The sequence below is a fragment of the Balaenoptera ricei genome, chromosome 5 (assembly GCF_028023285.1).
Source record: "Balaenoptera ricei isolate mBalRic1 chromosome 5, mBalRic1.hap2, whole genome shotgun sequence".
In the NCBI taxonomy this organism is placed as follows: Eukaryota; Metazoa; Chordata; class Mammalia; order Artiodactyla; family Balaenopteridae; genus Balaenoptera; species Balaenoptera ricei.
Window position 1 is genome coordinate 73041882 of NC_082643.1, and position 144179 is coordinate 73186060.

General features: G+C 33.9%; 1 protein-coding gene across 1 annotated transcript; it reads left to right on the forward strand.

The window, feature by feature from the left end:
* The first annotated feature begins 351 nt into the window (after nt 1-351).
* GABRG1 (gamma-aminobutyric acid type A receptor subunit gamma1) lies at nt 352-63492 on the forward strand. Its single transcript, XM_059924126.1, has 9 exons — nt 352-455; nt 17528-17676; nt 31564-31631; nt 45329-45549; nt 46393-46475; nt 49684-49821; nt 49948-50100; nt 54917-55128; nt 63223-63492. The coding sequence occupies exons 1-9, from the start codon at nt 352-354 to the stop codon at nt 63490-63492; spliced, it is 1398 nt and encodes a 465-aa protein (XP_059780109.1).
* The last annotated feature ends 80687 nt before the right edge of the window (nt 63493-144179 follow it).

Genomic DNA, 144179 nt, shown 5'->3' on the forward strand with positions numbered 1-144179 from the left:
CTAGGGAGGGAAATCTGTCAGGGCCACTCAACTGTTTCTCTGAGGCTGCCAGGGAGAAGAGGTTTGTTTTTCTTTCAGAAAGACGGAGCCCTTTTCCCTACTGGGCTCGATTTCTAGTAGGGGAAGCCCCGCCCTTTTGGGCCGTTGATTGGCCCAACTTCTTTTCAGATAATTTATGCCAGCATCCTCTAGGAATGATTGGCTCCCTTGCTCAGTTCCCCTGGGAGTCGCATCCTACCTGGTTGGGAGGTGTACTGCCTTCCCACACTCTCCCTTCTGTACTCACCAGGCTGCATCTAAGGTGGGAGAAAAAGTCCTGGCTTGGAGAACTGAGCGGAAAAAGCGATCCCAATGGGTTCTTGGAAAACTCTTCTCTTCTCCCCTTTTCTTCTGTGGAGTCAAAGGAAAGGGTTGAGGTTGATGTTCCTGTTACTGACCCTGCACCTGGGAAACTGGTGAGTAAATTCAAGGACTCAAAACTATTCTTTGGTATCTACCCACTCCCCCCTCATTTCTCTTTTCTTTAAAAAATCATTCTAGGTTAAATAATTTGCATTTCCCTGGGCACATGTGCAACATTTTGCCATCAGTTTATTTTTTGATTAGATCTACTCTTTTTCTGATAGAATGAAATTAGCCTATGTGTGAAGTATGGAGATTAGCTCAGTTGTTTTTGACTTGAAGCACAGTAGAAATTAGTAAAGATTCAGTTACTGGAAGTGGGGAGGGGAGTAGAAATGTTTTCGCTACTACATTTAGAGAATGAATGCCACTGATGAACTTTCTGGATGATTCTGCATTTTAAAGACACAGTTATTTTAGAAACTTGTTACAGAACATGGCATGTATGATGCTTTTTATACACTAATATTGCCTTTTCCCTTACCTTTTTGCTATTCTAAAAAAAAAATCAAAGTTTTACATCAAGAAAGATCATAAATATGGCTAAAAATCCATCAGGGTTGAAACTATGTTACATTTAAGTTAGAAGTAACCATGTATATTTTACTGAGCCGGCTTTGAATTTTTTTTTTTTAACTTGGCTGTGTACAAGTAAATAAATATTGTAAGGTGATGTGAATGTCCCGTGTGTGTGTGTGTGTGTGTGTGTGTGTGTGTGTGTGACAGAGAGGGAGAGAGAGAGGGAGTGCTTAGAACTCAAGAGTAAAATGCAATCACTATAGAGATGGAAACATGCCTTTTTAAGTACTTGCATCACTGCTAAAATTTATTATTATGACGATTATTTTTAGCATATAGCTAAAGTGGATTTTTGCCATTACTAACAGATAGAACAACTGTATTTTCTCTCCAAAAATAGAGAATAAAGTATGCTAAGTAATATTAGACTTGCCAGAATATGTTTGACACCCAATGTTTTTTAAGTATTACAGTTTTAGTTTATTTACCCTTTTCCCTTAGAAACGTAAATGTTCTGCATGAGCACAAACATTCTACTTGATTAATTATTTCTTATATTTAAGCGCATAATAATGGTTTATTTCTTTGAATATATTATAAAATTATGGAAGATATTTTGGTAGGCCATAGATTAGTGCTCTCATGCATCTTCATAATATCGCAAATGAATCTGTGTTCTCATAAGTAAAAACAGACTAATCCAGTGATTTTCTGAAATAACAACCTGTAAGCTGATTTATCACTGTAAGTGCAAGTTTCTCTTGCAATCTAATAGACAAGCTGCTTACTAAAGGGCATACTGTCTACTTAAAGAAATGTTTGGTTTTAAATAATACATTTTCTTCTTGAGGATATTTACATTATGAGAATCATGATGGGTCTCAGACTCTCTTCAAGCTGCTCAGAATTAACAAGTTGTGTGGTGTAGTGGACAGAGATGGGCTCTGGAAGTCTGGAGACATGATTCTATGTGTCAAGGGTCCTTAACTGCTCTGAACACAGTTCCTTCATCTAGGAAATGAAGGGCAGTAGTAGATCATTTATGATTTCTTCCAGTTTTCATATTCAATATTTCTAAGATTTGAACGGAAACATAAAATAACTCAATAGCTGCGTCACTGGCTTTTCATAGCAGTTTTCAAGAGAGACATTCTAATTGGAAATGCCGTGTACTTTTTTTTTGTCATATGTATGAGTGAGAGAGAGAGAGATGCGTTATGCAGCTAAAATAAATAAATCATTTTATCATAGTACTATAGAGAATATGGATTATTCTGGCCAGTGAAAAAATACATATTAAAAAATAAAGCTGTATGTTGCTGTTGTAATTAACTCTTAGGGCCTCAGTTATGAGAGTGTATGTCTTCACTTTTCAAAGTAGCTACAGTTGTGATGAACTTTTTATCCTTTTCATATTTAGTTGAAGATAATTGATGTCAACATGTATAAACCATTTACATTCAAAATTTCTTCCTCCTTTCTTCTCCTTTTGAGGGACCTTTCTAAAACTAATCACAGATGGTTCTATTTGTAAGAATTTTGATGTCTGATGCCAGTTTCTAAATTAAATTTTCAAAGTCACCTATTTTGGGATTTACTGAATTGGAAGCTATTATTTTTTGTATCTAATCAAAGACAGTAGCTTGTTTACTCATTAGTTTTCATCAAGAGCATAAAGGAGAGGCACTTTATTGATTTTTACATTGCTGAACTATGAAAACCAATCCTGTTGTTGTAACTAAAAGCTGTAGTCATGGTTCCTATGTTTCATTCTCTGTGAGGCTCTATGGCATCTTGGCAAGTTGGTTAAGATCTCTCAAGCTTGATTTGACTTATTTGAAAAATAATGTTTTGAATTTAATGTTGAAAAAAATATAATTATAATCAGACTTTTGAAAAGAATTGAAAAAGTGCTTTGAGATTTTACATAGTCTAAAATGTAATTTACGGTAAGCTTTGACTAAGAAGTTGTACGTTGAGAGAGCTAAAGGGAGATAACTCATTTTTATTTCTAAAAACAATCTCGAGTCAATAATCATACAATTTAGCAGTCAGTTGCCCAAATGACAATATTCAAGTATAATTACATTATAAAATATATTATTTTAAAATAATTTCAGTAATATATTTTGTGGAGATGGTAATGCATGATTTTTCTTTAGGCATTCAGAGCTTTGGCTTCATTTTCTAATAAAATATAGATGTAAATGAGTACAAAATGACTAATGAAGCTCCATGATAATTAAATATTCAAAGAAGAACTGAGAGACAAAATGATTTTGAAGTTAAAATGCAAATGCTATAATTGATAAATCCCCTGTGTATAGAGTCTTTTTGGTATACTTGTCTTCCTTTTTATCCCATTATATACTATGAGTCACATTTCTGGCTTATCAACAAAAGGAAATGCTTGATTTTTTCATCTTAAAAATGAAAGAGACAAATCTAGTATTTTATATTTATATATTTATATAAAGGTGATTAAAATTTGTCTAAGAAAATAATAATGAAGGTGGGGTCCCAAAGAAGAGGAGACAGGCAGAGTGAAAAACTGAAAAAAAGGGCTCTTGAGATATTGTCAAAATATGATGAAATGACTGCCACAGGCCTCAGGAGAATAATTCACATATATGCATGCTACCAATTGAGAATCCTGGACTTGACCATTAGATGTAAATTCTAGTTTCAGCTCCAGCACTTCCCACTAGGCTGATTTCAGGCAAATCTTTGAGGCAGAGAGTCCTCGTTTGTGAAAAGTAGAACTGACATCTACCTTTCCAGCTTGTTTCAAGACCAAGAGAGAAAATTTTTGCAGAGTACATGGCAGTTAAAGTTTTAACTGAAAAGTCATAACAACAGATATTCTTGGAATCACAGTAATTCTAGAATTTTTTATTCTAGTTAAATTTAAGTGCTGTAAACTCCTTGAATCGTTTGTGCATTATTAAATATCTTTTGGATTATGGGAGAGATCATTCAGCGAATACTTATTGAATGCCTGCTATGTGCTCTACACAGTGCAACTTGCTGGGTTTACAGTGGTGAATAAACTAGACATGAGAACTAACCATATGGATAGTACTTGTGTCTAGTGTTCTACATGAGTACTACCATTATGCACACTGCTAAGGCTGAGGTTTATGGTATTAACCAAAGGAAAACATCTTGTAGTCAAAATAAGGAAATATACCTTCACAACTCCAAAGATAAACAGAGGAGTCTAAATTTTTAAGGTTAGTGGGTACTGATAGAAAAGATCATAATCAGGGAAAGAGAATTAGAACACCATGAGATTACTCATCTACAATACCAGAAAACCATGGAGGAAATGTCTCCAAAATTCTAAAGATAAATGTTCAACCTGGAAGGTTATACTTAGCCGAACTACCAATCAAAAATGAAGGGAAAATAAAGCCTAGATACTGTTATTCTCCCCATTTCACAGATGGAAAAACCAGGGCACAGCAATTTTTACGAACTCATTAAAGATCATCTTGCTGATAATGCTGAATCCAAGACTCAGATCCCATGTGCTCTATGCCCAGAGCCTGCATTTTTAATCACCTTTCCTCTAAGATTACAAATGCCATATAAATCAAAGCAATTAACATAACTGTGGATGAGGGGGTTGGAAAGTAAGGGAGGGAGGGATAAAAGGAAGAAAGGAAAGGGAAGGAAAAAAAGGAAAGGAAAGGAAAGGGGAAAGGAAGAGAGGAGAGGAGAGGAGAGGAGAGAAGAGGAGAGACAGTAAAATTGACAGAAGCACAGTAAGTTACAGTCTGCTGTGTATTTATCACATAATATAGAATATTATATGTAGCGCTGGATTAATTATTTTAGGAAAAACTTAAATGAACTGGAGTTCTTGATCTAGAAAAAACACCACTGGATAGACAGTTAAAAGCAAGAATTTTGAATTCAGGTAAATTTTGTTGCGGAATCATATATTCTTAAGGATGCTAGAGAAAATCATTGTTGAATTTATGTATAGATGTTACAGACAAACCATAAACAAGTAGTGAAAGCTATGTGAAGCCAGATTTTCATCAATACAAAAGCACTCTAACAAAATAATGGATGTCTTGTCACTAAACTTCAAGCAGAAGCTTGTTAGAGTTCTTGTACTCTGTGAGAGCCAGATGAAATTTATGTTTTTTTCTACTTTTAAATATCTCAGAATCTAATTCTATCTGTACTAAAATGGTTTAACCAACTAAAGCCCCATGTTTCAGGAAATATTCTTAGCTATTAATTCATTCAATAAAGTTACTAAGCATTAGCATTCATTCAACAAATATTTACTCAGTGCCTACCATGTATTAAGCAGAGGTCTGGGAACTGGAGATACAGTGGTAAGCAAGACATAATCTTTGCCCTACTAGTGTTTGTATAGTGTATACAGGACATATATGTGATAGTATACGTGCTGGACAAAGAAGGCAGAGCCCCTGACCCCAGTGAACTTAAACTCTAGTAGTTAATGTTGAGACGGTCTATCAATATAAACAATTAAAGACAATAAAATGCTATAACAGCTACTTGCAATTCTAGATGAGCTATAGTGGGGACACTAAGGAGACTGGCATCAATTGTAACTCTGGGAAAAGATTGAATGCTCTTAGCTGTCATAGGCATAAGTTCAGGTCAGTGTTAGTGAAAAATATACATAGGAAGATAACACTACTATTCTGTGGCCAGAGGTATGGTCTCACGGTTTGGTGGGCCTTTTGAAAACTATATTCCTAGGATAGCCTTTACTTTGGTCATCTAACATATGACATTAAGATAGCAACGTCCTATTAAAACCTATATAACTTAGTTTAGTAGTAAATTTTTGAACTGTAGGAATTCTTTCCTTACAAATGCAATTCATTTAGAGATTTAACATTTCTCCCTATTTTTAGACAAATATATTGAGTGACAAATATTTTGAGTAACACAGTGGTAGAGACTGTGCTAAATATTAGGGATATAGAAAGGAAGTTAACATAGACCCTGCACTCCAACCTGTAGGTAGATGAGCATATCAGAAGATCTATGATTAGAGTATAGTGGGTTAAATATGAAAATTTTAATATTGTTGTGATCAGGGTGTGATTTGGTTCTCCACATAGCTGTAGGGCCGCTAGAATCAAGGGTTCTGGAAAACAAGTTAATCTTTGGGTAGATTGCTAGGACCATGACTTGTGGTTGCAGAATTTGTGATCCATTTCAATATAGGCAGGTCATTTACCTCTCAGTCGGCCTAGATGTGTACCACTATTAGAATAATTTTCCAACACATGCAGTAGAGTGTTTTGAGCAGGGATTACTTTTCTACTAAATAGCCACATTGACTAGAACAATGTAGCCCTATTGGTTGGATTAAATTTAAGTTTTAATCAGACATCTGTGTTCTATAAACTAATTTGTTACTCTGTGCAGGTGTCTTATGAGTGTATATTTGTTTCTGTCATTTCCTTAGTAACAATTCTTTCTGAAAAACCTGCAAATTATCATAACTGGAGTTGACTAGAAAGAGTGTTTTGTTGTTTCTGTTCTACTCATTTGTATTCTCTCCCTTTTGAAGTGAAAGTTCTGAGAGGATACTTATGTCAATGAAACTATTTTACCTCTCACTTTATGGTCCCAAGACTTAGGGAAAAGGTATATCTTTTTGCATTCAAAAGAACAGACTCCCATTTCTTTCTTCCATTTAATTTTAAGATCTTTTCATATCGTTTATAATTTAATAAGTCTCAATATTTGCCTTAATTCTGCAAAAATTTTAGCAGCCTGATAGAATTTATCTGATGCATAAGTGCATCAGAGGCTTAGAGAATGTGAATGTCATGAAGTGTTATATGTTTCTAAGTCTAATTTATGTTCCGTTATGTTCTATGAATATAAAGTGGAACAATGGAAAATTTGGTGTTCATTTTAATATACTTTCAATCCAGTGGTAATTTTTTAATGGACTGTGAAGAAAATTATGGTTTCTTTCCCTTCCTCCAAAAAATATTCACATGGAAACAGTCTCAAAAGAACATTTATAATCTCTGTGTATTCATCATCCCCCTAAAGACTATTCTTTGGAAGCACGGTTCCCAATTTTCTAAACTCTGTTTTAACAAAATAACGTTGGCCTGCCAAAAAAGCAAATAAAAAAATCCAAAAACTGGCAAAATATATTGTTTTATTATTAGTACTAGTTGTTATTTTAAGGATCAATCACTAAACTATGAGCAAAGATGTTACAAAAAAATAATCTGCTATATTTTATATTTTTCTGTTTTTGTTTTCTTTCTAAAAATATGTCACTATACTAATTTTTAAAAATCGATTCTGATATCAATCTGTCCCTTTTCTCATTAACTAATATAACCCTACACTCCTATATCCTATCTAACCAGATCAAACTATGTTCTACTAGATTTAGAAATTGGCCATACCCCTTTTGAAACTAACAGTGAAGATCTCTGTGCCCAAAGTAATCTCTATTGCCATTAATTTCCTAACATTAGTGTAATTTTAAAGATGCTATGTATTCTACCTTACCAAGGAAGCTACATAAAAATCACAGTGGATGAAGATGTCACATTTTATTTTTTCTCTGAGACTAATATTCCACATCTCAAACTGTAGAATCATTAATATATAATCCAATTTCTGTTCTATTCTGTGGACATAAAATATTTTAAATTTTAAGTTTTTTACCACAAATAGTTTAGACCTTATTTTTCTTTACTTGTTTTCTTAAACAAACAATTTAAGTAATCTCTAAGTGATATACATATATATGTTGTTGAAATATATGGGAAAAACAAAACTTTTTTCCCTAATGTCATAATCGTTTTGATCATATAATGTAAATAATAATGGAGTAATACTTAGTCCATTCTACTCCTCAAAATTACTTAGCAATTTGGAGCCTATACTTCCAGATTTTTCCATAAGTTTAAACAAATATGTATATACACATTTGTGTGTACATTTTTTATACAAATGAAATCTAACACTTGTTTTTGTCACACAGCTAATATCAAAGATATTTTTCTAGATTTGTACACATACTTAGTTGTACCTCCTTTTTAATGATGATATGGCATTCTATATTAAGGAAGTATTATAATTTATTAAATTATTCTATTACAGATTCTCTGTCTTTTTTTTGTTTATTATGAATATTGTTACTGTGTATATATATACATATGTACATGCTTTTAATTTCAATATTTCATCAATGTTGCCAAATTACTCAATTTATTCTATCAGAGCAATTTATTCTATTAATGGTTATAAAAATGTCATTTATCTATATTATCAATAGTACTGAATGTAATGAATCTTTTAATATTTTGCCAATGTGATGGCTAAAATTTGTCACATTTTAAAGTTATTTTCCCTTGCTACCAGTAAATGTTAGCACGGTTTGTTATTTTTATTAGTCTTTTTTTCCCTCTGAAATTTCTGTATACCAGTTACATTGTAAATATCTTTGTCTCAATCTATCCTTTGTCTCCAGTCTTTGTCTAAACTGTCTTATGTCCTCCATGAGTTATTTTTCCTTTTTTTTGTCATTTTTTTTTTTCCTTTCCTGGTTTGGTTACGTGTTGCATAGAAAGACCTCCTCATCTCAAAAGTTAAAAAACGTTTTCAATATTTTCTTTAATAGTTTTATACTTTATTATATTTTGATCTTTAATATATCTGCAATTTATTGTCTAAGTAGTAATCTAATTTATTTTTTCTAAATGCTTGATAAACCTTTCAATCCAATTTACTGAATAATTCATTCTTTCATTTCTAAACTGACTAGTCACGTTTGTTGTATACTGAATTTCTAGACACTCGGGATCTGAATTTGAAGGTTTGATTTTGTTTTCACTGATTTCTTTATGTGTTATCACAATATGGTTTTGATTACAGTGACTTTATTTTGTTTTCTTTTTATTCTGGCAGGGCAAATTTCATCTAACAATCTATTTTTCAATAATTTCTTGTAATTATTATATTGATTCTTCTACTTAATTACAGTATAATGATTTTAATCTGTTACATAGGAACTGTGGATTTTAATTAAAACTTTATTAAATTTAGAAACTAATTTGAGAATTATGTATTAATAATATTGTTTTATAGCCAAAATATTTATTTGCCTTTATTTTGTTCTATTCTTATATTCTTTAATTGGTGTTTTAGTTTCTTCACATAAGACAGATCTTCCCTGCTATATTTTTTGTAATTGTTTTATAGATTGTATTGTCACTGTGAAAGAAATCAGTTTTTTTTTTTAAGTTTATGATGGATGAGTACTAGAATCAGAAAGCTACTGCTACTATGTTTTAAAATTTATATTAGGTTAACTACAATCAATTCTCTGATTAAGACCAATAATTACAGTTTTTAGTTGTTTATTTTCTTTATTCACTGTAATTTTACCTGTAAACAGCAAGATGATTTCTAATATTCGGTCCATGTATTCATTTACTTAGTGAATTTTTTTTTTATTTTATACCTACTATATGTCAGGCTAAGTGCCAATGGTATCACATTGAAAACCTTAACCCTGGCTTTCAAGGAGCTTACAGAGGGTCATAAATAAATAAAGTAAATAGCTAATTAAGATGCAGTGTGATCAATTTTATGGTAAAGTTAAGCACTGGACAGACTGGAACACACATTTAATATTCTAGGCATGCTTCCCTTCCCCCTCCTCAAATTTTCAAAGCATTCCTCCCTGTGCCTCATGTGATGGGTCCCAAATTCTTTTGTGTTAAGAGGATAATCACAGAATTGAGTGGACTATCACTTCACCTCTCTAAAACTCTGGAAGTTCAAATCTGTAACTCTATTATCTATCATCTTTTACTTGTTTCGCTTCCCTACCAACTTTTATGAGCAATAAAAATGATTCAGCATTACTACCCTAGAAAGAGCTTTGTACAAAAGAATTAAGCAAGTAGAATATAAAGGCAAAAAGAAAATAAGAAAGATTTTTAATTTTAACTTTTATTTTCTTTGACTTTCAGATCTAAATTCAGTGCCTATACATACTCTTTAAAAGTTAGCTCCTGTAGGCTTTGACATTAAAATATAGTCTACTCAGAAACATTAGAACAGGTATGTTTCTTCCCTGGAACTTGTCATTTGACTTATAGAAATGTATCTGATGTTCATAAACAAACACTAATTTGTCATGAGCAACAGATCACAGATGAGGCCTTGTTTGGAGCTTCAGCTGCACTTTTTTTTTTTAAATAACCCATTTTATTTATCCATTCCACTACTGATGCATATTTGGATTTTTTTTCTGAATTGATGGTACATCCACTAATGCTTCTCTGAACATTGTGGAACAAGCGTTTTGGTGAACATACTATGCAACTGTGTTGAGTATGCACCTGGGGGTGCAATTACTGGGTCATAGAGTGTGTGCACGTCCATCTTTAGGAGATAACACCAAGGAGTTTTCTAAGTGGTTTTAACAGTTTGCCCTCACAGTCCTATACAAGAGTTCCAGTTGCTCCACAACCTCATCAACACTTGGTGTTGTCAAGGTTTTTTATTTTAACCATTGTGGTTTATGTATAGTGGTATCTCGTGTTTTTAATTTATGTTTTCCTCATGAGTAATGATGTGGATTGTCTGTTCATGTACTCATTCTCATTTGGTTATCTTTGTGAAATGCCTGATCAGATCTCTGCCCTTTTTTTTTTTTTCTGATGGATCATCCATCTTTTTCTAAATAATTTATGGGAGTTTGTTACAATCTTAGAGATGAGTCTTTTTTTTTTAAGTTTTGCTATATGATTTAATATTATTTATTGCCTTGTCCTAAACAGCTTGAAATTCAATTTTGTAATCATAGCATCAGCAATATGTATTGTATTTTTTTTACATCTTTATTGGAGTATAATTGGTTTACAATGTTGTGTTAGTTTCTGCTGTATAACAAAGTGAATCAGCTATAAATATACATATATCCCCATATCCCCTCCCTTTTGCTTCTCCCTCCCATGCTCCCTATCCCACCCCTCTATGTGGTCACAAAGCACCGAGCTGATCTCCCTGTGCTATGTACCTGCTTCCCACTAGCTATTGGTTTTACATTTGGTAGTGTATATATGTCCATGCCACTCTCTCACGTTGTCCCAGCTTACCCTTCCCCTTCCCGGTGTCCTCAAGTCCATTTTCTACGTCTGCATCTTTATTCCTGTCCTGCCCCTAGGTTCTTCAGAACCTTTTTTTTTTTTTTTAGATTCCATATACATGTGTTAGGAAACGGTATTTGTTTTTCTTTTTTTTTTTTTTAACATCTTTATTGGAGTATAATTGCTTTACAATGGTGTGTTAGTTTCTGCTTTGTAACAAAGTGAATCAGTTATACATATACATATGTTCCCATATCTCTTCCCTCTTGCATCTCCCTCCCTCCCACCCTCCCCATCCCACCCCTCCAGGTGGTCGCAAAGCACCGAGCTGATCTCCCTGTGCTATGTGGTTGCTTCCCACTAGCTATCTATTTTACGTTTGGTAGTGTATATATGTCCATGCCACTCTCTGACTTTGTCCCAGCTTACCCCTCCCCCTCCCCATATCCTCAAGTCCATTCTCTAGTAGGTCTGAGTATTCCCGTCTGGCCACTAGGTTCTTCATGACCTTTTTTTTTTTCCCTTAGATTCCATATATACGTGTTAGCATACTGTATTGGTTTTTCTCTTTCTGACTTACTTCACTCTGTATGACAGACTCTAGGTCTATCCACCTCACTACAAATAACTCAATTTCGTTTCTTTTTATGGCTGAGTAATATTCCATTATATATATATATATATATATACCACATCGTCTTTATCCATTTATCTGTTGATGGACACCACCCAGGTTGCTTCCATGTCCTGGCTATTGTAAATAGTGCTGTAATGAACATTGTGGTACATGACTCTCTGAATTATGGTTTTCTCAGTGTGTATGCCCAGTAGTGGGATTGCTGGGTCATATGGTAGTTCTATTTTTAGTTTTTTAAGGAATCTCCATACTTTTTCCCATAGTAGCTGTATCAATTTACATTCCCACCAACAGTGCAAGAGGGTTCCCTTTTCTCTACACCCTCTCCAGCATTTATTGTTTATAGATTTTTTGATGATGGCCATTCTTATTGACCAGTGTGAGGTGATACCTCATTGTAGTTTTGATTTGCATTTCTCTAATGATTAGTGATGTTGAGCATCCTTTCATGTGTTTGCTGGCAATCTGGATATCTTCTTTGGAGAAATGTCTATTTAGGTCTTCTGCCCATTTTTGGATTGGGTTATTTGTTTTTTTGATATTGAGCTGCATGAGTTGCTTGTATATTTTGGAGATTAATCCTTTGTCAGTTGCTTCATTTGCAAATATTTTCTCCCATTCTGAGGGTTGTCTTTTCGTCTTGTTTATGGTTTCCTTTGCTGTCATCTGCACTGCCTTAATAGATTGATGGAAGAGCCTTCCCTAGGTGTCAGAACAAGGGCATGTTCATTGCAGTAAACTTTATATGAACTATATCCAGGGTGACTTTACAATTTATCATCCAAATTAGGCCATTTTGTGAGTGAAAGAGGTTACTATTAATATTGTAATTATTCTAGGACAACAGGTGTAAATCAAGATTGTCCTGGGAAAATCTTGATGAATATTTACCCTATGTATGAAAAATAGTTTATATTGATTGATTGACTTGCTATAGACATATATATATATTTTCTAGCTGTAAAGATGAATTCTCCTCATGATTATATGGCTTAGCATGCCTTGTCTTCACTTAACCTATCTCTTAGTTATCATTAGTTTAAAACTTTTGCTTGTTATATTCAGAAGAGTAATACAATCTTTAAAGTACTCTTTTACATACAATAATTTACTATGTAATCAGATGGATTTGTCAAGGTATTAAAATAAGTTAGTGAGACAAAAAAAAAAAAAAAACAACACTGACACAGGTGACTCAGAAATTTTCCTTAGTAACAAGTTACAAGTGTCAATTAAAGAATATGAGAAGCAAAAGCCTCAGAGAAACAGATGCCAAGTTGGGATTGGACATGTAAGAGATTTTCGAGAGAAATGCCTGTGCAGGGTAAACGAGAGGAAGTGGAAGTAAGCAGAGAGAGCCTTCAGGTAATAATGGAGGTCTGATCCCTGTGCAAGTATAAGCAAAGAGGATGTTTGGGTTAAACGAGTCTCAGACTAGAGAGCCCTACTAAACAGGCTTTGGCCAGGCCAGCAGGATTCATCCAACACAAGTTGCCCTTTAGAGGAGGCCCTAGTCTTGCAGGAACGGGTCTGTACTACCATTGCCACAATGTTCATTTATTGCCTGAAAGCAGCCTGGGGAAGCTTGGATCTGGTACAGATGCAGTGCTGGTCCAGAGGGCTGGTGCCTGGGCTGTCAGTCAACCATGTTCCTACCCAAGGAGAATCGAGTGCCAACTTTTTAAGACTGCCAATTTCATTTTCTTGGCAGAGTGTAAAGCTCTACTCGTCTCTATAAAAACCTCTACTTAATTACTTATTTTTTATGATTAGAAATTTATTTCAGGGCACTATCTGGTGTATAGGAAGAGGCAGTTCATTTTTAGGTAGGCATTAATGTCAAATTAACTCCTTTTCATGTAGTTATATTACAAGATTATGCAGAAAAATTGTAGTATACTATTAATATACAGAAAAAAATTAAATTTTCTGTAGCTCCACTAGCATAGAATACTTAGTGTATTCATTATACTGCTTTCCGGTTAAATCTTTAGCCATTTTATACCTAGGTTTTGATCAAGGCAAATTATTATATGTTACTTTGCATATAACATTAAATTATGAAAATAATTTAATATTTTTACAGACTTTTCATAATCACCAATTGAATGGATGCATCAATCACACCATATGGACATATAATACTTTACTTAAACCTGCTCTTTTGTTTAAAATTTGTGCTACTATAGAAAACACTGTGATAAGCATCTTTGTACATGATGGTTTTTTGTATCATTTGAATAGTTTTCTCCTTCATTAGAAAATAAGATCAAATAGATCAGGAATACAATTTTACTTATCTTTTTGTTTTCAGCAATTAGCATATTTGTAATACATGGTATTTCCTCTATAAATGAATTAAAGCATTGGACTGAAGATTGAGCACACACTTTAGAAAGTCTTTTTCATCAGAGAGAGTGTGTGTGTGATTCCTTGAAATTATTATTCTAACTTCTCAGAACTCAAAGGCAGAGACTAAGCATTCTACCCATGCACAACCCAAATGCACTTGCTAACTACTTACCAAAATGTTGTTATGTTCTTATAAATTAGAAAACTCAAAATCTAACTACCCTGGATTGTTTAACAAAGATAAAGTAAGATACCATGGAAACTTCAAAGAGAAAAGGAGTCTTCAAGCTAAATCAATCTTGTTTCAAATCCTGGCTCTATTATTTAATAGTGTGGGTCCTGCAAATTCTATAAATCTATTTTTTTCTAATTTGTAAAACAGGAATAGTAATGTTTATTTCATGGGATTACTCTGGATTAAATGACATACCTTAATATGGAAGAAACCTAGCACTCAGTTCATGAAACATGGTAGGAACTTACTCAACAGCTGATAAGAACAATAAAAACATCAATCATCAAAATAAACATTTAGTAAAATTATATACTAAGGAGTATATTTATTTCCAATAATGATAAAATTATACTCATTCAAATTATTTAAGAGAAGTGCTTGCAAATGTCTACAAATTCCCAGAATATTGCCTAAGAAAATAAAACTTGTTTCCTCCAAATGAATGTTCACTCAACATAGGTAAATGTTACAAAACTTCCAGTCTATGAATGATAGTGAAACATCAGATATACTATATGAACTATCTTTAAAATTATAAGTGTTTTTTAATCACCAAAATAATACCAATATGAAATTAAGGTAGTTAATGAATATTCTGAAGGTAATTCAGAAAGTGTGGAGGAAAAATGAAGAAAATTAACTATAATGAAATTTCCTTTCTGTTATTGCCAAAAACGAGGGAAGTTAGTTTGTGATGTCATTGAGGTCAATTTTTATATTACCTCTGAGATAGCTGGGAAAAGGGGGATATAAGTCAATATAAGCATGTGCTTCCTATTTTTTCTGGGAACTTCCATTTGACTACAGTTGTATTTCAAAGAAAAATCAAGTTCTTATACATGCAGTGGTCTGCATCTATCCATCAGATGTTTTATTTTATAAAACTGGGATTTAAAGCTAGATGGATGCCCTAAATTTTGGTTGTTGACAATATCTCAGCAGTTCTAATTAGAAAAAATTTTCCTGGAAGACACATGAGCAGGATTCTTAATATTTCAGTACTTTTAATGCTTTAGTTTATAACTGAATGTATGTATGTACATATGTATATATTTTATTGAGAGAAAATAAGAAATTATTTAAAGGAAATCATACAACTGTATTTCAGTAGTATATATTTTTGAAGTTAAATACAGCAAAACAATTAATATAAATGAGCACTTCATTAAAAATCTGTTAAATAAATGTACTCCAGGAGTTCACATAGGGATAAAATTTGTATACTGTGGTAATAAACTACCCACAAATCTCAGTGGCTTACAATACTAAATGTTTATTTCTCGCTCAGGCTACATGTCCATTGTAGGTCAACTGTGGCTATGTTCATGCTGCCTTCACCCTGAAAGTGAAGTCATGGAGTAGTAGCCTCTGTCTGAGTATGGCTGGTCTTCTGGCAGAAGGACAGAGAGATATGGTGAACCATGCACTGACAATAAATCTTCTGCTTGGTAGTGATCTATGTTACATGTATTCCATTAACCAAAGCAAATTGCAGGGCCAAACCTGAGTTTAATGGGACAGGGATGCATTGCAGAAAGGAGTATTTCAGGTCACATGACCAAGTTAGAAGTCAGTGGAGTGAAAAGAATAGTTCTCTGACAGGAAGAAGAGGAAAAATATTGAGAAGAATAATGTACTCCATTATCCGTGAACTCTCCTTTAATAACTATCAATACAATTATTGTAAAGATAAAATGAGGTACAAATACTTAAAGGTTAAGTTTTAATTTACAATGTTAATTTATACTCTTTAAAAGGATAAAGAGAGTGGATGTTAACTAAACTTATTGTGGCAATCATTTCACTATATATACATAGATCAAATCATTACGTTGTACACCTTAAACATGTACAATGTTATATGTCAATTATATCTCAATAAAACTGAAAAATAATTTAAAAGGATAAAGGGGGTAAAGGCTGCATTAGCTAAAATGTTTAGGTTCACAGCAAAAGAGATTTGAATGAATAGTGTAGAAATATCAACTAAGGCTGTTAAGATAAACTTGAATATCTACTGCGGGAGGGAAGCTCATCTCTCAAATATATGTAAATAAATAATATATTATAGATTTACCTGATTTTACCGGTATAAAAGTTTATATATACTTTTTCAGTGGAGGACTAATATTTACTAAAGTTGGGTGTAAGTCTAGGTTGATCTCACTCAAATGAAGGTGGGGTTACTTACAGGTAATAAACAAAGTAGTCTGTTACTTTTGGTGAATTATAGATGAATATCTATATTACTATATGTTTCTACCACAATTCATAAGTAAGCTGAAACTTTATGCTTGTTAAACACACAGTCGTAGCAGGAAGCATTAGCTATAGGACCAGGGTTTGAGTCTCAGTTTTGAAAATAAATGAGTTTGTGCTTTGGTTGATTCCCTACTGACTTGTTTCCTCATTTACAAAACAAAGGCAGTGGGCTATTTGATCCCTAAAGTCTAACTTCTCGTCCTAAAATGTGATAATCATGCTTTCCATATATATACATATATATATATGGAAAGCATGATTATATATGTGTGTGTATATATATAGACATGTATATATACAGATATGTGTATGTATATATATTATATGTATATATATGTATACATGATTTTATATATATATGGAGAGTGAGTCATCCACTCATGATTTGGTAAGACAATCTTTGACAGAGTTCTTGGAATAGATGTCTGGGGTCTTGGTTCTTCTGACTTAAAAGGAAGAAGCATAGGTGTGTTCAATACTTTTTCCTTTTTTCTTTGAACCCTTCTTCACTCATCTTTCATTAAGTCTTCTTTTCTACACGTGCATTTTAAAATACATTTTACCAGACTAATGATTACAACTTTTCCTGCACTTATTTACCTTTTAATTTTTATTTTAGGGTGTGGTGGTATAGAGTCACTTGCGTATGGTTGTGCAGATTGTGTACCGCACAAATCTAGGGCCACTCCTCACATTATCAGTGCATAATCTCTATGGCCTTAAATTACAGTTGTGGGAGTGGCAAAACTTTATTACATTAATATTATACGATACTTCCTTGCACTGGATTCTTCATTTTTGAGTATTATTAAAACAGGACAGTTCATATGATGTAGGCGTTAGTCTAACTGAATGTAAAATATTTCTAATGCTTTTTTTCCCCTATTATTATTCTCTCACACAATTAGAATAATCTTAAACTATTTTTAAAAATACACTACTTGGTTGAACTTTCTATCATACAATTTTTGTTTTTGAATTCTTTAGCGTTGATAAAGCAGATGATGAAGATGATGAGGATTTAACAGTGAACAAAACTTGGGTCTTGGCACCAAAGATTCATGAAGGAGATATAACACAAATTCTCAACTCCTTGCTTCAAGGCTATGACAATAAACTTCGCCCAGATATAGGAGGTAAGTTCGAGTAATCATTCTCGGATTTTGGTAACTGTGAAAGCCACATTTGCTGATGTTATTTTATCATATTTCATATTCCTTGAGTGTCCGATGCGTGTTAGAGACTGCGGGTTTGGCAATTATTATTTGGAATGGTACTGTTTTGAAAGCTTCACAGTTTGACGTGGGAAGAAAGACATCTAAACATTTTCGATGTAATTACTTTACAATTGCTACAACAGAGCAATTTTTGATAAAACTGCCTGAAAAACTAAGAGATATTTCATAAAAGGGAATATTTGAAAGGTATGTAGGCATTCCAATTTTGTGCAGTGCTGCACTGTTTTAGTTAATGTAGAATTATAAGCCTTGAGAGTATATTTAGTGTAGACAATCCAACATTGTTCTTCTTTTTCAAAATTGTTATTCTCAGTTCTGAGCATTTATGCATACATTTTATAACATAAATAACCTCAAAGTTTCCCACTGCAACACTTTAAAACAAACAAAATATGTCAGCCAGATTTTTATTGGGATTGCATTAAATCTATAATCAATATAGGGAAATTGAAATGTTTACCATACTGAATTTTTACTGTACCAAATTCATGATCAGCATATATTCTTCCACATATGTTCAATTTTTTATTAGTGTCTTCTGTAAAGAAGTGCTGAATATATTTTACTAGATTTAATTTTCTATATTTGAAGTTTTAATGTAAGTATAAATAGATTTTTTTTAAATTTTACTTTCTAAGTTTTTATTAGCAGTGTATAGAAATGCAATAGATATTTTGCTAATCTACTCTGTCCTCAGCAGCCTTGCTAAATTTATCAACTTTATTTATTGCTATATTAATGTAGATTTTCTATAAACAGAGAGTAATGACTATTACCAATAATGACTACTTTGCCAATAGAGTTTATTTTGCATATAATGAACATTCTAATTAATTTTCAAAATTATACTTTTTTCATGACATATTGCACTAAGACTAGAGATCAGTGTTGAATAGTCCTGGTTTGTTCCTGATATTAGGGAAAACAGTCTATATTTCACTATTAATTATGATGTTTGATGTAAGCTTCTTTTTTTTTAAGATGCTCTTTGTAGTTCCTTTACCTTCTTATTTTGCTAGGGTTCTTTTTACCTCCCTACTGGTTCAAATGACTTCTGTGCACCTATTGAAACAATCATATTGATCATATTTTGCCCTTTATTCTACTAACGTTTTTTCTGTAACTAACTTTGGCTGATTTTTAAAACTTAAACAAAATTTGCGTGTCTGTAATAAATGTTACTTAGTTGTGACATGGTAATATTTTTAAAATATCACTAGATTCAGTTTGATAATATTTAGTTTTGGAATTTTATATCTATGTTCCTAAAGGGCATTAGCCTGTTATTTTACTTTCTGTAATGTCTTTTTCAGTTTTGGCATCAATATTATGCTAGCATCTACAAATGAGCTATATTTCCCTCTCTTTTCATCTCTGAAAGAGTTATCTAAAATGGATACTATTTCTCCCTTAAATATTTGGAAGAATTACTTGGTGAAGTCATGTTGGCCTAGAGTTTGTATTCTGGGAAAAAATTTTAGCAGTTCAATTACTTTATTAGTTTTGGTTAGTTTTCAAGGAATTTAAATTTTAAAATTTACTTGAGTTAGATTGTTTCATAACATCTTTTATGATATTTTTAATGTTTTTAGGATCTGAGGGCTTTTCTCCTCCACCATTCCTGATATTAGTAATCTATTCTTTCATTTATGAATAAATCTTGAAGGGCTTTAAAATTTTTATAGTTTGTCATAACATCGAATTTTAGCTTTGTCAAATTTCTTTGTTGAAAATTTTCTTAAATTTTATTATTTTACACTATTTTGTTTATTGTTAATCTATTTTCCATGATTTAGTTTTCTGTTTTCCTAGATTATTTTAATTATTTTTTCAAAATAAAATTTAGACTTAATAAAATATTATCTATCCATGAAATTCCCAGAAATCTTTCAGCCATAATGTTAATATTTACATAATCACAGAATCATTACCTAAATCAATAAATTAATATTGATACAATACTATTAACTAATCTACAGACCTTATTCAAATTATGGCAGATACCTCACTGATGTCCTTTTCTTCTGTTCAAAATCCCAACCAAGATCACACATTGCATTTTGTTCTCATGCCTCCATACTCTCCTCCAACCTGGTATAGTTTCTCAGTTTTTCTGTTTGTTTCATAAACATGATAATTTTAAAGTATACTGGCCAGTGGAACGCCCCTCAATTTGTCTGATATTTTCATTATTGGGCTGTGTTTATGCATTTTTGCCAAGAACACCGCAAAAGTGATACTTTGTGCTTTCAGTGTATTGTGTTAGGAGGTATGTGATGTTTATATATCTTATTACTGGTGATGTAAACCACACTTTCGTTAAGTGTGGTTTCTTCCAGGTTTCTTCACTGTGAAGTTATTATCTTTCTTTTTGATTAATAAATATGTTGTGAGGAGATACTGCGCTGGGGAGAAATATGCAGATATTTCTCAGCACACTTTTGTCCATTCCTCTGGTCTCTATCAATGATTCTTACCTGCAAGAGTATTACTGTGATGTTTGTCAAGTAGTAAGTCAATATTATCATCATTCCTTCTACACAAATTAATTGTAATTCTACAGTAAGGAGGATCTATGACTTGTCCAATTGTTTATATATTCACTTATTTATTTACTCAATGTAGACCTCTAGATATATGTCTTATCTTATAGTTTATTATCCTTTACCATCATTATTTATTTTATTGCTCAAAATGAAAATTTGACGACTGGTACATACTATAATTTTATTTCTCTTTTCTTTTATGTTTCTATCATTTTCTGAGCATATCCTTACTTTCTAGCACATAAAATTTTCCAGGCTCCTCTTGATCCAGCAATGGAATTCATCATTTCTCCAAGAACCCTGGTTCCTCTTTTTGTAGAATGGTATTTAGAAACCAAGATGTGAGCACCAGGTGTATTTCTTAATATTGGGTATCATTGCTTCTTGACCTTCTCATTGGGCAGAAGGAGAAAATATATGTTCTACACATACATTCACAGGCATCTATATTTCTATGTCTATCCCTGTGTATATGTATTATAAACCAGAAGTCGATACTGACAGCCTTGATTCCAATCCAAAGACCATAGGATTCATTCTAACCTTTCCCTTTTCCTTATCTGTAATTTCTTTTTCCATCAGGGAGACACCTGGCTCCCATTTACCCATAGTATATTTTATTATTTGTTCAATTCCAGTAAATACATAAAGTAATTCTATAATTTTAACACATCTATTAAAAATTAACTAGAATAAAATATTCATATACAATTTTTTTTGCCTTTATCTTTGCAGTATGTAATCAAAATACTGTTCCTCAAAGTAACTTAGGTTAGTTCTTTTCTTCCCTATCCCCATTCAACGTGGTTATGTTAACCATTTTTTGACAGTTTCATTTCCATGTTACTGGTTATATTCCACTTTGAATGGAATTCATCTATGTTTACTTTTAGCATTTGTATGATTTTATTTCTTTTATTTAATTCCCTGATGCATTTGAATTTTATTCCTGTGTATGGTTTAAATATGAATCTAATTTTTATCTTTTTCAAATGGCTTTTCTGTTGACTCAGCATGAGTTTTTAAAAAGTCAATCTTTGCTTCCATTATTTGAGATGTCAACTTTATCATATATTACATTTTCTTATGTACTTTTGTGATTTCTGTCCTTTCTATCCCATTCTTTTATTTGTTTTTCTATTTATTTGCCACCACACTATATTAACAGTAGAGATTCAACAGTATTTTGAGACTAAAACATTTAGTATTAATATCTTATAGAGCTGGCCCCACCTTATATTTTCATTTTCTTTTGGTTTTCCTTTTCAGTTTTCCTGGCTATTGCGTGTCATTTAAAAAAAAAATAGGAGCTTTATTATCAACAAGTTTAGTTACATTTAAAAAAGAACTTGGTATTTTTATTGGGATTGCGTTAAATTTGTAAATTAACTTTGGGAAAACTAACATCTTTATAACATTGTATCATCTAATATGGGAACATGGGCTGCCTTTCTAAATCTTCATGTTAATTTTGTATCTCTCTGGAATGTTTTAAGATTTACTCATAGATTTTCCACATTTCTTAAATTGAATCCTAAGTATTTAATTTTTTCTCCTGTAAACATTTCCTCAACTGTAATGTCCTCTACCTGATTTCTGGTTTTGTATATCAATGTCATTGATTTATGAATGTTCATTTTATATCTTACTACCTTCCTGCTGCCTTACTGATTTTTTGGTTAGTTTAAGCATCATTTGTTTTCAAAATATGCTATCATACCATATACAAAAAGTTATTTATTTTATTTACCAACTCATATGCAACTAATCGAATTTTCTTGTCTAAAAGCGTTATGATGTTTCATTGTCTAATATGTCTAACATAATAATGAATAGTAGTGGAGATAATGGGTAATTTTGCCTCATTTTAGTTCTCATGGAAATGACTCTAGTGTTTCTTCATATGAATATTCACATTAAGAACTTATCCCTTGATTTGCTTGATTTAGTTTTAAAATCAGGAATTGGTATTGAAATTTTTCAAAGCCTTTTTCAACATTTCCGGAAATAATTTTGAGTTTTATCCTCTTTAAATCTATTAGTATGGTGTATAGTATTAATTGAAACAATTTGCATTCTGAACTAAAGCTCTCTTGGTCATGATATATTATAAACTTAATGAGGTATTGGATTCTGCTTGCTAATATATTATTTAGTATTTTGTATTGGTATTTATAAGTGATATTCATCTTCTATTTTACTTTTGAGTACTGTCTTCATTTGTTTTAGCCATCCTTTTACATTTGTTTCATGAAAAGGTATTTTCCTTCATTCTCAAAGGTCTAGCACTTTATCCAGGTGTTAGCATCATCTGACTTTTGGAGGTTTGATGGAATTCCATTATAAATTCATCCAGGTCTTGTGCTTTTTGGAAATAGTCACTTTGATCACTTTGTTTTCCTATGAAAATTGGTCTGTTTGTGCTTTCTACTCATTTTTGGTAATCTGTATTTGCCTAGGAAAACTATCTCTTTTATTTAGGTTTTCAAGTTTACTTGCAAAGAAGTCTTCAAAGTAATTTCTTAGGATTAAAAAAAACAAACTTTTTCTGTTTCAATGTTTAGTTCCCATTTGTTATTTCCTATTTTATATTTTGTATTATTACCCCCTTTTTTCTGATCAAGAAAATTAAGAGAAGTGGATTTTTTCAGAATTTCCATTATTAACGAATGAGCTCTACTGTTTTTCTATTAACTACCTTGTAATTTCTACTTTGTCTTTATTATAACCTTCATTATATTTTATTTTGTTTTGCTTTTTTTTTGAGTTGGAAATTTAATGATTTCTTTTCCCTCTTCAATTTTTGGTGTGTTACTCTCTGTATTTCCCTTTTTCTCCTGTAGATTTTGCCTCATAAAGGTAAATGCATTGTTATTTGGTGTATAAATATTTTGTGTTATAGCTTCATAATGACTCTCAAGGCTTTAAACATTAAAGAGTTGTTTTTATTGAGATGGTTAAATTGATGCCAATTACTTATCACAAGAAACAGAAATCTGTACTTCCATTTTACTCATCATATTTCACTATTATTATTTGACACTCTCTTTTCTTTCAATTAATGTCAGTTCCCTGAAGGTAGAAAGCACCCTATCCCTCGTTGCTAAAACAATGTCTGAAACATAAATTATGTTCATTTAATACTGACTGAGTGAACTTTTCTGAATAGAATCTAGCGTGTATAATCTTTTAATTTCATGTGTAAGTATTTTGACAGTTGTCCTACTTCATGAATTTAGCATTTTACCTAAATTATTTCAGATCAAGATTTGGACTTTCAAATGCTATATACATCTGTGACATCACATCGTTTAATAGATTAGACAAAACATGTCCTAAGTACCTTGATAATTATACCATGCATAGCAGCATTTGTATCTGTGCATCTCAGATTATACAAAATGAATTATTTAATTGTTCACATGATTTGTAGGCATTCCTTTCTGTCCAAAATTTGTGTTAACATCTTTCTTCTTCATTAATTATGAAAATAAATTTAATGAATTTACTGAGGATTTCTGAAATTAATAAGGAATTAATATTAAAAGGCTTCATAATTCTAGTAAAGCTTTAATTACGTTATGTTGAATTTTATTTTTTATTTCTTAACAACTTTTCAGGTAGAGTCTACAGCTTTTCAAACAATTTCAGTGATTTAAATAGTTTGATTTAATCTAAAAAATTACTATCCCAATAGATTTAAAGCTATCCCTCTCCCAGAATAGATGATAGACATGTACCACTAGACAGGGACTTGGGGTGAGAAGGGGAGGATCTGCTTTTTTATTCCATCTGTTTAATTCTTCTAAGTTTCTAGTGATGGGAACATGCAGGAGATATGAGGAGTTAACTAGGTGCAGTTTGAAACTTTTGTCTTCTTAGTTTTTATTTCTTTTTGGGTTAACACCAAATGGCCCTTGGTACACTTTGAGAGGCAAACATATAAATAGTGAGGGTAGGAGGGTAGGAATAGAGTAGAAATGCTTTATGTTGTTGTTCATAGGCATTTTATACTGCTCACTTCCTTGACCTGGGGAATCTAGAGGCTTCTCTATATCTTCCACCTGCCTTAGCTCCTTTCATCAACAATCTAGTCTGGAGATACGTGCTGCTGGTGGCCAAAAAACTGGTAAGATGCCTCTGGTCCAGTTATTTTCTTTTGATGTGAATTGTACCCACAAGAAAATAAAATATCCTAGACATTCCAAAGAGTGGGTGTGCAGATACTCCATTGCTTCTCTTTCTTTAAATCTCCTCTCCAACTTTCTTTTCCCCTGATCAGGTGTAGGAGCAGGAGCAGGTTGCTTAGTCTGCTGTCTAAAGAGACATTAAACTACAGAATAAGAGATCAGTCTTTCATTCTCCTAAGAAGAAATTCAAAATAATTAAATTTACATATATTTAATATATGTTATATATATTAAAAGCAGTCATACATTTGTGAGTATTGAATACTTGAAATTGGTTATTGACTATTGAGTACTTGAAATGTGGTTAGTATGGCTAAATTTCAATTAAATTTAATTAATTTCTATTTAAATATAAGTAGTAATATGTACTGTGCAGAGTAGCATTTTATCTGTTCATCTCAGAGTATACATAATAAATGACTTAAGACTCTTCAAAAAGTGATGTTGGGAAAGCTGGACAGCTACATGTAAGTCAATGAAATTTGAACACTCCCTCATACCATATACAAAAATAAACTCAAAATGGCTTAAAGACCTAAATATAAGACATGACAACATAAAACTCTTAGAAAAGAACATAGACAAAACATTCTCTGACATAAATTGTAGCAATATTTTCTTAGATCAGTGTCCCGAGGAAAAATAAATAAAAGCAAAAATAAACAAATGGGACCTAATTAAACTCAAAAGCTTTCGCACAGCAAAGGAAATCATCAACAAAACGAAAAGACAGCTTATGGGATGAGAGAAAATATTTGCAAACGATGCGACCAACAAGGAGTTAATATCCAAAATATACAAACAGCACATACAACTCAATATCGAAAAAACAAACAACCCAATCAAAATGGGCAGAAGACCTATATAGACATTTTTCCAAAGAAGACATACAGATGGCCTAGAGGCAGATGAAAAGATGCTCATACCACTAATTATTAGAGAAATGCAAATCAAAACTACAATGAGGTATCACCTCACACTGGTCAGAATGGTTATCATCAAAAAGTCTACAAATAATAAATGCTGGAGAAGGTGTGGAGAAAAGGGATCTCTTGTACACTGTTGTTGGGAATGCAAATTGGTGCCTCCACTATGGAAAATAGTATGGAGTTTCCTTAAAAAAATAAAAATAGAGCTACCATATGATCCAGCAATCCCACTCCCTGGTACATACCCAGAAAAAACAAAAACCTAATTCAAAAAGATACATGTGCCCCAGTGTTCACAGCAGCACTATTTATAATAGCCAAGACATAGACACAACCCAAGCGCCCATCAACAGATCGGTTAAAGAAGATAAGCTATATATATGATATATATACATATATGTATATATATATATATAAATATATATAAAGGAATATTACTCAGCCATAAAAGGGAACAAAATATTGCCATTTGCAGCAACATGGATGGACCTAGAGAATATTATACCTAGTGAAGTATGTAAGACAGAGAAAGACAAATACTATGTGATATCACTTATATGTGGAATCTAAAAAATAATACAAAGACTCTATATACAAAACAGAAAAAGACTCACAGGCATAGAAAACAAACTTATGGTTACCAAAGGGGAGAGAGAGGGGAGGAGGGACAAGTTAGGAGTATGGGATTAACAGATACAAAGTACTATATAAAATGCATAAAATAGATAAGCAACAAGGATTTACTATATAGCACAGGGAATTATAATCAATATCTTGTAATAATCTGTAATGGAATATAATCAGAAAAAAATAACTGAATCACTATGCTGAACACCTGAAACTAACACAATAGTATAAATCAAATATACTTCAATAAAAAATTTGAAAACAAACAAATATGAATAATTATTAAAGTGATCTTTTTAGGCATTCTTTTCTGTCCAAAATTTATGTTAGTATCTTTTCTAGGTGTCTGTGTTAGTATCTACTAGCTAAGGTATTAGACAGCACAGTCTTAAGTATCTATTTATCCATATCTACCTTTTCTTCCATGTGTATCCAAGTGTCTATTTGTCCATATGTAACCTGGGGAAGGAGATGGCAAATGTTAGTTGACATTCCTTGTTAGTAAGGCCTGGGAAGAAGTATCTGGACCCAAATATAACATCTTTGTGTTGAGAACCCCTGCTGTCTGTTCTAGGGCAATAAGACATATTAGTCATAGTTCTTTCAAAATCTGTATATTATAACTGCAATATCCAGATCAGTGGGACTATTTCTGTTTTGATACCATTTAGGGGCAATAAGAAAAGACCATTAATCTTATTTTCCAGGATTAGAGTTTTTGACTGACTTAAATTAATTTTAATATCCAAAGTGACCAAAAAGCTACATATTATGCTAAAGATATCTTAGACAATTGGAATACAGCATGGTTAAAAATAAGTATGAAGAAAATATTTTTAAAATTCATTTTAGTTTATATCTTCTGATTGATAACCGATTACCCACCCAGAGTGGGCTCTCTTCAGTTTTGCCTTAACTACCTGGAAACTCGATGTTGAGCTCCCTGTTTTTTTCTTTCTTTCTCTTTTCCTTCCTCTTTGTATTTGCTGGATTACTAAGTTGCCTGGAATGTCTATTTCTATATACTCACTTCCACTAGGAGTCTACTTATATTCTGGTGAGATACTTAAAGCAAAGTACTTAGAAGTCACAGCACAGAAAGAGGCCTTGCAAAAATAATTCAGTGTCATCTTTACCTGTCTTCCCTTTATCTATCAAAAATGTAATTTGCTGTGGCAGTACATGCTTTTCCCAGTCATTGTTGTACTATCACAAAAAACAGATCTTTGTTCTCTGTGTGTATTGATGAATTAAACATAGTGTGCCCACTTTCTAAATATCATTTAATAAGCTTGGAATAGCAATTTTCTTTTAGTTTCATTTTTCTACTTTTGAATTGAAGTATGGTGTTTTCCTTTTAAATATCACTGAAATTCTGCAATTGGACACACTTTCTACTGAGAAAATCATAAAGCCAAGAAAGTACTTACTCAATTACTAAGAATCCTGTATTTTAAGTGATTTCACCCAAAAGTATTGTTCATACCATAAATCAATGAAAGCAGTAATAAGTCATTATTAAGGAACAATTACAGATTTCCGTTGTTTTCCTTTTTATATTTTGAAGCATATAAGCACTAGCTGTAGTTTCAAAATTAATCTGAAATATTTTAATTCACTTTCAGGTTTATTCTACTTCGTGTTTTGGGGATGAAGTTTAAAGGATTGGATCAAATGATAGCATCTCAAAGTTATAAAATGATATACATAATAACTCAAAAAATGCTCATAGTTTGCAAATATATATTCATTGTGTAATTTATTGAATATCTTCTCTGTGAATAGCAATGTTCTACGTTGGACTTACTGATGTAATATATCTTTTGTCCCATCTCAGAAGGACTTGATGTATGTGCACCATGAAATATCTCAGTGTGGCTCAAGCCCTAATGCCAGAGTTAATATTTTTGTAACATACATATATTTGCCTTATAGTTAGCTAAGGAAATGTTGATATCAAGAAACCAGGACAGATCACTCATATCTACAGCTTTCTCTACTGTAAAATGTGAAAAGTATGTCCTGTAAATAAAAATGTCCTCAAGAATATTACTCAGCCATAAAAAGAAACGAAATTGAGTTATTTGTAGTGAGGTGGATAGACTTAGAGTCTGTCATACAGAGTGAAGTAAGTCAGAAAGAGAAAATCAAATACCATATGCTAACACATATATATGGAATCTAAAACAAAAACAAAAACAAATGGTTCTGAAGAACCTAGGGGCAGGACAGGAATAAAGACTCAGACGTAGAGAATGGACTTGAGGACACGGGGAGGGGGAAAGGTAAGCGGAGACGAAGTGAGAGAGTGGCATGGACTTATATATACTACCAAATGTAAAATAGAGAGCTAGTGGGAAGAAGCCACATAGCACAGGGAGATCAGTTCAGTGCTTTGTGACCACCTAGAGGGGTGGGATAGGGAGGGTTGGAGGGAGACGCAAGAGGGAGGAGATATGGGGATATAAGTATATGTATAGCTGATTCGCTTTGTTATAAAGCAGAAACTAACACATCATTGTGAAGCAATTATACTCCAATAAAGATGTTTAAAAAAAATCATTTAGTTCTTGGCATAAGCAGTGTTCAGCCCCAAGTATCATGCAATAGAGAGCAGGCACTCAGTTTTTGTTGATTTATCAGATGAACTGAAAAAATCTAATCAGATAAGACTGGTACATTGCACTTAATTGCTTATAACCGGTAATAAATATACTAAATGATACTAATAAACCTATTGTTATTAATTGACTTTCATAAAAACCACTCTGTAAATCTAGTTATAATTAGCTTAATTATATGATATTTATTGGTTACAATTCATAGCTAGTCAAACATAAATGGAAAATGATTAAAGCAACTCATCTCAGAAGTCATCAGCTTAGGTTAAGCTATATAACCTTCTATAAGTCATAGAAGCTACTTTTATTTAAGAAATCTAATTGTTGGCTACTAGATCGAATTACATTGTCATGTATCATGTAAATCTAGAAACCTATAGTTTTGCATACTAAGACTATATCTAACAAATCCCATTTATTTTTCTAGCTAAGAAAATATGTATGTCATGTAATAAAATATTTGCTTGAGGAAAAACAAACTAAATAAATACTGTATGTTTTTCTAAGTGTAGGGCTTTTTATAATTTCAAAGATTAAAAATAAATATGGTTTTTAAATAATACAGGCACTGTTTTCCAAAATGCCTCAAGTTTTCCATGGAAGCTTACCAGCCTGGAAGCTCTGACAGACTAAAAGTTACTAAGATAGGGAGACTTGAGGCAGGATAGGGACTCAGACAGGCAGATTCAGCTATGTACTAGAGGAGGGGGTTCATCCTGCAAGGTCTAATATAGCACCTGCATTGTAAGAGTGGTAAGTACTGGGCCAGAAAGGGAAATCACATAAACTTATCCGGAAAGGATAACCGAGTATACAGTACTGGAAACATGTTTACTTTAGCATAGAAACTTTCAGTGTACAAGGTGGTTTTTCTGCTTTATTTTATTTGCATTATCTCTATGTAAATCTCCGTGAGATCTATGACAGATTTTCTTCTCACAATGTCTTTTTCCCTTCTTGTCTACTTTATGAAACCTTTATATGCATTCCTCAACAAGTATTTGCTGAATCAGTAAATGTGCCCTTTATGCTTTATATGGCAGGGGGTAGGGAGTAAAAAGAAACTATGTGAAAATGTTTTTCATAGTGAACAAAAAAATCTCACGAGTATAAGTTATCATCATTATGGTAAATCTCATTATAGCATGCCAAAAATACCTGACAAAGGTTCAAAGCCCAAATCACAATCAAATATGAACTATTGCAGATATTAGTTAATCATATCAATTAACATGTAAAAGGCTGACCTGTGCTGCACATTTGATAGAATATAAGAATACAACATATACCATTTAAATACTAACTTGGAAAACACAAATGGTTATGTACAAAACACAACAGATGAAGTCCACAGGGATGGCTGTACAATATACTCTGAGAATTAGATGAAAATACACCTTTCACTGGAACCAGCTATAAACAACTGAAAGGAATTTTGTTAACAAGAGAGGAAGGAGGTGTGAACAAATTTAATGAAGCTCCTTACAAGAATCAGACCTGGATGCAGACGCTTCAGATCTATCACCCCCTTTAATCATCATAACTACGCTTCAAGCTCTAGTGTGTGCCGGATCTAGCTTATACTGGCTCACAATAACCACTCATTATATATTGTCCCGACTCTGTATTCAGTCACTTCACACTAGTATCTTTAAATCATTCATTGTGGGAGTATTTACAACATTGAAATCAGCAAAAGGTACAAATCGGGGCTTTTTTTCTCCCAGTCCAAGAGCAAGTTTGTTAACATTTGCTAGCACATCATGATATGCACTAAGTAGGATAACATAACAATGTTTAGGCTCTAAAATCCATCTAATCCTAAAATTCTATGACTATTGCAGAGCAAATTACCTAGCATTTTTAACTGAATAAACTTCTGTAGTTTTAATGGATGATTTAGAAAGTTTTAGGCGGTACACTGGGAGATTTTTAGTCAAAAATGGTAATTTTTAGTTACATAATTTATTTGTAAAATGAAAAGGTTGTTGTGTTTATATAATGGGCCATGCTTCCTCATTTAATAATGAGAATGTTTTATTATTGAAACTGTAAAATAGTAATAGTTATTAAGATTTATTTAAATAAGATTTATTTAAGACAACCTATGATTATATCTTTGACCATTCTTTTTTTTTTTAACATCTTTATTGGAGTATAATTGCTTTACAGTGGTGTGTTAGTTTCTGCTTTATAACAAAGTGAATCAGTTATACATATACATATATCCCCATATCTCCTCCCTCTTGCGTCTCCCTCCCACCCTCCCTATCCCACCCCTCTAGGTGGTCACAACGCACCCAGCTGATCTCCCTGTGCTATGTGGCTGCTTCCCACTAGCGATCTATTTTACATTTGGTAGTATATATAAGTCCATGCCCTCTCTCACTTCATCCCAGCTTACTCTTCCCCCTCCCCATGTCCTCAACTCCATTCTCTATGTCTGCGTCTTTATTCCTGTCCTGCCCCTAGGTTCTTCAGAACCATTTGTTTTTGTTTTTGTTTTTTTTAGATTCCATATATATGTGTTAGCGTATGGTATTTGTTTTCCTGTTTCTGACTTACTTCACTCTGTATGACAGACTCGATAAGTCCATCCACCTCACTATAAATAACTCAATTTCATTTTTTTTATGGCTGAGTAATATTCCATTGTATATATGTGCCACATCTTTTTTATCCATTCATCTGTTGATGGACACTTAGGTTGCTTCCATGTCCTGGCTACTGTAAATAGAGCTGCAGTGAACATTGTGGTACATGACTCTTTCTGAATTATGGTTTTCTCAGGGTATATGCCCAGTAGTGGGATTGCTGGGTCGTATGGTAGTTCTATTTTCAGTTGACCATTCTTTATATTGGTATTTTGCAGTGAGGCCCACAGTAATTGAAACTGATGTTTATGTAAACAGCATTGGACCAGTTGATCCCATAAATATGGTGAGTAATGAATATTAAAAATAGTTATCTGGCATAGAGTTCTGGAGTATATATATATACCACAATAATATAGAAAGAATAGAAAGAATACGTGAATAATTTCTGATAACTAATTCTGAATGAGTTCAGGGCAACAGGTGCAATTAATGATTCGTTGGTTGTGCATAGGCTGACCCCAAGATATAGAGATGACTTTGCAGATGGTAGAGTTATTTTTTGAGATAGGGAATATAGCCATATGTGCCCTCAGATGCTGAAGGCACATTCAGGAGGAACTGTCCAGTAATGATTTGGATTTTAATTTCCAGGAAGAAGTTAGGACTGGAAATAGATGTAAATTGGGGAGGGAAGAGGGACAAGCCGCATAAAATATAGCTTAAAGCCTCAAGAAATGATCCAAGGAGGATGCAGATTAAGAGGAACACAGATCTGAGAATCAGATGGTATTTATAATGAGGTCAATGCATGTAAAATACAGGTGGAAGAAAGAGAAATGCAGAAAAGGGACATACTCAGAAAAGTCAGAGGGCAGGAGAAGAACCAGGGAGAAGATGATATTGTATAATCTGAGGAAGAAAAGAGAATGGAAAAGAAGGAACTAATAATCAGTTGTCAACATACATCAGAATCCAGTGATAAATGGAATAAATTGGGCCCACTGGTGTTGGTTATATGGTACTGGTTATCTCTGCTAGATGAAATTCAGTGGAAAAGTGAAAGAAAGAAAAGAATAACAGCTGAATCGTATGTCTCTCCTCCATCCTCAAAATCGATCTCCTATCCAACTTCTTGTCACAGAGCTAGAAATAAGGGTTCTGCAGTGATAGACATGCAATCATGTGTGGATTTCAAGGTGATGGTGAGTAAGTGGGAATGCAGGTTAATTTTATGAACTACTATTTTGAGAAATTTGACTTAGAAGAGAATGAGATAAGAGTTTGGTGGTAGAGAGGGAAGAAAGAGAGTAAAAGAGAAATATGAGCAAGAGAGAATATGAGAAAATGTCAAGGAAAGGTCATTTAGGATGGAAAATGGAAAAGTTTGTAACTATGCTTTACCTCTTATACACAGAATAGTTTTCATTACCATTTGAAAGACATAATTAATAACCCACAGACATTATTTAAAATAGGATGAAAATGTGCTGTTCCAAACCCTAATGATCCCATTTCTGTGAGTCAAACTACTTGGTCCCATTCAATGAGCTCAATCATGTGTTATGTTCATCTCCTTTGATTTGGCCACCTGTGTTACTCTCTCAGGCTGCCATAACAAAGTGCCAGAGACTGCTGGCTCAAACAACAGAAATTTCAGACATTTATGTCTCCAGTTTTTAAGGACAGAAGTCCAAATCAAGGTGTCAGCAACTTTGCTTTCTTCTCAGGCCTTTCTCCTTGGTTTGCAGATGGCCACCTTCTCACTGTGTCATCACATGGGCTTTCTTCAGTGCATGTATTTCCCTGGTGCTTTTTGTGTAACCAAATTTTCCCTTCTATAAAGACAGCAGTCAGATTGGATTTGGGACCACCCTAAAGATCTCATTTTAACTTAATCATCTATTTAACTTTAATCATCTAAATCATCTATTTTAACTTAATCATCATTTTAACTTAATCATCTATTTAAAGGCCCTATCTTCAAATACAGTCACATTCTGAGGTACTGGGGGTTAGGGCTTCAACATATGAATTTTGGGAGGACACCATTTAGCCCATAACATCATGCAAAGATAATTCTCTAACACTTTGATGATTTTTCTCCCTAACTTCATTTATTCATTATTACAACAAATTGTCTCTTTATTACTGATCTTAACCACTTTATGCCTGAATAACCATTATTATATACTTGTCTGTGTCTGCTTATTCTTATAGTATTACAGTCATGCTCAGTTTTTCTCTTACTCAATATGATGTTCACATGATTGTCATTAACTTTCACAGCTGCCTATATTGATTACCGTACTGACAGCATTTTGGCCACACCATAATGGACATCTTTGTTGCCTTAGTGCAAATGAATATGAACTGGCTTGGGATAAGTTGAATTTGAGAGTCTGAAAATAGGAGCCAACTGCTCCAGGGGGAAGGGCTGGAGCAAATATTTATCAGGGATTAGCTAAACCTCTGAGGAACTGGAAAAACAGTGTTAAAGAAAGAAGGAAAAAGAAACAAATATCAGACCTTGAGGAACATATATTGGGTTGGCCAAAATGTTCATTCGTTTTTTCCTGTAAGATGGCTCTAGTAGCTCTTAGTTGTCTTTAACTTAATTTGAAACAATTTTGTTAGATTGTATTGTGACAACTGTCATATCAGCATGCATTAAAAAAAAAAAAACTTACCAAACTGAGGAATTTTTGTGTAGCCATTTTAATACTGAAGATGGAAGAAAAAAAGCAACATTTTCAGCATATTACGCTTTATTATTTCAAGAAAGGTAAAAACGCAACTGAAACGTAAAAAAAGATTTGTGCAGTGTATGGAGAAGGTGCTGTGACTGATCAAACCTGTCAGAAGTGGTTTGCGAAGTTTCGTGCTGGAGATTTCTCTCTGGACGATGCCCCACGGTCGGGTAGACCAGTTGAAGTTGATAGGGATCAAATCAAGACATTCATTGAGAACAATCAACGTTATACCACGTGAGAGATAGCTGACATACTCAAAATATCCAAATCAAGCATTGAAAATCATTTGCACCAGCTTGGTTATGTTAATCACTTTGATGTTTGGGTTCCACATAAGTTAAGTAAAAAAACCTTCTTGACCGTATTTCCGCGTGTGATTCTCTATTGAAACGTAATGAAAACATTCCGTTTTAAAAACAAATTGTTGCGGGCGATGAAAAGTGGATACTGTACAATAATGTGGGACGGAAGAGATCGTGGGGCAAGCGAAATGAACCACCACCAACCACACCAAAGGCCGGTCTTCATCCAAAGAAGGTGATGTGTATATGGTGGGATTGGAAGGGAGTCCTCTAGTATGAGCTCCTTCTGGAAAACCAAACAATTAATTCCAACAAGTACTGCTCCCAATTAGATCAACTGAAAGCAGCACTTGATGAAAAGCATCCAGAATTAGTCAACAGAAAATGCATAATCTTCCATCAGGATAACACAAGACCACATGTTTCTTTGATGACCAGGCAAAAACTGTTACAGTTTGGCTGGGAAGTTCTGATTCTTCTGCTGTATTCACCAGAGACTGCACCTTCAGATTTCCATTTATTTCGGTCTTTACAAAATTCTGGAAAAAATTTCAATTCCCTGTAAGACTGTAAAAGGCACCTGGAACAGTTCTTTGCTCAAAAAGATTAAAAGTTTTGGGAAGATCGAATTATGAAGTTGCCTGAAAAATGGCAGAAGGTAGTGGAACAAAAGGGCAAATACGTTGTTCAATAAAGTTCTTGGTGAAAATGAAAAATGTGCCTTTTATTTTTACTTAAAAAACCAAAGGCACTTTTTGGCCAACCCAATATATTTAAGGACCTGAAAGATGAAATTGAGGTAGTAAATTAAACAGGATAGTTGGCAAGAAAATGAAGATAAAGCAAGGGAAGAGAAAGTTTCAAAGAGTGTTTTAGTATTACTTCTACCCCAAACAAATTTGTATACAACCTCTTGGTTTTTGTAAAGATAAAACATTCTATATACCTGTGTGTATTGATTTAACATTATGCAAATATAAGATTTCATAAAGTAATGCCTTACTAAAATGTTAATTTGCTCTTTAAAAAAATCATAAAATATTCAGTCTCTAATTAACCAATACTTAGATAAGCCCATTTGGGCATGTGGAAGTCTAAATTTTCCTGCATTGTATATGTTTTATTTGGGGCTTTTGTTTTCAATTTGAATGAATTCATTAAAGAAAAATGTGGTCATTAAAGAAGAAGTAGAATTCAAGACTGAATTAGTATTCCAGAAATATTTTGACAAGAATGGCTATCAAGAGGCTTCTATGATGATCTTCCTATATAAAAGTTTCATGGTATTAAATATTTAGTTTTCCCAGTGGGGCAAATTACACACTTGTAACCTTGGACAGTGATAGTTTTTTAAAAAGCTAATTAAGTGAAATTACTATTAAAATTGGTGATACTAAAGCACATATAAGAAAAAAAACTGTGGAATATTTGATAGTGTTTATTAAAAGAGAAGCATTGTCATACTAGGGATTAAGGAACAGTTTACAGAGAGGACTATTTTAACTAAACAATGCAGGAAAATTAGAATTCAGTTATTATAAAATGAACAAACTTGCTTTGACTGTGAGTGTAATAAAGCAAGCAGACTTGAGTGTAATTAAGCAAGCAAGTGTTTTTTCCCTCTTTACACATACAACTTAAGTTACTGATAAGGAACAAAATTAATACATAGGTTTAATGTTTTTATTTTTTCAAATGAGGCAAAATTTTGTTTGGTGCAAAATGGTTGTTTCATTTTAAGCTTGGCTACATAGAATAGTATCTGTAGATTACTGATAAGACTTAAAGCAATATCATTCTACACTAGGATATGTCTTTCTTTTCTTTTCTTTTTAAATCCAGGGTTAGAAGAATGGCTTCAATCCTGGTATCACTGTCAAAAATTAGGTATTTAATAATTGCATGTTGAAAGAATGAATAAATCAGCCAATAAATAGATCGTTCCTATAATTTCTATTTTGGGAATTTAAGTGCAAAGTGAATAACAGATGCACTAATGAAGATTGAAAAACTAACTTGGAAAGAGGCTGTTCAACTATGCATCTCTAAATAAAACTATCTAAATGTAAACAGAACAGAAATATACAATCAAAACTGAAGGCAAAAAATGTTAATAGAGGTTATTAGACTGGAATTAAAGTATTTTAACCTCTTAATTTTTCAGGTTTTGAGGAGATTATGTATTTTCACTCTTTCAAGTAGATGTCTCAGGATAATTAAACAATTGCACTTATCCTCTGGTAGCAAATACAACATTCAAGGGTTATAGTGATTCTCTGAATCAAGTCAAAATCAATGAAAGCTCCAGAGAATCCAAGATGATATTATAGGTATATAACACAAGGGGAGTAAGTAGAAAACAGTTATAATTGAAAATTCCAGGTATAATTTGGACATGGGTTTACTCATAGGAACTGGTACACCGTTATATAGTCCAATATTTAAGAGATTATCAATATACGCATTTTGAAAGTGTCAGACCAGAGAGAAAAACAGCTATAAAAAACTGTTCAAGAACAAGATTCCATTTCATGTCTGTAGGACTTAAGTTTATATCATCCTAACTGCCAGGGTCAGAGGTCACATGGTCTTAGAATATGCTTCCGAAGCTGAATAGATTCTTCCAGCGTGAAATTGCGATTGGTTTTGGTAATGGAGACAGGGCTGAAGAATGAAAACACAGGTTATGAGGAAGGCAACTTAGAAAGGAGCCAGGGCACAAGCTGGGCTAGACTCCAGAGTAACTACCTGCTGGAGATGACAATGCTGGGGAGAGCAGTACACAAATAGGATTAAATTAATTTAGCAAAAGACAAGTTGTTTTCTTTCTGTCCAGTATAGAAATATTTAACAATAATGCCCCTTTTCAGACTCCTTTTACCAGAAAAGGAAAAACCAACTGCTCCCTATAAAAGAAAAAATATTCTTTAAAAGCGTAGATGGAACTACGAAAGCTATAACACTAATCGTTATTGTATGGAAATACAGTATGGGATATGAGAGATTTTCCCAGAAACCAAATTTTGTTCCATCATTCAAATGGAATGGCCAAGCATCAAATGTGTGTATAGGGGGTGAGGTATAGTTAAATAATCTATTTGAGAAAGGTGAGAACTGAAGTTTAATATTTTTTTATTTTCCTTTATTTTATCAGACTTGTTTTTGATAATAAACTCCCTAGACATATAACTTGGGTTTAAACTTTCTAGATATATTGAGAAAGCTGGTGCTCAGAGAGAACTTTTTTCTCCATGAATTTCTTGCAAGGAGCACATTTCTTCAGCATGGTTCATACAATCGGTGCTAATGTTCATAGGTTCATCTTTCCATCTCTCTTTGTCTCTGTCTCTGCCTTTCTCTCTCTCTCTCTCTCTTCCCTCTCATTCCTCTCCTTCCTTTTCTCTCTTTTTTGTTTCTGCTGCTTCCAGATTTAAGGAAATAAAGCCTCAAGCATAGCTTCTACATATCAAATTAACCGTGTTTTTTCCTCTTACTATATTAACAGGAAACATTCATTCCTTGCCAGCTATATTATTTTTAGGAATTATGAAACAGCAAACACATTAAGTTTATTTGTTTGGTTTGTACAATATTTTAAAGTTTGTTGCCATAGTTTTAATTTCTTTTCTTTTGCATATTATGTTAAGATTTATTGTTTTCATTAAATACTCTAAAACCTCTTTCTTTTCACAGGCTTTATTTTAAAATAAAATAGAATTTAGGTAAGTTTTGATTCAACACTAGCAGAGATAAAATTAACAATTATAAATAAATGTTATTTTCAACTCTGTGCTTCTTTGATCCAGAATGCTCACTTGCCCCATGAATAGGAAGTTAAAGCTCTTAGAATAAAGAAATTAAAATAACCTCTGAACCTCCAAAAATTATTAAAATAATTTTACTATTTCTTGAGTTGAAAAAAACACATTTAAATTTTTATTTTATGGTCTTATTTGTCTTTTATTTATGTAAGACTTGTATTGTGAAAGTTGGTACATTGGCTACTAGTTAGAATATATATGGCCTCTTTCCTTTGGAGAAGTATAAAACCTAGTGGGGAAGACGTCTAAAAAATAACAAGTTAGATCGATACAGAAGAGGAAGGGCCAGAAAAATTCTGTGTATGAACCCATACATATTTTAAGTTGCAAATGGTGACCCTATGCTATTTTTTTTCTAAAAACCTTTCATTAAAATAGGATTTTTTCCTTATTTTAAAAGAAATACATGACAAATATTGGAAAATTAGAAATTCCATTTAGGCAAAAGAAAAAATTAATATTCTAGATTATGATTATCCAGTGGTCACTATTGTTAACTACCATTTTAATAACTTCATGTACATAGTTTTCCCAAATGTTATACTATTAATATTATACATATTTTTATAACATTGTCTTTCTACTTATTATATCATGACTGTTATTCCACTTAATTACTTTTTAAAAATATCATTAAATGTTGCATGATATTAGGGGATGTATTTGTACCATAATCTATCTAATAATCCATTATCTAACATCTTGGTCAGATTTTGGAGGAGTCTATATTGAATTCTTCTTTAATGATCTGCCTCCCGGGTTAGTTACAATTTTGAGTCCTTCATGAATTGGTAAATAGAGAATGTTGTAGAATGGGCCTGTACTGCTTGGTAGTTCTGGCCTCAGGCTAGGATTAGGGAGAAAGTTCTGCCAGAATAAGGACCTAATCATACATGTGATTAAAAGGTAGGTAGCCTTGCTTCCTGCCTAGCTGATTCAAGGCACTATTTCATTTGTCAAATGTTATAGATGATATAACTATATCTTATGAGTATACATTTTTCACCTCTTTGTTTAAAATCAAATTATATGAGTTATATGGTACCTACCAATGGCTTTCAATGATAAATTCAAAGTTATTAGGCAACTGCTTTGATTACTTCACTTCTTAATAGAAAATTTATTTACACGAGGAGAATGACAAACGTTAATACGTTGCTAATAATACTCTTTAAAAAAAAAGAAAAACAATGAATATCTAAGTAAAAGCAGTTTAGCACATATGGTGATAATTAACATGGCCTAAGATAACTTCAGAGGGATAATATTTCACCATTTTTGAAGATTACATTTAAAATTCTGTTGCGGTACATTTATTAGTTGAATGTTCAAGTTTTCTTAAATACACACACACATAAACACATGTTCTCATACAGTGTTTATATATAGAAATTATATTTAAAGAGATGACAGGTTATACTGTACAGTTTGAGGAATTCTGTACAAATCTCATCTGTTGATTTCTCTCTCTCTCTAACTGTCTTTATTTCTTTTACTTTTACCTTTATTTGGTCAGAAACCTAGTTATTGGATATAAATGCCTTGAGGAAGTGATAGAATTTTAAGTTGAAATTTTCCAAACTTTTAGAAACCCAAACTGCATTTAAGAAAAATGCACTTTTTCAGTGTTGCTTTTTGAGATTCTGATTCAGTAATCTGGGATGGGAACCTAGAATCAGAATTTTGAAAATGCTCTTTGGGGACTTCTGGTCAACCAGTTTTGGCAGCCACTGGCTTGAGCCATTTTCAACTACAAATTTAGCAGGAATTAGGTGGGATTAAATTAAAATAACAAAGATGCCTATAGATCAGAAGTATTTTTATGAGAATAGGTCACTGGACAACACCATGTCCATTGTAGCCCTTATTCTTGTTTATGTTTAGAACAAGATCACCAAACCTTAGAGATGGGAAAGATCAGAATGATAATTTCACGTAGTGCCCTGATTTTTCCAGTGAGAGAGAGTAAAGGACTTGGTCAGCACCCTACTCTAAGAAGTCACATAACTGGGACTCTGACATGATTTCCTGACTCCACCCAACCAGTAATTCTTTAGATTACATCATAACGTCTCACTACACACACTAACTACAACACACTTCTGATGTATAAGTATTAGTCATTGTTTACCTGAAAAGTATTTACAATTATGTATACAATTAAAGACAATGCCCTACCTCCTACTCAGTTGTGTTATTTTTATATTTGTTTCAGCCCAAAGGCTTTAAATAATGTACTAAAGTTTTAGGTTTTAGATTGGCAATGAATTTGAACTCACATCAGTTACCCTGCAGTTTAATTAAAATCTGAAGTAGAGAAAACTTGTTAAATGTCTCCACTTTTAACATCTTGCTATAATGGAAATCATGACAAATCTCTATAATGGAAATTGTGCAAATCCTGCCACAGGCTTTGGCTTATCTGGGTAGAGCACTCAGCTTTGTGATATGCACAACTTGATCTAACCTACCGAAGTAAACGTCGGAAGCCAGCACTTCCAATAATAGTGTGAAAAATGCCATCCTAGTAGCATACTGATATGTCAGAAAATCCTCTGATTCTATTTTTGTGTTAGGATTTGAACTTGTAACAAAGAGTGGACCACAAAATTAACTTACATTTTAGAGATAAAGATCTCTCTTTAATTTTAGTATTCAGCTGTGTTTGAAAGTCAGTTCAGGTTAAATACAACTTCTGTCATGAAGTCTTTCTTAATTTCCCATAGCTGAAAATGATCTTTATTGTTTCTATTTCTGTTTAACTCTATCTCCCCTAAGCATTATTAATTTCCAATTTTATTATTTATATATTCATAACAGGAAGTCTTCATGTTCATCTTTGTAAACTGAGAACAATACAGAAGTAACTCGAACACTGAAAAATATTTGTTAAAAAATTAAGTGATGAATGCACATGGTGTTATGTACCTTTGGAAATCTAAATTTAGAGACATAAAAATAGAACCCAAAGGGTTGATAACTGAACTCAGGATTTATGTCTGCTTTTGTAATATCTCTCAATGTACTGCTGACTGATTTCAATGATTTAAGTACCTGACATAACCTCCTTCCTTATTTCTTTTTCACTTGAAAAAATAGAATAACACCAAGTTATTTTACTTATCTTGTGATAGTATCAAGAAGTTGGTGCTTTTACAATAATTGAGCAAAGTGGGGCAGAATCCTATGAAGTTTTATCACTAAAGCTATTTGTGCTGGGGATTAACTACACTTGTACCTTTTCTCTACATGTTTATAGCCTTAGTATCTGGTTTATTGCTAACCATTGGCCCATCATATTTTGGCCGTGTGAATAGATACTTTAGGGAGAGATTAATGCCAAGGTGCTAAGATCAGATCAGGATCAACCCAACTTCATGATGTAATTATGCACCTAAATTAATTATTTAGGTCTGTATTTTGAGTGATGCTAATTCCATTACTAAAAAAAAAGTATTAAATTAACCAGTGCTTTTAAATGTTAGACACAGCACATAATTGCAAATCTGACAGTGAAGTAGAAGAATGCACTACATGAACTTTCATCAGTTATGGTTTGACTGATTGAGTTAGAAATCAAGATGGCTCACTTCTTCACCTTTATTCACTAATGCTATTTTCTGGGCTAACTTGCAAGGAGGCAAAGTTTCATAGTGTACGTTGGATCTCAAATGTTAAATGCACTGTTCCTCATCTCAAAATGTTTATCCTAGAAGCTATTCTACTTGTTCTCAGTGAATGGAAGTTCCTTTTCATGTTTCTTTTGCTTATTTATTATGCAGGTAATTATAACCTCTAAATAGGAACATGAAGTACAAGAACACAGTTTGATTATTTTCTCGAAATTACACTAATACAAATGAGCAAACAAAATAGGATTTTTCAATTATGTATAAAATGGCACAGACTTTAATAACTTTTCATCTCAATGAGGCATTTAGTAAGGATTAGTAATTTAAAAGAGCTTGGAAGTATTAGCCTTTGCAAAAAGTTTAGGAAGCGTGGATAATCAAGACAGGCTCTGTATCTTTCTCTCCTTGAACATAGATTGAGGGACTTGTGAGCAGAAAAAAACTTCACATTTTCCCAAAAATCTCTGCTTGGAAGAATTTGGCCCTTTGGAAGTTATAACTCTTCCAACAGTGATTAGCACATTTATAAACAGGTGCGCTAAAGAAGATCCTGCCAGCTGCTAAGCAGGATTCACAGATGCTTGCTATATCCCAGCCCTATATAAGTTAGTTCTCAAGTGCAATCTTTAATGCCCTGTTAGTCAGGAATACTGAAGCCAAGTAAACCTACTAAGTAGCTTGAGGTTTCCTCTACCAACCAATGTTGGATCTTTGCCAAGCCATAAACCTGGTGGGTATGTTAGCTTCTTCCTTTATCTTAAGCAGTTTCTGCTGTTCAATCCCATACAAAAGTACAGTGTATGTTGGTGGGAGTGTAAATTGATACAGCCACTATGGAGAACAGTATGGAGGTTCCTTAAAAAACTACAAATAGAACTACCATACAACCCAGCAATCCCACTACTGGGCATATACCCTGAGAAAACCATAGTTCAAAAAGAGTCATGTACCAAAATGTTCATTGCAGCTCTATTTACAATAGCCAGGACATGGAAGCAACCTAAATGTCCATCGACAGATGAATGGATAAAGAAGATGTGGCACATATATACAATGGAATATTACTCAGCCATAAAAAGAAATGAAATGGAGGTATTTGTAATGAGGTGGATGGAGTTAGAGTCTGTCATACAGAGTGAAGTAAGTCAGAAAGAGAAAAACAAATACAGTATGCTAACACATATATATGGAATCTAAGGGGAAAAAAAAAAAGGCCATGAAGAACCTAGTGGCAAGACGGGAATAAAGACACAGACCTACTAGAGAATGGACTTGAGGATATGGGGAGGGGGAGGGGTGAGATGTGACAGGGTGAGAGAGTGTCATGGACATATATACACTACCAAATGTAAAATAGATAGCTAGTGGGAAGCAGCTGCATAGCACAGGGAGACCAGCTCGGTGCTTTGTGACCACCTAGAGGGGTGGGATGGGGAGGGTGGGAGGGAGGGAGATGCAAGAGGGAAGAGATATGGGAACATATGTATATGTATAACTGATTCACCTTGTTATAAAGCAGAAGCTAACACACCATTGTGAAGCAATTATACTTCAATAAAGATGTTTAAAAAAAAAAAAGTACAGTGTAATTCTGGTATAGAATGTTGTTTAAATGGCAACCAAGACTATGTGAAGAGGGGGTCACGATGCAATGTTTTTGTGTACAGGGACCTCATGTCTTCACATCTATGCAAAACAATGAACTACACACTGTAGATGTTAAATATATGAATGATCACTAATTACATTATTATATGGGACAAATTATCCATAATACTTTATCTATGCATATTAGTCCCTTTATAGAACATACATTTCATACTCAATTACATAATGTCTAGGCCTGTGTTGGATTTTAAATAATTATAAATATGTATGTGGCTTTCCCAAATTGCAATAGTGTTCATATGAAATAGATAAAATAATGGTGTTTAAAGGTATAAACTTATAAGGAGTATTAACTAATCCATAGAAATCTAATGTACAGTATAATGAATATAGACAATAATATCATACTATAATTAGATACTTTGATAAATATCACTATAACGGTAATCATATAACAATATATAAATGTACTAAAGTAACCTTAAACTTACACAAAGTTACATGTCAAATTTATTCAATTAAAGAAACCCACCAAAATAGATAAAAGGAGGTTTTCCACTCACTTTACTCTCTGTATTCTAGTCAAGTAAATTGTAATTATAAATATCCTGCCTGGAAATTAGGATTTGATCCAACTTTTCTATTGACAAATTGACTCCTAATCTGTTTACTTATTATTCTCCCTACCATTTAAACATTTTTTTCATTCATTAGTCAAGCTCCCAATTATAATTCCATGTTTTATAAATATTTCTCTCCAGGTAAATTGGACAAGAGCTAGTATTACATCAAGAGTGAGTAACCAGTCTCTCCCATCTCAAGTGACTCATATAAAACTTTGTATCTTTCAATTTACTCTCTTCCTCCTCTTTTAATATCAAAGTTACACACACATACATATAATCACTTTCTTTTCTCAGTAGCATCGAATATGTATTCTTATTCATTAATTTTATCAAATAAATTTTAATGCTTATAATATGGTAGATACTCTGTCAGGATATAAAGGTAGATTATACCTAATCACCTACTCCTAAGAATTCTCTCATAACCATGCAATTTCCTACTTACAGTCACTTGATGATTATGGGCAGAGCCTTTGCTCTAATTATGGCATCATCAGGCCTCACTGTGACCACCATTATATGCGGTTGTTAGGTATGTGGATTTGGGATTCAACCTACAGTGTCTCAGTTTTCATATCATCTGCTCTTTGATGTGGGGAGAATTATTTTATGTCTCTATTAATAAATGTTCCTTAAAAATAAAGATTATAGTAGTAATTATTCACAGGGCTGTAGTAAGGATTTAATGACATGACACTTGCAAAACTCAACGGAATACTTGGCATATTATAAGTGCTTAATATGGTGTGTGTGTGTGTGTGTGTGTGTGTGTGTGTCTGTGTGTGTGTCTGTGTATGTGTGTGTGTATGATTGCTTTAAAATATTTGAAAACTGTGGATCTAAATAATTGAAATTAATTTTTTGGACAAAGGACAAGATAAGGGTTTTTAGATAATTTGGCGAGTGTTTGCGTTTCGATTTTGTAGCTTGTGACTTTTTGTGTGACTTAAGCATTTGTAAATACCACAAAATTTAATATAATTGTTAACATGAAAATGATTGGCCTTTATGTTTAATAACTATATCCTACCTATTATAAAATCTTGAATACAATTTACAAAAAAATATGTAAAGCCACACTGGACAGCAGTAATTACGAGGAATCTTGGATTTTAGTTTACATGACTCATGTAAACAATGAAAAAAAAAAGGTTAAGATAATGGCATACTTTTTTTCTACAAAAAAGACTGAGTTTAAGTGCTATTTACTTACAGAAACTTTATAAAAATTCAACCTGAAGAAAATATCTAAAATAGTGGCTTAACTATTATAAGTCATTACTCTTCTTTTTATCTTTTAGGAATACACAATAGATATAATTTTTGCCCAAACCTGGTTTGATAGTCGTCTAAAATTCAATAGTACCATGAAAGTGCTTATGCTTAACAGTAATATGGTTGGAAAAATTTGGATTCCTGACACTTTCTTCAGAAACTCAAGAAAATCTGATGCTCATTGGATAACAACTCCTAATCGTCTTCTTCGAATTTGGAATGATGGACGAGTTCTATATACTCTAAGGTACTACTGTTTAAAAAAACTTGTAGTTGCTCTAATTTATTTTCCATACTAATATTTGATCAACTCATAAATTTCCATTTTTCAAACTTGCAAAGTAAGAAATATGAAGTTTCTTTTATACACTAAAATCTAAAATGGTGAACTATCATGGAAACACTTGTTTAAGCTCGGAGTTACTAGTATGTGAAAAGGACTGAAAGCAAAGAGGAAAAACTCTTCGATTTCCCCTCTTTGAAGCAGAATAGATTGTGGTACAAACATTATGTTTTTTTTAATCTATAGGGCAAGTGATTGACAGAGATTTTTCTCTAGGAGTTCATCCTGCTATAACATTTTAAAATACTCTGATTTTCAGTGGTGTAGTAAAACATCCCTAACATAAGATTAAATGAGGGTCGATTTTAAGATTCAAGTTTATTTAATTCATTGTCTTGAACATATCGACTCATTAAGAATCACCCCTTTAACGGAAAGATGTTTATGGTCAAAAGAAAAAAATTCACCATACTTAACCAGGTACACTCTGTTAATCTGCATGTGTGTGCACGTATATGTGTTTGTTGAGATCCTGAAGTATGAATTTTTAACTGTGAACACAGAGATCATACTTGGGCTAATTATGAGGCATCTTAGTTGGCTGGAGAGAAAAATGTCAAAATTTTCTTATTCATTTATGAATGTTATTATATTACTACTTAAGACTTTGAGACTTCCGAATTATTATTATTTTCTATATCACAGTCCATTACTGCGGGCCAAAATCACGTTTAAAAATTAGACAAAAGATTTTTAATGCCTGAAATTATTTCTCATTATTTAATATTTATTTTTCCATCTAAATAGATTGACAATTAATGCAGAATGTTACCTTCAGCTTCACAACTTTCCTATGGATGAACATTCATGTCCATTGGAATTTTCAAGTTGTAAGTGATAAAATACTTGATTTTTCATAGAATTTTATAGCCTCTGATCCTGTTTATTTAAAAATGTAAAATAAAATGAGATAAACTGCAATTTATACAATTTTCAGAAGCGTGGACTATGTTTAACTGTCTTAGATAAAATGACATATTTGTTTCTGGCTTTAAATTAAAAAGTGGCAATAAATCCATAGTAAATATATATATTTTATCATTCTTTACAAATCTTAGTTATATCCATGTCCTTTTCTTATTTTGATTAAATAAGGGACTACTGAAGATAGATTTGTATTCAGATGTTTTTACACTGCCATGAATAAAAAGTTGATTCGAATTTTATTCATCTTTCTAGAGGCCAGATTTAACTTTATTACATTGTACTTTAAAATATATTTAATTGGTCTGGTGAAGAACATTTACTATATGGTAGCAAATATTTGAGAAAACTTTAATGAGTTGGAAAAACCAAGGTATAAATAAATTTATTCAAAAGAATGAATGAAACACAGAGAAATGATTAGAGAGAAATAATTTAGATACAAACACTTAGTATTTTGTTGCAAAGAAATAGTTATAATCTTTCTATACCAATATCAGTTTTGTTTTATATTTACTAACATATTTATCCTCACATATATCTTGATAAACATGTTTTTCTACATAATATATAATTGAGCGTCTTGAAAACCCATAAAATGACTTTAAAAATATTGCTTATGTCTATGAATTGTATAATGCTTTTTCCTTTTTTAAAATTCAATTTTTTTCAGATATCACATTCTAGAATTTATTCACAGTAGATTATAAGTATTTATAAGTATTATCCTACTTCTTCACTTTAAAAATTCCCATATATCTCTTGCTGTCATTTATTAAGGATTTTCTTGACTTTCTTAATAATTTTAATCTCACTAAAATGTCCTTTTTAATTCATAGTCTCATCTCTCACTGCTCTGATTTTCTAACATTGACTTCTCAATGAATAAAACAGCCATATAACAGCAAAGACTTGATTAAAAAACATTCAAGGACTAGTTGATATGCAAATATTTAAAGATGTAGCAATTACTGTATTCTCCTCTAGATATCATGCCTGAATTCTTGGTGTGATATCTCTTTAGCTTTGATTGTCATTATTGGGAATATCCTATCCCTGTTAGTGCAATTGGGTGTTACTGACATAAATATAATAATCATAGCTATCTTTTTTCAGGCACTCTATAGGAGTCCAGTAGAGGATACAGCCTTCTCCATCTAATATTTCACAACAAATGTATTTGGAAGATTTCATTATGGCTCCCATTTTACAAGTCAACATCATGAGATTTAGAGTGGTTAAGTAACTAGCTCCCTGTTTCTATTTGTGCCCACATTCCTATATATTATGATTATACTCTATTACTTCTACAATTCCAATGAAAAAGAATGGGAAATATGGAAAAACAAGATGCTAAACCTTTAGAACAAGAGAGAGAAGATGGAGAAAAGAAAGAGGAAACACATCCTTACACAGGCCAACAAAGATGAGAGCAATTTCATTGCATGGCTGATTAGGGGATCCTGGTGGGAAATGATACTCTGTTTTGGAACTTTTTAAAGTTGATAGTGAATTTCATTCCGGTAATATGGTAGATTAACCTTTGTGTCTAAAACAATTTAAAACATTTTATTATTAAAATCGTCTCAAAAACCTTTAAGTGATCACTAGGAAAGAATTTTCAGCCACAAAAATTCACATTACAAGTTGAAACCAGAAAGGCAAGAAGGTTTGTGGCCTGAGGACATTTGCCAAAAAAAGATAAAATTGAGCTTCGATTTTGACAGCCTTGTGGATTGGAAATGTAGTAAAACATGATCGCTACATACATCTGAGTTACAAAAGGCTGGACACTTAAAGTAACAAGAAGGAGCGCCCCCTCCCCCATACACACACACATGCACATACAAACACTAAGGTCTAAAAGGAAAGTTGTCTCTTCAATCAGCATACCAGGGTGAATTAACTCCTTGAGAGGATTTAACCACAAGCCCAGCCCCACATGGATTTTCCCAAATTTCCTTCGGTTGGTCCAAAAAACCCTTGTGGATTTCCAGGAAGTGTAGCAGAAACAAAATCATATCCTTTTTAAAAGAATACACTTCCATTCTAGACAGCTGCTGAGAAGGCAAAGGCATTTTCAACATAAATAACAAAGGTCTAGTATCCAGAATATACATAAGAATTCAGATAAAAGAAAGATAAAAAGGAAAACCCAATAAAATAATGGGCAATTGACAAGCAGTTATCCAAAGAAGAAACCGAAGAATCTAATAAACACATGAAAATTTTTCTAGGTTTTATTCATAATCAGGAAAAAAGTGAAATAAAGTACACTCTACAGTGAAAATAAAGAAGACTGTCCAAATAAACTTTAATGAGAATATAGATCCACATGTATTTTCATACTCTGGTTGGTGAGAGATGAGTATAGTATACTCTCTATGGAAAAAAAGATTGACGTTGTTTCATAAAGTGGCAAGTATATGTAAACCACGACCCAGCTACTCCATACCTAGGTATATATACCAGAGAAACTTGTGCATATACATGTTTTGTGAGACATGTACAATAACATAACTAACAGCAGTGTTAGTAATAGCCAACAGAAAAGATTACAAGTGTGGACACAGTAAAATGGATAAATAAATTCTAGTACATCTTTACAATAGAACAAATTTACTACTACTACATAAAACAGCATGGATGACTAAATATGATATTAAAAGAAGTAAGATATAAAATAATGCATCCAGTATGTTAACAATCAAGCAGAGTTCAAAAAGAAACTAGACTAAGCTATATATTTCAGAATTGCCTATCAAAAAATCTATAACCAAAAAAACAAGGGGAGGATTATCACAGAAATCAGGTTAGTGGTTACCTGTGGTCGGGAGGGGAAATACTATATTGGAGTGGACACATGGTTTTTCCCAAGGCTAGCAAGATTTTATTTCTTGATTTAATTGGAGTCAACATGGATTATCATTATTTAATCATTATGATTATTCCTTAAACTATACTCATAAATTTTATGCAGTATTTTTTCTATATTTGACATATAATAAAAATGAGAAAGAATTTCAAAAGAATTTGTCTTTGGATGTTGGTATTGCAACAGTAACAGATTTGGATCTGCTAATGTATATATTTTTAATTTTAATTTTTACCTAGATGGATACCCTAAAAATGAAATTGAGTATAAGTGGAAAAAGCCTTCTGTAGAAGTGGCTGATCCTAAATACTGGAGATTATATCAATTTGCATTTGTAGGGTTACGGAACACAACTGAAATCTCTCACACAATCTCTGGTAAGAAGGAAATACAAATCAGTGATTAATGCTAGCATCAGTGGCATTTGCATTTAAATCTATGGTTTGGAATCCTATACTTGTATGTATTTTATAGCCAAAATAAAACATATTTTTTTCTTCCAGGGGACTATATTATCATGACAATTTTTTTTGACCTGAGCAGACGAATGGGATATTTTACTATTCAGACCTACATTCCATGTATTCTGACAGTTGTTCTTTCTTGGGTGTCTTTTTGGATCAATAAAGATGCAGTACCTGCAAGAACATCACTGGGTATGACATGTAATATATGCTATAGTGTCATATGACTTTTAGCAACATTTTAATGTAATAAAAGTTTACAGTTTAATATGTTAGAAATATTCTCTAACTGCAGTCTGACAAAAATGGACAGATACTCTAGTGCAATATGATGTTGAAATGAATATATGAAACAAGTAGGAAATAGAATTGTAAAGAGCTTGAAATCTCAGAAATGTTTTTAATAGAGGTCAAGGGAAGAATAAAAACTAAGCAAGAATTAATGCATGAAAATCATACATAATCCTTGAATCTTAAATGTGATCAATATTTTCAATCACTTTTTATCAAGATTTTATTTTTTAGCCAAATCACTAATAGCCAGTATTTATTGACTGGTGTGTGTTTAGAAAGCTTTGAAATCCCCTTCTCTTACAATGGTGCTAATGAACAGTCAACGGTTCCAAAGGGCAGGTGCTGAAAGGAACAAGAAGTTTCCAGGCTTCTGTGATCTATAAAATGTGTAATTAGTCTGTGAATATTTTTGAGAGTTGCCTGTACAACAACACTGATTAAAAGGGTAATTTGTAATTCATACTTGATAAAATAGACTTTTCATTTTTTCTTTAGCAATGTGTTCCAATAAATTCATAAGAAAATGTGTCAGAATTATTATACATTTGTTTAAAAGAAAATGATAACCTAAATTTATGCATTGATATACAAAGATGAATTATTGATTAATTGATTAATTCCCAACATCAGTATAAGATATGAATCTCACTACTGATAATTGTGTCCTAAAGACATAAAGAAAGTTGGGACAGTTTCTAGTTTCAACAAAAAGAGGTTTCCATGTGGTTTCTATGGTAGGTGGTGACTAACTCCATTTAGTAAATATAGTAAAATGCAAATTACGTAAAAGCAGCAAGATAAAACCTGAAGTACCTAGTTCTATACTTGGAAATGCAACTCCTTGGGAATCTAAATAGAGGTGTAGATATAGCTAGGGGACAAAATGCACTCATATCTGAGTTTTGTTTCCTACAATTATTTCAAATTATTTTATGTTCCAAGGTAATCAAATTACTTTCGTTTTTTTGTATGCTTCTCTGAGTATAACAAATATTATATTTTGTTCTTAAATATTATTCTTATATTTTTTCCCAAAGAAAATTTGGATGGATTATTTCTACCATTACGGTTATATGAAGCCAAAAGCCTATGCCATAGTGTCATGAAAGAGAATAGTCAATAGTGGAATTGTGTTTTTACATGAATTCATATTTTTAATATTACCACATCAACTATAAAGATAAGCCATAGCCAGATCTAACTTAAAGAATATCTCTTACAACTGTGGACCCTATATAGCTGGAGGATCAAGGATTTTTTTTAAAGTGTACATCCATACATCCATACATACATCATTGAAGGACAATTTCCTGAGCTCATTTATTCAAGACTGTATTTTAACAAACATTTATCAAAAGCTTTATGTGAGCTGGCCAAGGAGGAGAGGACCCGCAGCCCCACACCAGCTCCTCCACAGTCACCACCAGGCCTGGCGCAGACGGCCAGTGGAGATGCGCCCTGGACAGAGTGGCCCCCGGGAGCCCTGGTGGCTGAGGGGCGAGCGCAGGTGTGCGGCTCAGCAGTCCTCCCGGCCTCGCCCCTGCAGAAGGGCTTCGGGAGGGCAGGCTGGCGCCTTGGGGACAGTCTGTGCCGCGGGCTCTGCCGCCCCCGAGGGGACCAGGACTTTAGAGCCCTTGGAGAGCGAGGGCCGCAGGCGCGGAGTGTGTGGCGGGTCGCTGTAGTCGGAACCTCCAGGTGACCCCCAGGGGCCGTGCCCACACGTTCCTCCTGACGGCGGCCTCTGTTTTCTTTTTGATTATTTTAAGGATTAAAAGCTACCTTGCATTTTTAAAAAAAAAAAAAAAAAAAAAAAGCTTTATGTGAAATAGGCAGCATTCTAGGTGCTGCAGTGTTAACAGTGAACAAACTGTGATGTGCTCATGTTCATGTTAAAACATAAAACATTTATGTTTTAGTGGGGTGTACAGGTAATGTACACATATAAAAAGCATACAATAAAATGTCAGTGAGTATTAAAGGGTATGAAGAAAAAGTAAAATAAATGGCTAGAGAATGGCAGGGGATGTGGGTGAATATACTGTTTGTTATGTTATCTTGTGGAGTCAGACTAGACCTATTTGAGGAGGTGGCAGAGACCTAATGAAGTGTGGGAGCTAGCCTGGTGGATATCTGGTAGAAAGATAGTCCAGACAGGGAGAACCACAAGCTTCTGAAGTGGAATCTTCCTTGCCATCCATGCTTGAGGTTCAGAAAGAAGACAACTGAGTCTAGAGGTGACTGAGTAGTGGTAGAAAACAAGATTGGAGAGGCAGCCGGTAGTTAGAGCATATGTTTTAGTAGGTCATTTTAAGGGCATTGGGTTTTATTCCAAATGTAATGGGAGACTATTGTAAGATTTTGAGCAGGGGAAGCCAACGGGGAAATAGCAATGAATCTGCTACGTATTTTAAACATTTTCTTAATTTCATGAACTCAGAGATATTTTAATAGGAAATCCACCATATTATTTTTAAGCTAAACTCTGTGATAATAATTACTAAATTAAAGAAATAAATGTGTAGAAGCTAAGTTCTACTATAGTTTTCCTTAATTTATGCAATAGAAATGTAATAGTATTTTAGTAAAGTGAAATTTAATTCCATCATTGATAATGAAATCAAAGAACACATTGGCCTTAAGATTTTTTTTCTACTTGAGATGGGACATTTTTATGGAAGCCAGGAGTACCTTGGGAAAGCTACCTTCGTCTGACTATGGGAATGTTATGATTTAATAAGTTATAAAAAATATAGTGCACAAATCAAGGAAGAGAGAAGACTGGTAGTCACTGAAATTATTTCGCACTTACCATATGAAAAGCCTTTAAATATAATTTTGGCTTAAAAATAATTGAAGCAAAAACTGTCAGGAATAATGGGAGAAATACACAAATCTGCAATAATAATTGAACATTATAATACTCTTTCTCTTTCATTGATAGAATAACTACATGGAAAAATCAATTAAGATGTAGAAAATTTGAATGAAATTATCAAACTTAACCTGATTGATATTTATAAAACACTGCACCTAACTACAGAATACACAATATGTTCAAATGCATACGGAACATCAACCAAGATCTCAATAACATTCAAAAGACTAAAACTTTCCAGAGGATATTTTCTAACCAAAATGAAAGTAAATTAAAAATGAATAAAAATAACACAGATTAATAATGGCCTCATTCATTTGGAAAAATTTTAAAAGACCTTTAGATAACTCTTGGGTTAAAGAAAAGTCAAAAGGAAATTAGAAAATATTTCAAACTTAATTTTAATAAGAATTTAACATATAAATATTTGTAAGATGCAGCTAAAGCATTGCTTAGAAGGGAAATTTTAAACACTAGTATTAGAAAGGAAGAAAGATTTTACATCTACTTTAAAAAATGAGTAAATACCTTTTATGTAAATATATTATACAAAATTTATTACATTACTGTGCCCGTTTTTTAGATGAGAGGCACAGAGGAGTTAAGAAACTTCCCTGAGGTCACAGAGTTAAGAGTGGGAACATCAGAGTTTGAACCTAATTTGCCTCCATGACTTCCAATTCATTTTACGTGTATCATCTTTAATTTTTTCAATCCTAAGCGATAAAAATAAAAAGATGGGCATGTGAAAGGAATTATTATTAAGGCATGTTTCAGTGTAGACATGAGGGAAAGAGGTGGCTGTTGCCTTCACCATACCAAAGAGGCACTTTCTATTTTTTCAACCCAGATGTTGCCACTTTATAAATAATTGACCAAATTAAGATTCATTTGGCATTATATTTAGTACTTTTTGGAGAGAAAACAATCCCACTAATGGTGCCTTCTTTCATGAGGCAAAGAATGAGAATTAAGGCAGTTTAGATTAGAAGAGATATAACATGTGCAGCTGTGAGTTAGGGGGCCTAAAATTAGCAGTGGTAAGAACCACAAGAAGACCATGGATAAAGAGAAACAGATACCCCCAAAGATCTATACACAGGGCTGGGGCCCAGGCGGGTATCCCAATTTTATATGTTGACTTCTTCAAAACATGAAGATTTACTCTGTCCTTTTCAAGTATTCCCTTGATATCATTTTGCCTGTATTCTTCACCGAGATGAAAAAAATAGGTCTAATTCAAGTTATAAAAAATAAAATTCTAGAGCAGTTTGGATTACTTTTAACTGTGTGTGGCAGGAAACTTCAAATCACTGTAGATTCAATTGGGTAGAGGTCTAAAATGGCTTCTGGTGCTCTGGCTATTGTAGTCCAGCAAAATGCAATTAGGAAGAGGGAAAGAAGGGCATTTCCTATCTTTCTAATGACATCTTCTGGTAGTTGTTTACATCCTTGACTTAATTCTTCTTGGCTAGATTTCAGCCTGTGGCCACACACAGCTAAAAGAAGCTGGCAAATAAATTTGTACTTTCAGGCAGGCGCAGACTAGCTAAAAATTGGATAGTCTATTATTATGGAGGAAGGGAAGAATAGGTATGGGGAGTCAACTACCTGCGGTCTGGAGAATTTAGATGATTAGAACTCACAGAGACACAAAGAACACATTGAACACAATGTAGCTATGGTTACCAGAATTTTTTTTTTTCTGTAAATCACAAGTAATTATATGCTTTTATTTTCCATTGTTTATTTCTGCTCACAATATTGCCAAATCGGATGGAAGAATAAAAATGGTCTAAGTTATTTTTCCTCATTTATTTTTCTTCCCTCCCTCCACAGGTATCACTACAGTTCTGACTATGACAACTTTGAGTACAATTGCCAGGAAGTCCTTACCTAAGGTTTCTTATGTGACTGCGATGGATCTCTTTGTTTCTGTTTGTTTCATTTTTGTTTTTGCAGCTTTGATGGAGTATGGTACCTTGCATTATTTTACCAGCAACAAAAAAGTTAAGACTACTAGAGAAAGAAAGCTAAAAAATAAGGCCTCGGTATGTTAGAAAAAAATCTCTATTTTATAAGCAACAATTTACTGTTAGAGATACTCTTTTGGGTTCTCATGTTATACTTTCTTAGACTGATATGGTTGCTAGTGATACTTTGACAAAAGATAAAAAAAAATATTAAGATGAAACTGGAGTACCTAACATTGCCCACCAGCAAAAGTATTCTTATATTTTTCCCTAGAAAAGACTTTTGGATCACCTTTGTAAAGAGTGGTTATTATGCTGTGAAATTTTCCACAAGTAGTAAATTCTTTGTACCTAAAAATTATTTAAACTCTCTCTTTGAATCTATTTTTGTGATAGGATTTGGACTTCTTACATTGGTACCCCACAAAATTAACTTAATTTTTAGAGATAAAGATCTCTCTTTAATGTTAGTATTCAGCTGTGTTTGAAAGACATAGCTTTCTATGTCATAGAAAAGATATCTGTTTGGCTTTTGTGTATTTGTACTCACTCCCCCTTCCTAAGCATATATCTACCTTAATTTATATCACATCAAGTTGATAAATTAGAATTAACTCTACTGATTCTAAAATACTTAAGTATTGGATGATTAACTATAATTTCTTTTTATAATGGCAATTATAACAACCTTAAAGTAATATGTAACACTGAGTATTCCAGGAACTCCTTTATATGCATAATTTCATTTATGCTCATAGGCACCTTATATATACAAGTTCAGTAATTTGCACAAGGACAAACTTAGGAAGTGAAGGATCCAAGACTCAAACCCAGGTCTTTTACAGTGACAGAGGTCAAGCTTGTAATCCTTCCTTTATGTTGCCTGTTTTCATAGGACTCAGAAAAGTAAACATCTTTTTCTCCAATATTAACAAAAAAGACATTTCATTGCTAATTCCAATAAATGTTTTTAAAGCAGATTTTTTTCCAAAATACCAGTATACTTGAGAACTATATAAAACAGTTATGCATGAGTGGTAAGCTTGTAAACCTACCATAGCATGTACATAATGAGGCATGGGATTTTTCATGTTATGTCCTAAATTTGTAAGTTCTAGGATTCAATGCTTTTTCTCCCTTCTCCCATTTTTCATTAGTTTCCTTATAAAACTTTACCATACTTTTAAATTATATTTTACTTTTTATGTTATACTCCAAGGACCAAAGCCTTGTGTATTTGGTTCCAGATTCCCACAATATCCCAAGGAAGGAGAGCACATTGTTGGTGGTACACATTTCAGAACTTACATGGTAGAATTAACATGTGACTCTCTCAACTTGACATGATTTTAGCTTATCCATAGGATTTATTATGGCCTCTGAGTGGACAAAGCATCAGGGGGCAATGATTTCAACTTTAAAATCCATTTGCTAATTTTTTAGGTAAAGAAAAACACAGGTTTTCTACTATCTGCCTTTAATCCAAGCCAAACATCCTCTCTGGATTTTCCATTTCATCATTTATTCATCCACAGCTATGCTTGATTACTACCTTGACAATTTTATTTTTGGAAATTGTGAATGAAAATGTTTAGAATAAAAATAATTAACATTATAAGCCAGACAATGTACAATCTCACATGGATTCTAGAATTTCATTCTAAGAATATGTAATATAGGTACTAATATTATCTAAGGCTACTCAACCAATAAGTGGCTACTGTAGGAATACAGATAATCAGTTTGACTCCAGATCATGTGCTCTCAACCACATTACCAGATGTCTCATTTACTCAGGAAGCTGAAACATTGGAGTACAAGCTTTAAAATTATGATGTTCATTTAATCATTCATTCATCAAATATTAATTAAGGACACCCATGTTCTAGGCACTGTTCTAGAATAGTTATTTAGGGAAAAAATGTCTGTATGTTGAGTATTTAAAACTTAGCACCAAACCCAAGAAGCAAAATATTAAAGATGAAAAATTAAGGAATAAAAAATAAATGAGAGCTTTGAAGCATTAAATTGCAAATATCAAAAGTTAAATTGATATGTAATTGACTACCTAGGTAAGAAAAATATTTTTAGAGCCATCCAAAATAAAATTCTATAGTAGTTTCTTTCTGTTCAGTTATGTGTTTCATGAGCTTTTTCAATACAAAATGACACTTTAAGTGAAAAATTGGATCAGTAATCAAATCTGACTCCCTGCCTAGTTCAGTGTTTAGCCATACGGTCTTGCAAATCAGGTAAATCAGAGCACACTTTTATGAAGAATAGGTAGCTCTGCTTGCTGTTGTCTCAAAATATTCTATTTAAGGGCTTTGTGGAATCTGTGTTTTTCTTCTGTTCCAGCCAGGAGGATCAAATGCAAGCTTAGACCCAGAAATCTTGGAGCATCTTGCCTTTACACCTGTTTTAATTGTTTGTGAGTTTATCTTCGTTATCTCTCTCTCTATCTATCTCTCTGTCCTTCCATCTGCCCACTTTATTTTATAGGCTCAAAATTCTGAGTTGTTTAAAATCCAGCATTTCCCTTTTCTTCACCAAATTATTTATGGCAATAGGCCAGGACCAAAGATCTTGCCTAGAGTCACTGAAAAGTCAACATGTCTGTTATTAAAAGAAACTAAAATCCCCTTCTTGACATCTCTTTGACTGCTTAGCTGAGAATCCCAGAAAACTCCAATTTATTTTACTCAGGAAGAGATGATATTTGAACACAATAGATTTTTAGCATCAATGACCCCTCTAAGAAAAATATAAATTAATAAAGATGCTTTCTACCTTCCTCTCCACATGATATATTGGACCTTTTCTTTCTTACTCTTTCTTGCTCTCTCTCTCCACCTCCCTTCCTCCCTCCCTTCATCTCTCCCTCCCTCCTTCCTTCCTTCCTTCTTTCCATTATCCCTTTCTTCCTTCTGTCCTTTACTTATGTCCATATTTCTTTATTTCTTTCTCCTTTATTTTTTATTGTGAATGTCAGTGACATTTTGACTTGGTCATATTACCATCCAATATATTTTATTGGGTTTTTATTTCTACTCATTAAGAATATGATTCAGGTGTGTTTGTATAAATATCTATTTTCAAGAGAATCTAGTAAGTTAACTATGTTGAAGTATAGAATCAAGATCCTTATGAAACATGTAAAGATCTCAGAAAAGCAATAGTAGTAAACCAGCTAACTAAAGAGTAGTTCTTGTTGAAACTCAAATAGCCCATTGATGATAAAGAAAATCTCAGAAAACCATGTTATACCTACATCAGGAGCCTGATCTACCCATTTGAGGTAGAACTTTTTTGTAATCTCTCAATTGGTTAAAATGTTAAATGAAGGAAGTTTATTTCACCAGCCATGAACAAGGCACTATGAAGAGAATAACGACAGAATGTGTTCTCTGCTTTCAGGGATCTTTGAATCTAGTTGTGGAAAAATACATTAGAAGTGTAAATGTAAGATAATAAAGTACAGTACAAATAACAGTCCAATATAAAAATCAAAAGTAGACAAAGACACTATAAGGAAGTAGCAGTTAGGTGACTGGTTTCAAATACCTTTTCGGCAGCAAAATATTTTCTATGATAGATATAAGTTAAGAATATTTAAAGACGTTCTTATTGAAATAGAGATAGGTACCACAAAGTCCGAACTAAGTGGCCTGTCCTATGCACAGAGGAAATCTTGAGACATCATGTAATGTGGTCTGTGAAGCACTAACAAGTACATAGTGTTGAGAAGAGGCTATGTCATTGTGAGCCAACAGTGCAGTGGGTGGCCTTTTTCATTTCATTGTAAATAATTTATTCAAAATGTATGTAAACTAACTCTTCCAAAGAGAATTTGATAGAGAAAATTACAAAGAAAGCATGGCATCACTGAAGTAGTTCTTTAAAGAATAAGTTGCAGTTTTCAGGAAAACAAATTATCAAGAATATTTAAGAGAGAAGGAACCATGTAAGCCAAGTTGAGGCATACATATAAGAATAAAAAGTAGATTTGTATATTTCTCAGGCTTTTTGTCTAATACAATAGCCACTAGCCATATGGCTAGGTTGATTTAAATTAATTAAAATCAACCAAAATTTAAAATTTAGTATCTTAGTAGCATTAGTCACATTTCAAGTGCTTAATAGCTACATGTAACTAGTGGCTACCATATTGAACAATACTGATACAGAACACTTCAAGCATTGCAAAAACTTCATTGGACAGTACTATAGAAAATAGGCATCTTAGTAAAGAAAATACCCAAGTTGAGGATAGAAAAGTGGTTTATTGCCGAGACGTGGAAAGTCTCCAGTACCATGTTAAGAAATTTCCACTTTGCACTGTCAGCGCTGATAAGTCATGCATGTTTTTAGGCAAGATGGCATATTTGCTTCTATGTTTTTGAAAGATAATTATAAGTAGCATGGAGTATATACTTGAATGGCAAAAGAAGCAAGGAGATAAAGACTATTGCAGTAGTTCAATATGTCATATATTACTGAGAGTGGAACTAGGGTATTGGAGTGGAAATAATGTGTGGAAGGTTTTGTTTTTTGTTTCTTGTTTATTTGTTTGTTTTTGCCCACAATACCCAACCATAACCTTTTCCTCACACACACAAAAAATATCGTATTTTCAGCCAGTGCGTATCTATATGAATAAACATTCTTCTACCTTTCAGAGCACAAAAATAATGAAAAGATGAATCAATACACAGTTTCACAAATTATAAACCTTCTTTCCTGTAATGGTAATTGGCAAAGCTCCTAGGAAGGATTATTTGATATTGGTGAAATGTGAAATACAGTAAGAAGTTTACTTGTGCATGGTTGAAACAAATGAACAAATCAAACAGTATCTAAATGTACAAGTGAGAATACAATTCTCTGCTTCACAGCCTTGGTCTCAACCCTCAGAATTTTTTTTTTTTTTTGACTTTCTATTTTTTACTTTCCTCTGATAATTATTTCCATTAACTTCTAATTCTTGGAGTAGCAAAATTGACAACTCAGAATCACCAAAATCCACCTCATGTCTATTTTTAAACATTGATGTAGATTTGTAATTTTTGAAATTCTGACTGATAAATAACTGGGATTTTGTGAAAGTTGATTGGAGAAAATCTGTGCTTAGTTTGGCATTCTCATCTGCCACTTTTTGAATGAGAAATGAATAGTGATATTAGTCAATATTTCATAGTATCAATAACATGACCTAATAATGTTTGCTAATCATATTGCTAATACTTAATATTATTAATTGTATTAGTATATGATCTAAATAGTTATTATATTATTGGTCTTGGTGCTTAAAATATATTTTGTATATTTAAATATATGATTAATCTATAAGTAAGAGTATTTAATATATAACCAGACACATATGTATCTTTAATAGTGAAAATGGGATGGATTTCTCAAAATGTTAAGTTCAGCTATTCTTAGTGACTTTTTTAAATAACAAAAAAAATGGCATATTCTCAAAACTACATCATTTGAAGTAAAAGGAAATTCTATTCAATTGTGTTGTTTCTTTTAATGTCATTTAAATGGATCTATTTTATTTTTTCAATGTTTGCTATTTGGGGGGCAGCAGGATTTTTATTTGAGAAATTGTAAGGTGGGTTTTGCTGTTGTACTTCAGATAAATAAGGCATATAATGTTTATATTCTTCCAATTAATTTTTCAGTGGTTTCCAAGGTCACAAATCTATGTGTCGAAAGTATTTTATTTTACTGATACTGTGTCAGCTCTTTGGCTATTTTTCTCAATACATATAAAATTCATTCCTAGTCACATTCATCATTCAATAAAGTGTAGTTTCTTTCAATTTATGAATTAGTGGCATTTTGGAGGAGGCAGCAGGAAACTAGAAAATTGTCAATCTAAATTGTCACTGCAATAAGAAGCTCTGCATGATTTTGACCACCAGGGATTGGTCCATGTTTTAAATGAACCATTTGCAGTTTTTCTCCATTTTTGTGCACTTTAATGTTTAATCATACCTCTCATGCACAATTGATATCTTCTAACAAACACACCATCTTCCCATTTATGGCAGTTCTGAATGATATATGGAACGTGTTTTGTGCCATATAACCTTGAAATTGCGGACTAACAAACTTGCATTTTAACCACTTTTCACGCTGGTTAACATTGGAACATATGTTATTTAAGTAACAAGAAAATGAATACCAATTTGCCTCATTTTTATACATAAGTTTAGTGCTCCACTAAAATTTAGGAGTGTAGTCGAGTATCTCCAAGTGTCAATCTCAAAAGATCTGTCATTAACATTTAATAATATACTGCCTCTGTTTTTCATGATATATCTAGGCAAGTGAAGTCATGCATTTGTGTTTAGGGCATTGCTTCTTATCTTCAGGCTGCACATTTTCTTCCTAATATGGATGTTACGACTTGTGTGATGGTTTTATTTTTTTAAAATATCACTAAATGTGATCATTTGCTTCTCTTTGTATATACTGAATGTTTAATATGTAGTGGGTCAGATTCTATGTTTCTTTTTAGGAATGAAATGGGTTTGAATATAGGTCCAAATTTTTAAAAATTATCATTTTTTGTGTTTAATTTTTAAAATCTTTCTCATACAATGTTTAATTTTCATGGCTTTGAGATTTATTTATTTCAAAATTTAGGATGAAAAAATTTTATATATATTTTCATTAGAATTTAAAATCAGGATAAAACAATTGTTATAATCTCAGCATTGTATTCAGTGTTTACATAATGACACCACTGATTATAATAAATTGTGAGGCTCACATTTTAAAATAATCCCTGAAATACGTGGAAGTCCTGAGAGATTAAGAGTTACTAAAATGGCAATCTTCACTCATATTTTACTTGCCATTTTATTCAAGCGTTCATTAATGTATTTCTTTCCAGGAACATTTTTGATGAGGTCCAAGTTTTTGTTGTTGTTATTATTGTTATTATTGCTTGTTTTAGCACATATTTTATAGTCAATTATGGTATATCTTCTCCAAGAATCAACAGTAGCAATGACAATTACAACACTATTATCAATTGGCAAGGGAATACTTGCTATGTTTCAAATATTTTGTTTGGTGTTTTATGTATATCATCTAATTTAATCATCAAACAGATCTATGTATTGTTATTGTGGCTTTGGTATGGCAAAAGACACAGACACAAAAGAGCAGTGACATTTCCTGTAAGTTACAGGACTCTACTGGGCAGGGCTGGAATTTCAGCCTAAGTGATTGCTTTAATATTCCACAATATCCTGACTCCAAAGTGATTGCTCCAAAGTGATTGTTCCAAAGTGTTGGCTTTAATATTCCACAGTATCCTGGCCATGCTCGATTTTTTATATTTTTAAAAATTCTTCTTCTTATTTAAGTATTATTCAGAACATGGTATCATCAAGAATTAGTTTGATATGTGTCCCAAAAAATCTTGGTAAAAATAATAACTATTACTACTGGGCAAGACGAAGCACGGATCATTTTACATGTTATGAAGTTTATTCATCACAACCATCACAAAAATTAGGTGGTAATATAATTTCAGCTGGATAGCTGGAATGAGCAGAATTTTGGTAGAATTAGCAGAATTTTGAATACCAGTTGTTCCCCAACCTGAATTTTTACCTCCTGCACATTCTGTCTCCCAAATATGATGCTTTGTGCCTATCCACAACTCCAGACCTCATATCTTTTTTATTCATTCATAGCTCCTCAAAGTTTTCTGCTTTATCAGAATGTCATCTTTACTATTTGTTCTCATTATTACTAAAATAAAGTACAGAATATAACCATAGCAAACCAACACATGTTTATAGCATTGTAAATGATTTACTGTAAAATATCATAGAAAAATAGTTTATTCTCATTTTAGAATTAGATTCATGGTTAACAATAATTCAGTAGAACAACTTTCTAAAGGTATAAAATATATTTAATTTTGAGTGTTTTTTTCCCTGCAAAATCTTTGGAATGTAAAATAATATTTTTATGTGCTACAAGGTAAATTATAATCTAAAAACATGTTAGAATTGGGTATTCATTTGATTTTTGGAAAATAAGATTATTTTCACTGCATGTCAGTCTCTCAGAGTTTGCCTTGAGGGGACAAATTGATCTTTTTTATGATTTTTTTTCTCAAAACTCATTTATTATTTTACTCAGATGTCCTCTGGACTCCATCCAGGATCTACTCTCATTCCAATGAATAGCCTTTCTCTGCCGCAAGGAGAAGATGATTATGGGTACCAGTGTTTGGAGGGCAAAGATTGTGCCAGCTTCTTCTGTTGCTTTGAAGACTGCAGAACAGGATCATGGAGGGAAGGGAGGATACATATACGCGTTGCCAAAATTGATTCCTATTCTCGAATATTTTTCCCAACAGCTTTTGCCCTGTTCAATCTGGTTTACTGGGTTGGCTATCTTTACTTATAAATTCTACTTACTAGGTAAAACTCATAAGAAGTCTGACTAAATCCAATATAATCGACTGTCCTTCAATAACATGAAGCTTAAATTTAAAATGCAGAGAAACCAATGGTTAAAATGTGAATAGTTATTTTAACTATTTTACAGCTTTCTTAGGTAAATAAAATAGCAGCTTTCAGATTAATATACATAAATTTATGTAAAACAGATTAGTTGCAAAATTCAGTATATTAAAATAGTATTATATATTTGTACTTTAATTTTCTTTATTTTTACATATATCCTATTATGATTTTGAATTTATAAGTTCTGTGATTCATATTTCAAAGATGGAATAATTTTAATATATATTTTATTTAAACATAGCCTATCATTTGTAATGGTAGCTTAATCTAATGCCTAATATTTATGTAATATGTTTCTGCCTAGAAAATATTGTTAATTTGATTTCTTTTTTTTTTTTTGCTTTTTATTTTTATGCTCTGTTTAGAATAGAGCTAGTTGAAAACATATGAAACATATGAAAACAATGATTTCATTGGATTGACTTCCAAGAAACTTTACTCCCAAAAAGAAATTAATTTATTTTTAATTTTTTTATTATTTAAAACAGAAAAGGCCATTTTACCTTATCTTTGATCCAGTTCATTTCCTGATGAAACATTAAATAAAACTCCAGTTATATTTAGGTTTGGTGATTTACAAACTAAGATGGAAACCATCAAAGTAATTTAAATACAAGGTGAAAAAAAATGAAGAATATTACATTTAACCATTTTATTCTCTGCCGCATAGCATTTATGAAGAATGAAGAGATTAACACTGAAGAGTTTAGATCTACCAACCCTGAAATTAAATACAGAAAGAACTGACTTTTTCTTAACCCTCTACAAAAATGTTACATTCCTTAAATTAACCAAAAACATTGAGGAACAGGGCTTGTATTTGCTCATTGTGGCTAAAGAATTATTATCTAGCAAATTGATTTGAAATGCATATTGAGGATATGGTCTTAATTATGTACTATTAACATTTTTCAGACCAGAAATGTTCTGGAAACACAGTCTTAGGCTTGTGTTCTATATCGCCTTTCCCAGTTCCTAAATTTGGACTTGGTCAGCTTTACGACTTTGTTATCAATTTTAATGATATTCTCTTTTTTTAGAAGAGGTGAGCAGGCACAAAAATCATGTTAAAGGTGGAGTTCTGTTAGAGGCACCTCTAATGAACATGAGTGTGTGGGGCTCTCTCAATTCTGAGAGGAACAAAAATAGTCTTACTATAGTTTACAGCCTGTTGCTTAATAGTTTCCAAAATGTCTGTTTTGTTAAGAGGCAAGATAAATTTAGGCTTTAATTAATCTATTCCTGTAACTAGTTGGGCATATCAACTCTTTATAAGAACTCCCTATTCATTCACCATTACCTAATTATCTGTAAAATCACCAGAATGATCTTGAAGATAGCCTTTAAAAATTGTTTCCATTGTCAAGAGCAACTATCAGGGTGAATAATTTTGTGATCAAGGCCTATCTTATGGTATGTGGAGGAAGCTACCACCTGTGCGCCTGACACCACGTGGATAGTGAATACATGTGTATGCTCTGGCATGGTTATACTTATGTTTTTAGAATATATAGTGGGTTTTTTTATAATCTAAATATGTTTCATTGTGTATCCACCACCTACATCTGAACTTTTTCACTTTGCTTATAAATCTTGGAAAAACATAAGCATGAGTTAAATGATATTGCCCAAATATCCACCGACACTGTTTTTTTCTGAATGGAAAGCCAAATTAAACTTTGGCTATGTATATATTCACTTACAAAGTGCTCATGCATTCACTGTTATAACATTGAGTATTGATGGATATTCTTAACGTAAACATTCATTTAAAGATAAATGAAAAATGAAGTACCAATGAAGAATAAATCATTTCACTAAAATGTATCATGGCTATTTCCATGTTTTAAGCTATAGCCTGCTCATTATCATGGGGGCAATTTTAATTCTGGGATTCTTTCAAGTCTATCAGCATGACCCTATTTTAAAATTCTTAAAAATGCTTGATATTAATAGTTGTGATTTTCTCACTGGTGTTCCATTAACTTGGCTTTAAATGTTGACAGTATTTACAAGTGGAAATAAAATATGATAAGATGATAAAAATATGACTGATGCTTTTCTATATACATTCATTGTATATATCATCAAAACTAGTGCTTTGTTTTCAAAGCCAGTGGCATTTTGAGCAGTTCTGTTTAAACAAGCAGATCAGAAAGGGAAGTGTGTAAAAATCTTATTATTTCTAAAAATGAGAATGAAAAGGTGAAAATGCAGTTAGATTATTTTTACAAGAAATCAAGTAGAGCTTACTTTCAAAGGGTATGCAGTCTAATCCCTGTTTCTCTCTTCTTTCAAGTATTAGTTTTATCATCTTGAGAAATAATTTTTTTAAAAAATCCTCCTCTTTTTCCAGGTGAGTTATATCTTAATTTTATTGGATTCACTGGTACTTGAGTTTCCTGACTGATTTAAATGTTTTTAACACTAATATAGACCAAAAAAGTGGATATAGATGAGGGGAGAGATAATTAGAGCAGAGGGACTTAGAATAATTTGGAAAAGTGTTAATTCACATCGAGCTATCCTCTAAATATGTGACCAGGATCTAGAAGTATCAAGAAGGGAAATTGTGACTAGCATGATTTTATTCTCTTGGGTTTACAATTGCATGATAATATTTTATCTATTCTTGAATTGCATAGATAGACTCAATTGAAATCAATTCCTAAAAGGCCAAGTAGTTTCTGGAAAAAAAAAAACAAAAAACTTAGATTTCCTGAGAATTCAGTAGGGAAAGGGCAAAATTAAAGAATAAATCTAACTAAATATAAAGTGTTAATGTAAGCAGAAATTAGATAATTCATTGGCTACATTTTATTTTAAAGATATAGATTTCATTAAGGAGTTTTAAAAACATTAACTTTAGGTTAAAGTACAATAAATGTGGGTAAATATACAAATAATCACCAGGGGTTTTTTTCCCCTTTAGTGTGTTCCCATATTCTGACATCAAATTTAATCATAAAATATCTTATATTTCAGTTTAAGAACAAGATCAATATTGAGAGCTGCATTCTTTCCAATGATTCAGCATCAAAAAGAATGATCGACAGTACTCTCACATCAAGGGCCCATAATTGTAAGATGTGAAATTGTATTCCAAGTCAAGGTGTTGTGAAGAAACGCATCTCGTACTTTGATTACACAAGAGATTTAGATAGGATGATTTGTTTGAGTTTAAAATTTAAATTAATAACCAAAAATTGATTAGATATATAATAAATGAATAAATACATGTACAAAATTATCAGTTTTATACCAGTGTCTATTTTCACTCTTGCAAAATTCAGCAAGATACCATTCACAATTATTTCATTGATCTTAGCGCTGGAGTTTAAGTGATCGCTTAGACATTCAATAATTTAGCATATGTCCCACCAAAAACATTTTGAAAATAATTTCTGACCAAGCTATTTTTCTTTATATCATCAAATTTATTTAACTCCTCAATGTCACACCAAATGAAGTCTAGACATACTTGGTATTATGTTTCTGTTGGTCATTGTTTTTTACTGCTAGCGAGCCCTTGACAGAGCACTGTAAAGTCACAGAAACCATTACCAACCCTCTATCAAAACATTCCAAATGGAGTTTCCAGACACTGTTGACCACATTGCTGTAGTCAATGTAAGGTCAGTTCTGTCCTTTTTTGCTTGTGCATTTTGGAAATGACATAACTTAATTCAAATATTTACGCAGCACTTCTTATATATAAAGTACTGACTTAGATACAATAGGGAATATAAAAATGAACTCTGGAGGAGATTATAATATAATCAGAAGACTAGTTATACAATTTAAGGGATGGAGGATAACTCTGGGAAAGTTTCTTGGAGAATATAGGCTTAGAGGTGGGAGCTTGAGAATTCAATATGTCAACAGGCGAGGTTAATAGAGAATACATTTTCCAGTTGAGTAAACAGCTTGAATAAAGAAACAGAAGCATGGGCACAAATAAAAGTTCCATTTCAATTGAAGGTTAAGATTCATATAGGGAAGCAAAGATGAGGCTAGAAAGATAAGTCTAGCCCTATGGTAGAGAGGCAAGAATATGAACTTCAGAGGGCTGAGTGATATAAATTCTTGAAGCGTTCACAAAGATACATGAGTACAGAAGCACCATTATTAATATCTCAAGAGTTTCATTTATTGGTGTGTGATGTTTGGAGTAAGGAAAGCCAGTTAGGAAGCTACTATAATATACATGAGGTGAGAAAAAATGAAGGTCAGTACGCTGGTGATTGAAGTTCAGTGTAGAAGGGGGAAAGACAGATCCTGAATAAAAAAAGGAAAAATGGCAAACATGAAGCTGTGATTAACAGGCAACTGAGTGACATATTGTGTGTAAGAAGAGAGGGGATCCTGTATTGCATAGTAGGTATTTGGGTGTAAATGAACACTAAAACACTGCAAGGAAATTCTGGATGTATTACAATCTTGTTTGCTGTTACTTTTAACATTTTAATCAAATGCTTATTTTTCCTACTGATCTATGTTTCCCACATTAGGGATGAAAAAAAGAATAATCTCCTGAAGTATAATATGTCCAGATTATTATTATTTTGTGAGAATCTGTTCCTCACAAAAAGGGCTTTCTCTTCAAATAACTTTCTCTTCTTTCTTTCTAACTAAGAAAAAAAAATAATATATTTGGACAAAGAGAGGAAGGGAGAACTGTGAATAGAAATAGGCTGCTGTGTGACCAGACAAATCCAGGAAGTTGATTCTGATTCTCAACCAATTTCTGAAATATTTGCCTCAAAATAAATTAATTTATTGTTGGACAATGAAATATGTACCTGGAAGCTTTGAGTCTGGGAATAGTTAAGATGAGCCTGTAATGCAGTTAAGCTGGAAAGAGCTAATTAAAGGACTTTTAAGATATAGTTGACCTCAATAGAAATAGTTTGGATCTTGATAAACCACTGTAATAAGAGTTATTTGTGTCCATAAGGTGTATGTAGTCACATCGTATAATAAAGTTTTATGGCTTGTGATTGCAGTGGCTTCTGCTTCATCATTTTGGGGAGCATTTTGTGTGTGGCAAAGTTACTCAATTTATCAAAGTATTATGTCCTTTAATGATTCTAAGTGCAAAATAAATTCAGTAACGTTATGAAATAGTTACATTCTCTTAAAATGTGTCTTTTTTTATAGTTTTCATACAGATATGTCCCTTTTTAGTTTTAGAGTATGTAATCGTGATTTTAGCATTGAAGTTAATTTATGATCAATGTTATTTCACATTTTTTCCAATTAAGAAAATAAATTTAAGAGTTCTCTTTGACACAGAGTTCTGAAAATGAATTAAACTAAATGAATTAAAAGGTTAAGCAAAGATAGTTAATATTTATGCATGATTTTCACTACCAAGACAATGAATCTGGATTATTCTAACAACTTGTGATTTCATCCTAATCAGAACTGCCAGATAGTATTCCCCAGGTGAATCAATGAGAAAAATACATATTAGCGAGGATTAATACTCAGGCCATTCCAAATACCTCGTGTTATGAAAATGTATTATTTCATTTGAGGAAGCAGTTAGTGAAGGAAAATTGTCTGCCACTAAAATACAGTACTTAAAAAAAAAAGGAAAGTTTGTGACTCTTCCTTCAGGTCCAATGCTGTTTTCATTAAAAAAAAAAAAAAACCTGAATAAGATGAAGGAGGTTTTAGTGTTTCTTGAGCACTTGCCATGTGTCTGGAACTTTAAGTGCATTATATATTAATAACTTAGACTTCAAACGAATGAGCTCTATGTAACAGATGGAAAAACTGAGGCTCAGTATATTAGATACATGCTCCAAGCTCATATACCTGTAACCTGAAATTAAATACAGGTACCTCTAGTTATACATACACTTCTCTTTCAGTTACAAGGAACTATTCTGATGACAATGTGATTGTTCATATTCCAAAACTAAAACAAGTTTCCTTCACAGAAGAGGTGTTTAGACTTAAAAAGCAACCTACTCAATTCTGTTCAAAGCACAGAAACCCTATATTATTCAGTAAGAGTGTAATCTTTGTTATCTCCTTACTTGTTATTTCCAGCGTGGACTCAATGTCAGCTGATATATTTTAAACAGGTACTATAAGAGTTCTGAAAAATTACTCCTGATATCCAATCAAATATAATACAGACTACCAGGCATGCCTCAGAGATATTGCGGTTCAGTTCTTCACCACTGCAATAAAGTGAATATCGCAATAAAGCGAGCCACACAAATTTTTTGGTTTCCCAATACTGAAGTTATTATAGTGTTTACACTATACTGTAGTCTATTAAGTGTACAATAGTTTTATTTCTAAAAAAACGTACATACCTTAATTTTAAAATATTGCTGAAATATGCTAACCATCATCTGAGCCTTCAGCAAGTCATAATCTTTTTACTGGTGGAGAGTCTTGCCTAGATATTGATGGCTGCTGACTGATCTGGGGGGGTGTTTGCTAAAGGTTGGGTGTCTGTGGCAATTTCTTAAAGTAAGACAAAAAACAGAGTTCTCCTCATTGATTGACTCTGCTTTTCAAGAATTATATCTCTGTAATAGGGAATGCTGTTTGATAGCATTTTACCCACAGTAGACTGTCTTTCAAAATTGGAGTTAATCCTCTCAAACCCTGTCTCTGCTCTATCAACGAAGTTTATGTAATATCTTCAATTCTTTGTGTCATTTCACCAATCAAGTTTGCTGTCTTATATGGACATGATTTGTGGCGCACCCAAAAAATTGTAACAGTAACATCAAAGATCACTGATCACAGATTACCATAACAAATATAAAAATAACGAAAAGTTTCAAAATATTGAGAGAATTAACAAAATGTGACACAGAAACAGGAATTGAGCAAATGCTGTTGGAAAAAATGGCGCCAACAGACTTGTTCGATCCAGGGCTGCCACGAACTTTTAATTTGTAAAAAATGCAATATCTGCAAAGCACAATAAAGCAAAGCACAATGTACAATGTACAATGAGCAATGCACAAAGTACAATGAGCTATGCCTGTATTTACTTTTTATAAAAGGGAGTGGCACACTATGGTCACAGCAATAGTAACTGGCTCACAGCCATACCCCTTCATTTACATATTGTCTGCAGCTGCTTTTGCACTGTATCGGCACAGTTGAGTAGGTACAACAAAAATCGAGTGGTCCTTAAAGCCTAAATATTTACCCTCTGGCACTTTACAGAAAAAGTTTGCCAACCCCTGTTTTGGAATAACTTTATTGCGCTATTTAAAAAGGCACCACATTTTTTAAAATGCATTTTCTTAATTTTAAAAAAATAATACAGTTAATTGCTCTCCACTGTACTTTATAGTCTCAACTCCTCTCACAGAAACATTAATCAAAGCTATGTTCTCTTTTTTAAAATCTGCTAAAAAAACTGTTGTGAATCTGTTTTATTAATGAAAATGCATGTTTCATAATTATGTCAATGTTTTTTGAAGTAGATAAAGTAGACTAATCTAGAGAGAAGATTGCTGTTACTACTAAAATTGACACAAGAATGCTTTAAGTAAAAGAAAAGTGATAAATGCAACTGCTAAAGTAATTTTAATATTTTCCCCCTTGAGACAGCATAAAGTGTGTTTTCTCATTAAAATTGTTTGTGTCAGTATACTATCTTGCTTTTAACATTTTTCACAGTATTAAAATCCAAACAGCTTTTTCTGAATAATTTTATTGGAATAAATATTTAGTTCACTTTACACAGTACTCATGAGCTTTCTCTCTGCATTTCAGGGTGTGCACTTCAATAATTAAAATTTACAATTCAAATAGTCACAAAAAATTAGTTTGTTAAAATTTTTATGCTCAATAAAATAGGAAAACATCTTTAAGATAATACTATATAATAGGTAACTTTAGTAATGATACATTCAACATTTACCATAAATCAAATTTCTGAATATTGATTCAAGTACACTACTAAAAATTGTTTATGTTCATACTAAGATTTAAATTTTTACTTTTTTCACTTTTTTAGCTTTAAACCTTTTAAATTATTGTGCTAAAATTTCAATTCTTCATTATGGCTTATCTTTTTTTTTTTTTTTTACAATATTACTTCTTTTTTTTTTTAATTAATTAATTTATTTGTTTTTTTATTTTTGGCTGTGTTGGGTCTTCGTTTCTGTGCGAGGGCCTTCTCTAGTTGCGGCAAGCGGGGGCCACTCTTCATTGCAGTGCGCGGGCCTCTCACTATCGCGGCCTCTCTTAAGAGTTGCGGAGCACAGGCTCCAGACGCGCAGGCTTAGTAGTTGTGGCTCACGGGCCTAGTTGCTCCGTGGCATGTGGGATCTTCCCACACCAGGGCTCGAACCCGTGCCCCCTGCATTGGCAGGCAGATTCTCAACCACTGCGCCACCAGGGAAGCCCCTGGCTTATCTTTTTAAAAGATTACTCTTATAATAAAATTTCAAAATTGTGAAAACCTCACTTTGCATTGATATTAATAATTAATATTAGCATATTGTTTTACCACACATTTTAAAATTAATGATCTCAGCTGATGCGTAGCAAAGCCTGTGCCATATGAGGGACCAATAGTAAACATTCCGTTTGGCAAACTAGAAACCGTGAGTTTGGGTGACCCAGACAACATGACACACATCAAGTTCAGTCGTTTGCTTATAAATTCTGTGTTTATAAACTCTGGATTTTAAGACATATTATAAAAGAACTAGAGCCATTTGTACTGCGTGCATAATCCCTCCCATCTTTCCTGACTTTGTCTTCTCAAGGATGAGTAAGAAAGGTAAGAACATGTACTCTTAACTCAGAGTGTTTTGATGTGTCTTTCAGTCATGGTCCCAGAAGGAGAATGATGGGATAGTTGAATTGTGTAACTTGAGGAGGGTTTAACAAAAGGACACTTTACAAAAGTATGGGAAAGACTTAGGAAAGCCTCCAAGCATCTTCCAGAATCCTGAAACTAATTCCAGAAGGAAGAGCTGGTGCCAAAGGATCAGAGGGGAGGGAGTAGTTGCAGGGAGCAAGAAAGAAATAACTGTGGGCAAAAGGACATCTGACAGATGCTGTCAACTTGTGGCAACTCTGGCAACTTGTGGCAACCTTGTTGGAGGATCCTGTGGAATAAATACCTCAGTGACATCATTTCCCTTCTTCCCTCCAATCTTCTGCTAGTGCTCCTCAGTGGCAAAACTTAACTGGAAGCCGAGAGCAAGGGGCATTTGATTTGATCCCTACAGGTCAGTTTTCTGGGACACAGAGCAGAGGGCAGAAGACTGGCGACATTTGGAGGGGAAAATGGTAAACACCCAGAACAATGTTTGAGGGCACTACTGAGAGATTTAGAACTGATTACAGTTAACGACCTTTATGGTCACATAATTACTTTCTCTCTGCCTGGAAAAACAGAGCTAGAGGCATCCGCTGGCAACTCGGAGCTCTGTGCCTCTCACTGCGCAGTCACCAGCCATGGCTGCATCAGGATGCCTTGGCAAAGTTGACCTATGCATCAGAAAAGTTTCTCTATCTCTCCAGCTCTATTTTCTCTGATATAGGCAGGTATTATTTGGTGCACATTAGTGCAGTAAATTTTTACGTATATGTTTGTTCTAAGAGCAAAGGGCTACTTTACAGATTTTTTTTTTTAAATTGACATTTGTTACCAAAATTCCAGTTAGAGTGTTTTTCTTTTCCTTTATCTCTATTACACACCTCTTTTTCTTGATAATTTGAATGGAAGAAGAGAAGCAGGGCCAGGAAAGACAAGATCCAGGTTTTTCTAGCTCTTTCTTTTTTGCTAGGATTACAACAATGAATATGACATAGTTTCTGACTTCAATAATTATTATAAACTAAAGTGTAACAGTACATGCTGAGCTTTCACTATGTACCTAGAACTATTTACAAAAATTCAATTGCACATGAGGGTGAAACTTTCAAACGTATTGATGGTATTGACTGGTCTGCAATTGAACATCTGTGATACACAAGCACACCATAGTTCAATTCTGATTTAACCACCTTTGACAAATAACTGTAATACAGGAAATTGCAGGTGACACACTGAACTAAGTATAGTGAGAATGAGCCATGTTTTTCTATGAGGAATTGTGAGAGGGAATGGCTTCTGAGAATAAAAAAAAAAAAAAGAGTGGGAGGTAAAATATAAATAAAAATAAGAAAAAGTAACTTTAGCCAGTACATAATATATACTTGGCATTATCCTAAGAACTTTATTCATAATAACTAGCTTAATTCTTACAACATCCCTAAGAAGTAGTTACTATTTTATTTGTAATTTACACAGCGAAGCTGAGGCACAGAATGTCTGATATACTTGCTCAAGGACACAGAAAAAGTGAGTAGCATACCTGGGATTAAACCTTGGCATGCCAGCCTGAGACCTGTTCTCTACATCACTCTACAAATTGCCTCTCTATGCATACAGGATCCACATACTGATGAACTGGAGAAACAAGATTATTTATATTAATATATAACTGAGAAGTCAAAGGCCAAATGTTAATTGTCCTAGCATGAGACTGCAGGGATAAAGGGTGAAGGAAAAAAAGGGCAATCTCCAAATGGAATATACAGATTTCATATTTTAAATCCTTTTATTAATTAAAATTACTTCTACAATGATTCAGCAATCCTATATATCCCAAAGAATTGAAAGCAGGATCTTGAAGGGATAGTTGCACACCCATGTTCATTGCAGCAATAGCCAAAAGGTAGAAGCAACCCAATAGCTATCAACAAATGAATGGATAAAGGAAATGTGGTATATACATACAATGGAATATTATTCAGCTTTTAAAAAGAAGAAAATTTTGCCACATGCTGCAACATGGATAAAACTTGGGACAATACACTAAATGAAATAAGTGCATGCCTATGAAACATTTTCTAAGCCTATACCATGTAAAGCGAAGAAGCGATTACCTTAGGACACATCTTGCTAACAGATGCCCACAATAAATAGAAATAAAGTACGTATGCTCACAAAGTTAAAAGCTATGGCAGATTGATGCTGCGATGTTGTGTAGTTCCTGGAGAAGGAGCTTGGTGGTGCCATTCTTGCTGCTCAGGCTGTGCACTGCCTCTATAAAAGCTTATCAAAAAACAAATGCTGAACACTATTTTAACTTTTCACTTTTGTTTTTTTGTTTTTTGGTAAAAGCAAAAATCCTCTTAGGATTTATTTCAGTTAGCAAAATCAGGTACCAATGTAGGTCTTTCCATAAGACTGAAGTGGCATAAAGTGAACTTTTTAAAAGTGGGGTGCACCTGTACTGCAGATTCCCCTTTATGAGGTATCTAAAGCAGTGAAATTCATAGAAATAGAAAGTAGAATGGTACTTGTGAAGGGCTTGGGGAAGGGAGAAATTGGGAGATGTTCAATGGATATAGAGATTCAGTTTTGGGGGTTTTTTAAGATCTTTTTTTTTTTTTTGATGTGGACCATTTTTTGAAAGTTTTTATTGAATTTGTTACAATATTCCTTCTGTGTTATGTTTTTTGGTTTTTTGGCCGCGAGGCATGTGGGATCTTAGCTCCCTGACCAGGGAGCAAACCTGCACCCCTGCATTGGAAGGCAAAGTCTTAACCACTGGACCGCCAGGGAAGTCCCGAGTTTCAGTTTTGCTAGATGAAAAACTTCTAGACAGCTGCTGCACAACAATGTATATATAGCTAACACAACTGAACTGTACAGATTAAGATAATAAATTGTTTTTAACCACAATTAAATATGTCTATATATCTATCTATAGAAGATAGATAGATATACAGAAGTTAAATTACTTCCACAATCTTCTTTTCAGACTAGATATAGATGAGTAGTATCAGCAATAGTCATTTATATTTAGGAAAATTAAAACCTTATTGTGTAGTAAAAAAGAGAAACAGCTTTGAAATTATGCAGAATTGGAATCAAATCCTAGCCCTCCTTTACTTCTGTGTGGCCATGGACAAATTACTTAAATTTATAAGCTTTGGCGATTTTTTTTAATCTAAAAATTGGAGGTAACATATAATTCAAAGGATTCATAAAGATAACATTTATGGAAACACTTGGTGTCTTGCAGATGCTCCAGAATTGTTAATATCTGCCCTTGATGTTTACGTGAGGGGAAAGGCTTATGAAAGGGAGATTTCTTGAAATAATGACTTTTTGATCCAGGACTGTAATAGGAAACAACTTTATATAGCAGTTGAAAATGTGACTCTGAATTCAGATGCACAGTTTGTAGCCTAGATCCACTAGTTACTGACCAACCACATGGCACTAGGAAAACTGCTTAACCCCTTCAAGGGTTGAGCCACACTCATCTCAACCGTAAAACATGGATGATAATAAATGTACTGACTCTATAGAATGTGTAGCAGACACTATAAAGTGAGCGCCAAAAAAATATATTCCAGAGAAAGACAAATATAGGATATCACTTATATGTGGAATATCAAAAATGATACAAATGAATTCATTTACAAAACAGAAATAGACTCACAGATGTAGAAAACAAATTTATGGTTACCAAAGGGGAAGGGGGGAGGGATAAATAGATAGATATACAGAAGTTATGATGCTGAGCATATCCTAGAAGAAGAATGCATTGGTATCAATCTGCATGTAAGTCATAGTTTGGGATTAACATATACACACTAGTATATATGAAATAGATAAACAACAAGGACCTACCTACTGTATAGCCCAGGGAACTATATTCAATATCTTGTAATAATCTACATTGGAAAAGGATCTGAAAAAGAATATATATATGTATATATATAATTGAATCTCCTGTACACCTGTAACTAACACAGCACTGTAAATCAACTATACTTCAATAAAAAAATTTTCCAAAACCCTATCTTTCCCTTAGGCTTTCTCTACTATAGAGGAAAATAAAGAAAATAAATATGTGTTTTCCCATACTTTCCTATAATTTAAGGGTGACCTGTGATCCAGTTCTCAATTATATGTAAGAAAGTGCCTGGGTATTCCTTCTAGCAAGATTTTCTTTTTCTTCTTAAGAAATAGACTAGTGTCTGCAATCAGCCCTTAGGCCTGTCAGCTTTTGGCCTTCCCCTTTTTCCTCTTAGAATTCAAACAGAAGACCTGGAGGTGCAAAAGTTGATATATAGAAAAAAATAAAGATCGTTATACCACTGATGAGTTGCCACATAAGCCTTAGACTGCTTATCCCAGAATTTCTTGTCATTATGGATTAAAAAAAACCAAAAACCCTCTATTCTTTTAGACACCGTACAAGCTTATCGCAAGCATTAAAGGAAGCAAAGGGAGGAAAACACTTAGCATGGTGACTTGCCTGCAGCAAATTATTATTGACAGGCATGTATGCCTAGATGAATGTGGATCGCACAACCCCTCTATTTCATATTCTATGATGCTGAGCATATGCTACAAGAAGAATGCATTGGTGTCAATCTATATGTAAGTCATATTTGAATGTTTTTATCACTTTCCTAACCTTTACCAATAAATACATAATTATGAAAAGCCAATTGTATTACAGGCTTCCTCAATTTTTACAGAGTTACTTTCCATTATATTCTGATTGATTGGTTGAACAGTGAGGAAAATAGACATTCAAGAATGCCTGAGAATATATTGTAAAATCTTCCAAAGAGTGTGTAAAAAAATCATTTCTGGGATAGATTTTACTGTTGCATTAAAAAAAAAAATTGGATCTGCATCTGGTTTGGACTATTTTGATGAGCTTAAAATATCTTGGGGGGAGTAGAGTGTGTATACCATATGCTCAAGCCTTAGTTCATTGATTAGTTTATTGAGTTGAGCTGACTTCCTAGTGTAAAGCTGATTCATTTTGTGATTCATCATAGAGAAAGCTAATAAGTTGAAATGCTCTTTCTACTATTATGGAAAATGTATGTTTCTTAATGGGCTTTATAATAGTGTAGTTTTCAACCATGACTTGCTTTCCTTAAACTATTAAGATGAAAATTAAAGTAGCATTTAATCTAAAACGATACATTCAATGAAGTAAAGATGTGACTGGCTCTTTGAAAGCATATGAATCAAATCATATTTCTAGAGTTCCATTATTTACTGAACCAATTCCACTGTAGACTGTGTTTTCAAGAAAAGGTTGCAACAACACTTCTCAGCATACATGATTTGTTTGTTTGTTTTATAATGTGATTTTTGACTTTTCCCCAATTAAAAGGTAGGACTTAATTCAGTTACTTATTTCCTAGAAATTCCTACGGTATCTGGCCTTGCCAACATCTACAAGTTTATCTAGTGCCATTTCAAAGACCCTGGGTGTTCACAGCAAAGAACCTTGGCATAATTTTTTATTTTGGCTTACATTATTCTTTTCCCTACAGTTTGCTTTGTTGGCCCATTCTTATATTGTAGATCTAAGCTTAAGTGTAATCTGAAAGAGGAATCCTCTGACTACTCTGTAAATGTGGGACCCCCTTCATTATTCTCTGTTCTCTATATATGATTGATCTGAGGCCCATTATTCACTTTGTAGCACTTATTATAAGCAGTAACTTTTATAAGTATATACACACATATTTATTAATTGATTAATAGATCATCCTCTAAGTTGTAGCTTCAGATAGTCAGGGGCCAAAATAGCTACCACATAAGACAAAATTAATAACTATTATTTGAAAGAATCATTGAAATAATGATTCAAAAGAGAAGACTCATAATTATACCTTGTTACAATACAACAAATGTACAAAATTTTTCTTTTAAAAAAGTATGGAATGCAATATATATATATATATAATCAGGTAACTGGGCAGTATTTAATGTTACCATCAGTTAGAAAAAAAAGGAAATGGATCGAATAAAAATTCAATTAAACAATACAACAAATGCAGGAAAACCAGAAAATAAAGAATAGTAAAGAAAAAATTAAAGATTGATAAACATGACATGAATTGATAAACACAGGCAAGCAATTAAAGAATAAAAGAGAAAAATCACTTATAAAACAAGAGAGAATAAAAAAGATAACTCATGTAACCAAAGTTGTAAATCTAAGGAAGATAAAACATCAACTAGAGAAATAATTGAGACATTTTAGAATACTTTTGTACTTTTGTGCAATTACACAATAGTAACAAGGCAACATGAAATAGGCACGACTGACATAAATGTATTAGGTATGCCAACAACAATGTGAATCAAGGGGAAAAGGCACTGCAGTCAGAGACATATAACAAGGGATTATTTTACATGTCAAGGAATAGACTAGAAATAAGTTTTAAAAACCTCTCAATTTGACTTTTCCAGAAAATATATTTTAAAATCTGAAAAGAAAAAAAAATAAAACTATAGGCCTATTGCATAAAATATATTACATATATTTTATATAAAATTCTAGCAAATAAAATTCAGCATTAATTGTTCCATACCTGACAGAGAATATTACTTGCTACATATGGCCAAGATCTTCTGAATGATAATTAACTCAGGAAGGTTGTGAGATGTAGCTTCCCAGAGGGTTTTCCCGAAGCTAAATTTCCATTTCCACAGGCTATTTGATATGATATCTCATACATATGACAATTTAAAACAATATTTTTAGCTCAATAACTTAAGCAATAAATGTGCACATGCACAAATATACTTTTAATATTTCAAGGAAAATAACAATTGGAAAAAAATGATTTATACATTATTTATTTCAGGCAATTTTACCATTACTGAAGTTATTTCAAACCAAGTTAAGTAATGAAGGAACATACACGTAATAAGGGGTTTTCAAAAATAGTATTTTTGAATTCATAAAGATTAATTCCAAGTTGAATATTCTACGCTTATTCAATCTTCAATTTTTCTCTACCACAAGAAAATTTTATGGAGTACATTTTATTCACAGTCATCTTGAAAAGCTTATTTAATGATTTTATGGATGCCTTAATTCTACTATCTGAAAAACTCCTGGCTATGAAGGTAGGAAATGGATCCATGTCAGGGAAGGAAATTCATTGTCAACATGTGCTTAAATAGTGGCAATGCTTGATGCATTATTTCATTTAATTCCTGCAGTCTCCCTATGAGGTAGTTATTTTATTTTAAATTAGGTACTGAAGGTTTTGGTACTAGAGTTATCTGTGCAGGTCATGCTGTTGGTAAATAGCAGAGTGAGACTTGAACTTAGATTAACCTGACTAAATACAGTGTGTGTGTGTGTGTGTGTGTGTGTGTGTGTGTGGTGTGTTTCCATCTTTCATGGTTTGATATGGAGAAGGATAAAAGAAATGGGTTAACTCTATTAAAAGCAAAATAAATTAACCACAAGTCACAGAAACATTAAGTATGGTAGCTCTCCAGCAAAGAAAACCATAAACAAGACAAAAAGACAATCCTCAGAATGGGAGAAAATATTTGCAAATGAAGCAACTGACAAAGGATTAATCTCCAACATTTACAAGCAGCTCAATACCAAAAAAAAAAAAAAAACCCAATCCAAAAATGGGCAGAAGACCTAAAAAGACATTTCTCCAAAGAAGATATACAGGTTGCCAACAAACACAGGAAAGGATGCTCAACATCACTAATCATTAGAGAAATGCAAATCAAAACTACAATGAGATATCACGTCCCACAGGTCAGAATGGCCATCCTCAAAAATCTACAAACAATAAATGCTGGAGAGAGTGTGGAAAAAAGGGAACCCTATTGCACTGTTGGTGGGCATGTAAACTGATACAGCCACTATGGAGAACAGTATGGAGGTTCCTTAAAAAACTAAAAATAGAACTACCATATGACCCAGCATTCCCACTACTGGGCATATACCCTGAGAAAACCATAATTCAAAAAGAGACATGTACCACAATGTTCATTGCAACACTATTTACAATAGCCAGAACATGGAAGCAACCTAAGTGTCCATCGATAGATGAATGGATAAAGAAGATGTGGCACATATATACAATGGAATATTACTCAGCCATAAAAAGAAATGAAATTGTGTTATTTGTAGTGAGGTGGATGGACCTATAGTCTGTGATACAGAGTGAAGTAAGTCAGAAAGAGAAAAACAAATACCATATGCTAACACATATATATGGAACCTAAAAAAAAAAAAAAATGGTTCTGATGAACCTAGGGGCAGGACAGGAATAAAGACACAGACGTAGAGAACGGACTTGAGGACACGGGGAGGGGGAAGGGTAAACTGGGATGAAGTGAGAGAGTAGCATTGACATATATACACTACCAATTGTAAAATAGATAGCTAGTGGGAAGCAGCTGCATAGCACAGGAAGATCAGCTTGATGCTTTGTGACCACCTAGAGGGGTGGGATAGGGAGGTTGGGAGGGAGATGCAAGGGGAGGGGTTATGGGTATATATTTAAACATATAGCTGATTCACTTTTTTATACAGCAGAAACTAACACAACATCATAAAGCAATTATACTCCAATAAAGATGTTAAAAAAATGGTGGCTCTCAATGTGAAATATTCTTATAAACATCATGAATTATTTTTCTAAATGATATTGTTTTAGAACAATATTTTATTTCCAAATTGCTGAAATACCACCATAAACATACTATCATTTTGAAAATACATTAACAAAGTAACAAAGTGAAGCCAAATTGCCCTCAGGATAGATGAGAGCAGCTATTAATGAAATAGGACTTTCAAAAATCATAAAAATAACAAGTAACAACAGATTTAAACATTTTCTAGTAAACTGTGAAAAATGGAAATAATCAACCTATTTGTGATAATCACAATCACAAAGTGCTTGAGGAATCTTACTATTGTTTTAATTCCTATTCAAATAGATTGGAGTATAAATATTATTTCTTTGGTAACAGCTTTTAATAGTCACAAGACAAACAAACAAAAACCTTGGACTCAGCTTTTCTCTTATTGCCATCATCACCTTTTCTACTGAATATTTCTAACTTTCTTCTAAATATAAAAAAATCTTCACTAAGTTTTCACCACAGAGTTTTGATGGATATTTACCCAAGGATATATTAACAACTTTCAGGTTTTAAAATGTTTTCTGTTCTGTTTGTTTGTTTCATGAAATTCTGACTATACTAATGGTAATCATTTGACATATGTTATACCTGGTCTTTTTATAGAAACAAACAAAAGAAAAGTGGTTTAGAGTCAAACAGCCCACTATCCATCTACTATATCCAATAGCATTAAATAAATCACCTGAGTTTTCCATTCATCAGTTCCAGAACAACTGAATATTGTCCAAGTATTCTGAATCTCATCTTGAATATCTAAGTCAAAAGTCGTTCCAGTATATGAAAAACCATCTGTTACTCATTTCTATTTCAAGGTCTTCTTCTAGACACAGCATAATATTATATACTAGTCTTAAGAATTACTGTAGAAACATTTGAAGTGATAAGACCCAATTTTTGGAATTAAGAATCATCAAGAAATTTCAAATATAGTTGATGTTACGGAGAGTAATAAGATTACCTCATCTCACCAGAGTCAATATTTTTCATTTCTATTACTGGTTTCCAAACTATAGGAATATTTTATCCATTCTTTCAATGTGACCTTTTTGAAGTAAATACTAGAGCTCATTCTCTAAAGGAATTCCTTCCTTGGTGCATGTGCAGTGGTGGGTGACATATGTAAATGTGCAATGGGATACCTGGGTTCTCCAAGAAGAAAGTCAACACAGGATTAGATATGTAAGAGCTTTACTGGGGGTAATTCCAGATGAATTACCATTACCAGCTTTACCTTGAATGATTTTCTGAAATAAAATTTGGAGATAATGTAGGTAAATCATATATTTCTACACTTAGATGATCAGTTTTTCAGGAAGTGATAATAATAACTCCTTGACTAAATACATCTTCCCCAGTCTGTCTTCTATACTGATGCTTCCAGTTAAGCAATAGAGGAGAGATACTGTCTCTGGAAGACCTTTGTTAAACACTCAAACACCTTTTCATAATGATGGGAGGTTCCAGGGAGTCTTCACTGCCTTCCTTCTGCTAGAACGGATGAGTTTTTCTGAACTGTAATATCCACTTATTTTTGTATGTTTTACCATTTATAAGGCATTAGGGGACCTTATTTCATTTGATCTTCACAATGTCAAGAAGTAGCTAAAGAGTACCACTAGTCCCATTGCACAGTTAAGAAAACAAGAATTAGTTATTTTCTGAAAGTTAAAGAAGTACTCAATTAAGGCCAAAGATATGAGCCTTTTCAAGGCTAATTCCAGAGCTCTTTCTAACACAAGGCCATTCTTTTCCGACTGGTGTTCCTTCACTTTGACCAGCCCAGACAATCTAGCCCTGTGGGATGTGAGGAAGGAGAGAGGGTTCTTGCTGAGAGAAGGGATTGATCCTACAAGAACAAATGTCCTTTGAATAAAGGAATATCTGAGGTCATTTGGCCTGGTGGGCAGTAAGGAAACAAAGGGGCAAAGAACTGAAGGTATTGAGAGGTAGAAAGGGAAGGCTCCAGACTCCCTAGATGTGGTCTACCTGTTGCCACGTGGAAGATCCAATACATTTCACCAAGACATTCCACAAATTTAACATCATAGTAAAGTACTGCAGGATTGAGTAGTATACAGCACAATATATGTCATTTTTAACTCTACCAACTAATTTGATTACTGTAATAATGTTCTGACTAAATTAATTTTAGAGATTGAGGAAATTGGGACTCAGTGAGGTTTAGTGATTTTGATAGAAGTCATCAGCTAGCAAGCCAGAGCTGAAAATAGAACCAGCTTTTGACACCTATTTCTATTTCATTTCCTCTACATAAATCTCAGTGAACTGTATTTGTTGTGCCTAAGACATTCTGGTCCTTTGAATCCTATTCACAACATTAAAAATAAAAATAAGAATAATATTTGAATATCAAAATTCTTATGAAACATAAGGTACTAGGTAAAAGTTAAGCAATCTTCTTAATAGATATATTTCACTTTTCATGATGGTTCATAGTTAACTTTTTCCTGTAAATCTAGGCTCAAAATGGCATTTTCTTTGAATTTCAGTATTTTATCTTCTCAAGAAAAACAGAATGTCATATATTAAATAATGACAGATTTTAATGTAGGTTAAACTTTATCAACTTTTATACCAAACAAGCAATAAAAATAAGGTTTTAAAAATTGAGTAATTGTAGTTATGCTAAAGTAATTTGTAGTTACAACACCAAGATTGCAGCTTACCATTAATTCATTGGGGGTATAATTATTTAACAATGTTGATAGAAGAATTAGCAGGAGAAAGAGCCTAGTGAATGAAATATGATTTGTTTATTTATTTTTCAAGTCATTAGTGGGAATACGAAAGCATTAACATAAGGCCACAGCAGTATTTGTCTATCAAAAAAAAGTGCCTATAGAATTTTTATAATAACTACCTGAATATCAGGAAATGTTAAAATCATAATACATGTCAAGTGTAGGACAATACCTCAATATAAATTTAAGCTACCATAATGTTGGTAAAATATATTGAATTTGTTTTGATAAAAATATATACAAGGATAATTTACACTGTCAGGAGCTGAACTGAGAGAGAGAGCTGAGCCATCAAGTGTCCGAGTAGTGCATTAAACAACAAACCCAAAATGAAAGAGTTAAACCTTTAACTACTTACTGCTATGATATAAGCTAGAGTCTGAAATAGGAAAAAGCTCCAACTCCCCCTTTCACTTCTCCAAAATGGCACATCAGTCTGGTGTCAAGTGGATTAACACAGAAGCGAGGGTTGGGTCACTCAGGGTTTGAGGAAGCCCTTAACAAAAGGCCCTGGCAGTTTCACGGACCCTGGGTTGGGAGGAGAGCAGAGATAAAGGACTAGGAGTGAACAAGTACTGGGTCAGACTGGGTAAAATTGCCTTCAAGTTTTCTGCCTCTTACTTCCTAAGGAGGTCACAGCAGAGGTACCTCTACCCAAGGCCCCACATGAAGACGTGGGAAAGAAGATGCCTGGGCTAGGAATGAAAATATGAGAAGACCACACCAGGTAAGGGGCTCTGAACCCTTGCCTGCAACTCCCCTCAGAGCCTGCGGTGCACTGGCTGTGCCCCGATTCTGGTGTGGGGAAGGCAGCTTTCCCAGTGAGGACTGCCAGGTAAAGCCTTTGTAATTGCCTATGGTTGGGCCTGAAAAATCATACATAAGTTTGTAAACAGAAGCCAGACTCCTCATACATAGTACTCTTGCTATGGAGCCAAAATATATTCCATTTCTTTTTATTCTAAAAAGTAAAGTGAAAGATACTTCATAATGAATACAAACAACCAACTATTCCTTTATTTTCAAGATACATCTTTATTTTCAGTGATTGCAAGTATGGGACTTGATAGGTCTGATAAAGGAACTTAAAAGTTTTCTATTATATTTTTAAGGCATAGGAATTTTACTTTACTAATTCGCTCACTTCCAGGGTGATTTCATCTAGTAAACACTATCTAAATGCTAATGACTCCGCAGTCCCCATCTCTTCCATGAACTCTATCCCCAGCCACCAACTTAAAACATGTTGACTTGGTTCTCCAGAGGACATCATAATCTTGCCCCAAGCTCTTGATTTCTGTCTTCTCAAACATACTCCCTCTTTAGTCTTCTCCATTTTAATAAAATGTAACATCATCCTTCAGGTTTGCAGCTCAGGCTAAACACCTTGGGTGTATCCCTGACCAAACATTTAATTCAAGTGCAAATCTTGTTGGCTTTTCCTAAAATTTTACTAAGTTTATGGGTACTTCCTAGCACTTCCAAAGTTCTGTTCACAGTAACAATTCACCATCATATCCTGCCTGTACCGAATAGACTCTTCATTTTCCTCTTCTTTTCTCTGAGCCAGAGTGATCCTTTTGAAATGTATGCAAATAAGATCATCCCAATCCTCTGCTCAAAACATTTTAATGACTTCCCATCTCTTTCAAGTAAAAATCCCAAATCCCTAAAATGGCCTACAAGGCTACATGAACTGACCTGGTACTACCCTCCAGACTTTATCTACTTCCACTCCGTTCCCCATTATTCCCACCTTGGCCATTCTCATTTCCTTGCAATTTGCTCAAGTACGCCACTCACACTCCAGGCCACACTTTGTACTTGCTCTCGCTTCTGCCTGAAAAAGCCTCCTTCTGATATCTTCATGACTTCATGATTAGCCTCTTCTCTTTCTTCAGGTCCCTGTTCTAATATCACCTTATCAAGGAGGCCTTCCCTTAACCTACTGAAATAGCAACATCTTTTTTCCCTTTCACTGAAATTGATAACCCCTTACTCTACTTGAGTTTTCTCCATGGGTTTTGGTGACAATATTAATCAAATAATTAATCCCAGATTCTTTTTCTAAATTTTCCATTAAAATGTTACTATAGTTAAGTATTTTTTACATAGGATTTCTAGTGAACAAAATGGTTGTGTTAAAAATCAGAACTAGTGTTCAACAAATTCCTTTGAGTTTATGTTCTTCCAGTATACATTTTAACTAAGATGAAGCCATTTCTAATTTTCTTAGTGGTCAATATATGGAACTAAAGTTTACCTTTAAGTAAAATATAATTATTATAGGGAAAAAACTAATTTATGAGATATTTTGTTCAGTTGAAACAAACTCCTCAAACATTTTACTCATTCAGCTATTCATTCAACCATTTATATGCAGAATATTTTCATTATGTTCATTTTATATATAAGGTTCTAAGTTAGCCATCCCATATGCAAAGTTAAATAAAGCGTAGCCCTTGTCCTTACCTTTACCAGAACTTGATGTCTAAATCTAATCATAATTGTGATCTAATCAATAAAGCAGGCCCAGATAAACTATCCTTATTAACAGCAGTATTTAAAATGACCTTATATGTTATGTTTTTTGCAGGAGCTGATTGTCTTTAAGTGATTTTCTAATGATTCTGATTTTTCAGCAATTCAGATGATGTTTCCTAATTCCACACAGTGAAGTTGGATATTATCCTTTATGTTTTTCCCTTGCAAGAAACTGCTTTGAGGCCATTTAGAAGAAGACTAATTTGTTCTTGCAATATCTTGCCAAGCTAGTTGACATAATTTTCTTCTACCTATATCTTTTGCAAGATGGATACATTCATATTTCAAGAACCTAAACTTACACAATATTTGCTGTAATTATTAAATCATGAAGAACAGAACTACTTGTACTATTTTTTTTAAGGAGGACTAAATTCATATCCAGTTGACTTTGCATGTACATATACTAATAACAGAAAATGTGTGCATTTTCTTCACTGATTAGATTTTCTATTCTTCTTCCATGGAGAATTTCTTTAAAGCAGTGATAAGTCCTAACAACTAGATCACTATATTAGGTATTTTAATGTACAAGAACATAAAGTTATGTTAGGTAGGTTAGGTATTTTATAAAACATATGTTCTAGTTATAGAGAATATATTTTCAAGTGCCTTGACAGCTGATTCCCCTATTTTAGAGAAGACAGGAAATTTGGCAAATCAAGGAATGATCAAGCAATTTTAATAACCATCCATACTGAAATAAGTTTGTTTAATTTATTTTTTTAACTTGTCAGTTTATATCTGTATCATCGAAAGATATCTCAAATTAGATTTTAAGTAGTGATGAAACGGATATTAATTATGACAAGATAACTTGACTACACTATGGTTTGAATCACATCAAAATTGAATATATTGATATATATATATATAAATTTCAAAAAATTGCCAAATGACTTTCTATTTCTATAACTAACTTGTGGTTTTTAATCTCAAGTCAAAATTATCTCCTAGACTCATGATGCCTACTTGTACTTTCCCAGAAACTAAGAAAGAAGAGATATAAAAAAGAACGAAACAAGTTCCATTAATTGTAGAAACTTACAATTTTATTAGTTATTTTGACAGTCACCTAAAATATCACTAATTACTTTAGAATGTGAAAATTATATGATTTTTTTAGTCAGTATTATAAAAATGTGTTTAACTTAGAAAAAGTAATTAATAAATTTAGAAAGCTGCTAAGAATTTTTCTTATAAGATTATTTTTTATAAGTTTCCTTATTGTTTCCTTAATTTTCACCAACATATCAAATATAACCAACTGTTTTTAAAGTTTTAAAGTAGATGTAAAGTACTGCACATTAGGTGGTTAGCAATGAAATATCTAATCAAAATAACTATATAAAAGCCAAAAAAGGAGTGTGTAGGTAAAATAGTCAATTTTATACTTTGATGTTAGCTTCGTTTAGACAAAATGATACAAAAAGGAAAATTGGAAAAGAACATATGGTACATCAGAACTCATCAAGAAAAACGTTAATGACTGAAGATTAGAGACAGAAGTCTAAGCTACCCAATTTAGATAACTGGTCAAAATGCTGCTAAGAATTCTAAATCACATCATTAAATTTGGGATAGTTTTGTGAAAAAAGAAAACCATCAGCACTGCATGCAGACTTTTAATAGAGCTTTTCTATAAACCTTATTCTTTTATATTTATGTAGTCTACACATTATAATTATTGCTCATAATTTCGCTTACAAAGAGTTAAGCCACAGGTAATGTAGAAAAGACACTCTATAAAAGATCATTCTTGCCTGAATTTATTCTTACTATATAAGTTGAAGAATGGTGATTTTTCCAACTCTATCATTCTTTGACAATGATCAGTTGGCATTCTACTGTAAGAGTCTTCCCTTCTCCCTGAATTTATTTGTTTGCTTGGTTTTTACTGTTACTATGTAAATCATGAATTCTTTTATGTTTGTTGTGAATTTTTTTCATTGACCAGATCTCTTTTCATTTATTTTCACAGCATCCTTGGGTAGCAACAGAATCATTTAGAAAACTGTAATGAAGTGAGTCACTTACTCTTTTAAAATATTTAGTATACTGTATATAAGTAACAAATATAATTCTTCCCAATTATTTTTAATTTTACAAGAAAATATTCCCAGTGTTAACTTGATAGTAAAAACTGCTATATATCTGTATTGCCCTGCTGCACATCTCTGGTATCCACAATAATTTTTCTAAATACCCATTGTGTTTTAATCCATAACTGTCATTATTTTTTTTTGAAGATATACTTTCCCAAATTTGGCCAACAGTGGGAAATTTTTCAAAACTGGTTCTTGTGTCATTTGGACAGGACCCCTCATTTTTGAGTGTTTGCATACTTTCTGACACAATAAGATATTCCAGAATCGTCTTCTACTTTCCCTGGAATTGGCCATTTCTCTAAGTACTCCTATTTTACATTTAATAGGGAACAGTATTTAGAAAACAAGATACAGTGGTAAGGTGTGCTCACTGTGGCTGTAGTTTCATTGCTTCTATCCTTTCAGAGTACAGAAGCAGGAATTATGTATTGCAGGGCTGAGCAAATTTGTAAACACAGGGATATTTCTGGGAGCCAGAGTTCTCACTATGGGAGAAAAGACAAATAAATATAGAATGGGGAAAGAAAAAATCTTATTGTATTTAGTTGGCATTAGATATATCAGCATAAAATGATAAATTTTTGTCATTTGAATTTATTTTTATGTAAAGAAACCTTTAACTTTTGAACTCATCCCAGTTTTCTCAATTAATAGACTTTCCACTTCTGTTCCCATTAACATGAATGAAAATTTTACAATTGTTTTTAACAGAACACTATTCTTACAAGATGCTTTAGGGTTGAATAAAGATTTTGTAGTCATTAAGTTTGGAAAATACTGTATTCTCTATTTCCTTTCTGGTGATAGATGATACACAGTAGCATTTTAAAGCTCCTAAGAAGTCTAGCATTAAAAGAGTCTATCTAACCACTTTCCTTAAACTATTTAATCACAGAATCCTTTTCCCATTTAGAAAAAGGAAAATCTAATCAAACTGGTATTACACAGAATACATTTTAAGAAATGTTCTTCTATATCACTTCTACAGAAATATGTTCTTGAGTTTGTCAATGTGGCCTCCTTAAAAGGGAGCAAAACTAGAGGGAACACATTATTTTCACATGTGCAAACTGTACACAAGGATTATTTGCTGCCTTAAAAAAGGAGAAATCCAAGGATAAATTTTTCTGGCAAGATCCAAAGGAAATTTCAGCCAGAGTCTGATGATGGGACTCTTCACTGCCTCCAGTTTACAGCTTATAGGTGATGATTCAATAAGGGAAACCCTCCTGCACTGTTGGTGGGAATGTAAATTGATACAGCCACTATGGAGAACAGTATGGAGGTTCCTTAAAGAACTAAAAATAGAACTACCATACAACCCAGCAATCCCACTACTGGGCACATACACTGAGAAAACTATAATTCAAAAAGACACATGCACCCCAATGTTCATTGCAGCACTATTTACAATAGCCAGGACATGGAAGCAACCTAAGTGTCCATCAACATATGAATGGATAAAGAAGATGTGGCACATATATACCATGGACTATTACTCAGCCATAAAAAGGGACGAAATTGGGTCATTTGCAGAGACATGGATGGACCTAGAATCTGTCATACAAAGTGAAGTAAGTCAGAAAGAGAAAAACAGATATCGTATATTAATGCATATATGTGGAATCTAGAAAAATGGTACAGATGCACCTATTTGCAGGGCAGCAATAGAGACGCAGATGTATAGAACAAATATGTGGATGGAGGAGGGGGAGTAGGATGAATTGGTAGATTGGGATTGACATATATACACTACCATGTGTGAAACAGATAGCTAGTTGGAACCTGCTGTATAGTGCAGGGACCTCAGCTCAGTGCTCTGTGGTGACCTAGATGGATGGGATGGGGGTGGGGGTGGGAGGGAGACCCAGGAGGTAAGGGATATATGTATACGTATAGCTGATACACTTCGTTGTACAGCAGAAACTAATACAACATTGTAATGCAACTATACCCCAATTTAAAAAATAATATGTGTTTACAGTACTAGTCAGTAATTAAATAATCCAAAAGCCTTATCCAAAGCCTCTTTTTAATACCAAATCCAGGAGACAAATAAATTGCTGCTTCCTCAGTCTTAAAAACAATTGTCTTTCCTTATTTAACTGCAACGATTTCAGTGTAGGAAGACTTGGAATTACAATATGACAAATATTACTATATGTCTAAGAGCCGTGTTCACTACACATCTACACATCTGTTGTTGAGAAATTGGTTTCATCCTTGGATAGATAAAGAGTAGTTGGAAACGTAGAAAATTGAAGTAGGTATATGTAATATAATTATTGCTAAAGACTATACTCATTATTGTCTTTTTAAAAAATATTTATTTATTTATTTGGCTGCTCCAGGTCTTAACTTGTGGCACGTGGGACCTTCATTGCCATGGGTAGAATCTTCGTTGTGTCATGTGGAATCTTTTAGTTGTGGCATGCTGGATCTTCAGTTGTAGCATGCGGGATATGGTTCCCTGACCAGGGATGGAACCCAGGTCCCCTGCATTGGGAGTGCAGAGTCTTGGCCACTGGACCACCAGGGAAGTCCCTCATTATTGTCTTACACAAATTAAAACTCACAGAAATTCTTTGCATATCCTAGATAGACATACAATTTCTTTTGTTAGATGGATAAACCAGTTCAAGCCAGTATTTCTTAAAACTGCATAATACCTTTAATAAATGAGAGAATACACAATTTAAGTGATCCTGCTTCTTTTACTATTTTGTTTCTCTCCTGGTTTTATATAAAGAAATTAGGAACATATTAAAAGTTGTCTAAGTCATTTCTTCAAATTTCTCTCAGTTCTCAATATGCACAAAAGCTCTAAAATTAAGATATCTTGAAGAAATTCATTGATATATGTACTTTTTCATGATTTTTATACTGCTTTATTTAATATAGGTGGCACTGTATCTTCAGTTTAAAAAATAAAAGTGTTTGCTCTGCAACTATTCACTCAGCCCTTTCTATTTGCTAGATATAATCTTAGAGGTTTAGAACACAAAAAGTGAAGAATACATGCGTCCTGCTTATAGTATAGATGCTTGTAGTATAAAAAGAAGGCAGGCATGAAATGAGATATATGAGTGGAGAGTGTCAGAGGAACCATAAAAATATAATAAATGAATCATTATGGAGCACAGCAAATGAAGAGATTGGTAATACCTATAATGTTTGTAAAAACTGATGCTTTTCTAAATTAATTTTCAACAATTTCACCTTAACCACCAGCTAAAATCCTGTGAAGACATGGTACATTGTATTCTAAAATTCAGGAAAAACACTAATATGTGAATTATAAAATTTCACGAACAGAAATACCACTGTATTTCCTTACATTAAATTCAGAATAGTGGCAAAGGTAAGGCCTCTGTGGTAATAGAAGGACCAATGCTCTGGAAGGAGCTGTATTCATTGAGAGACTTGGCATGTAGCATCCTTTTTCTATTTATTCAGTCCTGGTTCAGGAGAGGGTTGAGAAGGCAAAGAATGCCATAGACTTAAAACTCAGTTGCTTTAGAAGTAAGATAAAGATGTTGGGTTATATGATTCTTAAAGGGCCCTTGAAGCTTAAGACTTTATATATCTAATCCTAATTCCATTAAGTATGAAGAGGGCAGAATGCAGAAGAGGCAAGAAGCAGCAGGAGCTGGGCCCAGTAGATCGCAGGACTGAATAAATTCTGACAACCAAGTGGAAACTAAGGTGTATTGGCCCCTGTAGGCAAAGGACAGAAATTATGGGGGGTGGACAGAGTTGGGGAGAGGTGCATAAGAATGAAAAGGCCAGGTGAGGACTCCTTTCCAGTTCTTTCTCCATCATCACTAAAAAATGGCAAGAACCTGGATATTACATCAGATACTAAAAAAATCCTATCCTTACTCTGATTTTCCATGCAATAGCACAGGAAAGGCAAACACCTACACTTATACCCCCACTCCTTGTTGAACTGCAAGCACACAGAGCAAGGAGCTGAACAGTCAACATGGAGAAAGCACCCTCTCTAGACCAGATAACAGGTTTCTCTTTTTGCTTTGATGAAATGTTCCTGGGCTCAGGGGAAAACATTCCACAAATCTGAATGAAATCTCTTTGGTCTGAAATTTGTGCATAAACCTGGAAGGAGGTAGTTTTCATGGGGTTTGGGGTCTGATGAAAATTTCAGTGTTCTGATTTGTTTCCCCTAGGAATCTTCACAGATAAGCCTGTGTGAAAGTTCCCAGCAGATATTTCATTTTATTTGCTTTCCTTCTTTCTCTTGTGGCTTATTTTTATCTTTCTCTTTCAAACTCACACAGCCTAGTCCCTCAGAGCTATGTGTTAGGTCAAAATGTTATTGCATTGCTCTGTGAATGTCCATGTGGGGATGAGATGCTTCTTTCGTTGTAGTACATGAGCTAAAAACTCTGGGGCACATTTTTCCATCAGAAAGCTAACTTGAGTCCATCTAGCCCAACATCTTTATTTGCTAGCAGATCAACCTGAGGCTCGGAGAGGTTAAGTAAAATTGACTTCCTTACTCTTATGACCCTAGTGACTCAAGGCTGTTGCTATCTCTTCCTTCGTTTGCTACACACCTACCTAAGTGTATCATTGTCTTTAGATTTGCCTTTTGCAATCCATTCTCCACATTAACAAATGAGAACTCATTCAAAAATGCACTCTTCATGCCATAAAATCTCTAAGGCTTCCCACTGCCTTAAGTAGCCCCGTAATTTCCATTCCAAGTCTGTGACTGATCTGACCACTTCTGATTTCCAGCTTGAACTCTTCTCACCTCTCCTTCTCAAGTGCTGTCCTCTACCTTATTGACCTCAGCATGTTCTTGCATGCCCCTGGGTTTTATATTGATAAATGCTGATTTCTTGCTCTATAGAAACTGCCACCTTATCCTTAAATCTAACTCCTACAGGTTATAGATTTGAACTCAAATATCACTAATACCTCCTGCACACTGCCTTAGTTCCTTGCACACCTCCCTCCGTCCCAAATACCACTTAGCAACTATAATATGTGTTGTAAATATTTTTGACTGTATGTTTATTCACTAGACTATGAGCTCCATCGAAGCAGGGTTTTTATTTGTTCTTGCTAATTGCTGTAAGTTATGCAATTAGCATAGTGCCCAGCATACGAAGGACTCAAGATATCTGCTTATAAAACAAAGTCAAAACTGGAAACAAATTTTCCTGCTTTTTAGTCTACTATTCTTTCCTCTACTCTATATATTTTAATCTCACTTGAATCACCTATAAATCCACAATGACAGTCTGTGTTTATTCATGTCCCCAGCCTTATTTACTACCCTTCAGCACGCTGTGGTTCCAGTTTATAGAATTACCTGCTGCTCCTCTAAAGTGCCACCTCATTTGTATCTTTTTCCTCTACTTCATCCTCAGTCTTGTGAAATCCTGTTCATAGATCACCACCTCTAGGAAGCCTTCCAAGATTCCCCAGGTTGACACCCTTGTGTCTCCACTGTACTTTCATTACACTGGCACACATTTTCAAAAGGACTTTTCCTACACATATTTGGCACATACTTCCAGGATGACATTTTTTATATTTGTTTATATGTTTGTCACCCTAATAACTTCAAGTTTCATGGATTTAGGGATTATGATTTACTCACTTTTCAATGTCAGTATTTATCACATAACCTAATGCATGTTAAGCTCAATAAATGCCTCTTGAATAAATAACAAAACTGGTATGATATTTTTCCCCGTTCTTTTTCTCTTTAATTCCTGCAAATAAGAGACAAGTGGCACCTTACCTATGATAAAGCAAGACACATTCATTTCATGTCAGAATACCCCTGGGTTCCAGTTTTACCATTGATGAGCTGAGTTACCTGAGGTCACTCCTTTTACCATTCTGAACTTCAACTTCCTGATCAATAAAATAAGTTGAAAATAAATAATTGAATAAATAAATAAAGTCTAAAATTAAGATATCTACATGAAATCCATAGTGACTATTATGAAAATGAATGCAGTCTTTTTTAATCAGTGACATGATATTCTGATGTTATCTTTTACTACTAGAAGTATACAGATTAAAAATGAGATCTGAATCTTTCCCACAGCATTGAATTAATTTTATATCAAAATTTCTTTTTGGTAATTTAAATAATTATGAATGATTAATTAAAAGTAATTTAAATGTTTATGAAATATTATTTTTCTTCCTAAAGTTTGCTATTTTATTTTATAAATTGTACATGCTCAGTATATAAAATACAAAACATTTACGAAGATGTAAATAGTTAACAAATCATTTTTTATTTGTATCTATAAATAGCTTTTAATTATATTTTGTTGCATTTCTCTCAGCCTTGTATCTATGTGTAATTTTATTTCCTTGTTTCACATAACTGTGTTCCTTATTACATAGTCTACATTGTATTCTTCTTTTTTAAATTACTCAATCATCATATAAGCAGAATTCATGTTATTTTTCACTAAATACATTTTAATAATTGAAATTAAAATAATATACTAACAATTACTTTTGTACTTTTATATTGTTTCAAAAATTTACAGTTACAAATTATATTGTACTAACTATCATTTTGCCTAAAGTTTTTTAACCTAAAGCAAAATTACAAAATATTATTTTTAGGTCAAATAATAAAAGACTTTACCTTTCATTATAAATATTGTTAGATTGATTTCCAAAATGATTATACAAATTTACACTCCCACTAGCATTATGCAAGAACGTTAAATGTAAAAGTGTAAACTTCTTGCATAGTACATTCTTGTATTTTCCCATATCTATGCTACTTTAAAAAATAAAAATTATTTTTTATTTTTTCATATGTATTTCTTTACCAATGAAGTTTACTTTTCCCCTAAACAATATATGTCCTCCTTTTTAAATTATCTATTTATGTCTTTTATTCATTGATCTATTTTAAGTATTTCTAATAGGTTTATTGGAAAAAATATTGTCATATTATTGCAAATATTTATCCTACTTTGTTCTTCATATTGGCTTTTGAGTTATATTGGGTGCTTATTGCATATTATCACTCTTCCATGTGGTTTACCTGTATTAACACACTTAATTCTCACAGCAGCCCATCCATTGAGTACTGTTATTATCCTTACTTTAGGCATAAGGAATTTAATACATAGGAAGTTAAATAATCTGCAGTAGCAAGTTAGAATTATCACTCGATGTTGTGGCACTAGCACCTATGCTATTTGGCAGTATGTCATGCTGTCTCAAGAATTAAATAAATCATAAAATGTGATTACTTGAAAAAAAAGGATTTATTTGTTTTATAATTTCTTACCATTCTTGGTGTGATTCAGGAAACCATTAACTCTTTTTTAAATAAATAAACTATGTGGTTCCACCAATTGAGATCGTTATACATTACTATATAAGGTAAAATGTATTTAGGTTCCCAATTCTGAGCTCTTTCATTAGTCCCAGATGCTGTACGCAATTTCTAAGAATTCAGATGTCTGCAATAGTTTAAATTACTATAGAAAAGCAAGAATCTTTCAGCAGATATAGGGAATATGAACAAAAGAACCTCATCTAAATTCACCATGCACTCCAAATTTATATATAGATCTGGCTTTGGTAAAATAAAATTATACCTGTTCAAAATGACCTGCTGAAATCTCATTTGACTTATACTCTCTCAGAAATGGAATTAAAAAATATCAACTATATATTTTTTTGAAATGACATTATTGATAAACATTGTGTGTACTATTTCACAGAGATTCTCTGATTTCCCATGAATTATCTGTTTGCAGTCTTGAGTAGCAAGAACCTTGTGAACATCAAGCAATATGATTTATTAGATAATATGGTGACAGAATAATTTACAATGCACATTAAATAAACAAGCCAATGTACCCAACATAGGAGCACCTCAATACATAAGGCAAATGCTAACAGCCATAAAAGGGGAAATCAACAGTAACACAATCATAGTAGGGGACTTTAACACCCACTTTCACCAATGGACAGATCATCAAAAATGAAAATAAATAAGAAAACACAAGCCTTAAATGATAAATTAAACAAGATGGACTTAATTGATATTTATAGGACATTCCATCCAAAAACAACAGAATACACATTCTTCTCAAGTGCTCATGGAACATTCTCCAGGATAGATCATACCTTGGGTCACAAATCAAGCCTTCATAAATTTAAGAAAATTGAAATTGTATCAGGTATCTTTTCCGACCACAACGCTATGAGACTAGATATCAATTACAGGAAAAAATCTGTAAGAAATACAAACACATGGAGGTTAAACAACACACTGCTTAGTAACCAAGAGATCACTGAAGAAATCAAAGAGGAAATCAAAAAATACTTAGAAACAAATGACAATGAAAACACAGCAACCCTAAACTTATGGGATGCAGCAAAAGCAGTTCTAAGAGGGAAGTTTATAGCTATACAATCCTACCTTAAGAAACAAGAAACATCTCAAATAAACAATCTAACCTTACACCTAAAGCAATTAGAGAAAGAAGAACAAAAAAAAACCCAAAGGTAGCAGAAGGGAAGAAATCATAAAGATCAGATCAGAAATAAATGAAAAAGAAATGAAGGAAATGATAGCAAAGATCAATAAAACTAAAAGCTGGTTCTTTGAGAAGATAAACAAAATTGATAAACCATTAGCAAGACTTATCAAGAAAAAAAGGGAAAAGACCCAAATCAATAGAATTAGAAATGAAAAAGGAGAAGTAACAACTGACACTGCAGAAATAAAAAGAATCATGAGAGATGACTACAAGCAAGTATATGCAAATAAAATGGACAACCTGGAAGAAATGGACAAATTCTTAGAAATGTACAACCTTCCAAGACTAAACCAGGAAGAAATAGAAAATACGAACAGACCAATCACAAGCACTGATATTGAAACTGTGATTAAAAATCTTCCAACAAACAAAAGCCCAGGACCAGATGGCTTCACAGGTGAATTCTACCAAACATTTAGAGAAAAGCTAACACCTATCCTTCTCAAACTCTTTCAAAATATATCAGAGGGAGGAGTACTCCCCAATTCATTCTATGAGGCCACCATCACCCTGATACCAAAAGCAGACAAAGATGTCACAAAGAAAGAAAACTACAGGCCAATATCATTGATGAATATAGATGCAAAAATCCTCAACAAAATACTAGCAAACAGAATCCAACAGCACATTAAAAGGATCATACACCATGATCAAGTGGGGTTTATCCCAGGAATGCAAGGATTCTTCAATATACGCAAATCAATCAACGTAATACACCATATTAACAAATTGAAGGAGAAAAACCATATGATCATCTCAATAGATGCAGAAAGAGCTTTTGACAAAATTCAACACCGATTTATGATAAAAACCCTCCAGAAAGTAGGCATAGAGGGAACTTTCCTCAACATAATACAGGCCATATATGACAAACCCACAGCCAGCATCATCCTCAATGGTGAAAAACTGAAACCATTTCCACTAAGATCAGGAACAAGACAAGGTTGCCCACTCTCACCACTATTATTCAACATAGTTTTGGAGGTTTTAGCCATAGAATCAGAGAAGAAAAAGAAATAAAAGGAATCCAAATTGGAAAAGAAGAAGTAAAGCTGTCACTGTTTGCAGATGACATGATACTATACATAGAGAATTCTAAAGATGCTACCAGAAAACTACTAAAGCTCATCAATGAATTTGGTAAAGTAGCAGGATACAAAATTAATGCACAGAAATTCTTGCATTCCTATACACTAATGATGACAAATCTGAAAGTGAAATTAAGAAAACACTCCCATTTACCATTGCAACAAAAAGAATAAAATATCTAGGAATAAACCTACCTAAGGAGACAAAAGACCTGTATGCAGAAAATTATAAGACACTGATGAAAGAAATTAAAGATGATAAAAATAGATGGAGAGATACAGCATGTTCTTGGATTGGAAGAATCAATATTGTGAAAATGACTCTACTCCCCAAAGCAATCTGCAGATTCAATGCAATCTGTATCAAATTACCACTGGCATTTTTCACAGAACTAGAACAAAAAATTTCACAATTTGTATGGAAACACAAAAGACTCCAAATAGCCAAAGCAATCTTGAGAAAGAAAAGTGGAGCTGGAGAAATCAGGCTCCCTGACTTCAGACTATACCACAAAGCTACAGTAATCAAGACAGTATGGTACTGGCACAGAAACAGAAATATAGATCAATGGAACAGAGTAGAAAGCCCAGAGATAAACCCATGCACATATGGTCACCTTATCTTAGATAAAGGAGGCAGGAATATACAGTGGAGAAAAGACAGCCTCTTCAATAAGTGGTGCTGGGAAAACTAGACAGCTACATGTAAAAGAATGAAATTAGAACACTCCCTAACACCATACACAAAAATAAACTCAAAATGGATTAAAGACCTAAATGTAAGGCCAGACACCATCAAACTCTTAGAGGAAAACATAGGTAGAACACTCTATGACATAAATCACAGCAAGATCCTTTTTGACCCACCTCCTAGAGAAATGGAAATAAAAACAAACAGGACTTAATGAAACTTAAAAGCTTTTGCACATCAAAGGAAACCATAAACATGATGAAAAGACAACCCTCAGAATGGGAGAAAATATTTGCAAATGAAGCAACTGACAAAGGATTAATCTCCAAAACATACAAGCAGCTCATGCAGTTCAACATTAAAAAAACAAACAACCCAATCCAAAAATGGGCAGAAGACCTAAATAGACATTTCTCCAAAGAAGACATACAGATTGCCAACAGACACATAAAAGAATGCTCAACATCATTAATCATTAGAGAAATGCAAATCAAAACTACAATGAGATATCATCTCACACCGGTCAGAATGGCCATCATCAAAAAATCTACAAACAATAAATGCTGGAGAGGATGTGGTGAAAAGGGAACTCTCTTGCACTGTTGGTGGGAATGTAAATTGATACAGCCACTATGGAGAACAGTATGGAGGTTCCTTAAAAAACTAAAAATAGAACTAGCATATGACCCAGCAATCCCACTACTGGGCATACACCCTGAGAAAACCATAATTCGAAAAGAGTCATGTACCAAAATGTTCGTTGCAGCTCTATTTACCAGGACATGGAAGCAACCTAAGTGTCCATCGACAGATGAATGGATAAAGAAGATGTGGCACATATATACAATGGAATATTACTCACCCATAAAAAGGAATGAAACTGAGTTATTTGTAGTGAGTTCGATGGACCTAGAGACTGTCATACAGAGTGAAGTAAGTCAGAAAGAGAAAAACAAATACCGTATGCTAACACATGTATATGGAATGTAAAAAGAAAAAGAAAAAAATAGAAAATGGTCATGAAGAACCTAGGGGCAAGATGGGAATAAAGACGCAGACCTACTAGGGAACGGACTTGAGGATACAGGGAGGGGGAAGGGTAAACTGGGACAAAGTGAGAGAGTGGCATGGACATATATACACTACCGAATGTAAAATAGATAGCTAGTGGGAAGCAGCTGCATAGCACAGGGAGATCAGCTCCGTGCTTTGTGACCACCTAGAGGGGTGAGATAGTGAGGGTGAGAGGGAGGGAGATGCAATAGGGAAGAGATATGGGGATATATGTATATGTATATGTATAGCTGATTCACTTTGTTATAAAGGAGAAACTAACACACCACTGTAAAGCAATTATACTCCAATGGAGATGTTTAAAAAAAATAAAAATAAAAAAAATAAACAAGCCAGTGCATAAAATAAACCTTCCAGCTTGAATTCTTGTAGAGGAGACAAAGCCTATGTAACAAATATCAATATAAAAGATACAACTTACACCTCTTAACAGAAAAGAAGAAAAAAAAAAAAAACACCAAAGCAAAATCCATCCTGATTACTGTAAATGCTGTCCTTAGTTTTAAAAGAAGGGGCAAACTGCATTAAACACTCCAACACGGGAAGCAATGTGTCATGTTATTCTCTTCCATAGCATGATGTGATGGGTATGGTGTCTTATGACCACTGGTAATGTCCACCACAGGAGATGTCAGAAAGAAATCTTGTTGTGAAATGTCAGCTCTAAAGCCCTGAATAGTGTGTTCACAGATAGAGTGCTTAGATCAGTCAGCTTCAATGAAAACCCACAGGAAGGTGAAAATATTCTCCCCTACTACTATCAAATACATAACTCCTGAATGAATACAGTTAACATCACATTACACTTTTTTTGCTTTCATATTTTAATATGAAGTTGTGCTGAATATTTTCTCTTACACATTGTATAGCACTGTAGTATGTATTGATAATCATATATAACATGCATTAAGCACTTAATCCATGTCAAATTTAACTCTCATAGCAATCTTTAGTGGTAGGTGGTGTCACTATCTACTGAGAAAGAAATTAAGATATGCTTTTAACACTTTCTGTTGATCCTAAGATACGATATTTCAACATCAAAAGGTATTACTATTACGGTACTTTCATCATTGCTATCATTCCGCGATTAGTAACTGATATGCATATTGAAAGCATATGTGGTAAATTTAATTACTGAGTCAGATTTATGCAGTAAAGAAATTTCAAAACCATTTTTAACAGTTTTAATAAATGCACAGGAAGAGTAAGATGAGATAAAAAGATTGTTAATGTTGACGTTTTATACAGTACAAAACATTTTATCATTATGTATTATTGAAGTGACTTTTAATGGGAAGACTCTCTGAAGTTTTATCTCCTTCAAATACTGGGGACAATGATTATTCTCACTAGGGAAAAAATGCAACTTATTATAGTTACATATCAAGACAAGCGTATTCATTGGCATATGTTCTGTTTTGATTAGCAGTCAGAGTTCTGCTGGGGTTGCTTATCTTTGATAATTGAAAAGAAAACTTTAGCAGACACATTTACAGAGACAATTTATCATGTTACATGCAGACCCAATCACAAGTCAGTATGGGAATCAGGCAGGCAGGAAGAGGGGAGTGACTTGGGAGTTGACATGACCAAAATTTGAACTGACAGTTCCAGGACCAGAACTTTGCACCCACAGATGTGGAATAAAAAAGCTTTGTTCTGATTCACACCGACTAAATATCTAAGGGCACTCACTGGTCTGGGAGCTAGTACCCACCATAGCAGACTCTAAGCACAAATGGGGCTGCGGGGGAAATTAAATCCCTTTGAGGTCATAGTGAGTAAGTAGAGTGTTGTCAACCACGGAGAAGACACTTATGAGAATATAATTAGTTGTTATAGTTCGCAACAAATTCAGGATGAAATGAGGGCATAATCTCAATGATGTTGCAGAAATCTCATCACTCTGACTTGGCAGAGAGGAGGAAATGGGGAGCAGTTAAGTTCAGGCCTGAAGCCTCACTTTATCCATTTTAGATAATGGGCTTAAAACAGAAAACAAAGTGCTGACTCTATCCATTGCATCAACGGCTTCTAATATGCAACCAGGGTCATTGTCATTGGCCTGGGGACAGAAGGGAACTGTATCTGCATCTGTCAGTATTCATTAATTGGGCAACTCAGCACAGGCATGGAGACAGATCATAAAGCATTATGATTCTGTTTCTTATTCGTGAAGTAATGACAATTGGATCCCTAGGAGAGAATGAGCTCTTAAATATGCAAGCAAAATCCACCAGTTAGAGAGGGGTAAATATCTCTGATTATAATATCTGTTCATTAACTCAGCAGATAATAATTGAGAGCCTACTAAGTGTCAGGCATGTGTATAGTTGCTAGGGTTAAAGATATTAAAAAGTAGTAGATGCTTATACTCTAAAGGGCAAACTAAATTTTCCTTTCCCTTTCTACAAACCGGAAAATAATTTATTTTACCATCAGAAGTTCCTATGTATATACTGTTGTGGTGAGATTGAGGAACTTTGAATTTTGATAGAGTGTCTTTATATTATTTCCTGTAAGGTTTTAGGATATCACTCCCTAGATACATAATTAAATGTGAATTTTGCTGTTAAGGATTTTTGCAAAAATTTTATTCCAACTAACTGTGACAAGTTGTTCTGGAAAAGCCTGAATACAGTTGAAGTTAAAATAGCGGATTTGGGGGCTTCCCTGGTGGCGCAGTGGTTGAGAGTCTGCCTGCCGATGCAGGGGACATGGGTTCGAGCCCTGGTCTGGGAAGATCCCACATGACGCGAAGCAACTAGGCCCGTGAGCCACAACTACTGAGCCTGCACGTCTGGAGCCTGTGCTCCGCAATAAGAGAGGCCGCAATAGTGAGAGGCCCGCGCACCGCGATGAAGAGTGGATCCCGCTTGCCACAACTAGAGAAAGCCCTCGCACAGAAACGAAGACCCAACACAGCCAAAAATAAATAAATAAAACAAAATACTTAAAATGCAAATTTTGAAAAAAAAAAATAGCAGATTTGTTTTGTTTAGATTTCAACCGAGGATAGTTTAGTTCATCATACACTTCCATTCATGGGACTCTATGATCATCAATCTTTACAAGTCCTCCTCATATTTTATATTTTATTTTATTTATTTCCTACATTTTATACCCATCCTGCCCTTAACTACATTCTCACTTTCATATATTATCAGGGAAATACAGAGATAGATCTTTTCAAAAATATATAGTACTGGTGGGTGTATGTATATATTTTAAATACATCTTAAAATAAATAATAAACAGTTTTAAGAATTGTTCAGGTCTTAATATGTGTGAAGCACTCTTCAAAGTGTTTTTCATATATTGACTCATTTAATTCTTACAACAATTTTATGGTGTAGGTACTATTATTTTCTCCATTTACAGATGAGAAACAGAGGTACAGAGAGGTTATGTGATTTGCCCTAGGTTACACACCTAACAAGAAGTCATACCCAGATTATCTGGCTCCAGAAACTGGAAGCTTTAACCCATCTTTATGTATTTTGCCTCTATGTATGCCACATTGTGTTGTAGATATATTTTCCATATCTTAATTTTCCACTTGATACTACAATTTTCAGTCCACATTAGCGTATAAATATCACTCATTGTTTTGAACTGCTACTGCTGCAGCCTGTTTTATAGTACAAGGAAACTATATTTTATTTAACTGTTCTCTTTGTTGGAGATACCCAGATTATTTCCAGCTCTCTGCTTCTACAAAAAATACTGCAGTAAACATTCTGCAAATTTCCCTTTTGAGCCCATTTTTGTTTGGATGTGGAGTGGAATTGCTGGGTCATGCTATACATTTACATTACATTTTAACACGCCGTGTTAAAGTACTCTCCAAAATAGCTGTACCGATTTTCATTCCAAGAGGAATGCATGCAGGTTACTATTTTTTCACATAATACACAACCCTTGATATTTATCTATGTTTGCCAGTCTGATTGAGGGTATATCACTGTGGTTTTAATTTGCCATTTCTATTTACTAGCAGAGTTAATTGTCTTTTTATATAGTTTTAGCCATTTTTTCTATAACTTAATTGTTCATATTCTTTGTCCATTTTTCTAATGTGTTTACTTATTTTATTTGAAGTAGTTTCTTGGACATTTTTTATATTAATGTAGAAGTCTTTTTAAAATTTTTTAATTCTTTTTGATTTTTTTTTTTAATCAACAGTTTCAGTGTTACCTAGACTAGTCACAATCATAAACTGCAAGCAGGTATTCTTAATGGAACCAAGAAATTTGGTGATACTCACAGATTATGGTGACTGAAACAAAAAGAATAATGACAATGACAGAAAATCCACAATAGAATGTTAGTGAAAAAAGACTAACACATTACATCAGAAAGTTAAATAAGCATAACAACCCAGTGAAGTAGGTGTTGTTATCCCCATTTTAATGATGATTAAACTGAAACTCACGACAATTAAGTTACTTATACATAGGATTGATAATTGAAGGTCAAAAGTACTTGAGTAAAGAAAGATGCAGTGGGCCTCAAATCTTCATTTCTATCAGCAGAACAAGTGATTCTGATGGATTTAGTTCTCTGCCAGCACTTCAAGAAAGACTGTCTATCTAAATCCTACATTTGTCAAATTTTGTGACTACTGCTCTATGTGCAGAGATGAAAAAGAATTATCAAAGTGTGAATAAGGAAGAAATCCAGAACTTCTTTGCCAGTTGTCAGTCTTCCTTTCTCTATAGATATAAATGCTCATGTATCTCTTGGTCCACATATAAAGAGAAGGTGTTTTGGCAAAATATAATTGAAAACAAAATCTGTCAATTCAGAAAATTTCTCCAAAATGTAGAGAAAGAAAACAGTTTATTATTGAGTAAGCATTATCAGAATGTGATATGCATCACAGGTAATCTGCTAAGAGGTTTAGGTTTCCAAGACAGAAAGAAATCTCAACCTTTTTATAACCAAGCAGATACAACCCATTGCATATATATTCTCAAGATAAACAATAACTAGTCCTCGAGTAGGGGGACATGACAGCACCATTGACCACACGTAGTGTGATCGCCTACCATACCCTGGTAATTGGGATTACCATTTGTGTTAGTTACTTAGCTAAATTCAAAGGAAAAATAATCTTTTCATATCTCTATGACAGGAAGCAGTTTTGTAACTTGCAGCCAGTTGAAGTTAGGCTCCTATTCTCCCACAGAAACTGGGAGATAGGGACCCTATCTTCCTTGGATGTTTACATTACAATGAGACGGTTTCCAGGTCCTTGAGAAAGCCATTCCTGGGTATTCAGATAGCCAACAAAAACCTTCCTTAGCTTTTACCAAATGTAAAACTGACAGCTAGTGGGAAGCAGCCGCATAGCACAGGGAGATCAGCTCGGTGCTTTGTGACCACCTAGAGGGGTGGGATAGGGAGGGTGGGAGGGAGGGAGACGCAACAGGGAAGAGATATGGGGATATATGTATATGTATAGCTGATTCACTTTGTTATAAAGCAGAAACTAACACACCATCGTAAAGCAGTTATACTCCAATAAAGATGTTAAAAAATAAATAAATAAAAATAAAATAAAATGTTTTACATACATTTCAAAGAGACAGAGAAAGAACTTACACTTAGAAATTTTCTAAAGCAAATGGTCTAAGAAAAGGGAGGAGAGGGAATTCCTTTCCCTTATTTTTAACATAGAGAATTAAGCCTCCTGTTTTAAATTTGTATTTGCCCTTACAGATGCTAATGTATTCTGCAGTTAATATCCATGGATTTTCTACAATGTCCTGAGTGTCTTTTATCCACCGGTAATTTTAGGGTAACAATAAACATAGCAGGGTTTGTTAACAAAATAAACAAAACAAGGCATATGCTTTGATAAAATAGTTTATATGTATTAAAACAATTAGTACTCACCACAAACTATGAGAGCAATACTATTATCCTCATTTTTAGATGAAGAAATTGACAAACGGAACTGAAATAACTCAAGGTAGCGTGGTTCTGAAGTCTAGATAATTAGCTACACTTATAACCTGGAATCTGTTCTGCATAAAATTTTCTCTCTCTCTCTCTCTCTCTCTCTCTCTCTGTCTCTCTCTCTCTCCCTCGTACACACACCTCCTCATATCTTCCACTTCTCGTTAAGAAAATTTTGATGACAAGTTTAATTCTGAAAAGCACTAATAGTTTCCTTCCAGACAATTTTCTGAAGGAACAAGACTACTCTGACAGCAAATGGCTGCTAGTTATTTTGAATGTTTGGAATTTATGCTTAGTTAATTCCTGCTTAATAAAACAAAAACTTATAAAGCATTAAGACAGGGGATACAAAAGAGAAAAAGAGCTTGCCTCATAGTCTTTGTTATTTCTCATTATAAAGTATGTAGCATGGCCTCTAAAAAGCTGAAATAGTTTATTATATTTCTATCAAAACAAAATTTATTTGTATAAGACAATAATGCCCACAAGCATATAGCTACCAAAACAAAAATCTTGCCTGCCAAATACGTTTTCTTATTAAATCTCCAAGTAGTGTAAATTAAGTGTAGGTATTAGGCTAAACACTGAGAACAGTTGAGGAGGTAAGGTCTTGGCCTTCAGAAATTTACACGCTAATGGGTAAGGTGGAACCATTAACAGTCCAAGCCCTGTCACAGTTACAAAACCTCTTTTGCATTTACTACCTCATTTGGTCTTCATTACAACTAGTGATGTATGTCTTATTTTAATTCTCACTTTGCAGGTAGGGAAATTGGGGCTCAAAAAGGTTAATTAATTTGTCTAATTTACATTCTAAATGAGAGGCTGAAACTAGAACTTCTTACTAAATGTTGTGCTCATTCCACTCCACAATAGCTGCTTAATTTACTAATACTGCCTTTAAAATAGAGTGAAGTTAAGTCAGAAAGAGAAAAACAAATATCGTATATTAACGCATATATGTGGAATCTAGAAAAATGGTACAGATGAACCGGTTTGCAGGGCAGGAATAGAGATGCAGATGTAGAGAATGGACATGTGGACACAGGCGGAAGGAGAGGGTGGGATAAACTGGGAGATTAGCTTTGACATAAATACACTACCATATGTAAAATAGCTAGTGGGAACCTGCTGTAGAGTACAGGAAGCTCAGCTCTGTGATGACTTAGATGGGTGGAATGGGGGGGAGGGAAGTCCAAGAGGGAGGGGATATAGGTATACATATAGCTGATTCACTTCATGTACAGCAGAAACTAACACAACATTGTAAAGCAACTATAAAAAAAAGAACCCTCACAAAAAAATTTAAGTAATAAATTCAGATAATTAATCCACTTATTAATTTTAATAAAATAATTAAAATTAAAAATATATATAAAATCAAGATTTCTAATACTAACCAATTTACCAATATTTTACTAAAAAGTTTTCTGGTTCATTTCCAAAATCTAATTTGGAGAATCTCTTGTTTTGTGTTACTCAGCATTCATTTCACCCATATTCTGGTAGCCACACCCTGATTTTCATGAGAGTTAGATCCCTAGCTACCACTTGACCTTAGGGTTTGTAGGGAACACTGTTACTCCAATCGTTTTGAATTCCTGTGAGCCCTCACCCAGCTTCCATGTGCATTTGCTTCCAGTGGTCTGCATTCAAGACTCCTCTTCAGGAGACTGCCCTCAGGACCCTGGATCCACTGTACCCTCATGCACAGGAGATCTGGAGATCATGTTTATCCAAGCCCAGTCATTGAAAAGGGTAGGAATAAATTACACACCAGCTTTCCATGTGGGAAAAGGTAGAAGACATCCCTTTCTGGACAGTTCCTGAAACATACCCCTTTTCTGGACTCTGCCTAAAATTACATCCTTGCTTGTTTTCCTTCCCATCCCTGTCTTCCTTTCTGGTTTCTTCTAGGAATACTGCCTTACTCACCTACAAAGGAACCTGAGGAACCTGACCTAACACAGAGTGTATCATGTGACCTGACCTTACACCAATTGGTGACTCATATTCTCCTGCCGTAGGTTTATGTTTAGAGTTGATATATAATTTAAACCAGTGAGAGAGAATAAGATCCCGGGAATCCTATGGGAGAGAACACTGTCCCTTCTTAAGGAAATTGGAGCTAAGAGAATGTAAAGTTTTCACCTTCTGCAGCTAGTTTTTCTGAGCCTGTTGGAGAGTGGAGCCAAAACATTGAGTCAAGTTGAGCCAAGTGGTGGGGAAAAAACAGATGCCAAGGATCTCATTTACGCCAGTACATCAAGCTTTGCCTGAAGGCAGCCCTACCTCTGGACTTCTCAGATACTTGAGCCAAAAAAATTCCCCTTTTTGCTCATGCCAGATTGGCTGAAGTTCTCTGAAGAATAACAAACTATTTCCTTATTAGTAGAGGAAAATGAGATACATTTTTCAATTGATGTAATGTAAGGAGTGTTGAGTCCATTTTTTGGTCAACAATGAAAAACTACTTGAAATCATTCAATATGCTCAAATTTTAGGATTATCTATTTAAAGATAGAGAACAGGCCACTGCTTTTTTAAACTGTTTTTATAAGTATTTTCCAGCAAAAGCGTCTCCCTGAAATATCATTTTTGTGCTAATAAAAATTCCATCTTTGACAGTAAAACCAGATTGTAAACAGCACATTAAAATTATCTTAGTAATTTTTCACTAAATTAACCCAAGCAAGGATTTACATACTCTACATGCAACATATACACTTTAAGTATTATACTATCGATTACTATTTATGAAAGTTGAGAGAGGAAAGGGTGGTATAAATAATTCCAAAGATAGCACATCCTCACTGAAAAGAGATTATGTTGTTATTATTATTACTATTATTATTATTAATTAAAAGCAGTGTATAACTAAGAGTATGGATTCTAGACCGATATGGGTTCTGGAACTGTATGCAAATTCTGACAGATTCTAGCTATCTAGCTGTTTGATTTTTGGAAAAAAATAGCTTTTCTGAGACTGAATAGCCTTATCTGTAAAGTGAGAATTATGATGGTATTTATATAATTAAGTTGTCTGAGGAATAAGTAAGATAATTCAGTTCAAATACTTAGCACAATGTTGGCCATATATTTATAGTAAAAATTTAAAATTAGCAATTGTTATTGTTTTCAATGGGGAAATCGTTTATTCACATTTGTCACATACACTGGTTTCAAAAGAAATACTTTTTCACAAAAAAATCTCTTTAACTTAGTAAATAAAAAGCTTACATAGCTAAAAGTAAAATATTTGATGGCATCCCATATCTATGGAGAGGTTCTCAGTGCCATAAGCACAGTGGTCAAATTATTTATATTTTATTTTTTCCTTTCTACTACTATTTAGATATTTTGTATACAATGGGATATTTTTGAAAAATTTAGCATGAATTTATCAAGGACTATTCAGACTTGGAGTTATGTACCCTAGATATTTTAAAGAAAAGAATCAGGTTAAAAGTTGTATTTTTAGTGAGGCCTCTTATTTGTAAAAATTCATAAATATATGTGAATAAAAATTTCTTGAAAGATAAACTCCAAAATTTTAATACTGTTCAATTCTGGGTTGTGAGATACTAATATTATTTTCATCTTTTTACTTAATTATATTGTCTATTTTTCATATCATTTCTATGATTTACTTTTCAAATTTAAAAAATTAGTTTTAAAAAGAAAAATAAGCAAAATAAAATAAAATTAAAATATGGCTAATGTTGCACATGCTCATCATAGTTAGAGAACACACATAAGTAGAAATTTGTTGTTTCCCTAATTTCTTGATTCATTATCTACACATGGCAGTTTTGCTGAAAATCATCTATCACTCAAAGTATGGGTTAAAAAGAAATACTTTCCCAAAATATTCCAGAGGAGCCTGAGTCAGAAAATCTCAAGTACTGCCAATAGCTTCATTCTCTATGGGTTAAAGCCATTCCCTTTAGCAAGTCATGGACTTAAATAATTTGGAATCCACAGCCTTCTCTTTTGTAGCACATAGTTAAGAAACTGAGTTTTGGGGTCATTTCTGTAAAGGGAGATAAAAATAAAATCTGTCCCTTTAACAACATTTTTTAAAGTCTAGCATTCAGTTCCTTAGATTTTTTTTTATTGTTTATTTTTTAATTTCCCCTTTCTAGTTCTAGTTTCAAAAAGTCAAAGTAGAGAGAACATTTGGCAAGACATATAGCAAACTGCCTACAAGTGACTTAAAAAATTTGGTCTTTGATTCAGAAGATCTAGGTCTTAGTTGAGTCTCTGAACTTGGGAGATTAGGTGTTTCCAAAGTCACTTCATCTCTCTGAGACTTATCTGCCTATATAATAATTAAAGTTAGGACTAGGTGAAGGCTGAAGCTTTTTCTGTCTCTAAAATTACATTTTATATGTTTACAGTTAATTCCTATAGTTAAAATCAAATTTTAAAAGTCCCAATACAGATTAATGTGTGAAATATATTAATTATAACTTCTCATATCTGTCAAGACCACATAACCAAAGTTTTCCCATACCCTACAATTTGACAGCAAATTTCCTAAGTAATCTTCAGATGCTTTTCTCTATTGAGAGTAAAAATATATATATTAATTTGGAGGTCATTTAAGATATTAGTTCCATTTAAAGGAAAAAAACAGCATAGCTTGTCTTTCCTCCAAATATATGTACATTTATTTTGGCTCTTGCTAATTCATAGAATAGCCTAAAAATTAGTTATAAAATCTTAACAAGAAATGAAAAAAAGAGATAGGAAAAAATTAGGAGGAAAGAAGAAGGGTTGTAGGAAGAATGGAAGATAAATATAATTGCTCTTGACACCTTAAGAATATTTAACTTATGGATGTCTTAGCCCAGATTCTCTAAAATTCAGATCCTGAAATGAAAACTTATATGCTAACATTTTATGGGTGAGGAAAATTGAAATCTCAGGAAAAATGGAGTGAGGGAAAATGAGCCGAGGATAGAAGAAGCCCCCACATAAGAGGGTGCATTTCTGAGCTGGCTGTAGCCAGGTAACAAACATAGACAACTTCCCAGTGTGAGGGGCATCTGAGAGAACCACTGTGCTGCAGAAAGCTTTTCTGTTTCTTATCTCCCACTGACCAAATTCCTCCATAGGGCTCTTATACCCAGACTTGCAAGTTTTTCAGTTCAGTCTTACTGGGCATCTTCTAGGGAAGCCAATCTCAAAGTAGCAGAGGAAGCCTCCAAAAGATCTAGTGGTGCCTTGTGTCTCAGAAGCAACAGGAGAACCCGTGGCAGAAGGCAACTGGTGTAGGTAAAGGTGTGAGGTGAAGTGCTGCCTATCTATGTCAATGAACAACATGGCAGACCAGGAGCCCCAGCCTGAAGGTCTGCTGCCCAAGCAGGTAGATTACCATGAACACCACGACATGGCATCAGAGCTCAGTGGGACTTCCTCTCCAGAAGATTAAACCTACCAGAAGGAAGATAATTCCAAGTGATCTTTCTGGAAGTTCATTACAAACATAGTGCAGAAAGGGAGATGTGAGCAAACCTGGAGAGTTACCTAAACTGCGTCCAACACCTGGGTATAATAATTCTCCATTTCTGTACTCTGCTTTAGAATTATTATATAATAATATTTTTGTTAACCAGCATGCATTTCTAATCTATTCATTCTCTGAAGATAGATGGCATTCTGAAGGAAGCCAGTCCACTGTAAATCGGTCTGCAAGGAAGTTATTTATAAGAGGAAATAATAGCTCTCTTTAATAGCCAGGTGGATTTATTGCAGAAAACATTCATTGCCTGAAATATTATTTCAGGTTGTAAAGGTCAGCATAATAATATAATTTCCACCAATTAGCTTTTATGCAACTCTTAGGTAGCCAATGGTAAAGATTATTTTTAAATGATATCTAAGGATCAATTTCAACTGGCCACAGGCCTTTTGGCAATAGTTGTTTTTGTGTTTTAAAAATAATGTCAAAAGAAAAACACAACTAGCAACAGTCTCTCTTAAATTGTTTTTGATATAAGTACAAGACTGGAACATTAGTTCTTGGAAATGTCCAACTCTTTCAAAGAATTGAGCCTTTCTTGAAAGAGAAGAGAAACCAACACTTTGCTGAACAGGGATTTCCCTGCTGGTGCAGTGGTTAAGAATCCGCCTGCCAATTCAGGGGACACGGGTTCAAGCCCTGGTCTGGGAAGATGCCACATGCTGAGGAGCAACTAAGCCTGTGTGCCACAACTACTGAGCCTGCGCTCTAGAGCCCGTGAGCCACAACTACTGAGCCCGTGTGCCACAACTATTGAAGCCTGCGCACCTAGAGCCCATGCTCCACAACAAGAGAAGCCACCGCGATGACAAGCCTGTGCACCGCAATGAAGAGTGGCCCCCGCTCGCCGCAACTAGAGATAGCCCACGCACAGCAATGAAGGCCCAACGGAGCCAAAAATAAATAGATAAATAAAATTACTTTAAAAAAAAACAAACTTTGCTGAACAATCTTAATGGATGACTTGTTTCTTCTCATGAAACTGCACAGAAAGATAAACCATGAACTATAAATCTGTATATCTTCCCTCTTTAATTTGTACTCAACCTTATTTCACCAATATCCTATAAGGTTTGTCATCATTAGGAGCCTGCAAGGTGGTAATTCAGAAAAAATTCCTTGTGGGTAGGAGGATAGATGATAATTCAATCGATTGGTAGACTGCTTATTAATTAAAAATATATATTCTGGTGATACACAGGAAGTACTTCAAGATTACTTTGAATCAGAATTTTTATTTATATCAGAATCCAGAAATTCAAACATTTTTTCTAAATATTAAATTACCTTAACTGATATTATATAATTTTGTCCACAAATGTTGTGGTTGAGGCTGCAGTTTTTCTTTCAATTCTAATTTTCCCTTCCTTTTTTTTTTTTTTTTTTTTTTTTTGGTAATAGAACTCTTAAATGTTAGCAAGGTACATGCTTATCAGAATAAAGACCATATCCCCTAGTCTTCCTTGCAGGGAGTTATAGCCACCTCATTAAATTTGGCCCATGTCTTGTGAATAGAAGTGAGAGAACACCTTTTAGATCTTGGCTTGAGGGAGAGGAGAATACACTCCACTTCCCTTTTTATCTCTTCCTTCTGGCTGAAAGAAGCTATGGTGGTGAATGTAGAAAATGTAAGTTGTGACAGAGATATTAATGCTCACCAGACATTCTATGTATTTTCAATATATCCCAAACCCATGTATTTAGGGAAGGCCAGATGCCTACTTCTGTTCAGTGAACTGTGAGAGGAAGTGACCTCTAACACTTCCTGGCTTAGGTAGGGAAAACACCAGGTGCTAATCTGCAGTATCTCTCTTCCTCTGCAATGGTGACCAGTGAAGCGTCATATTCCATTTGTTGGTGCTATCAGATCATAGAGTCCCCATCATCCCACGTCCCTGAGTGACTTTGTGGAACAGAGCTCTTTGCTGATGATACGCTACAGAGGAAGTAGACAATAACCTTTCTTACTTTAAGCTTCTGGGATTTAAGGGTTAACTTGTTAATGCATAATAGCTTGTCCTAACTAATGAATGGACAGAGGCAACATTTTATGAAAGGCAGAACACAGAGCTGAGAGAACCTGGGTCTCCAGCACTGTGGAGCTTTCATATCAGTTTTGGACCTCTTAAAGAGTTAGGTAAGAGAGAAATAAACATCTTTCTTGTTTAAACTTCTGAAGTTATGGCCTTATATATGAAGTTTCACAGTATCCAAAGAGTCATTTACCAAATTTGAATTTAAATTCTTTAATGTTTATATTTTCTAAAATAAGAATTATAATTGGTCACAATAAAATAACAAAATCATAATTGCTAGGATTGTTAAACACCACTATTTTGAAATCTCCTTTGAATAATGGTCTCTGAAGATATTCTCATCCAAGATTGTGTATTTTTAAAATAAATACACATAACATACCTAATTCTGAACTTGCATACCATCTTTTACATAGTAATGAACTTTTATTGAACTGTTACTACATTCCACGAATTGTACTATTTATGTGCATTACTTTATTTACTCTTCACAACTCTATAGATACTATAATTACAATCCCCATTTTATCGGTGAAGAAACTGAGATATAGAGAGGAAGATAACTTGCTAAAAATCACACAGACGATAAATGTCCAAGACAAGATTCAAACCAAGTTTTTAATGATTTAAGAGCCTGGCCTCTGACATGATACTATATTTGTGTTCATGGTGAGATAAATGCACACAGGATATTAAAAGTCCTTTTTAAATTTTATTCATCTTAAATGTATTTTTTCCTCTTTCCCTTTCTTTCTGGTTTTCTTCCTCCCTCCTCCTTCCTTTCTTTCTTCTTTCTTTCCTTCCTTCTTCCTTACTTTTCTTCTTTCCTTTCTTGTTTTCTTGTGTTCTTTCTTTCACTTTTTCTTCTTTTAAGAATGAAATGCATGCGTGCCTTACTCAAGATTAGAAATCTGAGGATTGCTGCATTTGTCTCACACTATTTGGCAATAGATCTGCATGAGAAATCATGAGCTTCCTCTACTTGCATCAAATCTCCTATTACTCTTATAGACATAATTTTATATCTGGAAAATTACTTTTTTGAAAATAGCAAGTTCATTCTGGAGGATTGTTTTGCAGACAGTTCTAAGGGCGGGATCAATCTCGTTTTCATTGTTCCTTTCACTTCATTTAGTACAGGTGCCTGTGCTGCTCTTTGCTGTGTCCCAGCATCCCAAGTGGCTTGATAGGCAGTCCCTTGACATGGAGTGAGAAGCCTACAAACTGAGCTGGGGGACTGTTCCTGGGTAGGCTCCCAGGGCGGGTGTGAAACATATGGCAATGAGAGAAGAAAATTTCTGTGCTGGTATTGCTACTGACACTTCTAATATAATTTTGATATGTTAGCATAATGAAATATGTTATACATGCTAGAATTACAGAAATAAAAAGTATGATCATGAAAAAAGTGTTTCAAGACTAGAAATAAACAGAGAATATGCATGATCAAGGTTTAATAAAGATAGATATTCTGTACTGTGGTAGCAAGAAAGAGAGATGTGGAACAGAATTTAGTCACAAGAAGGAGAGGGTAAGGGGTTAGAGAAGGCTCTGGAAGCAAGTGATCGTTGCTCTGAATCTTAAATAATGAGTAGTAGTTAGCCAGGCAGGTAACAGTAGGAATATTATGTTGGGATGTACAAAATTGCTATTACACAATCATTTTTCAATTATAAAAATGACAATTTCTAATGGTTTAACCTAACCTAACAAATGCTTTTCATTGATCCAGGAGTTTGATAATTATTAATTTATTTAGTTCTCATAACAATCATAGGAGTTAAGTACTGCTGTTTTACGCTTAAGAAAATGGGCATAGAAAGGTTAAGTATATTCTAAAAAAAAAAAAAATCAGTAGAAAAGCCAGGATTAGAACCCAAACAATCTGGCTCAGTCATTTTCTTAAAAGCACTGATTTGCAGTCAAGATAGTAAAGGACACTCCTTTCCTCTTTAGAAGTAGATGATTCTGTTCATATATATCTACATCTAATTCTCATCAATTTCCAGCATTCATGCTAGCTTAGGCCCCTCTTACTAGAGAAAAAGAGAATGATTATTTAAAATATTTATTCACAAATAAAAGTTTACCTCTTGATGGCCTCTGGATTATAATATCAATAAAGTAATATTGTTAGGACTTTAAAACTTACATACTGTACAGCCAAATTTTACTACATTCATTGAGTGTCTTTTTTCCAATTAAATATATCTGTTTTATAGACTTAAAAGTGTGTTAAATGCCAATTTAAATATTTATTGCATGTGTATGTGTATTCAATCACAACCAGAACACTAACAAGAATTTTTTTTAAATATTATATAAGCCCATTTAAAGAAAGGAGACAACTTTAATTTCTAATAAATTTTTTATAAAATAAACACACAAAAAAGCTCCATTAACTACATTAAAGGCTATGGCATCTTGGTGACTTGAATAATATAAATGGAATCAGTAGATTTACCACATAATTTAAAATTAAATCAGTTGTGAATACATGATTTGAATATTAAGTTTGGGTATAATTGAATCAGTTTTTATTCTTATAACTAATATAGTTTCAAAAAATTATATAGGTCAAAATCAAAATATTTTAGTCAAGGTTTTGGGTTTTTTTGAGCCAATTGCTAAGACTACAAAATTTCAGTTTTATTTTTTCAGGGTGCTTCATGTATATAGAACCATTCCAATATAAATGAAAACTCTTTTTAGTTAAGTTATATCACCTTTTACTTATTTTTTGTTTCAAATTTTTAAATAAAATATGTATTTATAGTTTAAAAATTCACCAAAAGTGACTATTAGTACTTCATAAACAAAGTCAGTAGCCAATTTAATACATTTTAATATTTTATTCATTTACTTTTATTATGTCTAAATAGTTTTAAATTAATAATTAAAACTCAATAAAGACACATTTTTATGTTCATCCAACTAAAATAAAGTTATATATATAATCAGGGCAAAATCAAAATATGGCACTGTGATTGCTTATAGCATTGATTATTCACAGGCAGTTGCAATTTTCATATATATATCTAGAAATGGAAGAACAAAAAAATAATAATAAGATTAATAGTCGGAGGATTTTACTTGTTTTTCTTTTATCATCAACATCCTCATCATCATCCTCATCATCAATCTGCTAAGGTGAATGGCTAGCTTACTCCTTGCAGAGTAAAAATAATAGATATTTACTGTGCCCTTGAAACCTCTTTTAACTATCAATGATTTACCAGCCCCTACTAAAGTCCTCTTCAGTTCTTCATTAACTCTTATAACTTGTGTGCAATGTCTGCATATTTGCTTATCCTAATATTTGTTCAGTATAGGCTCTCCACCCATCCAAATTTGGTTGAAGCTGCTCACTACTACTACTCCTTCCAGAAAAGGTGAGGCCCAAGACAGGTTCAGTCAGTATTAAGTGGGGAAAGATTCTTAAACCATCTGCCTCCTCATAACTAACTATTCCAATAAACACCTCCAGGTAAAAAATAAGAGTGTTTTCCCTGAGTCAGGAGCATCTTCTCCTGCCATTTCTTTTCCTATTCCAGTTAGTTTTCCAAAAAGTTCCTCCCCGGGATGTGACCAGGAAGGACTGGGATGATGGGGTTGGTGGGTGGGGTTACATGCTCAGTCAACCCCACTGAGTAAATAATACCTCTTGGGTGATCACCATGAATATGAAGCTGCTGTGTCTGGCCATCTTACAGCACATTGAACTCACTCAAGTTTATTCTTCAGCCTGGGGGCAGCACTGTTACCAATTTTGCTATTTGTCACTCTAACTCCGACTTTGTGCCAGAAACCGTGCTAGAACTGGGTGTGTAGTGTTGGATCAGAAAGTCCTGGGTAATTGCTGAAAGCTGCTGTCAGTGTCACCACCCACTCAAAGACTCTTTTTATTTAGATTAAGGTGACCAGGTCACCCTGATTCTACATAGAGAGAGAAAGTCCCAGCAAAGGCTCCCTCAGGCTGAGGAAAAAGCTTCTCTTTAGAGAAGTCTCTAAGATGATGTTTTACCTTTTATAATTTTTTTTAAATGCTTCTTTATTTCTAGTGTATTTGTAAGAGATTAAAATGTTTGGAGTAATTAATATGACTAGCCTACCAAAAAGAAGGAAAGAGAGAAACCTGTGGCATTCTCACCTATAAAAATGTTAAAGATTTAAGCCGTTGGTAATGTTGACATCACATTGATTTGAGAAAATCTGGATGATGTACCAGGAAACTGGATTATAGTTTTGGGAAAAGCAGTGTAGGAGATGTTCAGATAGGGAGCATGGACGTTAAAAAATGAATTTTCCTCTCATTTACATGTGGAATGCTTATTACTCTTTGAATTTGTTCAAAGAGCATGAAAACCCATCTCCTGGCTCAAAATGTGGAACTGTGCCTCAGGGACTACCTTTAGACTGAGGAAGTTCTCTTTTCCAACCCAAGAGGGCATGTGTCATGCAAAGTAACAAAACAAAGCAGAAAAAACAAAAACAAATAAAGAAATGCAGAGCACTAAATTTTGAACTAGAAGACCAGAGTTTGTCCAGCTGCTACCTATTAACTTATTTGTGACATTCAGCAATTTATTTAACCTTTCAAAACTCACTGCCTTCATTAGAAAAGAGTAATAATAATTCCTCATAGGGTTTTGTGGTGTTTCCATGAAATAATGTATGGAATATGTTTAGCCTAAAGCCTGGCATAACTTGAGCACCTCAGGAAATGGTAGCTGGAATTATCCTTCTTCTGGAGAAATGTGTATATATTCCAACTTGATAGAAATGATTTTTAATACCTCTAAGCCCCATATATTTTAAATATTACATCAAAGTTAAACTAGAAATCCTCTGTGCGTTGAAGAGCAAGGGCACTTTTGGGACTCAGAATCCTATAATCAAATCAATGACGCATAAAATTATTTCTGTGTTTTGATATTATTTATCATACAGCTGCATTCTCAGTCAAGTAGAGGTGATGGGACATGCTAGACTATGATCTTATAATCTATTTCATCATCACATGTTTGGTCCATTTGCATGGTGTTAGGCAAAGGACAGCTTAGAACACAAGTGCTTTTATGTTCCCAATTATGAAAGATTAGTTGGCCCTCTCATATCTCAGTTTCTTTTTGTCCTTGGAGAACACTTTTGCCATGCAATCAGAGTTTTTTGTCTAAACATCAGAAATCGCAGAGTTGATGGACTATATATCTGTAAATCAGGTTTTTCTTGATTGGTAGAGGCTAATTGTCACCACTCTGACAGTGTTAATAAAAATGCAAATATAGACATTCTCCACAACCAACTTGTTCAATTCATATTAATGTATCTTGTTCAATCCAGGAAAATCATTCCTTGACTAGTATTTGTCCTTTATTTCTATTCATCTAAATTAAGAAAATTATATTTTATTTTAAAGTTTTCTTCAGGTAATAAAATATTTTTCATTAATAGAAAAGCTTGCTAGTTCAGGGGAGCAGTTATTACGTGTCATCATTTTTATAATTCACTTTGCTAATATAATAAATAAATTAAAATGTCTAGATTTCAACAGAATCCTAAAAGAACTGTTCAATTATTTCAAAATTAACTTATACTCATAAACTTACTTTTTAGGTAGGTCTACCTGAATTTTAGAACGAAAAAAGTCACTTAGGCGAAAAAAATATTGAGCTCCCTCCTGTAAGATGTTGTACAGAACTCTCCTTCTGTGATCCTTATCGCACTTGTAACTACTTGTTCTATGATTGTCTTACCCAGGAGGCCAGAGACTATTTCCATTTTGTTCTGTGTTATATTCTCCAATTTCTAATATACTGATTGCACATAGTAGGAGCTCAATAGATACTTTTTCACTGAGTGAATGGAAGTATAAATTAAAGTTATAGTTTTAATTACAAGTATTTCCTCTATTCATTAGATAGAATGACATTTTAAAATTGTGTTAATATGCTTTTCCTCTTCTATTTTCCACATAAAGATCTTGCTTCTGTTTCACCAGAGTACCCCCATTGTCTGAAGGGCAACTAGAATTGCCTTAGTAGGAATGCACAGAAGAGGAGAAAAATGGTGAATAGCTATTAACTTGTAAGAAATATAGTGTGTGGGTGTGTGGGTGTAAAGTGAGATAAAACCTTGAATGATGGGCTTTTGTAGAGAAACAAAGGATTTTCAGATTGCAAAGGCATTTTCATTTTTATGTCAAAAGCCAGGTCTCTAAAGACTATATAAGCCTCAATGAAGAGAGGACTCAAGATGAGACAGAAGAGAATTCTTACCCATTGAAGGACAAAACAAAGAGCGCTTTTGAGACATTGAGAGAAGAAAGCAAGATAGAGGAAAGGGCAAGGAGTCAGATGACAGAAAGTCCTTGATTTTTCTTCTCTTCACTTTGGAGTTGAACTTCCAGAGGAACAACAGAAAGAATGCAGATAACTTGAGAGTGGAAGAGAGCTGAAAGCAGAAATGTTTTAAATTTTTTGTTTGTTTATTTTGAACTCAGGGTGTGTAGACCACTCCATCATGGCTGTTAAGATGATGGAAAGGAAGCATGCTGTGTCCAATCACAGAGAGGGTCTGCATTAGCCCTCTACCATCTCTTGGCCTCCACTGCTTACTCTTGGGTCCTTGTGGCATGCAAAGTACAGAGGTGCCTCTCATTGTCTTAGCAGAGAAAACAGAAAAGTAGGCTGGCACCAGACTGCCTGCTGTAGGGTTGTTGTGATGAGGGGATGGTGACACCGTGAGGATGACAGCATAGCTAGGAATGGGATAGAGGACACAATGCAGTGCCAGTGACTGCTATGCTGGGACTACAATCAGTGATGGGGAGGGCAGACAACAGCCTCTTACAATTCACAGAGAACTGTTTTCTGAAGTTCCACCACGGGGAAACTATCAGCAAAGATCAGCAGAAGTGAATGTGCACAATAACATAGGAGATGATACATTTCTTGGGGAATCAGGATTCCAGAACTTCAGACCCGCTAACGTAAGCACCAGTACAAGAACAAATTGCCCCATCCTTGCTGTCAGGAGGTCACCTGTTTGCTTGCTAACATCCAGGAATCTTCTTAGATAAGCGGATAGAAGAAAGGCCATCACTTGAGAAGACAGAATTATCCTTGTTAGGTAGATAACTTTGAATTGACTGAATATTTGTCCCAAAGAGATTGTTTTATATTGAAATAGATTGTTTACCTTGAGAAGAGACTAAATTTAGTTTTCTTGGCAAGTTAAAAACATCCTCCCCTCACCTCTGAAAGGGATGTGGACTTGATAATAAGAAAACATGGACTTTGTTGTATCCCATGATTAATATTTGGCATATATATTCTCCTTAAACCTTTAGAATAATTCTATATAAGAGACATCCTTATTTTGGAGATGAGGGAAATAACTTACTGAAGGCCACATCTATTAGATAATGTAATCAGAACTCAAAAACAGATTTGCTTCTCTCTACAAGCAACCCTTATGAATGTCATAATTTACTAGTTTAATCCTAAAGCAATGAAATTGTTAAGATCTCTAATACAATTCATTATTCAAAGAGCCATTCATAAACATTTGACAGACCCTTCTTGTTTAACACTATAATGGTAGTTATTACTAGTATGATTGTTATTATTTTGTAGCACTATCTAAATGTCTCACTAAGCCAAATTTCCACCCTCCTATATTGTTACTCAATTCTTCCACCAGTGAGTTTTTGTAACTGTGTGCCCCTCCTGCTGTAAGAGCACATGCAGGCATTTTGTAGGGAACTCCTTATCCTATATGGTTTACTGTGACTCATCTAAACAACCGTATTGAAGGAGAGATCGTTCATAGTTAGTGTTCTTGGTTACAAACTACAGAAACCAAATCATATTAACTTAAACAGAACAAGGGATTCATTCAGAGAGTTTATAGAACTGATGGAACGTCCTAAGCCAGAACAGCTACAGACAAGGCAGAATCCGGATTCCACTACTGGTCTGGGATGTGCTGGTTGATATAGGTCAGGAGTCCTATACAGGTATAGGTCTAGCAAACCCTGGAGACTTCAGCCAGGTACACCGCTTTGATCAGCAGTGGAAACACTCTGACTCTTAACTCTTATTTCATGTTTGTATTAGTCAGCTAGGGCTGCCATAACACAGTACCACAGATTTGGTGGCTTTAAACAACAGAAATTTATTTCTCACAGTTATGAAAGCTGGAAGTCCAAGATCAAGGTGTTGACAGGGTTGGTTTTTTATTGAGGTCTCCTCCCGTTATCTTCATTCTCTCTTTTGTGTGTGTGCACCTCTAGTGTCTTTCAGTTTGTCTAAATTTCCTCTTATTATAAGGACACTAGTCAGATTGAATTTGGACCCACCCTAACTTCCTCATTTTAACTTAATCACCTCTTTAAAGGCCCTTACATTCTAGGGTACTGAGGGCTTCAACATACAAACTGGGGGAGGGGAGAGCATATTTCAGTGCATAATATTCAGTTATAAGACCCAAAGTCCTGGGTAGGATTTTTGACCTATGTATGGATTTATTTTTTTAGCTTGTGCCAGATTTGGTCACATTCTTAAATGTTTTTGGACAATTCAGGCTAAAATATGTATAAATTTTACAATTACATATTATAACCAATAAAGCGTATATTCTTTTCCATTTTTTTCAAATTAAGCGTAGAAAATGATTTCTATTTGTATTGCTATGTAAGAGACTACCTGAAAAAAATAAATTACTACTTTTTATCGTTCTATGGATTGATTGGACCTATCTGGGTAGTTCTCATTCAGGGTTCCCAAGTGGTTTTAGTCAGAAACCACAGGCTTGTGCTGCAGTCATCTGAAGGTATAACTGGGCTGGGGTCCAGATGGCTCTTCATATGCCTGGCACTTAAGCAGGGATGGGTGGAATAGCTGGAGACTGACTGGCATCTCTTTCTTTCCATATTGCCTCTCCACATGACTAGTTTGGGCTTCCTCATAGAAAGGCAGCTCAGAATAGTTAAACATCAGATAAGACCACCAGCTTTACCCAATAAGCTTTCCAAGACACTCAGAAACTGCAAAACTTCTACGACCTTGCCTCAGAAGTCGCTTTCACCACATCTTATTTATGACATAGGCCAGCCCAAATACAACCCAGAGGCTGGGGTGGGGAGGGGCATACAACAATGTGAATATCAGGGGCATTGTCCATTGGTCCATTGGGAAGCCATTTTGGACACTAACTACAACACTTGTTTTATAATAAGATTAACAATAATGATTTGCAATTAGATGGAGGGAAGGGGAAATTTCCTACTGATTATTTCCTGAAAAATATATCAGTAAGTATAGAATTCTCCGTGGCATAAGTAGGTTTTAACTAGTTAATAAAATAAACTGAGTAGAAAGTTTATTTTAACTTTCTACTCAGAAAGAAGATTTAAATCTTCTTTGTTGATAACAACAATATCCAATATAATCATTTGCACTCTGATGTATTACCAAAGTATTCCCTTGTAGGTGTTTTATATAAAGTAATCAACAGTCACTAGTGTGTGGCCCATGAAGGCTTTCCACCCAATATGAAATGACAACAAACAACACATACCATTAGCAAGAAACCTAAATCTACTCTATTAGATTTTGAAATGAATTGTCTTATTATATCCTCATTGCAGCCTTCTGAAACAGCTATTATTCTACCTCTTTTATTGATGAGGAAGCAGATGAAAGAAACAAGTGGAGATATTTTTTCTAGTTAACATAGCTAGTCAATGTCAGAGCTGGGATTTGATCTGTGTTTCATTGACTCCATATATTTAACTGTATACCAAGTCTAGGCACCTTTAAGGTAAATCTACAACATGCTTTCTAACCAATCTACCATTTTCAGATTTAGACAAATGGGTAATTTAATAAAAATCCATGGGGGTAAGAAGACCTGACACTTGTACCAACAGACTGTCACTTGCCTTGCCAGTTATTGTTCAAGGGAACAGGAGCCTTGCCTTGGCAGTGACTTTGCTGAGACATGGAAGCAAGAGCTGGCAATTCTCTGACGCGAGCCAAAGTTAATGCTACCTCTTTTCTCTATAAACAATGGAGGAATATCATCATCTGAATAGTAGACAGGACAATATTTCTGTAATTGTTTTGAAGCATCACAGCATCACATTTTCTCTTGCCATTAGTGATTTGACATGCTTTTAGTTACTGTGATATTAGTGATCTGAACACTTGTTTACATGTTAACTTAGTGTTTGCTAACCATGGTGAACACTACTAAAGGAAAAAGTATTTAATAAAGAGTTAATAAGCAAAGCCATGCAATACTAAGAACACTTTTCAAATTATATATCAAGTAGGCAACTCCAAAATTGAGGAAAAAATAAGAAATTACCTCAAATATAATTTGAAACAAAAAATGCCATTTAAATATTTTTTCAAGTATTAAACATAAAATCCTAGAGTAAGTTTGTATTGTCAATTTGAAGTTTTATTTTTATAGAATGATATAATCAAACTTTTAAAAAAGATAATTACACTCTTACATTTTTGAAAAACCTACTTGAAGAGACAATCTGTTAATATAGATGATATCTGAAAGCATAAAATATATACTATTTTCAATGAGCTGCTAACTCAGAGAGTACGTGGATTACTTACTATGGTCTATTTGGAGGAAATACAATTAAAAACAAAATTTCCTCTCAACCCAGAAAACCTCTCCCAAAAGGTAAAAGAGAAAGTAAACAGTTTTGCTACTGAATAAGCATTAAACCAGAATGGCATGTGCATCACAGGCAATCTTCTGAAAGACTGCAAAGACAGAAAGAACTCTCGCTCTTTTATACAGCCGAGCAGATTCACCCGTTACATACATGTTCTCAATTTAAACAATGACTGGTCCTCAAGAAGACTTGACAAAACCATTTGTCACACATAGTTCATCCTAAATTGACTTGGCAGTTGAGGTGATTATCTGTGTTGCCTAATTGATTTTATCCAGAGGAAAATAAACTTCTCATATTTTTCTGACAAGAGGTAGTTTTAGAGTTAGGCGCCTGCTGAAGTTAGGCATCTATTATCCCACAGAAACAGGTAGGTAAGGACACCATCTTCTTTGATGATTACATTTTAAAGGGATGTTTCCCAGGTCCTGGAGAAAGACATTCCTGGGTCTTAAAGTTGACAAGAGGCTTATTTAACTTTTAAAAAGATTTGCTTACATTTCAAAGAGAGAAAGAAATAACTTACAATTACAAGTTTTCTAAAGTAAATGCTCTAAGGAAAGGGTGAGGAAGGGGAAGGAGTCTATTTCCTTATCTTTATCAGGGAGAATTAAACCTCTTATTTTTAATTTTTATTTGCCTTTACACTACTGTCTGTAACTGCTTCTGGTACTGAAAACAGTGAATCAATTTATGAAAGAAGACCTACATAGTGATTCTATGGGAATCAGGAATACTAGAAGCTATCTGAATTTTTAAAAGAACATATTTGATGCTTTAGATTTTATAATTGGAAAGTGATATTAGTTTTATGTTTAAAAGATATTAGTAGACAAGCCCTTGGAATTTATTTAAAATTATATTTTAAAAATTACTATACAAAACAATACTATATTTATGTGGTGTTATTATTTTAAAATGCTTATCATTTTCAGTCTGTCCAATCCCTGACCTTTCAAAACAGTAATATTTATTTCATCCAGTGTCTAAGTGAGTCACTAGTGAAAATGATGCCCTCTCAAGTTATGTTGTTAACTTCCTTTTATAGGATATCTATAATTTCAATTTATTGATATGTTAACTAATTTTCATTACTTAATATAAAAAATGACATTTCCCCTTTTTTTCAAACAATTTTTATTTGTTTTGAAGTTCACAATTACCCCATGAGAACTAGCAATTTTAGGAGGACTTTTTTTTGTTGTTTGTTTATTTTAATGACTTCATGAGATTTCTCTCAATGGCTAAATGAATAAAAATCAAAACTGCATTAAGCTTGAATATTGGGAGTTTGGCAAGGCTCTCCTCCATTAGTTAAGAGACAATTCTATAAACATGTTTTTCATGCAAAAAAGTAGGATTCAAATAATCACTTCAGCAAAATGACAACTAGTAGATCTGAAATTTGGCTTGACAATAGAGTGAGTGTGTAGCTACTTTACACTCCATGATCAGGAATACCTCTGTGTGGGAGTGGACATTGAAGGTGAGGTTACCAGTGGAAAAGTCAGGGTAATGAGTACTATCCTGATTCTCTTAGGCTGATGGTGGGGAATGTTTGCTACATTCTCAGACCTAGAAGAAATTCGAAATGCCTGTGCTGGATAGAATAGCGCCCTCCCTAAATTCATGTCCAGCTGAAAACTCAAAACCAATACCGTATATTAATGCATATTTGTGGAACCTAGAAGAAATTCAAAATGCCTGTACTGGATAGAATAGCGCCCTCCCAGAATTCATGTCCACCTGAAAACTCAAAACAAATATCGTATATTAATGCATATATGTGGAACCCAGAAAAATGGTACAGATGAACTGGTTTGCAGGGCAGAAACAGAGACACAGATGTAGAGAACAAATGTATGGACACCAAGGGCGGGGAAGTGGCGGGGGTTGGTGGTGGTGGTGGGATGAATTGGGCGATTGGGATTGACATGTATACACTGATGTGTATAAAATGGATGACTAATAAGAACCTGCTGTATAAAAATAATAATAAAATTCAAAAATTCCAAAAAAATAATAATTGTAACAAATTCAATAAAGACTTAAAAAAGAAAATGTGACCTAATGTGGAAATAGAGTCTTCAGTAATTAGTCAACATAGATTAGAGTGGGTCCTAATCCACTGACTGGTGTCCCTACCAGAAGAAAAAACAGAGACCAAGAGACAGGGGGAGAATGCCCTGTGATGAGAATGGAGTGATGTGTCTAAAAGCTAGGGAACACCAAGGATGCTAGCAACCCAAGAAGCTAGGAAAGAGGCATGGAACAGTTTGTCCCTCACTCACTCCAGAAGGAACCAACCCTCTTGACATCTTGATTTCAGCCTTCTGAACTTTAGAACTGTGAGAGAATACATGTATGCTATTTTAAACTACCCAGTTTGTCATAACTTGTTACAACAGCCCTAGGAAACGATACAATGTGTTATCCGGAGGTTGGAAAATGTTTTCTGTTAAGTGCCAGATAAATATTTTAGGTTTTATGGGTCACATAAGGTCACTGTTGCATATTATCCTTTGCTCTATTTTTATAACCCTTTAAATGTAAAAACCATTCTTAGCTCTGTGGACTATACACAAAGAGACCCTGGGCTAGATTTGACCCAGAGACCACAATTTGTCTCCCCTGCCTCATTCTCTCACTCCCTTGCTTTAGGAGAGAAAGAGATTACATGGTCAAATATAAGGATATAATCAAGTCTCTATATTAGGAGGTGAAGTAGAGGGGGTTGAATATAAACAAACATGAGTTTGGAAAACTCCTTTACTTAGTGCACATTTTGTTGGAATTTTTTTCCCTCACATTTATATTACACATTAAAGCAATGCCTTGTTCAGAGTTAAAGCTTAAGAAATGGAAAGCTATTGTTATTTTTATATCTATGTCTATCAGCATAAGGCATAAACATTAGAGCACTGGCTCATAATGAAGGAAGTTTGAATTGCTAGAATGGTCAGAGGAGAGTCATGTTTGGACCGTTTTTATTATCATCTCTTTGTTTTGCTTTCTGTAACACATTATGCATCTCTGTTCAGTGTTTGATTGGACCTTTTAACAACTTAGCTTAGCTACTGATGATAGAGAATGGGTGAGGGTATTGTTTCTAAGATGATTTTTTGGCCTATGAGGTAAAATTAATTTAAGCAATGCACTGACCCATTTAAGAGGTGTTATTGGTTGCTATAGGACTTGTCTTTGTTAGTGTTTTTGGTTTGGGGGAAAAGTCAAGTAGATATTCATAAAGTCTTGAGGATCTAGATTATATATTTCATTATTCCACGGTGAAAACACAGAGATCACTAAGAAGAGTAAAAGGCTGAAGAAGGGGTCCTCAAGTATAAAGCCTTGTTATATCCTGAAGAGACTATCAACGGCCCTAGTTGACATCGGGATTAACAGAGATTACTGGTTTCCTACCTGTAGAGAAACTCAAGAAACCTTCTCCCCTCTCTTCACTCCTTGAAGAGGAGAGAACCTAGGACTCATATAGGCCATCTTTCTACCAGGTAGTGCTTTATCAGGAGTAGGATAAATACATTAATTTGGGGGCCAACTTTCCCTTTTGGGAGGTTGGCTTTACTACGCTTTACTTTTTCTTAGATCTTCTTGTCTAACTGTCAAGGTTCTACTGTGGGTAAAAGGAAAAGGCCTGCCCAAAAAAATTCCTTTTGGCTCTTGTAGCTTACATAATGCACTGTGACAATATAGAGTTTCCGTATGTAAGTCTGTCTTGAATATCAGTGTGATTTTTGTTCAAAGTATCCCCTCTGGATATCTTTCTCCAGATCTCGTGGCTTCTATTTCTATTAATTATGTTTGGCTAGCTTCTCAAATTCAAATGATTAACAGAAAATATTAAATCAGCTCTCATAAATTGCAAAAGCAAAGTTTTTTGAAGTTAAGAGACTAAATTCTGAATTTTCTTATCACTTCATCCTTTCTTCCTTCTTTGCTTCACTGGTTGCTTACTAGTTAAAGGATTATGATAATTGAGTCAGTAAACTAGACTTCCTGCAGGAGTTATAGAAAAGGAAATTTTGCCCAGTTTAATGTACTCTGTAATGCCACTGAATATGGACAATGCAATCACAGTTTAAAAATAGTTACAAATTGATAAATACGATGTATTTTAAAGTTCCTTTCAAAGCCCAATATTCATTTATTTCAAAGCTCTCCATGTAGATACATTCCTAACACCAGCTAAAATGAAACAAATTGACCAAAGGAAGATTTTCTCTACTTTTTAATTAATGTATTTACTTATATTCTACCTTTTTCAAAGCAGATTTAAGAAAGCTCTGCAGATGACTTAACTCCTTTGCAGTGAAATGCATGAATATACAATATTGTTTTCCAGGCTTGAGTACAAAGGTGATATATAGAATTGAATACAAAAATTGAAACAAGATTGTTACATGGCTATTTAGATATGCTGCATTTATCTAATTAATTGTTAGGGGGAAATACTCTGAGTCAAAAATGAAGAAATAAACCTAATCCAACATTTTGTCTTTTGGTAGATTTTTCTCAAATATATTCTGGACAGGAATGTCTGGCTCTTAGATTTCTCAAGAGGAAGTGGATTTCATAGCATCCCCAAATAACTCATTCTAATACTTAAAAACCAACTGTCTGAAAATATTGGTTAAGCAAATTTGAAATCCATTCTGCTGCTCTCTTAGTTCAGTTCAGACTGAACTATGGAGAGGAAAAACAACAGGACTGTACTGTTCATATAAAAATACTCGTTATATGCATGTGTGCTGTACAAGTAATATCATTCCATCAACTCATGAGTCTCCAGATGCCCTGTGGGACATTGTGGGACATTGTGATGAATGAGGCCTCAGAAAATCTCCCTATATGAGGAAGAATGTTTGTCAGAGCTAGGGACATAATTCTGAAGTCAGTATGAACATATGTATTAAACATTGCTCCAAAACATTATAGGGAAAAATAAGTGTGACCAGTATTCATTACTAAATTCTTTGTCACATTCATATATCACAATCACATTTCTGCAGTTCTACAATGCTGCCATTTTTTGAAATGCAATCCTTTTTAGCTTGAATATATATTTTTTCTTTCACCTTTCCTTTATTACTTTGTGCTTATTTCTATACACTCCATCTGTGGGTTTTTAAAACTATATATATATAGTTTTATATATATATAGTGATATATATATCACTTTTTTATATATATATAGTGATATATATATATTTTTTTATATATATAGTGATATATATGTATATACATATATATATCACTTGCTTGAGCAAGTGATATATATATATCACTTGCTCAAGCACACACAAATAAATGCAGCATTTTCATCCACTAATAAGGACTTGATGAGGGAGTTTTCAAAAACCAGAGATCTCTTTAAGACAATATGTAATTAAACAGTTGATTATTTAGTACACAGCCCAAGGAACATGGGGATTTTGAGAAGATAGAGATAAATGAGCACAATTTTCCTTTCTTTTCCTAATCCAGGTTGGCTGATTGAAAAAGTTGAACCTGGGAGCAATCCTTTTTCTTCCATGTTTGGGAAAACAAGAATGTCATGGAAGGGAAAAAAAATAAACAAATGAAGGCCTTTGAAACAAAACAGATCTGGGATTAATATAATACTTTGACATTTAGCTATATGGCTTTACACAAGTCAACTAAATGTATTATATCTTTATAAAATCAGGATAGTGTTCTCTCATATGGTTTATTTAAAGACTGGAGGTAAACATCAAACACTATATCTCTCATATAGAAGTTACTCAATACATAATAGTTACTAAAATTATTATAGTTACTATGTAAGTCAGAAATAAATAAACTTTACCAACTCACAGTAACCTAAAATTGTACTCCTGAATAAAAGTCTCTTTTCATCATGCACAAAATTTGTACCCATTTTGGAGACACACATGAATCAGCTAAGTTCCATGTCAGAAAAAGATATGATACTACTGGGTTTTTTAATTTATTCTCAGCAATGAAAAAAAAATAATAGAAGTCAGGCAGAATCAATACATTGAGAGTTCTGTGACAGCAATAATTTTTTGTTCTGGACACTTTTGACAGGGGTATTTTAAATCTTAGTGAATAGCATCCTTTAGAATTGCTTTTAGATTTCTGTAATGTGAATTGTATATAAGGACTCAGAATTTTTTTCCAAGAAAAAGAAGTAACTGTAAACCTGAAGAGATGTTTGACCTCTTGTCAGGTCAGGGGCTTCAAGGGAAGAATGGTGGTTCAGGGACAGAAATACTTGGCTGAAGTCTGCCTTTATATGATTTGAGTTTAATTAAATGAAGCTGATGAATTATGCAATAAGGAAATGGCACTATGCTGTCAATGATTTAAAGCCAGAAATCCTTGTGTAGGAAAATGATAAAATTTCCCATAGTAGAAACACAGATATTAAGCCCTAAATTCTGCTCACCAATGTTAGTAAATTTACACAGAGTGATACATACTTTCCTGCATTTTTAGGCAGTGAAGACACAGGTGTGCTAGATTTGTCCTAAGTCGCCATTATCCTTAAGGATTCATTATTATTCTCAGATTTTATACACGCACATTTTAAGGCAGGGTGTCCCTCAGATTTTAGAGTCACAGGCTATAAAGCAAAACTTATTTTTATGCCTCAGTGATTTCAATTAAATGGCCCAGCCATCTATGAATGTCCATTCCTCTCTGCTTTGGTGTAAGACAAGGATATGTGCTTAAGTATCACAGAATTCCTGTCCTCTGCTGGGGTGGGAGTAGCAGCCCAGCGAAAGATGAATCAAAGCAAAAAGTGGATGCCCCCTATTGACCACCCCTGGAACGTCTGATCTGTATATTTTACAATCAAAACGAATCTCTATACAAAGCAGAAACAGACTCATAGATACAGAAAACAAACTTATGGTTACAAAAGGGGAAAGGGATGGGGAGAGGCATAAACTAGGAGTGTGTGATTAACAGATTCAAGCTACTGTAAATAAAACAGATAAGCAACAAGGGTTTACTGTATAGTACAGAGAACTATATTCTGTATCTTGGAATATAGTTCAGATATATTCAGTATAATGGAAAATAATCTGAAATATATATATATATATATATAGTGAATCAACTGTAATTATAAAAAAAGAGATTTTGTTTCGGTAGCTGAAAAGTGATCTTTAAACATTGTCAGATCATAGTCATGTTAGCTTCTGGGAAACTTGAGGGGATGAGTACATGTCAGGGTCAGCTTTCAGAAGCCAGGGAAGTTTAGATGCATGGTTTCTGTGTTTCCAAACATCTAGAAAGTTGCTCTCCAGCAAGGGTCAGCAAACATGACCTGTAGGTCAAATTTGGCCCACTATCTGTTTTTATAAAGAAAGTTCTTTTCTTTTTTTTTTTTTTGGAATTTGCAGGTTATTTGGAAAATCAACAAATGATCACATCTTTCTTGTCCCAAACATTTAAAAAAATCTTACCAATCCATGTTTCTATCTATTTCAATATAGATAACAGTGGCCATTTGGGCTTTGTTATATTCATAAAACATACAGAGTACAAAGCTTAGTAAACACAAAGAACACTGCTTGATTTATTTTCCCTGGTTAAGTGTGATTCGTGTTAAAAATCAAAGCCAAATTCTTATGAAACTATCATAAAATGTGGCCTAGTTCTCTTAAATAATTGCATTTTACAGGTGGCATTTCCATTTGACCTCTGGACCAAGCCAGGAGTGACTCAAGGGGCACTACAAATAAAACTCTAAAAACTAAGGGTAGGATTAAATAAAAACCTCATCCATCTTCTTCAGTCCAGAAACCAATGTGGTATATATTTGTCCTGAGCTAAACCTAGAGTGTAACAAATCTCTTGTTTGTAATCATAGCAAAACTTAAAAGTCTATAGAAGTGTAAGTAGATTTCCAGAAAGATTCCTTCCTAGATGGCATTTTTGATACAATATGTGCTAGTCCAGGTATCATGTATTCCTTTAAGCCTCTACTTCATTTCTAGTTCACCTGCTGTTCCATGTAAGAGGGATCATTATGCCTCATTTTCATGAAAGCAAGAAGCTAGGCAATATAATATCTTGAGATCATTTTCAGATCTGGCAGGAATATGGGAGGCATTCACTGAAAATTAAGCCATGTCCTGGCTATTGTAAATAGAGCTGCAATGAACATTGTGGTACATGACTCTTTTTGAATTATGGTTTTCTCAGGGTATATGCCCAGTAGTGGGATTGCTGGGTCGTATGGTAGTTCTATTTTTAGTTTTTTAAGGAACTTCCATACTGTTCTCCATAGTGGCTGTATCAGTTTACATTCCCACCAACAGTGCAAGAGGATTCCCTTTTCTCCACACCCTCTCCAGCATTTATTGTTTGTAGATTTTTAGATGATGGCCATAGTGGGAAGCAGCCGCATAGCACAGGGAGATCAGCTCAGTGCTTTGTGACAACCTAGAGGGGTGGGATAGGGATGGTGGGAGGGAGGGAGACGCAAGAGGGAAGAGATATGGGGATATATGTATATGTATAGCTGAATCATTTTGTTATAAAGCAGAAACTAACACACCATTGTAAAGCAATTATGCTCCAATAAAGATGTTAAAAAAAATAAAAAATAAAGGGAGAATACTTTCAATAAACAAGCAAAAAACAAAAGAAAAAAAGAAAACTAAGCCAGTCATCATTTTATTTTCACTCTGCAGAATAGAATATAAAAATTAGGAAATTCCATATCCTGTTAAGTCTCTGGAATTCTATCTGGGAGGTCTTGCTGCTGCCCTAATAAGGGAAAAAAACACATACATACACACACACACACACACACACACACGCACATACCCATACACACAATTAAGTCTGATTACATGATTCATTGGGACTACTGATGTGAACATGTCATTGTCAGAATTTTCTAATCCGACTTCCTAAAATTACCAGTTCTGGCAGCCATGGAGATGTACCACTTGGATCTCCTATCATGAAGAAAGGTTTGTGTTCAGTGGTAAGGAATAAAGTTTGCTGACAGCCTCCAGTTATTAACACCTCCAGGATCACCTCAGCTTTCAAGATGCAGCCACATCCTTCTTGGTTAGTCCCCAGACAATTACTGAGCATGGTGGAGGCACTAAGACAATGTCATTTTCCTCCAATATGGGACACTTACAGTAAGGAATTTTTGCTCCCGAGCTGCCTGTGGTTTGGTGAAGACTAACATCTTCATCACAGTTTGTTGTTCTTTCTGTCCAATCTTACTACTTCTACATTTTCCCCACTCATAAACATTACATGTCCAATATAACTCTTGTAATGCTAACTGTGCCTCAACGTCTACTCTGACCACCTGAAAACACTGATGTTTGATGAGATATTAATATGGTTCTTGAATAAGTAGTTCCATGGCCAAACAAATTGATTTCACATAGATATGCACAAATATGCATGAACAATATAGAATTTCTGTGGCGATTACACTTGTTTAATGTTGTTTCAATCTGCATTTCTAGACTGATTTAAGAACATAGTGCTTTCTTACAAATTTTTCTTTCAATGTATCTATTGATTTTAATGTTCTACAGGTTTTGACATATTTGATATAATGATGTTACAGAAACATTTTTTGATGTTGGAAAGAGGGAAAACTCTGTCCAATTCTTCTTCAAGTCACGTCCTACTCCCAAATTTTGCTTCTTCGAAAGAGTTAATGCAGTTGGTAATATTCAATGATGACTACATGGTTCTCTTACTGGAGACCAGGGTCACTCAGAAATTAAAAGTCAGAGGCATAGAAGGTTCTTTCTCTTTCTTCTTTTACCCATACTCTTGTTGACCCTCATTTTTCTCTTGAGCTGTGTAAAGTACTGAGTTAGGATTGGGGCTTATGGTTTAAGGAGGTTTCATGATTCTTTAATCTGGGCTTCAATGAAGGTAGGCATACCAGAGAACTCTTCTGCTTGTGATGGGAGTAGGATTGGTGATAGGAGGACAGAGATCCAGCTAAAAATAATGCTAATTTGCTTTCCTTTGACATTGCCTCTTATTCATCTATCTCCTTATAGAATTTTTGGCCAAGAAGAATTTCAGACATTCCTTATCTCTCTGGCCATATTCACATCACCAGAACTCACTTTGCTTTCTCATACTTGGCCTGGTCAGCTTTGACATTTATCTGCAGTCTGGATCTTACTTTAAGACATCTTTATTTTTCAACCAACTTTTTCCAGCACTCTTGTACTTATTCATAAGGGGCATGTTGACTCAGAGCAATAATGAGGGATATACTATGATAAAACTCTCAGTATATTTTATTAAGGGAAATGTGAAACTCAGTGATATTTTCTGATATTTGTATCATGGCTCTGGTGAATAAATCCTGAAAATGAATACTAAGAACAGAGATCTTATTAGAAATTCTTTTAGTACATCAGTATCTTGATTGGTATCTCAAATATGCCACCCCAGGGAAATCTCTATATAAGCTTATGAGATGGAAGGAAATATGAGAGTGACTCTAAAACATCCCTGTAGTCAGTAAATATCAGTTAAAATATTTTTGCGTCTCTGTGTATTTGAGAACATCTAGCCCCATTTGCCTGCTGTGGGTACCACATGGTAATGTAATCCTGTATAAGGGGTGCTAAGGTAATCCTTATAGACCTTGTAAGGTACCTATTAAAACAATCTTTACAGAGACATTATGCTTGTGATATGTGATATCAAATTAAGAACAGAAGTCAGAAAATCTGAATCAGTTTCTAGCTCTACCTCATATTATCTATGCGAACTTGAGCTAGTGATTACACTCTCTGAAGCTCAGTCTCTTCACTTGTGAAAACAGGAATCACGATGTCCTTATTTCACCATAGGAATGATAAGAACAACCAGATTCAAAAAGATATGGAAATTACTTTTTAAATTGGAAAGCACTATGAAAGTGAGAATGAAAAATCTCAGAATAAACCTTAGACAAAAGTATAAAGGAAGTAAGTTTTTGTTCTGGTCCTCGGATTTCATTGTAGATAGCCCAAACACTCCCTGGTAGTCTAAAATATCTATAGTTGTAGACCAGGTGTGGTAAATATAATTCTAAGATGACCCCCGTGATCTCTGCCCTTTGGTAAGTGTCTTGCTTCTAGCCAATAGAATATAACAAAGGGAATGGGATGTAATTCTGTTGACAAAGCCACATTATATGAAAAGGGTGATGGTGACAGGACTGCATTCCCTTGATCTCATTATGTTATACAAAACTCCCTCTATGCTAGTGGCTTTGAAGAAGCAAGTTGCCATGTTATGAAATGCCTATCAAGACTATCAAGTGGCAAGATTGCTGGGGACCTCAGGAGATGATGGCCTCAGTCCTGCAACCAAAAGCAACTGAATTCTGCCAACAAGCACATGTTCTTGGAACAAGGTCCAGAACCTCAGATGAAACCACAGCAGTGGCCAATATTTTAATTGTAGCCTGCAGAACCCTAAGCGGAGGATCCCCTTAAACCATGTTCAGATTCCTGATCCATGACAATATGAAGTAATAAATGTCTGTTGTTTTAAATTATAAAGTTTGTGGAAATCTGTTTTGTAGCCATGGAAAACTAATGCACCAGGTTATAGATCTTTCCTTTCACATTAAACCTAAACTGTCTGTTTTTCCAAAGCTAATCTGATTCATGAATTGACACTATGTTAATTGTTCAGTATTCTATTCTTCCTAGTTAGTATACATGGATGGTTAATATACATATACAATAACTGTAAATGTTTTAACTTGATGGTTTTTAAAAGGAGTTACTCAGAGCCTTAAAAATATTTCAAGGAGGAGACTCCAGGTTATAGATGGGTAAGCTGATAGAAGAGGAACACGCAAAATAATTCCAGGTCTTGATATCTGCTTCTCTGCTATAAATGTAGCAATTCCTTTAGGTGTACAAGTTAGAAATTACTTTTAAAAACAGTTATTCTTATAAAATATTTGAAAATGACTTTCTTAATTCAAAGCATTAATGAATGGTGTGGAGGTTGAGTGAAGGAAGGTGTCATCATAATCCCAGTTCCAAGTGTGTATAGATAATCGATAAGGAAAGAAAGAAGAAAGGAAGGAGGGAAGGTAAGAAGGAGAGATTGAAACAATGCATGTAAAAACACTAGGCTCCTAATAGACACTTAAAGTGTTAGCATTTAAAATAATCTATTTTGTATATTTATGGAATTTCATTCTATACTGAAATTCATTCTCATTCATTTCATTCATTCTCATAATTTTGAGAAGCAAAAATATTTGTCTTTTTAAGGGGAAAATTGTAACCATATTAGCGGTTTGTTTTTTTTTTTTTTAGTTTAAAGGTGCTAAATTCCAAGCATATTAATAATAACCAATGGATAAAACATAAAATAAAACATGTTCCACTCTGTATACATAAAAAAGAAACCAATGATAGGTGAATGAACTGTCCAACTTGTGATTCTTTAATGACTGCTCTCTGTTAGGCTTACACATGTGCTAAGACCAAGTGCCTTGACCACTGAACGCAACGCTCACTGAAAGACGTATTCAAAGAGATGTAAAATTCTTTCTAATTCTTTGGGCTAAAGGGTAAATATAAATGCATTAGAAAGTTAAAGCAATTGAAGTAGTTCACTTGTACTCACTGAATTGAGACACTTTTAGAGAACAACTAGGTTTTAAATGGCAAAATGGAACTCAAGTTTCCATGAACACAGAGAAGCAATTCCTAGCCTGATAGCAGTGCACAAATATAAGGTAGCTCAGGAGATGGGCTGTGGTTTTTAAGTAAGTTCACACTCCAAACCCAGTGAACTCTGAACTCATAACATTTTATATTAGTTACAGGGCTGGAAATAGCAAAGCTCCTTAATGTGTCAACTCCTTTTATCTCCAGCATGTCTATCTTGGTTATAATGCAAAGCTAAACACTGGCTTTTAACTAATATACTTGCCAGAATCTTTAAACTTTCCCTTTGACATCCTTGCTATTAAAAAGCCAGGAGCTTCAGCAAGTTGTAGACCTGTGGAAATACATTTTTTGCTATTCAATCAAGTATGGGAAGATTTTAAGATGTACTTGAGACCTTAAGCTCCTGAAAAGTAAATAGGGATTTTTTCCCTTACAGGCTTCTAAGTTCCAGATTTCATTTCCTATCTTTCCTAACTAAATTTTAAAATAAAACCATGGGAAAATGATTTTTGTCAGTGTTCATCACTGTACAAATTTTAGGAATCATTTAATTGGATCTTGTGTATCACTTGTGTAATTGTTTTATACAGTATGGTAGGAAGGGAGGATGAAAAGGACAAAAGACTAGTCCAGTTTGACTAGGGAAACTGTATAGGTCACTGATGGTGTTCGTAACTCATTTTGAATATAAACAATTACATGCTCAATTATTTCTGTCCTAGAAAATCAGTAAGTAAAGGGAATTTCTATACAACATAAAAGTACTGAATAGCTAGTAAATAACTAAATTAATAGGTTGATATGAGAAATCACATATAATTATGGTGGCCATGAGGATATAACGCTTAGTCGTCTCTTTGAGAAAACCTCTTGCAAAGAGTTTGTTGGCTGACAGTCTGCAGTTGCTGCATCTAGGGATTTCTTGTTAATGCTCCCAGCCAATGATTGAGCGTGTTTGGGGTACTAGGGCTGGGTTATTTATGCCATCTGCTGAACCCCTCTAAAAAGCAATCTTGTTAGAGACCCACTGTTGTCCTGGATAATATTTTCTCAGATCAGCTGATCTCTTTTACCCTTCTATGTCAGTAGAAACTCTGTATAAAGAACATGTGTGATTATAATATTGAACTTAAGGTCTAGACCTAAAGTTGTGCTTTTCTATCATTTCATGAAATAAACGTAAAATAGGGACTTCCCTGGCAGTCCAGTGGTTAAGACTTCGTCTTCCAATGCAGGGGGTGCGGGTTCAATCTGTTGGGGAGCTAAGATTGCACATGACTCGTGCCAAAAATCCAAAACATAAAACAGAAGCAGTATTGTAATAAATTCAATGAAGTCTTTAAAAATGGTCCACATCAAAAAAAAACAAAACAAAAAAAACCCCTAAAATAGTAGCAGAGTTGTTGTTCTGGGCAGCTAATGACTTGGTGGCTGCTTTTATTGTTGTTCTTTGTTTGTTTTTCCTTTTTTATGCATAAATGAGAAATCTTAGTATATCCTTAGTGGCAGGGAAACTGGACATGAGCTCAGCTAGGTGCTCTGTGGTGACCTAGATGGGTGGGATGGGGGTGGGCATGGGAGGGAGGTCCAAGAGGGAGGGGATATATGTATACATATAGTGGATTCACTTCTTTGTACAGCAGAAGCTAGCACAACATTGTAAAGCAACTATACCCCAATAAAAAAAGAAATAAGAGTGGCTTGGTGGTTCAACTAGAAAATAATATAAAATATTTTCTTACCGACTGTCAGTTCCTTCTGCAGTGTAATGGAGATCCCTGAAATGGATAGTTCTTTACGATACAATAATGGTTAGTCATTTTTCTTATAATCTTACATAGGTCAATGAGTATCTTCACACTTTTGATGCTTTAAATGATGATGACTTTCTTCAGAACTGGTATTAGTGGTACTTCTTTGGTGTTTAGGATTGCTTTTCACTTGAAATCAAAAGTGTCATTTATATTTGAACAGTCATTACCATAGTTCTGTTAAACATCATCCCGAAGAATTTTGTACAGATGGCATCTGTTGCATGAATACTAAGCAAAATCCTATTGATTTCAGTTGCACTTTGCCTGCTAGCATTTGCATCATAAATGTAGAGCTTAGATATCACACAATGCAAAAAGAGTGAACACACTGGTGTTTCTGCTCCACCAAATGACAAACTCAACAGCTTCATTTACATTACTTTAGGTCTAGATAACTGAGTTGTTATGTCCGGAGAATATGAATCTCTTCATTTCTTGTGTTTATAGCCTTGAAATTGATATCCTAGATGTGAACAGGAAATTATGCTAATATGGGGTTAAATGATCATTTGTTAACTTGCTGGAATTTTAAGAAGAGGATTTGTTTGTCTATTGCATGTAAGCATGAATCTCCAGGTGTCTAAAACTCATATGTTAAAACTCATAGGTTCTTAAGTCACAGGGCATAGGCTTACCCCAGTGTTGTGACAACATGGCTCATCCCAGAAATTGCTACGTAAGGACAGCTTGCCCCCAAAGAAGAATAAAGTGATATGATAAATTCTGGATAGTCTTGGGTTTGATGAGGGTCAGAACCTTCACATTTTATTATGTTCATTTTTTATCAGTGTGCATTGTGTACTGAAAAAGAGTAGTAATACTTGAAAATAGGTACTCCTACATCCATATAGCTTACTATCAGGAATAAGAATTAAGGCAGTCTTCATCAACATGACTATACTATTTGTTCCAGAAAATTCTTGCTGAGAGATAAGATTACAGACCAGTAAATAATTTCATTAAATGCTTTACAAATTTCCCTTGAGTCATATGTTTCCTTCAATGTTCTAAGCCATAGTTTAAAGTTCTCAGGTTAAATTTGTTTTAGTGAGTAGAACAGAGAACCCCATGCTCTGTTTCTCCAGATGTGTAGGAAAAGTGGTACGATGGTTCTCCAAGACACAGTTAAATATAATCATCAGAAAACCTTGCTCCCATGTGCCTCTGTCAGCAGTGTTGTTGGAAGAAGGAGGCTCACATTCCAAACAAGCAAGGCATCAGTTGTATTTAGACAGCTCAGAAGCCACTTTTCCTGCTGTTTGGGGATTTGCTCATTTGGCTCGCTTCTCAGGGCTTATTGGTCTGGGCCTATTGGTCTCATAGCATTAACTGTTAAATGCCTTGTAGGTATCCTACCACACCCTTAAATATATACAAGTGGAGGGCCCCCCCATGGGATATTAATCACATACACACATAAACAACTTAAATAGCCTGAGAAAGCCCTAAAAGGTATTACCAGTGATAATGGATATGCAAATAGATCCCAGGGACACTTCCAGGGAGCTCTTACAAAGTCAGAGTACTGAAGCACTAAGCCCTCTACAGCTGTAGACTGAAGAAGGCAATAGGAGAACTCTCACCAGTACCCCACACAACAGTTTTATGTCAGTATCTTGAATCTGCTCTTGGGCCTATTAGCTCAAGAAGGAGTTACCAGCTTCAGGGTAAGGCTATTTAGTACATGCAATTATTATTCAGAAAAAAACTCCTTTGCATTAAAGAATAATACTAATATCTACCATTTATTGAGCATTTACTGTGAGAAAGGGACTCTTTCCGAATAAGTGCCTTACATTCTTTACCTTATATAAGTACAAAATTAAGCTGGCAATATTGGTACGATTGTCTCCATTATATGATCGAAGGCAGTGAGGCTCTCAGAGATTAAATAGTTTTGTAATATCAAAAAATTAGTAAGTGATGACCTGAAATGAGAACCTCATCAGTCTGACTCCTGAGTTTTACTTATAACCAATGCATTATACTGATGAAACTGTCTTCTTCAAAGGCATATAGTCCCTGACTAGTGGATTTGGGTCTGTACAAACACGTGGATTTTCAATCATTGCCCAAGTAGCCAATGGCATATATTTTTTCTTGATGGTATTTATTCTGTGAAAAATTTCTCTGGTCCAGAAATACCAACCAACAGAATTATGTTGAATCACACAGCTCCTGGCCTCTTAAGCCATGTCTTCTAGCATCTTGTCTATCCTCTCTGAATCTTGACTCTCATTTATTGGCTAGCAAATATATAATCTCCATTTCTCATCTCATGGTCTCTTTCAGTGGATTCCCAATTCTCACTAAGCAATACTAGAATTATTCCTCTAAAATGGACATTTGTCTGTTTCTTACTCAATCTCTATTCCCGCTTCTCTTTCCAAAGTGTAGCCAAATGCTTGTCTTGTAGCCGCTGCTTTTTGCATAGCCTATATATCTTTCAAAGCTGACCCCACTTTCAAGTACAGTTATAGGCTCTGATTATTTTAGCCCAGTCTATACAGGTCATCACCTTGCCTATGTTTAAGGGTGGTTTGAGGGGGAAAATGATTTGAGCTAGTACTCCCAGTTTGAACTCCTTGAAATATTGTTTGATAAGCCCTTTGATAAACGCCTTCTTCCTTTGCTGGACATGAATGAGTGAATATATAGCTCTAATCATAGTGGATAGTCATTGCCTATACATAAGATCAGCTCATTTTAGAATAAAAGCTGTTATTTTGGTTTTCAGGCAAGAAAGAGAGAAAGGGACTAGACATTTGATACCATAATTGGGCTTATGGAACCATGAACTCTGAGGTGTACCTTAATTGGATCTCTAGTTATAATATCCAGTTAGGCCAAAAAATCCCTTTACTGTTTATGTTAATTTGAGAAAGACCCATATTATATGCAAACATAAGGGGACTAACTGATGTAGAATTTGGCATCAGAATGTGAGGGGTTAACAGAAATACAGTGTGGAGAGCTGTCCAAATTTATCTCAGGCTGGAAAGTTGATGACCCTCCTTAGGTGTCTGTGTAATTGGTTAGATTGTTGCCTTTGTATGTTAGGATGCAAACCATGCCTTTTAAGGGCCTAGCATTAAGAGATTGTGAAGAAAATTCATGGGGTTGGAGTGTACTGGTTCCTTCTCCTGGCCTTCAGTGAGTTCCTATAAGCAGAGAAAGTTCAGCCCAAAGGTGAACTACTCATAGAGAGGGGAAAAAAAGAAATACTGCTTTGCTAAGAAAGGCCTAAGGCCTTTTTTTTTTTTTTTTTTTACTATATTCTGTAATATTAGTTAATAGATAATACGACAATTTTGATCCTGCTTGAATTGAAAATTTTTTTCTCCCTCATACTAAATACTGTATACACAGAATTGGAAAATGGGCTTTTAACAGAGGATATAACTGGAAAAGAAAGAGTACTTCTGTCTCAGTATCTCGAGGAAGACTCCTAACATGTAGTTTGAACTAGCTTAATCCATCTCTGAGCCATTCTTAACTATGACCAGAAAAATGAAATGCACTGACTGATTTAAATCAACCAGATCTTTTTTTTTTTTTAAAGCTTTGTTAAGGTATAATTGATATACACAAAACTGTATGTATTTAAGGTACACAATCTGATGAGTTTGAACGTACACATACAGCACGAAATCATCACTGAAATCAAAGTAATAGATATATCTATCTCCTCTAAAATTTTCTTATGTCCTGCTGTGGTTTTGTTTGCTTGTTTGGTGATAAGAACACTTTATATGAGACTTATCCTCTGAACAAATATTAAGTTCATGACACAATAAGGTTAACTATAGACAGTATATTGTACAGCCAATTTCAAGAACTTATTGGTCTTGTATAACTAAAACTTTATACCTATTGAACAACTCCCTATTTCCCCTTCCCCCAGCCTCTGGCAACTGACAATCTACCCTGTGTTTCTATAAGTTTGACTATTTTATACACTGCATATATGTGGAATCATGCAGTATTTGTCCTTCTGTGACCGGCTTATTTCACATATTCACAATAGCCAAGATATGAAAACAAACTACATTGATGGATTTTGGATAAAGAAAATATTGAATACACATACAATGGAATATTATTCAGCCTTAAAAAAGAAAGAAATCTTGTCATTTGTGACAACACGGATGAACCTCAGAGACATTATGCTTACTCAACCAGATTTTAACCCCTGGTATTTGGACATACTAGTGGATACTCACTGAATAGCTGGGTATACTTAGATAAGGGAAGGTGGGCGTGAATTATGGCTGTATAATCAACAAATTTCCACCACAGACCCCCTCTGTGATTAACCAGCATCCATAAACACCATTATTATCATATAAACATTTTCAAAAACCCCCTACTTTCTTTCTGAATAGAGACCACACGATACATTATATCTGACGTGTATCCAGCTACACACACAATGTCTAACTGGGAAATGCAGTAATTGTCTTTCTATATATCAGCCCAACTGCTTACCTGGAAGAAGGTAGAGGAGCCTGGCCCAAAAGTTTCTGTGCAGCCATTTGTAGGATTTATTTACTATGGGCACAGGTTAAGACAAGGCATACATATTCCAAGCAAGGAGGATTTCAAAGACCAGAGAGATAAACCAAACTAAAGATTTTAAGGGAAAGTCCAAACACTAGGAGACACGTACAAAAAGCCAGAATCAGAACTAGAGGGTACACTTAATTGAAATTGCAGAAGTGGGAAGTAACACATTCTACGTAACAGATTGGCAGGGACATGTCGAAGGTTTCCTGAGTGATGCCTAGGCTGGTGCTCACTGAGCAGTGGCCGGTTTCCATCTCACCCACAGTAAAGCGAAAGCCCTTACATGACCTACAGAGCCCTCCACTGCCATCTGTCACCAGTCCATCTGCTACTACTCTCCCTTTCACTCTCCACTCCAACCACTGACTCCCTTGCTGCTTTTTTGGATACTCCAGGCTTGATCCCACCTCAAGCACTTAACATCTGCTGTTTCCTCTGTCTATATAATGCTATTTACTCAGATGTCTACATATCTTAATCCTTGATAATTCTTTAGATCTTTAGTCAAAAGTCAGCTTATCAGAAAGGCTTAACCCTGGTCATTCTCTCAAAACTTTCACCAATCACCCCCCACCCCCCATACTGCATATCTTCTTTTATTGGTTCATTTTTTCCTCCTTAGTACTTATCACTAAATACCATATATGTTTTGCCTATTTACATTGTTTATAGCAGTCTTCACTTCTAGAATGTGAGGTCCATGTGGGATTTTTGTCTGTTCCATTCACTTTTGTATCCTTAAGGCCTAAATCAAGTTTACAGTTTGGTATCACTGAATAAAAATGCATTGAATGAATGAATGAGTGAGTCAAGCAGTCACAAAGGGCCAGAGGCAGGATAGGTAGGGCTTGGAATGGTAGGCCTGCAACTCCAGTGGGTACATTAGAGGGAATCTCAGCTACCAAAGGA

Excerpts from the sequence above, each read along its gene's own strand:
- GABRG1 (XM_059924126.1), top strand. The coding sequence starts at position 352 with ATGGGTTCTTGGAAAACTCTTCTCTTCTCCCCTTTTCTTCTGTGGAGT. Across the intron at positions 45,550-46,392 it reads CGAGTTCTATATACTCTAAG|ATTGACAATTAATGCAGAAT; the intron begins GTACTACTGTTT and ends CCATCTAAATAG. Across the intron at positions 46,476-49,683 it reads TCCATTGGAATTTTCAAGTT|ATGGATACCCTAAAAATGAA; the intron begins GTAAGTGATAAA and ends ATTTTTACCTAG.